The sequence below is a fragment of the Lissotriton helveticus genome, chromosome 4_1 (assembly GCF_964261635.1).
Source record: "Lissotriton helveticus chromosome 4_1, aLisHel1.1, whole genome shotgun sequence".
Lineage (NCBI taxonomy): Eukaryota > Metazoa > Chordata > Amphibia > Caudata > Salamandridae > Lissotriton > Lissotriton helveticus.
In genome coordinates this window covers 876544179-876688357 of record NC_136063.1, presented here as the reverse complement: position 1 = coordinate 876688357, position 144179 = coordinate 876544179, and the positions used below count along the sequence as shown (strand labels likewise).

The 144179-nt window shown below is 45.5% G+C and overlaps 2 protein-coding genes across 3 annotated transcripts; one reads left to right on the top strand and one right to left on the bottom strand.

Moving 5' to 3' along the window:
• Window positions 1–34763: 34763 nt before the first annotated feature.
• On the top strand, window positions 34764–126498 carry DSEL (dermatan sulfate epimerase like). Of its 2 annotated transcripts, none has more exons than XM_078687510.1 (2): window positions 34764–35402; window positions 119126–126498. In XM_078687510.1, exon 2 carries the CDS (start codon window positions 119854–119856, stop codon window positions 123502–123504), a length of 3651 nt encoding a protein of 1216 aa, XP_078543636.1. In that variant the 5' UTR covers window positions 34764–35402; window positions 119126–119853; the 3' UTR covers window positions 123505–126498. The 2 variants fall into 2 exon arrangements, with proteins under 2 accessions (XP_078543636.1, XP_078543637.1); XM_078687511.1 differs by lacking the exon at window positions 34764–35402 and adding an exon at window positions 38224–38350.
• LOC144828081 (monocarboxylate transporter 13-like) lies at window positions 104412–113821 on the bottom strand. The gene is made up of 2 exons (XM_078686213.1): window positions 113606–113821; window positions 104412–105155 (listed from the first exon to the last, which is right to left on the bottom strand). Exons 1-2 carry the CDS (start codon window positions 113819–113821, stop codon window positions 104412–104414), a joined length of 960 nt encoding a protein of 319 aa, XP_078542339.1.
• Window positions 126499–144179: the final 17681 nt, after the last annotated feature.

Here is a 144179-nt window from a genome sequence, read left to right as displayed (position 1 = left end):
ACTTTTAGCTAAATTTGAGATTTGCAGGGGATATTTGGTAGGAAAATGTAGGGAGATCCACAGAAGCCACACCTCCCTAAACTCCTTTAGGTGTCTAGTTTTCAGAAATGTTGTGGTTTGGTAGGTTTCCCTAGATTCCTGCTGAGCCCACGACCAAAAATGTAGGTGACATCCATCGCGAAACCAGGTATTTTTGTGATAATTTTGAAGTTTCCAAAGTACTTTTTGGGCCATTTCCTGTTACGGGAACTAGGCCTACCTACACAAAAAAGGTACCATTTTTATTGGGAGACCTGGGAGAACCCTGGGTGGTAGGAAATTTGTGGCGGGCCAGTGATCCCACAACTCTCTCACACCGAAAAGTGAGGAAAATGTGATTTTAATAACTAAATTTGAAGTTTGCAGGGGATTCTGGGAAGGGAAATGTTAGGAGATCCATGCAAGCCGCACCGCCCTGGACTCCCCTAGGTGTCTAGTTTACAGAAATGTCTGGGTTTGGTAGGTTTCTCTAGATGGCCGCTGAGTCTGGGACTAAAAACACAGGTGATTTCTTCGCAAAACCAGGTAGCTTTGCGATCGATAATTTTGAAGTCTCTACAGTACGTTTTGGGCAATTTCCTGTCGCCGGCACCAAGTATAACCACACAAGTGAGGAACACCTTTTATTGAGAGATCTGGGGGAACGCTGGATGGTAGGAAATTTGTGCCGGCCAGTGATCCCACAACTTTCCAACACAGAAAAGTGAGGAAAATATGATTTTATTAGCTAGATTTGAAGTTTGCAGGGGATTCTGGTTAGGAAAATGATGGGAGAGCCGTGCAAGCCATACCTCCCTCGACTCCAGTAGCTGTCTAGTTTTCAGAAATGTCTGAGTTTGGTAGGTGTCCCTAGATGGCTGCTTAGCTGAACACAGGGATGTGTGGATTGGGTTGATCTGCCAATGTTTTCCTTCCAAAAATCCGCTGCAAACCTCATATTTAGCTAAAAAGTCAAATATTGTGTAGGAAAGTTGTGGGATCACTGCAAGGCACAAATGTCCTACCTCCCATGGTTTTCCTCAGTCTCCTTACAAAAATTATCCCTTACTTGTGTGGATGGACCAAGTGCCTATGACATGGAAGGGGCAAGAATACGTTGGAGATTGAGGGGAGCCCAAGGCAGGTCTAAAAGGGCAGTTTGTTTACACGTTTTAGGCTGTCGCTCCTTTGGGCACCCACAGAAGTGAGGTATAATTTTCCTCTGGAAACTAAGGGGAACCCTGGGTGGTATGAAATTTGTGACTGAGCGGTGATCCTTCAACTTACCCACCTTATTTTTTATTTTTTTATTTAAGGAGTTTCATATAGCACTAGCCAGACCTGAGGGTATTGGAGCGCTTTACAACAGTTACAGTACAGGAATCCCAGATAGTCATAGGTATATCAATTGGTTCAAAAGTCCTGGCATGTAGTGCACCATTGAGGCAGAGCAGTCCTGAGAGCCTCGCAGAGTGAACGATTGTCTTGTGCAGAATCATATTCATGGTGGGGGAGCTTGGAGGGGCGAGAGGGTGCTAGGAGGAGGTAGATTCTGGTGACAAAGTGTCAAGGTGCTGAGAAATGCAAGTGTGTGCCCTTCAGCGCTGGTTACCTGTTCAGGAAGGCACGGTTGAGGTAGAAGTCTTTTAGGAGTGTTTTTTAATTTTACAAAGGACGGGATAGTCCTAATGTCTGTTGGGATGGAGTTCCAGATTCTGGGAGCGTTTCCAGTGAAGGATCGTGCAGCGGTTTTCTGTTTGCGTGTTTTCATAGGAATGAACAGAAGGGAGTTGGAACTCCTGAGGTTCCTTGTCTAGCCGAATTTTTTGAGTTTGGAGGCCAAGTATTCGGGTTTCCCTGTATGGAGGGCTTTGTGCGAGAGGCAGGCAGTTCTGAAGCTGGCACGCATCTCTATTGGGAGCCATTTTAGACCTTTGAGTGCAGGTGTGATGTGCTCAAAGTCTTTACTCCGCTGACCATTCTGGCTGCTGCGTTTAGAGATGTTTTGAGGGGGGCTAGGTGGGATTTTGCTGTACCAGTGAGGATGGCATTTCCGTAGTAGAGTCTAGATAACACCAGGGATTGGGTCGCTTGTTTGAGGTCGTTGGGCGGGATGAAGGGTTTTATTTTGTTAAGAAGCTTCAGATTAAGGAAGGCACTCTTCGCAGACTTCTTGATGTGCCTGAACATGTCCAGTTTGGGGTCTAGGGTGATTCATAATGATTTAGTGGAGTTAGCCGGAGTGAGGGATTCTGGGTGAAAAAATGGTGGGGGATTCATGCAAGCCATCTGCCAGCCAAGAGTCAGTACAAGCACACCACCATCCATGAAAACCATCAGCCAAGTGCCATCCGTGCACACCGCAAGCCAAGCGCAATCCATGCACACCGCAAGCCAAGCGCCATTCATGAACACCGCCAGCCAAGTGCCATCCATGCTCAATGCCAGCCAAGCCTCATCCCCATACAGCGCCAGCCAAGCACCATCCACCCACACAATCAGCCAAGCACTATCCACTCACCCTACCAACCAAGCATCACCGGTGCACTCTGCCAGTCAAGGCCTATACCCGCACACCAACAGCCAACCACCATCCATGCGCACTGCAAGTAAAGCACCACTACACGTGCACCACCAGGCAAGAGCTAATCTACGCACACCGTCATCAAGCGTATGTCCACACACACCATTAGGCAAGTGCTAGTCTACACACTCACCACCATCAAAAGGGCAGCCATAGATCAGTAGATGCAGTCTGTCAGCCAAGCTCCTGTTCACACACACAAATTCTCCCTGATTTCGATTGGTTTTGGGCCAGATGAGACTAAAAATTTCACAGAAACTGCCAAAATGTGTCCCTAAAAAAAAGGAGCATCCACTGCCTATGTGGCTTCTACCTGACATGCCCATAAAGAAATCCCTGGTGCCTTGTCGGCTTTCTGCCCGAGGGGGGTCCGATAAGAGGCTATTGCCCTGACTGCCTTCCGGGGGCATGAATACTTTTTTGTGGGTGGGGTCATTAGCATGCACATTTTGGGCAGCCCACACACTTAAGTATAAAAAAATATATAATCCCTGGTGCCTAGTGGGCTTTCTGCCCCGGGGCAGATCAAAGGCTATTGCCCCATCCTCCTCTGGGGGGGGCAGAAAAGACTGAGATTTTTTGGGTCTGTGGGAGATTTTTTGGGGCGGTGGGTACATGGGCATGCCCATTTTGGGCATCCTCCACCCCTACATACATTTAAAAAAAATCCTAGTGCCTAGTGTGCTTTCGACCCTCTGGAGGGGCAGATTGGGGGCTATTGCTCCATTTGCCTCCCAGAGGGGACAGAAAGACTGTGGAATTTTTTCAGGGTAGGTGCATTGGCATGTCCATTTTGAGTAGGCTCCACGCCTATAGGTATACAAATAAATCCTTGATGTATTGTGCACTTTCTGCCCCCCCCGGGGGTCAGATTGGAGGCTATTGCCCCCATCTGCACCCGGGGGCAGAAAGACAGTGGAATTTATGGGGGGTAGGGGCATTGGCATGCTGATTTTGGGCAGCCCCCACCCCTTTAGACATACAAAAAAATCCCTGGTGCCTAGTTTGCTTTCTGTCACCCGGGGGAGCAGAAAGACTATGGAATTTTTTGGGGGGTTATTGGCATGCCTATTTTGGGCAGCCCCCACCCCTATATACATAAAAACAATCCCTGTTGCCTAGGGTGCTTTCTGCCACCCAGGTGTGCCAGATCGGGGATATTGCCCCATCTGCCTCCTGGGACTGCAGAAAGACGGTAGATTTTGAGGGGAGTAGGGGCATTGGCATGCCTATTTAGGGCAGCTCCCACCCCTCTGGACATAACAAAGAAATCTCTGGTGCCTAGCGTGCTAATTGCCCCTGGGGAACAACTTGGGGGCTATTGCCCCATGTTCTTCTGGAGGGCAGAAAGACTGAATTTTGAGCAAACATTGGGGTGAGCAAAAGCCCTTGCCCAAAGGGCTGCACCTCCCTCCCTGGTGCCTTGTGGGCAGATCCATGCTTGGAGATTGCCCTCTTGATGTGCTCCCCAAGCAGGGATCTACTAGGGAGGTGAGATTCTCCCCTTTCTAATGATACTGCTCCCATTTACCTTGGTACTCAGGGAGCTGAGATAGCCCCCTGAGCACTGAGACACTGAAACGGGTCGATCAGCTTTCAGTTTAGGTTTCTCTGAAATTACGTCAGTGCGACGTGAGCGCTGATTGTTATTTCATAGAAACAATGAGACCAGCCTCAGGAGCTGGGGAAGCTCTTCCCCAGCTCCAGAATCTATATTATTGAAAGGAATGTTCCTGGAACAGAGGGATCTCATGTGCCATGTGGAGGACGCCAAGCGCCTTGCTTCGCACAAGAGCACTGTGGCCGTAAAGGGTTAATTGAGCCGTTAAATTAAGTGCTACTAGTGGACCTGTAGCACTGATTGTGCCACCACTTAAGTAGCTTTATTTAACATGTCTCAGGAATGCCATTAAAGCCGTTTTAAACTGCCATGTCAACCTAGCAAAATAAAACTTTTGCCAGGACGAAACCTTACTTTTTAATACATAGAAGTCCCCCTAGGTTCAGGACCAGATGTAAGGGTTTGGTTGAAGCAAGCGCCTTGGGCCTACTTCCAAGAGTCCAGGACTGGGATGGAACTAGCTGGTAGGGCAGACTCACAGATGACAGGGTCCAGGTGAAAAAGCAGGATAACTGGAAGCCTTTTATGTCCCTGAGACTTGAGATCAAGAGGTCAGCCAATCAATCAATCAATCAATCATAGCATTTGTTAAGTGCGCTACATACCCGTGAGGGTCTCAAGGCGCTAGGGGGGGGGACGCTGCTACTGTTCGAAGAGCCAGGTCTTGAGGAGTCTCCTGAAGGTTAGGAGGTCTTCGGTCTGTCAAAGGCTGATGGGTAGGATGTTCCACGTCTTAGCGGTGAGGTGCGAGAATGATCTGCCGCTGGTGGTAACTCTTCGGATGCGGGGGACAGTGGCGAGGGTGGGGTCTGTGGAGCGGAGCTGGCTGGTGGGGGTGTAGAGGCTGAGTCGGATGTTGAGGTACGCAGGTCCGGTGTTGTGGAGTGCCTTGTGTGCGTGGGTGAGGAGCTTGAAGGTTATCCTCTTGTCGATGGAGAGCCAGTGCAGGTCTCTCAGGTGGAGTGTGATGTGGCTGCGGCGGGGGATGTCGAGGATCAGGCATGCAGAGGCGTTCTGGATGCGTTGGAGTCATTTCAGGAGTTTGGCCGGGGCTCTTGCTTAGAGTGCGTTGCCGTAGTCCAGTCTACTGCTGATGAGGGTCTGGGTGACCGTCCTTCTAGTTTCGGTGGGGATCCACTTGAAGATCCTGTGAAGCATACGGAGGGTGTTGAAGCAGGAGGAGACTGCGTTGACCTGCTTCGTCATGCAGAGTGTGGAGTCGAGGATGACCCCTAGGTTTCATGCCTGATCGGTGGGTGTAGGGGGTGCTCCTAGTGCCGTCAGCCACCAGGAGTTGTCCCAGGCTGAGGAGGTGGAACCGAAGATGAGGACCTCTGTCTTGTCCAAGTTCAGCTTCAGTCGGCTGTTCCTCATCCAGTCGGCGACGGCCTTCATTCCTTTGTGGAAGTTGGTTTTGGCGGTGTGGGGGGTCCTTCGTGAGCGAGAGGATCAGCTGGGTGTTGTCGGTGTAGGAGATGATGTTTAGGTCGTGCCGTTGGGTGACGTGGGCGAGTGCCATGTAGACGTTGAACAGCGTTGGGCTGAGGGATGAGCCTTGGGGTACGCCGCAGATGATCTTGGTGGCCTCGGAGCGGAAGGGGGGAGGCGGACACTCTGGGTTCTCCTGGAGAGGAAGGAGGTGGTCCAGTCCAGGGCCTTCTCTTGGATTCCGGCGTCGTGGAGGCGTGCTCTTAGTGTGCGGTGGCAGACCGTGTCAAAGGCAGCTGACAGGTCCAGGAGGACGAGGGCGCAGTTTCTCCGTTGTCAAGCAGGAACCTGATGTCGTCGGTGTCGGCGATTGGGGCAGTTTCCGTGCTGTGGTTGCTGCGGAACCCTGACTGGGATCGGTTCAGGGTGTTGTTCTCTACGAGGAATCTGGTCAGTTGTTTGTTGATGGCCTTATCGATGACCTTTGCCAGGAACGGGAGCAGGGAGATGGGTCGGAAGTTCTTGACGTCCTTCGGGTCTGCCTTGGGGTTCTTTAGTAAGGCGTTGATCTCTGCATGCTTCCAGCTCTCCGGGAAGGTCGCTGTCTCAAAGGAGATGTTGATGGTTTTCCAGAGGTGGGGTGCAATGGTGCTGCTGGCTTTGTTGAAGAGTGGATGGTGTTCATGATCTTGATGGTGTTGTTGTCGTTGATGTTGGTCCAGACGCGCAGGCGGTTGGTGAGGATGGTGGTCGTGGGAGTGGGGGTGTCAACGGTTGCCAGGGTGGTGACAGCGTCAAAGCTGTCGTGGATGTCTGCGATCTTGTGATGGAAGAAGGTGGCCAGCGAGTCGCACAGTTCTTGTGACGGTGGGATGTCGTTGCTGTTGGAGCTGGGGTTGGAGAGTTCCTTCACGATGCTGAAGAGCTCTTTGCAGTTGTGTGAGTTGTTGTCTATGCGGTCTCTGAAGGCGGTCCTTTTGGCGGATCTGATTCGTTGGTGGTGTCGGCGGGTGGCATTCCTGTGGGCTGTGTGGCTTTCTGCTGTTCTTTTGTGTGTCCAGTTTTTTTCTAGTTTTCGGCATGTTCGCTTGGAGGCCTGGAGGCCTTCGGTGAACCAGCTGACTCTCTTGCTGGTGTGAGTGTTGGGGGGCTTCTTAAGCGGGGCGAGGGTGTTGGCGCAGTCTTTGATCCATTGTCTGAGGTTGCGAGCTGCGGCGTCAGTGTCGGTCGGGTCTGCGGGTGGGCTCTGGGAGAGGGTGGTGGTTAGCTGGTCCTCGGTGATCTTGCCCCAGCTGTGGCGATGCGTCTGCTGGGTGCGGTGGTATGTGGTGGGTTTCCAGAAGGTGAAGTGGATGCAGCGGTGGTTGGTCCAGTGGAGTTTGGTAGGGTGGTCGAATATGATGTGGGTGCTTGCTGAGAAGATGGGGTCAAGCATGTGGCCGGCGGAGTGCGTGGGTGTTGTGATGAGTTTTCTGAGTCCGACATTGCCAAGGTTGTCAATCAGGGTGGAGGAGTTGGCGTTGTTCTCGAGGTGGAAGTTCAGGTCCCCGAGGAGGATGTAGTCTGTGGAGGCGAGGGCGTGTGTGCTGATGAAGTCGGCGATGGAGTCACTGAACTGCGGTCGGGGCATGAGGGGTCTGTAGATGAGGGTGCCTCTGAGGGTAGTGTTGTGGTCGGTTTGGATCTGGAAGTTCAGGTGTTCAGCGGTGCTGAGGGTGTGGTCAGCATCTGTCGATATTTTGAGAGTGTTTCTGTGGATGATGGCAATTTCTCCTCCTATTCCGTTGGTGTGGTCCTTGCGGGTGATCTTGTAGACTTCCGGGATGGCTACGGCGATGTCAGGTGCCGAGGACGGGGTCAGCCAGGTCTCCGTCAGGAAGGCGATGTCTGGGGCGTTGGTGTCGAATAGGTCCCAGAGTTCGACGGCGTGTTTGCGAGCGGAGCGGGTGTTGAACAGGATGCATTTGAGGAAGTTGGGTTCCTTGTTGGGCCGGTTGGTGGGCTGGATGCTGGTGAAGCTGCAGTTACGGCAGGCGAAGGGTCCTTGGGTGCACTTCGAGGCGGCCAGGCAGCAGGTGTGTGATCGTCTGCCATTGAGTGTGTGGAGGGTGCTGGAGTTGTAGCAGAGGCGGGCATCGTGGTGTGTGCGGGGGCCAGGGTTCCTGGCGCTGGGCCCAGTCCAGGCGCGGAGAGGCACAGACAGGCTTGCCTTAGGCGCGCCAGCGGCGCGTCCGCTGGGCGGCCTTGATATGAGGGGATGTGGGAGGGAGGAGCAGCTGGGAGGAGGGAGCGGGGTGTCGAATAGGAATACAGGGGGTGGGGCCACAGGGGACGCAGAGGCGGGAAACATGGAGGGGTGAGCGGGCGGGGGTCAGAGAGGGCACATGGGGACACAGTAAAAATGGGGGTACAAGGGAGACACAGGCAAAGTGGGGGCAATACAGCAAAACAGCAGAAATTACACAGGACTAGCAGTGGAGGAAAAGCAGGCACAAACCAATTACGAGGCACACACCAATTACGAGCGGCAGAGGGGCACAGGGCACACTGTGGGGCTGTGTGGCGGTGAAGGGAGCGACCTGCCTGGTGACAGGGTCAAGGGTCAATACAATACAAAGCAAAAGGCAGGGCAGAAAAACAAGATCACAGAAGTGGCAGAGAGCAGTGTCGAACCCTACCAGAGTGGGGTACGTGGCGCAGCAGTGTACAGCGGAGCTGTGGGGGAGAGAGCAGGCCTCAGACCGAGGGTCTGGGGTCTAGCTCGCACTCCCCACAGCAGTCACCATAAGTAGGGGAGGGGGAGGATACGAGCAGCTGGGAACAGGGGCAGAAAACAGCGGTAAAACAGAGACAAGGGCACAGTGAGGGGGGATGAGAGGGGAGATGAACGCGGGCAGCGAGGAAAGGAAACTACAGTAAGGTACAAAAATTAACAAAAAGCACAATAAAACCACCTGGGGCAAGGTTACAATACAATACAAAGCAAAAAGGCAGGTCAGAGAAACAAGATCACAGAAGTGGAAGAGAGCAGTATCGGACCCTACCTGAGTGGGGCTCCTGGCGCAGCAGTGTACAGGGGAGCTGTGGAGGAGAGAGCAGGCCTCGGACCGACGGTCTGGGGTCTAGCTTTGCTCTACACTCTAGCCAACTAACCTTAGAATCAATACTGGTTCTGGGGGTCAAGTAACACAGGCCCAGTGCTTCTCACCCAGACCAGAAGGGCAGCAGGTCTGTACAGCAGAAAGAAGTTCCACAGCCCCAGTCAAGCAGATTTGTAGTCCTTCAGTAGCAAAGCAGTCCTTCTTCCTGGCAGAGGATCCACAGGTCTAGAAGTGCTTTGATGTGGTAGGGTGTGAGTTACAGTTCTTATATCCAGTGGTGCTTGTGAAGTGAGGGAAACCTCAAAGTAGGGTCTTTGAAGTGCACAGAGGGCGTCCCTTCCTGCCCTGGGTCCAGATTTACAACAGGGTCTATGCCACCCTTTGTAAGTGGACAGCATACAGCCTATTCAGGTGTGAGTTTGAGGCTGACTTAGAGCCCATCTCCTCCCTTCCATCTTCCCGGGATGGCCCATCAAGTCACACCTAAACTCCCAATGTGTTTGGCTGCTAGAGGGAATATACAAAGTCCAGCTGTCACTCACCTCAGATATGCAACCAGAGATAGGCCACAGGCAAACAGAAATCCGAGCAGCAAAATGCCAACTACAATATATCCGACTCTTTAAAGACAAAGTCCTGTGCACACGTTAAGTTAATTAATTCCAAAACACCACATGTATTAACAGTTATTTTGTTCTGGAAGCAGAAATTAGAAGACAGGGTCGACAAACATGGTTGTTTATCTCTGTAATATGTAATTTTTGGTCCTTCTTCAAGAGGAGACACCAACAAGAAACCAGCCGACACGTGTTTCATCAAGCGGGTAGTAACCCGTGACTCTTCAGGGCTGAAAAAATTCCAAATTAAACGGAATCAGGGAACCGGTGATAATTCCAACCCGGTTCTATAATAGGTAATGTGTTCAGGGAAACGGCCAGTGGTGGCGATAAAGATATGTCGACCACATGTCGTCATCTATTTCCGTAGACAGATCAAGCTGCCAGGCTAAGCGAGCTTCAGTGTAGTGGTTCGCTTTCTATGATATAGCTTGCAGGTAATTCTTAGAGACTATTCCTGTCGTGGTGTGCGTCTTTATGATCAGGGAGAGAGTTGATACTTCAGGCGGCTCAGCCAGGTCGGTGCCTAGGAGTTGCAACAATGCGTGTCTAATCCTATGGTATTGGAATTTAGTGAGGGGGAGGGCACCTCAACCCCTTCAACAACAGAGTACCAATCGTTCATAATAGCGTCTGCAAATAGGTTGCCTAAAGTATGCACCCCAATGGAGTTTTGCGCACTAACGACACAAGCGTCTCGACATGGTATCAGCCTATGGCACTAATCAAGTGGCGCCAGAGGGAAATACAACAGAGCCCCAGCCTGCAATTTCAAAACATGGTGCCAAGCGTGATTGGTCGCACTGACAGAGTCCAGAAGTTCAGTCCTATGGTCTGTAGGCATAAAAAGTAACATGAGGAGAGGTTTCAGAGCAGCTACCTCCCACTCAATTCACAGATGGGGGATATCAGGTGAGCCGTGTATCCAGAGCTGAGCATGGCACACTGTGCAGCCCTGTAATAAAGATCCAAGTCTGGCGCCCCCAACCCACCCATGTGCTAAGGTAGGGTAAGAATTTGCCATTGAACTCTGCTGTTTGCCCGTCCAAGCTAACTTGACCATCAGCGTAGTAAGTGTTTTGAAGAACGTGCCAGGGAGGACCATCGGTATGTTCGTGAAAAGAAACAGGAATCGAGGAAGGATTACCGTTTTCATTAGTGAAATCCTACCTAAAAGCGACAGCGGCAGCCGAATCCAGCGATCTATGTCGTCTTCCAGCTTGCTCACCCTCACTCCATAGTCATCTCTAAAGTCAGAGTCGGAGTGTACTTGTATGCCAAGCTACCTCAGTGATATCCATGGATAGTCCAGGTCAAATTGCGATGTGGATGGCATGAGTGGACATACAAGTGACTTAGACAGGAGACAGCCCAAAAATGCACCACCTCGCGCAATATAGAGGAGAGATTACTTTCAGGTTCGCACACATAGAGAAGTGTGTCGTCGGCATAGGCCGAAACAATGAGATTAAAATCCCGGAATGCAAACACACTTATGTCCATGGTATTCCCGCAATGCGCAGGCTAAGGGTTCCGCAACTAGTGCATAGAGAAACTGCGGAAGCGGACAGCCCTGCCTTGAGCCCCGCGAGATAGAAATTTGATGCGTCACCAAGTCGCCAATTTTGACTCGCGCCAAAGGTGAGCTATAGAGAACGCCTAGCAACTGCAGAAAGACCGGACCTCAACCCATACGTGTCAGCACCTGCCACATGAAGGGCCATTCGAGTGAGTCAAATGCCTTTTCCATGTCAAGAATTACGGCAACTGCGCGCAACCTCGGTATAGTATGTTGCAATACCCCAAGTACTGTACGTAAATTGTAGGTGAGATTGTGACCCGGGACAAACTCTGTTTGCTCCGGCGCAACTAGGATTGGGACCAAGGGTACCAGCCGGTTATCTAGGATCTTTGCAAAGATTTTGATGTCAACGTTGAGGAGGGAAAGGGGGCGATATGACAAACATTCCTATGGGGGAAGCCAGGTCTTTTACCCTCCCTGTAGACACGTGCAGTAGCATATTTGCCAAGATGCTTTATTTCAGCATCAGCTGTTTCCTGTAACTCCTCCAACTGAGTCTTAAATTCTGCCAACACTTCATCAGTCGCACCTTGCCGCAGCCATACCTCTAGTGCAGACAACATGGCCTCCAAGTCCATTAAACTTTTACGTAGTGCTTTGAGAACTCCTGAGTGATTAGATATTGTGACCCCCTCTAACATAAACTTTAAACGCCTCTAAACTATTTGAAAACTCTCTACTGAACAAACTTTGTTATGAAAGTAAGTCTCAATGGCATCAACTAGCTCTGCCCTGAATACCTCGTCTAAAAGGGAGTATGGAGGAAACCGCCATGTGTAACATGGAATTCTCCTAGAGGGGGTGTCTAAAACAACCAGAATCGGGGAGTGGTCCGAAAGCGTGCTCACAAGCACCTCGCAGGTTTGCACCTGACTGCACAGCTGTCTAGAGGCTAACCAGTAGTCAATGCGTGTGTGTAAGTCATGAAATGATGAATAATGGGTAAATCCCCCCTTGTCAGGAAACCTCTGTCTCCAAATATCACACAAGTCTGCACGCACCATGGCTGCAGCGAGAGTACGAGCCGAGGCAGAGACTCATCTAGGCGGACCCCCTGAGCGGTCCCTCTCCGAATCCAGAACCAAATTAAAATCTCCACCCCATAGTTGCTGTCTATCCCCGAGATCCTGCACTCGACTGAACAAAGCTGTATAAAAGCTTGGGTTATCATAGTTAGGTCTGTATACATTAATAATTACTAGGTCCAGCCCCCTGCCCTTACAGCTAGATATAGCAAATCTGTTGTCTACTTCCATATATAGGGGTTGCAGTGTGAGGGATGACTTAGGGTGGACCCACGTAATTACTCCCCTGGAGTGTGTGGTGAAGCCTGCAGTGTGTGTATTCCCCTGGAGATTCCTGCCATGTAGCAGTGAGCTGGAAAGAGGTAGATGAGTTTCCTGCAGTAGGGCATGGTCAATCTTATGTCTGTGCAAGTATGCCAAGACTTTCCGTAGTTTCCTGTGGTCATTTAGACTGTGAACATTCCATGTGAGTGCACTCAAAGTGCCCTGTGTGTCAACCCTATGCGGAGCAAGATCAGCTGCTCCATGTCCCTCTTCATCGATACCACCAATGTCAGCCATAATTTACCAGCATGAGCATCATTCTTGTGTAATATGTATAGTGTCTACTAGCGTGTTGCGCATCTTCAGGCATCCTTCAATCTGACCCCCGACCTATGCCAGGCCAACCCCAACCCAGCCCAGACGGTTAACTAACCAATATGCCTCCTGTGTAACTGCAAATGACAACAACCAATATAGCAGTATCAATGGAACACAAGAGGGACCCAATGCACCCACCCTCCCAGAACAATACTCTCAGTGTATACCGCACGTGGGCAGAGGTAGCTCGCTCCCCAAACATAAACTGAAAGAAAGAAACCACAAATGGTTTCCGCACAACTCACCGCCATAAGATTGTAAACTCCCGTGGTTAAAGTATACAGTAAACCCCTCCCCCCAACTTACTAAATAACAATGTAGAAGTCTCATCATGGCCCACTAGCAGCGCGCTACGATAGACATACATTCCTGCTTCATATCAAAACACCCAACACAATGATCAGTTACAGCAACATATATATAGAACATGCACAGTCAATACTGCAAAAGGACAATCCCAAATTCCTTATACTCCCCCGCCCTCAACCCCAACAACAACCATCTTATCTGTCCGAATCAGAGGCATCCATCAGTCCTGCTCTTCCAGACCTCTACCTGCTGCCTCGTCCAACAGAGACCTGGGCGAGTTGCGGCGACTGTCCTTTGCCCAGTCTTTCGTGGTGTTCTGGAGGGCTTTCGGGTTAGTAAAAATGTGTGACTGCCCCTGTCGATTAATCCGAAGTCGGGCAGGGTAGAGCATAACGTAGTCGATGTTCTGTTCTTTAACTGCTTCTTCAAAGGGGGTGAATAGTCGGCGTGCTTTTTGCACCCTAAAAGTGAAGTCTGGGAACAGCGATATAGTGGAGCCCTCATATTGTAGTGGCAGCTTGTCCCTTGCCATACGAAGATCAGAGTCTCTGTCGCGATAGTGGAGGAGCTTTGCCATGATGGGTCTCGGTGGCGCTCCAGGTTTCGGGCGCGGGCCCAACAAACGGTGCACAAGCTCAACAATGAACTTGGGTGAAAATGTCTCCGGCCCAAGAAGGGAGACTAATAGCTTTTCTATGAACTATTCCATGTTTCCAGTTGGGGTGGACTCTGGAAGGCACATCATTCGAAGGTTGCTCTGCCTTGAGCGTGCCTACAAGTCCTCCGTCTTGTCCTGGAAGACCTGGAGAACTTTCCCCAACTGCTTATGTCCAACATCAAGAGTGACTTGCGCTTCTTCAACTTCCGTGGTGCGGCGTTCTACCATGTCCAGTCGATAAGCATGTTTGTCCAGCCGTTTAGACATCCTGTCCATGCGGTATGAGAGGGAGTGAATTTTAGAGCCCAACACCAAAAGACTGCCCTGCAGGCCCTTCTCCATCGCCGCCAGCCTAGTGCGAATGTCTCCTATTGGTTCCTCTTGGGGTAAATCCTGCACAGCATCGTCTTCCTCTGCTGCTGATTCGCGAGTCTTGCTTCTCTTCTGGTCGAAGGTTAGCTTCGGCTGCGTTCTGTCTTCCTTACCCATTTTTTATGTCCTTCTCCAATTCTGCGCAAGGCTAGGTCACCTCCACGCAATCCGGGGTATCTTCAGCAGAGTCGCACGTCGCAAGCTTTGCCAATCTAGGGGAGGAGGGGACACCCATCCAAGTGACAAATCGCGTGCCAGGTAAGGCAAGAGGCCAGCAGCACAGCAGCAGTAACTCTCCACTCAACGGGACAGTTGCTGCCCAAACACCACACCAGCACGTCCCAGGAGAGAGATAAACAAACAAACCACCAATCTTGGCAGCCAGGGTAGTCACAGATACCACCCTGTTCCACTGCCAGGCCCAGTCAACCACGCTATATGGTGTTAGTTTGTCCGCTCTTTCGCAGGCCGCAGTAAGGGCAATGCATGGGGCTCATAGACAAAATGGCAGGCACGCGTTGTCCTCAGGCTGAGCCTAAAGCAGGACCCAATTATCTGTCCGGCCTCGAGAGCTTCACGATGCAGTGGAGCGATTGTGGGTACAATTCCCAGGAGCTTACAGGAATCCAAGGCTCAAGCGAGGCTCAGAGGTCGGCCCCCTCATCAGCTCAGCTGAACAGCAGCAGGAAGCATGGCGTGGGCCAGCTGACTCCACAACAGCAGCGCACTCGGGATGACTCACCGGCTATCTGCCAAGGTATGCTGCCAATATAGGATTGCGTGGGCGACGGTGCTCTCTTCGTCAGGCAGGGAGAGGGCTGTAACAACACAGCCGTCATCGAGTGCAGCAAGATGTCACAGCAACGTGGGCAGCAAAGCCGCTTCAGCGTTTACCACAGCATGGGGATTCAGGCCCAGGCTACTGCCCAGTAGGAGGCCGGATCTTGCTCCTCCGTCTGGTGTCCCCTAAAAACGGGAGCAATAGCAATCGAATCCCCACCGTTTCTGGTGTGCAAATCTAGCCCAGCTAAGTGTGTGTGACTCCGTGGGAAGCAGATAAATGCAGGATAGTGTGGCGGTGTGTGGTAGCTACTCGCGCAAGTGGCTATCTTGGTCGTGAGGAAGCTCCGCCCCCTCACATATACAGTTTTCACCAACATACGTAGAATATATGAGCTGGGCAGACTGAATTATTACTCTCCCATCAATATGAACACCAACTTGCCAGCTATTTTTGGGAGATCTTGTCTTCATTATGGTATAAAGCAGGTATCCTAAAACTGGGAGATTGAATTACTATTGAAGGAATTAAGCCATTTTTAGACCTTAAAACCTAATATAATTTGAGTGAACTAGAGGCTTTCAAGTACATTGCCATAAGGGATTTCCTGACCCGAAAGGGTGGTGGGTTCGCTGGGTTCACAAAGATTGATCTTATCGACAAACTAAAAGCCCCACTCTACCTCGCATTGGATACATTTACTCTGCACTGAACAATCAAATGACCAATGACATGTCCAAGACAGCAAGCAAATGGCAGTTGAAGCTAGGGATCTCTAACACCTTTTATCGTGCCTTAAGATCTGCCCAGAAGGTCCTGCTTTCGGCTAAACTGCAGGCCAATTTTTTAAGACCGCTTTTTTCTGTATATTACACCTAGCAGAATTGCTAAATGGGGAACAGGCAAAGGGACGTTTTGTCGTTGGTGCTCGGAGTTTAGTGCAGACTCGGTACATATGTTCGCAACATTTCCGAAACTTACACCACTTCTTGTTAAAATAAAAGAATTTTTAAGGCATGTCCTTTCTCAGGATATTCAGTTAACCCCCATGACTATTTTGTTGGGGAAACAAGATAAGGTTAACAAAAGAGCGGTGGTGCATTCATCTTTGTAGTCATTTACAATACTGCAAATCTGTATAGCCTCTTAATGGATAGATCGAAATCCTCCATTGTTCTCCCAATGGTTAGCCCGACTAGTCACAGCATGTCAACTCAAGAAGGCTATCTTTGCTAAAAAAGGCATCCGGGGAAAAAGGAAGGGCTTAATTATATGGGAACCCTTTACTGTACAGCTCAATCAGGTACACTACTAAGGCCCCCGAAAGTGAAGCTTCCTCCTTTTTTGTCTTCCCTGGCCGCATGCGTTGGTTGATTATTAAAAATAATGCCCTTAATAATTCTCTTAAAGATTTATGGCAGGGACATCGTTATGTTTTTGGTGACTACACATTGTATTGCTCACAGTTCATTATGGTTGTAAAAAAAAAATTTACTTTATGTAATTATGCTTTACTCTATACATTTTATAGATTAAGAAAGACAACAAGAGAACAGATGTAACAAGCTCTTTCTACCTCAAACTAAAAAATGTTGTTTTGTGTATGGGGTGGGAGGGTGGGGGGCGATTGGCACAGGCCGACATTGTTTCATCTCTGTATTTATCTTTGTACTTTATATTTTTATAAAAAACCAAAAAAGGAAAAAAGAGTTTTGCAAGACCAAACAGACGCAGAGAGGGGAATATTTTAAAAACACTGTGATGCATCAGTTCCTGAGGTCTATGGGGAAGAGATTCGATAGTTCTGCTGCACTCAGGAGAAGTGACGCGTCGAATCCAGACTGAAGGGGGAAGTGATGTGTTGGTTCCAAGATGTCTCTGGTCTAGAGGTCAATGTGGCAGCCAACAGGTGCTGCGTCACTGTCTTCAACTATACTCCTACTATGCGTTCATTCTTTCTGCCGCACTACAGGGCCTGTGTGGGAGTTGGTGCAGTGATCTCGTACTTCGGAGGTCAGTGCACTGGACTCGGTATGAGGTGGATTTTTCAGTGACTGGCAGTGGCAGCATCAATTCTTTAGTCACATGGCTGCAATACATATTCTTCCCCCACTTCAGCGCTGTGTTGGAAAAACAGGCGTAGGAAGGGCGCTGGAAGGCCCAGTACAGAAACAGGCCCCTCCTGGCAGGTCAGAACTCACAGCAGTGGAGATCCTTCACAAGCAGGTTCACAGCAAAGTTCCAGTCTAGGTACTCTTCTTGATAGAAGCAGCAACTGCTGAGCAACCCAGCAAAGCAGCACACAGCAAAGGGGCAGTCACCTCCTCACAGCTCTTCATCTCTTTTCCTAGGCAAAGTTACCTCTTGATTCCAGAAGTAATCTAAAGTTCTGGGATTTTGGGTTTAATATTTATACCCATTTTTTATAGTATTTGTTGCAAGAGCCTTGGAGCTCAGTACAACCAATTCTGTCCTCTCTGGCCCAGCTTCACTATAGGAGGTGGAGACAGCATTGTGCATAGCAGACACAGCCTATTAAGGTGTTAGTGAAAACTCCTCCCAGCACTCTGAATGCAGAAAGGTCTATTCAGCCTGGCTATGAGTCACCCAGGAAAGGAAGGACATACCTCAACCTCTCTTGTGACTGTCCAGAGTGAATGCACATCCCAGCTCCTGTCACTCCAAAACCAAACAGTGAATACACAAACAGGCATCGGCACACAGGATGGTTAAACAAGAAAATGCCCACTTTAAAAAGTGGCAATTTCAAGCAAACAATTTAAAAAACACCATTTCTAAAAGATGTATTATGAAATACTGAGTTCAGAGAACCTAAACTCCATTTCTATACCTTGTCCCAATGGAAAGTTACACTTGCGAGATATTACAAGCCAGCTCCCATAATAACCTATATGACAGACAGCCTTTCAACAGTTAACAAGAAAATTGGCAGTATTTCACTATTAGGATATGTAAAATACATCAGCACATCTCCTACCTTTCACATACACTGCACCTTGCCAATGGGGGTGCCTTGGGCCTACTTGAGGGGTGCCTTACATGTAAGAAAAGGGTAGGTTAGGGCCTGCAAATGGGTGCACTTGCCAGGTCAACATGGCAGTTTAAAACTGCATATGGAGACACTACAGTGGCAGACCAGTGACACATTTACAGGGCTACTCAGGTGGATGGCACAACCAGAGTTGTAAGCCCACTAGTAGCTTTTGATTTTACAAGCCCTGCCACACTCAGTGCACTTTCACAGCGGCATATTAGTAGGTAAAATATGCCAATCATGGATAACCAATCATAGTCACAATTTACACAGGGAGCCCTTGCACTTTGGGGCTGATCAACAGTGGCAATGTGCCCAGAGCACCCAAACAAGCAAAAACAAAGTCCAGCAAACAGTCCAAAAATACAGGAGGTAGAAGCAAAAAGAGAGATGAATCACGCAAAGGATGCCAGGACTAACACCAACCATTCCTAAGAACATCCTCACCACTTTCTGGGGGGTTGGTTGTTTCATTTGCAAAATCGCCAAGATTCTCTCCTGCAACACCTTTCTGACTCCTTTCTCAATATAATGACTGAGATACAAGATGTCTTTGAAACAGTACTGCATCTTGCTGGGGAACAGCGCTCATGTCCATTATCAGCCAAGTGGTTCAACAATGCAGTACTGTGAATTTTGCAAATTTCCTGAGTATTTGATGTGACCAGCAAGTCGTCAATATACTGAACAAGGACAGAGTTACAGGGCATAACCGAAGACTCCAAATTATTTTTAAGGATCTGGTTTAAAATTGAGGGGCTCTCCCTATACCCTTGTGGGATTCAGTACCATGTCAAAACACATTTGCCAAAACTAAACACAAAGAGAAACTGAGTGTCCTCATGCAAGGTTATGGAGAGGAAACCCTGACACAAATCGATGACAGAGAACCGCTCAGCCTCACAACGAATCTGAAACAAGATCACAGCAGGATTCAGTACCACGGGACAACAAGGAATCACAATATAGTTTATTTAGCGGAGGTCCTGCACTATGCTGTACCTACCGCTAGGCTTCTGCAGGCCTATAATGGGTGAGTTACTATGACTCTCCATAATCTCTTTCAAAATGCCTTGCTGAATCATGGTCTCAATCACTGGAGTTATTCTGACAATCATTTTAGGGGTCAGATTATACTGTGGGGTTCTGGGATGTTCTGCATTTGGCTTTATCGGTATATTGCACAGCTTAACACCTTTAATGAGACCAATGTCCTTTTCTGAACAAATTCCAAACCTCAGACCTCTTTGAGATCCAAGAGTTATTCTTCACACGCCATCATAGGGTACAGTGTAACATCTGGATTTTGATTAATCATTTTAAAGACCACATCATTGTCATGGGTCTGAAACTCCACACCTATCGGTGTACAGTAAGTGGTGCAATTCAGCTTGTAAATTAAGTCACATCCTAACAAACTCACATGGCTTGAATCACACACCACAAATTGGTCATTTTCTTAAAAATATCCTATTTCTACAGTGACATCTTCAGTAATGGGATTCCTCATTTGTTAATTAGCAACTCCAACACCATGGATACTTCTTCCCAAGAGGGGTAGGTCTGGAACTTCCTCTATTTGCACAGTAGAACGGGTAGCATCAGTAACAAACAAAAATGATAGGGTGTGGCCATTTACCTCACCATCTACATTTGGACCACTCTGGTCTACCTCCAAGACTGTGCCAATCACGCAATCTTCCTCCCCATTCAGGCACTGTCAGGCTGACTGATCGGAACCAACATTTTCAATGGTCTACAACATTGGATATTGCTAATAAAGAATGTTACCTTGGAAAGAGTCTGATTCAAAACAAATTCTGGACGATTCACAGCATGTTACAGCATTGGAGGTTGTGGAACATGCATCACTGGAACTCAGGGGCATTACAATTTTGAGATCCTGGTCTGGGGACATTCTGTGGCTGTATTGGATTATTGTTCTGTCACTGTGTAAACCCTGGATTCTGTCCTTGATTTTCAGGATTAAGATGACCTTCCAGCTTCCAATGCTCAAACCAATTACAGTAGTGGCATGAGTTAGACTTTTTCTATGTGGCAACATCAATTCCAGTATTTGGATCAATAGGGATTCCCCTAACGCTACCTTTGGACTGAAATTCACCTCGATCTTGCATGGTAGGAGCTCTCGGCGGCTACACTCCCTCTTTAGTGGGTATACTCCTAACAAATGGAGGACCTTGACTTCCCCTCTAAGCAGCTTCATCGTGCTACCAAGAGCTTCTCCTTCATTTTCTCCTGTCTCATGTCAGTCTCATCATTGCAATACTTAGCGTATTGCAAAATTTCATCAACCATCTAATTCTGCCATAAAATCAAATACTGCTGAATCATCGTTCAAATATCAGGTCTCAATCCTGTCACAAACCTAGACACAAAATGTCCATGTCCTTAGGCTCCAGCATTTCCATGCCAGTATACTATTTGAACGCCTGCAAAAGTCTCTCATAGTATGCATGAATCGTCCCATTAGGTTACTGGGTCATATGATCAATTTTGACGAAGTCAATATCTTGGGGTGATACTGGTTGTACTTTTTGATTACTGAGGGTAACGGACCATTAGTTAAACGATCCCTCACTGGTCCTCTCTCTGGCCATTTTGTTACTGTCTTACAGGCTGTCCATAATCACTTGGATCCACAATATCAAATAGAGTGTTTCTTTGATATGAATTTACCTTAAATAAATTGAAAGACAAGAGGCATTTAGCAAACAGGAACTAGTTGGTTTATTTAAAGGCTGCAACCAGGAGAGCCTGGATAGAATGTGTCTGCTCAAAATCTCTCAATATACAAAGTTTTGGCTGTCCATTTATAGAGTTCATGTGGTACAATAAAATACTTTACTGCATCCCAAAAAAGCCTCTCAGTTGTAAATCAACAAACGCAGTCATCTGATATGGACATAATGGCTCTCGATCTCGGGGAGAGCTAACATGGGCCAATGTGTATGTATCTAGATGTCCGGCATTAGGAGCGCATGATCACTACCTGTGGTGTGCATGTTTTGTCCTGATTCGTTGAATGTGCCTATTTATATATAATATCGGGCTTTGTGGTATTTCCATGGAAAACGAGCCTTTGGCCAAATGGGTTTTATTGGGGTCATTTATCTTGGACTTGTTTGTGGTGCAACTATCTATCTGTGAAATTGATCAGGGTTTTTCCTGGTTGTTTGTCTTTGGTTTATGGGGGACCCCACGTGTGACCTGTTACTACATAGGCATGGGTCGCAGGATCTGTCTGACCACGTATCTCTGACTTGTAACTGATGGAGAGGTCACCTTGGGTGAATTTAACAGTATTGTGGAACTCCTAAAAATAATATGGCAGTCACTGGTATTGTTTTTATCGACATTAGCATCATCACACACACAGTTGTCATTTTGTACATTGATATAGTTTGTACTGTATTATGCTTGCACTTGTCTGAACTAAGCATGGGCTAAATCTGAGAAATCGCGGTCCGTGAAATCGTGTGAAAGCGAATTCGCGATCCGCATAATTCGCGAATTCGTGCGAAATTGCGAATTTCGGGTTTTTTGCGTTTTCGCTGGATTTTTTGTGTGTTCGCGGGGCTTTGTGCATGTTCGTGAGCCGCTAGCACGGCAAAGTTACCCATGCTGTCGTGTATGGGCACAGCACCCTCTGGTTCACCACTGCCAACCTCTGGTTCACCACTGCCACTCTCTGGTTCACCACTGTCACCCTCTGGTTTACTCCTGTAACCCTCTGGTTCACCAATGCCACCCTCTGGTTCATCACTGCCACCCTATGGTTCATCACAGCACCCTCTGGTTCACCACTGACACCCTCTGGTTCACTCCTGCCACCCTCAGGTTCAGCACTCACCAGTGCCACCCTCTAGTTCATCACTGCCACCCTCTGGTTTGCCACTGCAACCCTCTGGATCATCACTGTCCCCCTCTGGTTCATCACTGCCACCCTCTGGTTCATCACAGCACCCTCTGGTTCACCAGTGCCACCCTCTGGTTCATCACTGCCACCCTCTGGTTCACCACTGCCACCCTCTGGTTCATCACTGCCACCCTCTGGTTCATCACAGCACCCTCTGGTTCACCACTGTCACCCTCTGGTACATCACTGTCCCCCTCTGGTTCATCACTGCTACCCTCTGGTTCATCACAGCACCCACTGGTTCACCAGTGCCACCCTCTGGATCATCACTGCCCCCCTCTGGTTCATCACTGCTACCCTCTGGTTCAACACAGCACCCTCTGGTTCACCAGTGCCACCCTCTGGTTCATCATTGCCACCCTCTCGTTCACCACTGTCACCCTCTGGTTCATCACTGCAACAATCTGGTTCATCACAGCACCCTCTGGTTCACCCCTGCCACCCTCAGGTTCAGCACTCACCACTGCCACCCTCTGGTTCATCACAGCACCCTCTGGTTCACCCCTGCTGCCACCCTCTGGTGCAGCACTCACCACTGCCACCCTCTGGTTCATCACTGCCACCCTCTGGTTCATTACTGCCACCCTCTGGTTCGCCACTGCCACCCTCACGATCATCACTGCGACCCTCTGGTTCATCACTGCCACCCTCTGGTTTGCCACTGCCACCCTCTGGATCATCACTGCCCCCCTCTGGTTCATCACTGCCACCCTCTGGTTCATCACAGCACCCTCTGGTTCACCAGTGCCACCCTCTGGTTCATTACTGCCACCCTCTGCTTCATCACAGCACCCTCTGGTTCACCACTGACACCCTCTGGTTCACCACTGACACCCTCTGGTTCACCCCTGCCACCCTCAGGTTCATCACTGCTACCCTCTGGTTCATCACAGCACGGGAGCAGTTGCGCTTAAGACACAGCAACTCCCCGTAGGGAATGCTTAGTTTGAGGTTCGTGGTATGTCCGCTGTCAGCATGTAAAATGCTGTTATCAGCAGTTGGCTTTCGATATAGGGATGTGGTTACCTGGCCCTATATCGAAAGCCAACTGCTGGTAACAGCATTTTACATGCTGACAGCGGACATCCCACGAACCTCAAACTAAGCATTCCCTAGTTCCTCCCGGGAGCAACTGCTCCAGGGAGGAAGACTTTCAAAATGCAGCAAGAGACAGCATTGAAAGGTTCAAAGTGAGGGGCTATAGTCCATCTCACCTGAGTCAGACACTGAAGAAGGTAACCAGGATACCAAGAGACAAGTTGTTGAGGCAGGATAAAGGCAAGAAAAGTGAGGATGGAAAATTCCGTCTAATTACAACTTTCTCTAGTGATGCCAACTTTCTGAAGGCAACTTTACGCAAGAAATGGCATATTTTGAAAACCGACCCAATCATTGGGATGGACATTCCGAGCGGTCCCCTGGTGACTTTCAAGAGAACGAAATCCCTTAAGAATCTCCTAGTACACAGTCATTTAGACACTCCTAAAACCAAAGTCAACACCGTGGCAGAGATGAAAGGCTTTTTCCCATGCGGGAAATGCAAAGCCTGTGCATTCAGCAAGAGGGTTTTAGGCTACGAAGACCAGGCCTTAAAAACCGTAGATCCATCAACACATTCATCACCTGTCAAACATCACATGTGGTATACTGTTTGATGTGCCCCTGTAAGCTGAAATATATAGGGAGCACTATCAAAAGTGTAAAACTAAGAATGCTTGAGCACATGCGTGCTATAGCCAACAAGGACATGACGTCACCAGTAGCAAAGCATTTCGCGATTAAACATCGCTCTGCAATATTTTGGGGTTGACCAGGTGCCAGAACACGAAAGGGGTGGCAACAGACTAACCAAACTCAGACGCCTAGAATCCCGTTACATTATTGACCTACAAACCAAAATTCCCACAGGTCTCAACAGTGGGGAAGAATTGGCCATCCACCTAGGAAAATAAGTTCATATAATATATAACCAGGGCCACCACATCACTCTTAAAGGATAATTGTATTGCCAACCCTGGCAATACTTTGAGGTTTTTTCTGTGGTTTCTAGTTATAGGAACCGCCACAGCCGATCCACGGCAAGATTTATAAATGGAGATGTGTTTGCTATTAGGCCATGCAATTATACACCACCATGAAATGTCAACATCCCGAAGTTACTTATGTGTATCAAATATATATGATGATATTGTCCAAAATCTGATACTAAATTGTTATTGATTAAGATGATCTTTAAGAATGTCACTTGAAGTTTGAATCTCTTTTGAGCACACACAATAAGTAGCGAATAGGCTTTGCCGATTCACGGCATGATTAGAAGATGCACTTTGCCGCTCCAAATATTAGGAACCGGACCGGCCGATCTACGGCTAAATGTATGAATGTTGACATGTTTGATATCATTGTTTGAAACATTTTGATTATCGACTATAAATTGTATGTATACTGTTCTTGCCTAATTTGCACACTCCAAGATGGCGCTCGTACAATTTTGACGAGTAGTCCTACCTCACTTTTCCTTATGAGAATGCATGTTGCACTTTAAAGCTAGCTCCCGTGTAACACTCGTGTTTACACATTGATAAAGGGCTTGACCCAAAACGCGTCTGTGAGGAGCGCTTAAATAAATTTGGAATAAGTTGACAAACACCCCGTGAGTGCTGCTTTTTCTTTCCCGGCTGGGGAGGAGATTTGGAGCGACATTTAATGCACGGCGCACCATCGTGTTAGCGGCACCCATCGTGAGTGCCCTGTCGTCTTTGGTGCAAAATCTGAGCTGGAATATATATATGTATATATATATATATATATATATATATATATATATATATATATATATATATATATATATATATATATATATATATATATATATATATATATATATATATATATATTTATGTATACATTTTAATATATTTCTAACATTTTATAATTAATTGCAATTCTTATTTATTAATTATTTATTTTTAAGAAAAAATATATATATTACATGTTAATTATGTATGTTTTATATATTTTTACATTAAATGTATTACTTTTAATTGTTAAAATGTACAAATAAATCTAAATATTTTTTGTGAGTTAAATGTATATTTACATTATTCTTTACACATATAAAAAAATGATATTTTCTACTTCGATATTTTTAACAACAATATTTTTTTCAGATTTTTTGTACTTACCATTATGAAGATAGGAGGTGGGTATTTTTGACATCGCTATTTTGGTCAAGATATATCTGTAGGTCAATATTTCTGTTGTCGATATTCAGTCAGTGATCCGAGAAAAACACATTAGTTAGTCAATGTTCTGGAACATTACTGTTTCATCTGTAAAATGATTCTTCATATGGTTTCACTGGAGAGCGAATTTTCCTATCAGCCTTGGACGGAGGGGACAGATTTTTTGATGGCATTGGTTAGAGTTTTAAGGTTTTTAACCTAATTATCATTAATGTTAGAATTTTGGGGACGACAAGGTAATTTTCTTTTACTACTTTTAATGTGACCGGGTATTTTTAAACTTGAGTCTTGCACATGTTGTGGAACAAGGTTTTTCTAATTGGGCCGGATTTCTGGGTCCTGCCTTCTTCTGGAAAGGCCATGAACCTTGGGGCTGTATTTTGTGGTTCCCAGTTGGCTGGTTCCCAGATCTTGCCACTTCTAAACAGGATACTGGAGGTGATTGGAAGGTCATGTGTTGACCATTTACTGGGGACCTGAAATGGAAAAAATAGCCTGCTGCAGGTGATGTAAATGAACTTGGTGGGACTTTCCAAAGGACTGGGGATTGCAAACAGGGTTCTTTCTTCTGGGTTTTGAGGGTTCGATGCTGGGACAATTTCTGTGGACCTCATGGCTTGAATGCAGTCATGGCAGGGATTTGGCTGACCACTTCTTTAGATGCTACCTCATGGGGTCCCCTGAATGCAATTTTGATCAGATAGGCATGTCTTGCATGCCCATCACTGTGACCCAGATGTGGGCCAAGAAGGTCAAGTGTGGAACTATAGGCTGGCTTCCATTTGGAGGAGGCTTGAAAGACCTTAGCGAGTGGTGCCCTTTAGAACTGCGGCGTGCCCAGGTGGCATGGGCACGAGGTTCTGGGTTCCCCAATTTTATGCACCGGTGGGGGCCATTCTGCTCCCTCGTCAGACTGTCTTAACCCAGGGGTCGCAGTCAGGTAACCCATCTCGGGGAATCAACATTCAAAGAGTGCCCGGGCCTCCCGTGGGCACCCGGATGGAGAACTTTAGTGTGGATTCCTGGTCGATATAGTCCTGAGGATTTTTTCCTGTGTGCGCATAAAGGTTTTACATTATCCCTGCTGTTTGCTTTTGAGTTATTGTTACAGTTGTGGTTAATTTTTTTTTTTTTTTCCTGGTAATCCTCATATATTACCGATGGAACTCTTGATGGAAAGCTGGCACCTCCATGCACCATTGGTTGCTCTGTACTGGCCCTCGTTGTTTAGGGCCAAAAGAGCGAAGTGGTACACCTGCATCCTCAAGTAGCCACTGCCTTCCCCTCCATACTCCTTTTTTTTTCCGCCGATCTTTGGGCGCCCATGCTACTTAGGAGTCCAGGGAAACAGCAGGGCTCCAGACAAATCATTGGAAAACCAATCACCGAAGTTGCCATGCCACCAAGGCCTCCCAGACATTAGTCTCACTCACGGGATCACATGCCATATCTGATTTACTTATTATCATGATCTGCCGTAGACAATTAGCAAAGGTAGGGGGAGTTGGATCCTTCCACGCCCTACAGATCTCTCGCCTCGCCAACAAAATGATGTAAAAAACAAATTTCGTGGGGAGATCGTCCACCTGATAAGTCGTGATAAGCCCTGAGATGATAGTGAGCGTTGAAACTAATATGGGCATTGAGAGGACATCCTCCAAGAATTCCCTTATCTTATTCCAATATTCCTCCAATTCGGGACAATCTGCGAACATATGTACATCATCTGCCTTCAGATGACCGCACCTCGGGTAGTCATAATCTATGTTAGAGTATTTAGCTAGTTTCTTAGGCGTTATATAAACTCTATACATTGTGAACAGATGATTCCTTTTCAGAGCTGCTGGCTTAATTACAGCGTTTAACACTCTGAAAGAGTCATGCCAAAACTCCATAAAGGACCCACTGGCCGGATTTATAGCGTTGCTCCATATTTTGCTAATTTCAGCCTCTGACACCTCCTCACCCTCTAACAGTGCTGAATACCAAAAAGATATTTGACTCTTCCACTTGCCCCCTCTCGTTACTGCATCAAATTTGGGATTGGGGGGATAGTTAACCGCGGATCTTACGGGTCTCCTTGCCCAACACCCTGATAGTTGATAATATTTCAACCTGGTCAAGGTCCCCCTTGTTAAATTGGAGAGCGTGTCCCAGCCTAAGAGCTGTCCATCTTTCTGCAGATCCCCCCAATATTCCAACCCAGCCTGTTTTAATGGTAGCGATAAAAGGTCATTTAGGCATGCAGGAAGTCCAGGAGAATCCCATATCGGGGCCTGTGTCGCATTATAAGGGATGTTCAGTTTATTCTTCACAAATACCCAATTTTTCAAAGCTGTCCCCAAAATCTTCAACCTTACTTTCTTGAAAAATTTTGGGTCCCCGAATTTATAAAGGAAGAAACATGATCCCTGGGGGACATCTTTTAACAAGGCAGAAAATAGCAAACCCATCGATGATTGGTCCAGTTGACCAGCCATGGTTCAAAAATGCTTGAAGTGGAAAGCTTGACAATACATAAGTAAATCTGGAAAAGCAAGCCTCCTGTCTTTAGACCTCTACTTAATTTTTTCCAAGCTATTCGAGGGCCTTTGGCATTCCAAATAAATGATCCTAATTTTCCTTGTAGTTTTTTAATTAAAGCTAACGGAAAAGATAAAGAAATTGCATAAAATAGGAAAGTGATTTTTGGAAGGATTATCATTTTCAAGAGGTTCACTCTTCCATAAATATTTAAGGGGAGCGAGGACCAACGTTGTAGTAAAGCAATTATGTCTTTAGTGACTCTAACTAGATTAATTTTTGGGATTTCTTCTATCTTATTCACTAGATGGACTCCCAGATACCTCATATTATCTTTTGTGGTTAAATTAAATGTTTTTCAGTTTCCATACTATTGTGCTATCGTATTTTTTTTTTCATTTGTGGTGAGTTTCTGGAAGCGAGTGTGTAGTGGGTGCTGGTGCTGAGGATCTGGATTCTCAGCTTGTAAGTGAGGTTCTGGGGTTTGCCCTGTGTGTAGGGATTTTACTGGGGTAACCCTTATGACAGTCTATTTAATTTGTGGTACACCTTTAGGCGACAATGGGCTGCCTTGTGATCTCCTCGGAGGTAGTATTGGCACTCTATGATGGTTTGAGGCCACCCACTTCTAGGTTCTCTGGTGCAAGCATTTAGTTGTATTTCCCTGGGGTCCTGTTGCTAAGTGCTTTCTGTAGGTAAGTGGGTTTCTGTTGCAGTAACCCCCCTCCACTTTTTGCCAGACTACTGATGCACTTTTTCTTGGTGTGCCATGGGTCCCTGTCCCTGCCAATCTGGTTCCCAGGGCCTGTGTTCTTTCCCCAAAACTAACCCAATTGGCATCTCTGTCCTAAGGTCAGCCTCTGGTAAATGGTACCACAGGTACCCAGGATACTATGACCAGGGAAGACCTCTAAGGGCTGCAGCACTTATTATGCCACACTTAGAGGCCCTGTACCTTTACACACACACACTGCCTTTGCAGGCTGTGAGTTTTGGTGCAGAACAAAGTGAAGAGTCGACATGGCACACATCCCTGTGTCCCATGCCTACAACCCACTACCCTGGCATAGATCAATCACCCCACTAGCTGGGTGCCCTGTGCCAGTAGTGAGGTTACAGGTACATGAGCCCCGTACCCCTACAGTGTTTTATTCCATTCTTAGACAATGTAAGTACAGTGCTGCCATTAAGAGTATATGGTGCTGGGAGCTTGGCATTACAAACTCCACAGCACCATAATGGCTACCTGAAAACTGAGAAGTTTGGTATCAAACTTCTCAGCACATTAAACCTAGACTGATGCCAGTGTGTAATTTTTTTTTTTAATGCTCACAGAGGGCATCTCATATATGCCCTCTGAAAACAAACCCACCACTAGTGTCCAGGCTGAGTGGCTGCTTTCAACTGCCACCACCAGGCATGTTTCTGGACCCCTGGGTTGAGAACTTGCTGCTCTCTAGGGCCTGAAACAATGCACATCCTGGGACGAGGTGCCAAGCCTCCTCCCCCAGAATGGGCAGGGTTCACAAAGGGGAAGCTTCAAAGGCAGAGCCTCCCCAGAACATTTACTGCTTTCAGCATCTGGTCCCCATTGGTTCTACCTCCCACTTTGGGCAGAAGAACCAGCGGGAAAAACAAGTGAGGGAGAGAGGTGTGCCCACTTCTGCCAACTCCACCCCTTAGGTGGGGCGGCGAGGTGAACCACAACTCCGATTCCCCACCATCTTGAGGATTGGGGACCCAACCAACCAGGGACAGGCTCCTGCCCACCTCCCACAGGACGGTGGCACAATAGTAGTTGTACCCACCCCAGGGAAGGGACCCATTGGTCCCTGCCCTTTACCTACCCCTTACACCCCTAAATCTAGTGTATAAGGACACCCTGAACCTTGCTTCCTCAGATCCAGAAATAACAAGAAGAAATGAAGAAGACGGACTGAACAGCCAGCTAACAAGAGGAAGACGCCCACTGGTTTGGCTCCAGCCCTACTGGCCTGTCTCCCTTCAAACCTGCTGCTGCAAAATCCCAGTGTGTCCTGCCGCCAGCAACCTCAAAAACCCCAGAGGACCTGCCTACCTTCACTTCCAAAGACTGATTCTCCTGAGAATACCGGATTTGTACAACTGCAACCTCTGGCAGCAGCCGGAGACCGCGAATCAACCCACTCTGCACCCCCCGAACCAGGCCCGAGCTCGAGTGGAAAAACACCACAAGGAGGTCACCCCGGCGATCCTGACCCAAAATCTGACAACCCCTGACCTGCCTCCAGCTTACGTCTGCAGCCTAAATCCAGAATGCCAACCTGACCGCGACCCAGAGCTGGTAAGAAGATCCAACCCCAAAAGGTACCCCTGCACCTGACGCCCCACGGCCTTGTGTGCCCAAACCGACGGTGCCTAACCAACCCCTAACTTCTCAACTTACCTCTCGAAGTGGTGATCACACCCAGTAGTCCTAGGTCTCCCTGCCTGCAGTGTTTTTGCCAACCGGAGGTTCTCCATGGAAAACAACAGGGCACCCAACGTCGAAATAACACTCAGCACCCGGCTGCCCCAGTGCCACTGGGGGTTCACCTTTTTGCTATTTTGTTTCCCCATTTGTCGTGACCTAAACCCTAGGAGCTTTGCCCCCACAACCCAGTGGACTGCTTGCCAGCAGCCACCAACCAGAGGCCCCCTATCCCCCATTGGATAACATTGGGCCTCAACACTCTGCACCTGGCTACCCTAGTGCCGCTGAGCGTGCAACAAGAGTGCATCATTGACCCTGGGGGACCCCTGAGTCTAACCTCAGAACCTTAAGTCCCACAGTCGGTACTTACTGGTGAACTGTTAACCTGTTTTTCCTCCTTTGGATAACATTGACAATTTTCTTCCAAAAAGTTTCCAAGTGTAGAGTTTAGAAATCTAAAAATGCTCTTTAAAAATTGCACGAATAACAGAAACGTATTTACGTTTGCAGGAAATGTCCCAGTGCTGAATCTAGGTATCCAGCACTGAGTTAGAAAAGTAACATAAAAAGTAACTTACCCGTAATTTACTGAAAAACCCTATTCATTTAAATGTACTGTATTTGCTAAGTATTGCAGCCTACTGCATCCCCTGTAAATCAAAGAAAGTACAATTCCTATTGCATTTTCGAACTGTTCTACATTCAGCAACGTATTACTGTAAAGTATTTAATGCTTACCTGTGCCAGGCTTGCTTGGTTCTAAAATAAAACAACAGTATACTTTTGTATACAAAAACAATTGGCCTAGAGTTCAGTTCTTGAGTGTGTGAATTCATTTGCTGACTGAGTGTGTACATCAAATGCTTAACCCTGTCCTCTGATACTGCCTTACTGCTCGATCACTCTACCATAAACAGAGAGTAAGGTTCAATCAAACTTTAACCTCTGCCTACCTCTGGGGTCACCTAGACTCTATACACACTATACCTCATTTTCGTGTAGTATATATAGAGCCAGTTTCAAAGACTTTTCTCCATCACGCACCACTGGTACATTTGTGGTTGCCCGACCCCTTTGGGGGTGCTGTTGCCAGTATCTTGGATGCTCCAGCAGAACCATGGGGAGGGGAGTGTAAGAGATAGCCTGTCTACTCCTGGCCCAGGGATTTCTCCCATGCGACCAGCAGGGACAACTCCCTGAGTTGCGGCCTGTTAGTCAGACATCCTTATCATGGGGAATCCATTGCCAGTATCGGGTAACAAGGTAGGGGCTCCTAGTGTGGGAAATGCGCCCCTTGGCAGGGTGCCGCCTCGCCTGGGCGGTTTCCTCTGTTGAGGAGGCACCATGGTGGTTGCGGAGGCTGAATTAGGTAGCCCTGAGCAGCCTCCCTCCTAGCTTCGGGGGATTTAATAGTCCTGTGCGTGTTCTGATCCGGGATCCCTGATTCCCCATGTTCCCTATATACTACTGCTTTGGCTGGTTCTGTGAAGCGATGGTATGCCTGGTCGCTCTAGTGTCGTGCTAGGCCGTACAACTTTAATTGATTTTCCATATAACTCTAACTGCTCCTTGAGGAGCGCTCAGTGGTCCAGGACTGCTCTGGCCAGTATCCCCAAGGAGTGGGTGGATGTTGTTGGTCGGCACTCTGGGGCGGGGTAGGAGAGTCCAGAGGAGGAGCAGGCTATAATTTCATTCTCAGTGAACTGGATAGAAATTCTCAATATGGACAATAGGTCCAATCCTAATATATTGATCTGGGAGGCGGGATAATACATCAATTGTTCCCTAATCTAACTTCCTCCTATTTCCAGCTTGAGGGTTCAGTGAGAGGAACTTTGTCCATGGAACCAGAAATCACCTGTATTGTGTCAGTGGCTTTTGATAGAGGGGGTGCTCCTTTCCGTAGGCAAGACTTAGCCACCCCAATGTCCACCAGAAAGTGGTACGGTGTCTTGCTTATGAGCATTGTGACCACTGGGCTCTTCTCAAGACTGTACAGGGCTGCCAGGGGTTAAGCATGTTCCTATGTGCCTGGGTGGTTTTTGTTGAGAGCTTCCAGTTTACCCCCATGCTGGGCCGGCCCCATTCTAGGCATTCACCCTCGCTGTCGGACTCAGATGAGCTGGATCCTTCCCCTTTGTTGCTGCTAAATTTGTGGTTGTGTATTGTGAATGTTGGGGCCATTACTTTGTTGGCCCACATCCTTAACAGTGTAATTTTTTGTTCTGTCTCTTGACCCTTGACCCTTGTGTCTGGTCTGAATTAAAGTGTTGGTACATTCTATGTGAACGTGCCCCCCTTAGGCCTGGGAAATGACTGTGTCTTGGTGTGGGCTTACCACTTGCGGCAATGTCTTTCTAACCTCAAAGCCTGGCTGGGGAACTTCATTCGTCGGTGGGCAAACAGAGTATCCAAGAAGGATTCAATAAATTTGTCTATTTTAAACGTTTGCTAACTTTTGGTTATCTCGAGATGTGCTTTAAAATTAATTAGCAGTTCTACTCTTGTTCGGGGGAACTGTTTACACGGGTGATACCAAAAAACTTGAACTACTGGGTATGAGCTTGAAAAACAACCTGATGCATTAACAAAAATGTGGTTAACATAGAAACAATGACAATAATGCAATGAATCAATAACAACCGCTAACAAAAGTGCAATCATTAGTTCAGGCCAATGTGGATTTTGCAGCAAAAAATAGCAATCATGAACATCTGAGTTGAAAAAACTGTTATTATCACTTAAAAGCTTAGACTTATTAACAAGACATACATAACATTCAAACATGCAGCATGATTTGCAAAATTCTAACCGCACAAAAAAAATCACTAAATATATAAAAAATTGAAAATAATCTAATAGAAACTATAAATGTTGACAGAAAATGTTTTATTTTGCACAAAAAAACAAAGCCCTCTCCTAGTGCTTATAGCCCACGGAGATGGTCTTCTCTGCACAGTACTTTGAGATGGGTGAGCCTGATAGTCTGTCTTTACCTGCTCGGTGGACAAAACTTGGTAACAATTTAAACTGTGAAACAGGAATAACATGATAACTTCTGTCCCTCCAGGGCCAGACACAAGCTATAACAGAGTCACCCAGGTCCAAAATGTTTGCTTAATTACAACCCATATTACATGCAGGTGTTGTGCGCATCATTGCCTAACTCCCAGTGATCCAAGCTGAGAGAAAAAAGGAATACCTTTCATTTCTTTCAGGTGCTATCAGGATTGGAATAAAAACCCTAAGTGATTTAAAACTTAAAAATCAAGTTTGAGATGTTGGCTCTATGTCACACCCAGTGCCTATGCGAACTGACTTGCCACCATGCCCAACAGTCAAAAATATCCCTTACTGATACTCTGGGACTAAGCATATCCTCTGAAGCACACCCAGAGGTACAAACAATCACTTACCGACACCCAGCCGCGGTCGGTAGGATCAGATGCAGCCCTCTTACCCACTGACGGCTGCCTCTGGACAGAACTCCACCCGATAATTCAGCAGAACTTCTAATCAATGATGGCGTTATCGTGAGACTATCGCATGGTGCCGCCGGGTTGAGAATACAATGTTAACACAGTGTTATTTTACCGCGATAGACTGCGATATGCAAAGTTGCGTTAAGCTAATTTTGCGATAATTCTCACACGTTCTTGAGAATATCCCCCTAAAGCGCTCAAATGTACTTATGATAGACCTGTTAAAAATATATGTGAGGGCTTAAGATCTGATATCAATTCTTGTGATGCCACTTCCTGTGGAGTCAATTCCTGTGATGTCAAGTGATGTGATGTCACATGCCGTGATGTCACTTGCATACTGCCTAACAAGGTTAGTCTACCCAGTTCTGTTTTTATTACTTGTGCCCTGCATGCAGCTGGAACTTCCTCATCTCCACTAGCTGGTCCACAGAACTGGTTAGCAACTTGCTCATGCCCAGCTCTCCCCACTTGGTTTACAACTGCCTCTCACTGTATCAAGCTGGCATGCGATTCGCTCAATGCCTTTACCACGGTTCTGCTTTGCAACTGACTCTGCCCAGCCCTACTCTATGGATATATGGCTGGCTGTGTCCCAGCACCCCCACCCTCTCCCCAGACCTGGAACGAGGCAGTCTCAGCACAGTCCCATATACCTATTAATACATTTGTTCGGCATCTACCTTGGTGGGCTGGCATGTTGCTACCTCGAGGGAGCATCATCGACCCACTCATTGACGCTCCTTACTGGTCTGGCCTGTTATTTAATTGACTCTTCCCTAGCCCTGACGAACAATGCCCCTGTCTATGTTTACCCCAGATCTACTGACCTGTCATGTTTACAAAGTAAAAAAAATAATCACTAAAGTTGAACTTCTTGTTTTGTTGAGGATGTGTGTATAACTCACTGCTCCACAAACCTGCCACTGACTCCACTCACACCTCTTGCACTCATCCCCCACATCAAATGGTCAATCTCCAAAGAATGCTGTGCATTTCCAGCACTATACATGAGAATGCAATCAGTCGGTTTTTTTTTCTTCATTTCTCCAGTGCTGCGTTTTATTTTTGGCCAGCGCGAAATCACTGGACAACAATTCTCCTGTAAAAACAGACTTTCGTGCGCACTAAATCACTGCCCGCAATGTGACATGTCTCAAAGAAGCTCGCAGCAAAGGTGAGCCGTTGCTTTCCCGGCGCAGTGACCGCGCGCGAGGCGAGCCCCTGCCGCGCAGCCCCCCGCGGGCTGCCTGCCCCGGCCGTTGCTAACAGCGCCGGAGCCCGCGAGCCCGGAGGCAGCACGCGCAGGCAGAGCGCTCCTCGCGCTCCACCCCTCCCATTGCCGCCGCACTCCAGCCGCCTCGCGCTGCTTTCCTCCCTCCTCATCCTCTGGCTGGGCTCTGATCGGCTGGACTGCGAGCTGAGAGGAGGAGCTGCCTGACAGCATGCAGGAGCAGTTGTGAAAGCAGCCACTGGCACCTCAGGACTGCAGCAGGGGCAGCCGAAGCAGCCTCCCGAGGCTGGAGGATAACAGACGAGCCTGCCTGCGGCTTTCCGAGGGACATTCCTTTCTGCCACAGTTCTTTCAGAGTGCTGCCTGCTACCTCTGGAGTGTACGGATCCCTGCGAGGTCCCCTCCTAATTAACAACGGCCCCTGCAGTTCTCTACTATATGGCGCGGCTGTGAGCAAGGCGTGATGGCTTGAGGGAAGGGAACCGTGATCCAGGGACCCAGCCGAGCCTTCGGACAAAAAAGTCGAATATTTAGTTGCTGCTCTGCCTGTCACTCACTGCATGTTCTCTTAAAGATGACCGCAGCATGACACCGGGAGTGCGAACTTGGAGAGGGGACAACGCTGCCTCCAAGATGTGGAAATGTGGACTCCGCTCACTGGTTCTTATACTAGCGCCAAGAAGCACACACTGCTTGGGTTGACCGGCGTCACACCAAAGTGCGCTCTAATGAGGTAAGGAACATCTTTAGCTGTCATTTCCCGTATGTGATGATCTAAAGTTGCATAAAGTAACAAGTATAAATAGTTATTAAACCATGTGGAGGATTGGAGCAATGACGAGTTGATTGATTCCACATGTGTATATTCAACAGAGAACTTGTCTGCATTAAGCATTTATAATTCTAGTTTTTAAGGCAATGGACACGGTTCTTGCTTCAGGGCGCCCTCTAGCGGCTGCAGCCTAGATCTTTTACTATATGCCGCTACCTTCGCACGTAATATGACCAGCGGCTATAAACAAGAACGTGGAAATGATGACAGCATATTTCTAATACGCAGAGAGCTGGGGGTGATCAAGGGCACATTATATGCCTGTATGTTGTATGTATGTTGTTTGTACGTGTTTCCAATAGGACTGCTCTGTTAATAATATATCTGTTATATCCCTGTATTGTGTTTGTATCTGTTGTTTCCAATAGGATTATAAAGGCAGCGTGCAAACAGACTCCATTGTCTTGTAGGGGTCGACGTGATTAGAAGAAAAGTCACCCAACGTCTCTCTAATCTGCATAGAATAGGACAATCAGTCCGTATGCTTGTTCTAAAACTGATTGAGCGAAGAAAGTGCAACTCTCAGCCATAGTGACGCCTATTAAAGTAATCTTTCTCTGTACAAATACCAACTGCGCTAGGGCTTTTTTAGCACAACTCAAGAAAGAAAAGTTGAACATTTGGCCTCCTAGCCGCACCCCTAGCCTCTGAGAAATGTTCGGACATTTCTGCAATTCTTAAAGAATTGCCGGATCTACTTCAGAAGCTGTGAGACTGCCACAGATTCCAAAGATTAATCAAAACCACACATGCGAATGTACAGGCGCCAAATAATACAGTTTTGTGAGTTGTGCAGATGAACCCTCACTGGATTTTTCACAATTCCACTGTTTGGAACAAACCTACTGTCACACAAATTCAGTCACAATTGGGACATTTCCAGGTGGGCAGAATAATTTACTAGGACAAAATTCCACCAGTCTTGATTCCGTGAACAAGGCGCACGATTTTGCTCTCGAGAATAATATTTTTCGCTCAACTAAAGCCTTAGTGAGTTGTTCCTGTAGGGAATGCTCGAAAAGGGGTTTGCTGGCGCTTTCACCTCAGTAATTCCAAAACCGTAAAAGTAAAACACACCTGTTGAGAACATATGTTGATTAAAACATGAAAGCTTGCGCACGCTTCTGTGGAGATAGGCTGCAGGGGAGAGTGTGTCATTCTCACTGCACATTTTAAAGACAAGTTAACTTGTGTGTCATGAATGAATGGGTAAAAAGAGGTATATTTCCTCACTCTTCTGGAGGGCAGTTCTTACCCAAACACCTTTATCAAGTCATAGTGGAAGATGTGAAGTCTTTCAAAGCAGAACGTCATATGACACCATCAGAAGCACATATCTGTTATCAATAGCCCTTGCCTGCTTACGCCAGAAATAAAACGTTAGCATGGCATGAAGCTGATGAGTCGTGTCTTCAGGAGGAAAATCCCATACTTATAACAGTGTTAGAATTTCTGCCTGCCCAATCTTGAGGATGACAACTTAGTCTGTCTCCATATGCACCTTTTGATGATCGCCATCATGAATAAATGTTCAACCCCCTTCCGCGCCTCATCACCAGTGCATGCAGCTTGTCCACCTCATTATACCAGGAAAAAGTTACTTTGCCACATTTGGCTGTGTCCACCAGCGGGACAGCACACTCCTGCTTTGTGCGGGCCAGGTCCATCCTGATTTTACTGATGTCCCGCTTGGTTCAAAATCAAGCTATTGTGAATCCATGAGGGACTGACCGAAGGAAATGTGTGCGGTGGTTTCAGCACCATCACTTAATCACAAGCCACCCTTACTTCCTTGGTCTGTGTACCATCATGGCGGGAAGTGAGGTCGGAATATGTGGGCCATGGATTCTGGGTGGACCTCACTGTGGCTGCAGGTGATTCTCGTCATGATTTTACTTTATTCTCATCCTCCCATTACCTAACAGCCCTTGAATTGGGTACGCTGTACCCCTAGAGACAGACACACTTAATTCCTTATCTCCCACCTCCCTTTTCCAACCTACAGTTATTAGGACCACCTTCACATCAAAACTCTCCTATATTGTTTCTCCTAATGGAGACAGCCTTCCTGGATTCCTTTCAACTGATTCACAAAGATTTTGCTGTGAGTAGATTTGACTTATTGTAGTTTACTTAACTCACTCCTCAAATCCAGGAGTATGCCAGGAGCACTGTGTGCGTAAGCCAAAGTAACTTCTTTGTAACTCAAACCCTCTTTCTCTCTTCAGGTCTTTCTTCCTTATACTTTTTAAAGTCTTACTCCAATGACTTGTTGTGGTGCTCCAGCCACAGAGTTTGGTGACCCAGAAAGTCACTCTCTAGCCGCAAGGCTACTTTCACAGGTAACATCTCGGGGACACTTTCCTTCCTAACCTTATACGCTGAACCAGACTGATGGAGTTAATATAACTGAATGTCTCTGAGTTCAACCCTTATCAACTCCGAGGAAGAAAGGCTAGTTGAAACCATGGGGATTGCAATCTTTAAGCTGCAGGTTACACCCAGATTTCTGCAACAGATGCATACGCCAACTGAGCTATATTTCTGGTTTAGCCTTGTATCTTATCTAGATTTATGTTCGGTATCTGGATTGGGTTAGGACCCCTTATGTCCCGCCCTCTCCGCTTCATTGGGTAGCAGGACCTTGAGCTCTGATTGGATCTACTCTTTTCATAGAAATATGGCAGTTCCGGGTGTGACATGACACAGTAAGATTCTGTGGTTGGAAGAGAGTTGGTTAACAAAAGAGGCTGGTTAGGAGTAGCACACTGTCCCTGACTCCTGAGTGTGGGTGAAGCTCATTGCGTAGGCACTGCACAGCAGAAAAAGTTGGACGTGGGAGTATTGGGGTACGTAACTGCGTCATTTATAAACGTGTTCACCAATGAGAAGTCATGGAAGGAGAGGGGCCTAGCCGTTTATATATCGGAGTTCTGTCGTGTGGTCTCTGCCTCACCTTTCATGGAATATCCAATTGAAATATGAAGTGTAATTGTGTGAGTTTTGGGGAAAGGGGGGGGGGGGGTGGGGGTGGTGCTAGAAGAATTTAGGAGGCCTGAACGCGAAGTTTCACAGGCTTGAGGACTGGGATGAATTGAGCGGCAACTGCCACACTGCCACTGAAGAAAACATGCCCCTATTTCTCTCAGCCTTTAGAGCATGACAGTGCGCTGACACCTACCCTTTCCTAATGCAAGTTTGTATTGAACTCTGTTGTAGCATTAGTACAGCGCTTACTACCTCGATGTGAGCTACTGACACTCGTTGACACGCTGCCTGGTCTTGTATTACATTTTAAAACAGAATTAGTGTCAGAATAATTCATGTATTGCATCTAGTTTCCCTAGGCACTGTGAATAAGATTCGTTGCTGTTACCCAACATAGTGGTTCTTAGTTTACCGATCTCAGAAGGATGGGAGTCTGAGGCAGCCTTTTTGGGAATCGATCTTGTGAAGTGCGTATCGCATCCGATGTCAACGACGAGCGTTTAGCTCAATGAGCTTTTATGTTACCGAACCATTTTCCGGCATCAAATGTTAATAGATTTTGTATCTAGGGTAGTTTTACCCAATTCGTATAAATACATCAAGGACGTATGCTAAAAACGCGAACTTTTTGGCTTTTTTTACTTGCTTAAAGTAAAGTACAATAACGTGCCATTTCATAATAGAGTTGGCAAGTGTTCATCCTTACTGGCCTATTGCAATGAAGTCTTCAAAAATATCACGACAGTGGACTTTAAACGGCACGACAGTTTTTCTGTGTGACTATTATGTATGTTGTGTTTAAATCAAACAGCAACTAAAGGAATCAGAGATAGTTCATTGCAAGACTGACACGGGCCCCACATGGAGCAAAGAGAATGCCCATCCTCTCCACCTTCTGCTTTGTTTGGGTAGTAAAAGACAGACTGTCGGGGCGCAGTGTACTCTTGGCAGTCCTAGGACACCGGTGCCACTACACCTGCTGCACTAATGATCGTTCCGCTCCTCTGGTGAGCTAAGCTCATGTCGAATGTGCACTCTAACATTACCTTCCACACTGCAGGTGACAGTGTGAAAGTTGTGTAGACGTCTATATGCTTGGGTTGAATTCTGAGTAGCAGCCCCTGATCTCCAATAACTTTAACGAGTTGGAACGCGGCAGGAATGCAAGAAAGGCTCAGAGATGCCTCACAAGAAATGAAGCCATTTCATGAGCTCTCAAAGTTTTCGCGATTCGAGTGCTGGCTCTCAATCTCTCGATCTTTTTACTACTTTTGCAGGCATTGAAATAACTCAAACTACCTCAAATTGTGTTAACTTAAAGATGAATCATTAAAAACAGTTGCCAATTTACTAATCTTGGTTTACAGCTCCATTTTGAGTACATTTCCTACTTATTTGGAGTACAGGCTTCTCTGTCCTTTACAGCCAGGGCTACAGGAATTATGTGATTCTGTGGTTGTGGCAATTTCAGCGAAATTAGCGATTTGCCACATTTGGCAGCTAATCTACCACGTGCTGCATACTCCACCCATTTTAGAAAAAATATGTGTTTCTAGCACAGATGGATCAAAAGTTGCTGAAATTGCATTGATGCATGTGGCAGCACAGTGGAAGGAAGGCCTTATGAAAAGGTTGACTAGGTCTCCTTTGAGTTGCTTATTGCCAAATTTGAGTGTTAAACTGGTACTAATTAGGTGAAACCTTTACCCGGACAGTGTTAACAGGTGTAAAAATGACATCATGACGTATAATAATACAAAACGTGCTGCATTACAATGCATAATTTCCCTTTCCTTGCAGCATAATTCAGTCAACTCTACCATATAGTTTGGCCCTCCCCTGCCTTATAATTTCAGTGGCCCTGTTTATAGGTAAGAGGGCCATATAGTGAATAATGTCCTAATAGGTATCAAACACCACCTAAAAAATCACCTTTTGAATACTCCACTGCTGGTTATTATCGGTGACACAGGGTTCTCAAGGGGAAACTAAATTTCCTCTGTATACTGGATAGACCCTTTAAGGAACAAAATGTGGGGTTTGGAGGACAATGAAAAAGAGAGGGACAAGTGAGACCTAGAGTAGGAGAAGGATATTTTGACAGGCAACTTGTATAAAGTTTTAGAACAGTATCTAAGTCTATATTCACTTTCATTTTATTGATGGTGTAATAAAATGTTAGAGTGCCGATTAACTGCACACTTGGCATCTATATAAAGGGAAACGGCAAATACAATGACCGCTGAAAGAAATGTTGCCTTTGCAACATGGGCAGAATAACAAATGCGTCTGAACCACGCATTGCATTTACAGCGCACGTCGTTTCAAGGATATGCGTTAGGTCAAAGGCATTGGACTTTAAAGTCCAACGCTTTCCCTACTGTTATAGTGATTGGAGTTGGAATAGTAATATACACTATTCCAAAGTCCAGCACCCCCCTAAGGCAAGTCGTTATAACCACTTGCGGTGTAAACAGAATGCATTCATTGTTCCTTAACAACGCGGGCCGAACGTGAGGAAGAAGAATGCTTGGTTGTGTCATACAACCCTATATGAATATGTGCAAAAAAGTCTATGTTCAAACACTTACTTCAACAAACTTGTTTTACTTCTTTACAGAATGATTTTCCCCCTTTCAGACCTAACGAGACTGTGATGTTTGCTCATGGAACTTTAGGGTTGCCGTGACAAGCTCTCTGAAGTAAAAACAAAGATTCACATCAAATGTATATTAGTGGGACGCATAGGGACCTGTGATGTAGCCTTAAATAATCCATTCTCTACACTCCTGAATGTACAGAGAGAAACATCCACAGTTTTCTAAGACTGATGGCTCTATTCTCGTTTTTATAACTTATATTTGTGTAGTACTTTTCACATACTCCTGAATTCCATACATAGATTAAGTTGTGAGTACACCTGGTTTACTTCTGACCAGGCAGAATTCGTGGAATAAGCCAGAAGTAGCACAATATTAAGCCACACTCACTAACCTAAACATTGTAACATCGTGTGAATTGGATGCCACTGTGAGCGTGTATATGTTCCGTCCTAGTTTAAACTGTATGCGGGTAGATCAGAGCATTGAACATTTATTGTTCAATGCTTCAATCTATCTGAAGTCTGTTTACTGTTGTTTTTATATCGATTACAAACACACGCATTCAAAAACTGTTTGGTAAACAAGACCTGTTCCTCTGTAACCTACAACAATGTTTTGGTATTTAGTTTCTAACTTTGTGTCAAAATAAATTAGTACGACGTGAGTCAGAGTGAGCGAGCTGGATGCTAAATCATTGACATAGCATTGCAATGGAGGGTCTGAGCACGCATGTGAATGAAACTGTCCTTTTTTTCTAGTGAGTTCTTAATAAAGGCAACGGCATTTGAAAAAGTGCCCTGACAAGCTTTAGAGTGACCCACAAATGGAAAATTGTCCACCGAGCGTGCCTGCTATCATTTTGAACCAATGGGTGACGCAAGCAGCGTGTATGTGCCAAAATTAGTAATGTGTTCACATTTTCCTATGCACACAGATAGGAAATATGGTTTAAAAACTAAGCTATAGACTCCAAATCGAGGGAATTAGGTTCTGATCGCGATTCTGGCACCTTTCTAAAAATCTTGTGATTCTGGGGAAATGTCTTAATCTCCGTGTGCCAAATTGTAGAAACATAATGCAATTGCACATAAGTGAAACCCAAATATATAGATACCCAAATGCTATACAATGATCTGTTGCTCTCCAGCTAGTGTCCGTCTACTTAAATAGCAATACACAAATACACCTGATTCTAGGCCTCCATTGGTCTTGGTGAACAATTGCACTCTGGAATAGCGAGGCAAGGAATATTGAGCCACAGGTATAACCATTTCCTTGTGAACTTGCAATTTGCAAACTTTTGCGACTTGCAATTTGCGAGTCGCAAAAGAAAATGTACTAATGTGTCTCAGACACATTTTGCGATTCCCATGGGGTTTGCAAGTGACTTGCTTCATCAATATTCATGAGGCAGGTTGCAGTTTGAGACCCATTGGGATTGGGCAATAACAGGGATGGTGGCCTGCTCGGACAACTGACCCCTGTGTCTGTTTCTTAAAAAATGTATATATATATATATATATATATATATATATCCAAAACCAAGGTTGCCCCATTTGGAAGGTCACACACGAGGAGGTTGTACACACAAATGCCGCTGGTAGTGGTACAGCAGCCCGCCTTGCTTCATTCCATATTACCAAACGCGTTTCGGGCGTGCCTTCCGCGACGCCCACATGGGCGGGACTTTATTTTGAATAAATCACTGTGCAATCAAACTGCCTGTACTGTTTGTTGTTTCCAGCCAGTGATCAAGGGCGGAAGGCACACCCGAAACGCGTTTGGTAATATGGAATGAAGCAAGGCGGGCTGCTGTACCACTACCAGCGGCATTTGTGTGTACAACCTCCTCGTGTGTGACCTTCCAAATGGGGCAACCTTGGTTTTGGATATATATATATATATATATGATTACCCCCGCGAAGTATTGAACTTGAACACTGGGGTTGAAGCGGTTCTGGGGCACAAGGAGACATTTACTTACCACTACAAGGCAGATTGGACCCCATCTGCGCAATCCTGCTTCGCCATCCGACCACTGTGTCGAAATTCCGCTCCACCGATTCCTGCATGCAAGGCTTTGCATGCTGGTACTTGCAGTTCTGGACTACTCCCGGACTGTGTTACAGGTGGGGAGAATTACATCTTGGGCGGAGCCTGAGCCACTGGGCTACAGAAAGCAGCAGCACAACTTTGCAGCGCAAGATGGAGGGTTCCCAATCGCTTGTGGCGCTGAGGAAGGCAAAAGAAGTGCCGAAATGCATTCGCCTGTGATCTGTGGAAAATAAATGCCTCCAACAATGTCCCCAGGTGTGGTCTTCGCTCTTTCTTCAGGAGGAGTTGGCAGTGATATTTTATGCGCGTGTCAGAGGCGCATTACGAAGACCCCCGCTTCACCAAAGTGGCCCGGACATTCTGTGACAACGCTTCGGCAAAGTAACCTCCAAGGTATTGGATCTGCCTGGGCCCGCCTCGGTGCACAATGAGAGAAAGAGCGGTTGTGAGGACATTGTCCTGGCAGTGGGTGACATACACGGTGATGATTACCCCCGCGAAGTATTGAACTTGAACACTGGGGTTGAAGCGGTTCTGGGGCACAAGGAGACATTTACTTACCACTACAAGGCAGATTGGACCCCATCTGCGCAATCCTGCTTCGCCATCCGACCACTGTGTCGAAATTCCGCTCCACCGATTCCTGCATGCAAGGCTTTGCATGCTGGTACTTGCAGTTCTGGACTACTCCCGGACTGTGTTACAGGTGGGGAGAATTACATCTTGGGCGGAGCCTGAGCCACTGGGCTACAGAAAGCAGCAGCACAACTTTGCAGCGCAAGATGGAGGGTTCCCAATCGCTTGTGGCGCTGAGGAAGGCAAAAGAAGTGCCGAAATGCATTCGCCTGTGATCTGTGGAAAATAAATGCCTCCAACAATGTCCCCAGGTGTGGTCTTCGCTCTTTCTTCAGGAGGAGTTGGCAGTGATATTTTATGCGCGTGTCAGAGGCGCATTACGAAGACCCCCGCTTCACCAAAGTGGCCCGGACATTCTGTGACAACGCTTCGGCAAAGTAACCTCCAAGGTATTGGATCTGCCTGGGCCCGCCTCGGTGCACAATGAGAGAAAGAGCGGTTGTGAGGACATTGTCCTGGCAGTGGGTGACATACACGGTGATGATTACCCCCGCGAAGTATTGAACTTGAACACTGGGGTTGAAGCGGTTCTGGGGCACAAGGAGACATTTACTTACCACTACAAGGCAGATTGGACCCCATCTGCGCAATCCTGCTTCGCCATCCGACCACTGTGTCGAAATTCCGCTCCACCGATTCCTGCATGCAAGGCTTTGCATGCTGGTACTTGCAGTTCTGGACTACTCCCGGACTGTGTTACAGGTGGGGAGAATTACATCTTGGGCGGAGCCTGAGCCACTGGGCTACAGAAAGCAGCAGCACAACTTTGCAGCGCAAGATGGAGGGTTCCCAATCGCTTGTGGCGCTGAGGAAGGCAAAAGAAGTGCCGAAATGCATTCGCCTGTGATCTGTGGAAAATAAATGCCTCCAACAATGTCCCCAGGTGTGGTCTTCGCTCTTTCTTCAGGAGGAGTTGGCAGTGATATTTTATGCGCGTGTCAGAGGCGCATTACGAAGACCCCCGCTTCACCAAAGTGGCCCGGACATTCTGTGACAACGCTTCGGCAAAGTAACCTCCAAGGTATTGGATCTGCCTGGGCCCGCCTCGGTGCACAATGAGAGAAAGAGCGGTTGTGAGGACATTGTCCTGGCAGTGGGTGACATACACGGTGATGATTACCCCCGCGAAGTATTGAACTTGAACACTGGGGTTGAAGCGGTTCTGGGGCACAAGGAGACATTTACTTACCACTACAAGGCAGATTGGACCCCATCTGCGCAATCCTGCTTCGCCATCCGACCACTGTGTCGAAATTCCGCTCCACCGATTCCTGCATGCAAGGCTTTGCATGCTGGTACTTGCAGTTCTGGACTACTCCCGGACTGTGTTACAGGTGGGGAGAATTACATCTTGGGCGGAGCCTGAGCCACTGGGCTACAGAAAGCAGCAGCACAACTTTGCAGCGCAAGATGGAGGGTTCCCAATCGCTTGTGGCGCTGAGGAAGGCAAAAGAAGTGCCGAAATGCATTCGCCTGTGATCTGTGGAAAATAAATGCCTCCAACAATGTCCCCAGGTGTGGTCTTCGCTCTTTCTTCAGGAGGAGTTGGCAGTGATATATATATATATATATATATATATATATATATATATATATATTTTTTTTTAAATGTAGCCTGTTTTCCTAAAGGGCCCTTGTGACTTGCTATTAGGAAGGGATGCCCTTCGCAACCCCCTTCATAATAGCGACTCGTAAACACTATTTTGCAAGTCGGTAATAGGTTACCGACTCGCAAATCAGGTTTGATACACCCTACAACCCTTTTTAGGAGTCTCAAACGGCCTGAATCTCCATTTGCGACTGCTAAAAATAGTAGTACATGTGGCTTTGCATGATGCACTAATATCATGAACAGACTATGAGGGGACAACATTTTGAATAGTAAATGTATATAGAGGAAGCCCTCAAGGTTCATATATGTGGAGTTAGGTATAGAAAATGTATGCTTATTTGACATGACTAGTCTACCTAACCTCATGCTACCAGAGAGCTACCTAATGAAGACTCTGAATAGAGACGCTAGAGGTGGCGGTATCGCAGTCATCTTTAAAAAGCAATTTATCTGCTCCTTTACCAAGGAAGATATCTCAGGCTGTGAAAGTGCTCGATTCAAGATCACGACGGGCCTTCACTTTGCCCTATCTGAGCTCTAAATATATCGACCCCCTGGACCTGCTGCTAAATTCATCGAGCTCTCCTTGAGACGGCAAACTCCTTAGTGGTGGGTTCGGTCAATTTCACTATATTAGGAGATCTTAATCTTCATTTCGACCTGACTCAAGACTCCACCATCAAAAACCTCTTGGCCGACTTTGCAGCCCTACAACTTAACTCTCTAATCCAGGCCGCCACACACTCGGCCGGGCATACACTAGACCCTGTCTTCACTAACATCCCGGAGGTTAGGACAGAAGTGCCCAAACCTATGGGATGGACAGACCACTATCTAATTAAAATTACTATGTTGGTTAGAGAGATGTTTAACAGAGCTGAGCCAACCCGACGCCTAAAGAGACCTTGGCATAAACTTCTTACCAGCGATCTGCACTCCACTCTAGGTGAATTCCACCATGATGTAAATATGGATATCAATATGACATACAATGCCTTCCATGATTGGATTACTAGAGGACTAGATGCCCTTATCCCAGTCAAATGGACCAAGGGGCGCAGCTCTCCCTCCAACCCATGGTATAACAACACCTTGAAATCCATGCGGAAAGATTGTAAAAAAGCCAAGCGTGTCTGGAGAAGGAATATAATGATAGGGATAAAGTTTTTTATCTAGCCAAACAAAAACTCTACCATAAAGCTATTTGTTCCGCGCGTGCCTCCTTCTATGCAGAAAAAATTAACTCTAGCCCTAATCCCGCTAAAGTTGTTTTTAAACTGGTACAAGAACTACAGAGTAGCGCTTCTCCCTCCTCCAGTATTACCTCCGCGCAGCATTGTGAGAACCTGGCCACATTCTTCTTAGAAAAAGTGCAAACAATCTATAGATCATTTCCACAGCACTCTTCTAATCCGCCCAGCCCCACTAACTCCATTTTTAATGGTACCACCACAATGCTTATACCAGAAATCTCGTATGAGGACCTAACTAAAGTCTGCAGGAAAATCAAGTCTGGCTCTCCAGCAGACCCGATGAGGCCGGCCCAATTCATTGAATCTTTAGAATTCTTTCTGCCTTCCCTGGCCTCCATACTGAATCTCTCCTTCTCTTCGGCTAGCGTCCCGACTGTTTGGAAACAAGCTTGGGTCTCCCCCATTATCAAAAAGCCTACTCTAGACCCTTCCAAACTGGAAAACTTTAGACCTATCTCGCTGCTCCCATGGCTATCTAAACTTGCTGAGGCTCATGTAAACAACGTCCTGTCCCAACATCTGGATCTAAACAACATCCTAGACCCATCTCAAAACGGGTTCAGGCCGGGCCACAGCACTGAGTCTGCCCTCCTGGCCATGACGGAACATCTCTGGACGATCCTCGACGCCGGTAAGAGTGCTGCGCTGATTCTGTTAGACCTCAGCGTAGCCTTTGACACGGTCTCTCATAACATTCTGCTAAATCGTCTGGAGACAGTTGGGATTTCCGGTCTTACCCTGGAATGGTTCCGTTCCTTCCTGAAGGACAGATCCTTCCGGGTGTCAGCTCCCCCGTTTCTTTCCCTGTCCCATCCCATCAGACAGGGAGTCCCTCAGGGCTCTGCACTTAGCCCATCCCTTTTCAATCTATAGGTGCAGCCACTCGCGGCAGTGGCTAAGGAGTGGGACCTTATGCTGGTGTCATACGCAGATTACACGCAGCTGGTCATCACGCTCACTGAAGGACCTTCTACTCCGGCCTCAAGATTTAGGGATGGCCTGGCTGCAGTAGCCCAGTGGATGACGGACAACTGCCTGCAGCTTAATGCAGGCAAGACGGAGGTGCTGCTCCTCAGAAAGAACACCAGCTACTGGAATGAGCACTGGTGGCCCTCGTCTTTGGGCGCCATTCCACCACCTAAATTCTTGGTCAAAAACCTAGGTGTCTGGATGGACTCCTCGCTCAGCTTCCAGGCCCACACAAAAAAAGTGGCAGCTACTTGTGTGGGCCTGCTGAGGAGCCTCAATCCCATACTCATTTTTTTTTACTCCAAGGTTCGCCAACTCATCGTCCAAGCCATAATTCTCTCCCGCTTGGACTATGCCAATATCTTACTTCTGGGCACCAACAAAGCGGAGATAGCGTGACTGCAACGCGTGCAGAACTCTGCGGCAAGAGCCTTGATTGGTCTTCCCCGCAGATGTTCGGTCAGAGCTACTATCCGAAAATTGCACTGGCTACCCATCGAATCCCGGATCCAGTTCAAAACCCTCATCATGACACATAAAATCCTCAAATCCGGACTCCCAGAACTGTTGCGCCCACTCCTAACACCGTATGTGCCACAGCGCAACCTACGCTCATTAGGTCAACACCTATTGAATGTACCCCGTACAAAGCTTTGCCGTACAGGCGGTCGATCCTTTAGGGTTCTGGGAGCCAAGCTCTGGAACGCCTTACCACTGAACATTCACTCTTTGGAAAACCTGGCCGCCTTCCGGAAAGCCATTAAGACCCATCTGTTCCCCCTCCCTTAGGATTCCTGTCTATCCTCCTCCTCCTTCCTCAGTACAGCTTCTGTGGTTCCTTAGCGCCGGGACGCCTCTTTGCTGGGGCAGCTGTTGCGCTTTATCAAAATGTTAACATAACATAACATTTACCTTTCGATATTCTGTCCTTTCATTATTGTGTCCATGATATTTGGTGCTATCAAGATTCCTACTTCAGGGTCCGAGGGGGGCACACCTCCGTGAACAATCAGCAATAACGGATTGGTACCGTTCTGTTGTCAATCATGTTTTAAGACCATGGGAATGCCAGTCTAATGGTGCTGTAGGCTTACTGACCAACGAAACAAGCATTGCCATAGCCAATAGGTCTCGCATTTGGGCCCTTATAAGTGTTTAGCCATGCAACAGTTGGTGTTGTTGCACCAAGGATATTCTGCTGCATAACTAAATACTTATAGGGTCCAAAAAGCGAGACCTATTGGCTATGCCAATTCTTGTTTGTTTTTTGTTGCTGTTTTGTTTAGGTCGCCAGATCTGCAATAGCTGGACATGGTTTTTGTTAACAGTTCTTTACATCAAATGAACTTGTTTTCATTGCTCTGAATGTTGTTCCCATTCTGGTTGTAGGAAGCAGTCATTCCCGGGGGTGTGGGTGCTGCCTAGCTGTGCGCATGCGCTGAACTTTGCAAATGAGAAAAAGCCTGGTACAGGCGCAATTTACAAGTGTGGAGTGAGTGAGCCCCAGGCAGCATGACTCACTCACACATGAGTTCATGCACTGTACCTGCATACTCAGCATGGTTTAAGGAAACTCAACCCACTCCCTCCCAGGCATCAAACACATATTTACCAAGAAACTTTGAGAAGAGCCTGTCTGCTGCACTGACGGATGGTGGTGTGTGTGCCTGGTGAAAGCGTGCACTGATGGCTGGTGATGTGTGTGCCTGGTGAAAGTGTGCACTGATGGCTAGTGGTGTGTGTGCCCTGTGAAAGCGTGCACTGACAGCTGGTAGTGTGTGTGCCAGGTGGAAGTATGCACTGATGGCTGGTGGTGTGTGTGCCTGGTGGAAGCATGCACTGACGGCTGGTGGTAAGTGTGTCTGGTGGAAGCATGCACTGAGGATGGTGGTGTGTGTGCCTGGTGGAAGCGTACACTGACGGCTGGTGGTGTGTGTGCCTGGTGGAAGCGTGCACTGATGGCTGGTGGTGTGTGTGCCTGGTGGAAGCATGCACTGATGGCTGGTGGTGGGTGCCTGGTTGAAGCGTGCACTGATGGCTGGTGATGTGTGTGCCTGTTGGAAGCGTGCACTGACGGCTGGTGGTGTGTGTGTCTGGTGGAAGCATGCATTGACAGCTGGTGGTGTGTGTGTCTGGTGGAAGCGTGCATTGACAGCTGGTGGTGTGTGTGCCTGGTGGAAGTGTGCATTGACGGCTGGTGGTGTGCGTGCTTGGTGGAAGTGTACACTGACGGCTGGTGTTGTGCGTGCCGGGGGAAGCGTGCACTGACGGATGGTGGTGTGCGTGCCTGGTGGAAGCGTGCCCTGACAGCTGGTGGTGTGCGTGGCTGGTGGAAGCATGCACTGACGGCTGGTGGTGTCTGTGCGTGGTGGAAGCGTGCACTGATATTCAGTGGTGTGTGTGCCAGGTGAAAGTGTGCACTGATGGCTGGTGGTGTGTGTGCCTGGTGGAAGCATGCACTGACGGCTGGTGGTGTGTGTTCGTGCTGGGTGAAAGCATGCACTGACAGCTGGTGGTGTGTGTGCCCAGGGAAAGCGTGCACGATGGCTGGTGGTGTGTGTGCTTGGTGGAAGCGTGCACTGATGGCTGGTGGTGTGTGTGCCTGGTGGAAGCGTGCATTGACAGCTGGTGGTGTGTGCCTGGTGGAAGCGTGCACTGACGGCTGGTGGTGTGTGTGCCTGGTGGAAGCGTGCACTGACGGCTGGTGTTGTGTGTGCTTGGTGGAAGCGTGCACTGACGGCTGGTGGTGTGTATGCCTGGTGGAAGTGTGCACTGGCGGCTGGTGGTGTGTGTGCCTGGTGGAAGTGTGCACTGATGGCTGGTGGTATGTGTGCCTGGGGAAAGCGAGCACTGACGGCTGGAGTTGTGTGCCCCCGGTGTAAGCGTGCACTGGCGGCTGGTGGTGTGTGTGCCTGATGAAAGCGTGCACTGACGGCTGGTGGTGTGTGCGCCCGGTGAAAGCGTGCACCAACGGCTGGTGGTGTGTGTGTGTGCCTGGTAAAAGCGTGCACTGACAGCTGTTGGTGTGTGCTTGGTGGAAGAATGCACTGATGGCTGGTAGTGTGTGTGCATGGTGAAAGCGTGCACTGATGGCTGGTGGTGTGTGTGACTGGTGGAAGCGTGCACTGATGGCTGGTGGTGTGTGTGCCTGGTGGAAGCATGCACTGAAGGTTGGTTGGTGGTGTGTGTGCCTGGTGAAGGCGTGCACTGATGGCTGGCTATGTGTGAGCCTGGTGAAAGCGTGCCCTGATGGCTGGTGGTGTGTGCGCCCAGTGAAAGTGTGCACTGATGGCTGGTGGTGTGTGTGCCTGGTGGAAGCGTGCACTGATAGCTGGCGGTGTGTGTGCCTGGTGAAAGCGTGCACTGACCGTTGGTGGTGTGTGTGCCCGGTGGAAGCATGCACTGACGGCTGGTGATGTGTGTGCCTGGTGGAAGCGTGCACTGACAGCTGGTGGTGTGCGTGTCTGGTAGAAGCGTGCACTGCTGGCTGGTGGTGTGTGTGCCTTGTGGAAGCGTGCATTGATGGCTGGTGGTGTGTGTCCCCGGTGAAAGCGTGCACTGATGGCTGATGGTGTGTGTGCTCTGTGAAAATGGCCACCGACGGCTGGTGGTGTGTGTGTGCCTGGTGAAAGCGTGCACTGACGGCTGGTGGTGTGTGCCTGGTGGAAGCGTGCACCGACGGCTGGTAGTGTGTGATGTCTGGTAGTGTGTGTGCCTGGTTGAAGCGTGCACTGATGGCTGGTGGTGTGTGTGCCTTGTGGAAGTGTGCACTGACGGCTGGTGGTGTGTGTGCCTGGTGGAAGCGTGCACTGACGGTTGGTCGTGTGTGTGTCTGGTGGAAGTGTGCACTGAGGGCTGGTGGAAGTGTGCACTGACGGCTGGTGGTGTGTGTGCCTGTTGGAAGCATGCACTGACGGCTGGTGGGTTGTGTGCCTGGAGGAAGCGTGCACTGACGGCTGGTGGTGTGTGCCTGGTGGAAGTGTGCACTAACGACTGATGGTGTGTGTGCCTAGTGGAAGCAGGAGCATTGATGGCTGGTGGTGTGTGTGCCTGTTGGAAGCGTGCACTGATGGCTGGTGGTGTGTGTGCCTGTTGGAAGCGTGCACTGATGGCTGGTGGTGTGTGTGTCTGGTGGAAGCGTGCACTGACAGCTGGTGGTGTGTGTTCCTGGTAGAAGCGTGCACTGGTGGTGTGTGTGCCTGGTAGAAGCATGCACTGACTGCTGGTGGTGTGCATGCCTGGTGGAAGCGTGCACTGACAGCTGGTGGTGTGCGTGTCTGGTGGAAGCGTGCACTGACGTCTGGTGGTGTCCATGCCTGGTAGAAGCATGCATGATGGTCGGTGGTGTGTGTGCCTGGTGGAAGCGTGCACTGACGGTCAGTGGTGTGTGTGCCTGGTGGAAGCATGCACTGATGGATGGTGGTGTGTGCCTGGTGAAAGCGTGCACTGACGACTGGTGGTGTGTGTGGCTGGTGAAAAGTTCAGCACTTGGAAGGTACATATAGAATGGTAAGAAAAACAAAGTCATCCACCAGAAAGCCAAGAAATGCATCGAAGGTCACATATCCAAGGTTCTTCTAAAAGATTCATGAGAGTTGACCTGAAGTGAAGTATGCAAGGAGTTTCAAATATGAAATAGGACTATTCAGAATGATACTTCTTCACTCTCATTAAGCAAGCCCGTGGCTAATGTTGGAAGAATGTATGGTAGATGATCATGGATGAATGTTGCATATTCTTACTGACATTAAGATCACAAAGTGAACGTGTCCTAGTATTCAAACATGCCAGTGAATCTTCACTTAAACCAGACACCATTCTAAAGTTATTATCGAGTTCTGAACAAGGGCACCAGTAGCCCTGATTCAGCGGAGTCGAAATAGAATGCTAATGGCAGCTGACAAGTCAGCCTGGTCCTGAAATGGAGATGGTTTTATTGACCTTTTCCATCTCGCTTGCAATTCGAGTCTTTAGAAATATTCCATAGACGAGTTTAGATTTGATAATAAAATGGAATTTCTGGCTAGGGGTTTCAAGCAGGAATTATTGATGGATCGTTGTAAATGATTTAAAACAAATCCATACCAAGCATTCAAGTACAAGAGATGAAAGTGCTCTGGGTTGATTTAGGTGAGGAAATAGCCTGTAAAATAACTGAACAGTCATAAAAGTCTAATAAATACAAAGGTTTAATATTGAGAGCCCAGGGCCTCTTTGAGATATAATGTGAGGCGTTTTTCAGCGCCACATAATAGCATACTGCAAAGTGGCTTGCTGCAGTAGGCATGTTATAACCAATACTTTAAATATACGAAGTGTTGGCTTTGGTCCCTGTAGGATGGCTCCTTACCCTTTCAGTTCTCTGCTCCTGTTTCCGTGGTTGTCCTCACTATTATGGATCTTGTCCTGCCGCTGGACTCTTTTGGTTTCGCCAGGAATTTTGACTGGATGAGTGCATTGTTGCACTGCTGACATCAGAGAAGTATATCACCCTTTTCACGTTTCTCTAGCATTTGCCATTGAGTACTTAATTCAGTTACATACCTCTCCCTTTCCTCTTCCATTTGTGGCTGTGCAGCTCTGCGCTGTACAATACCACTCCTTCCTTCCTGGGTGATAGTTCCTAGTTGCTCCTGCTCCACCCTCCATATTCCTACTTCTCGCACTGCTGCTTTCCAATCTCCCAACTAACTGTTGCAAGCTGACTTCTGTTCAGCTCTACCACACTCTGTGCTGCTCCGCCCCCTCTTTTTGCCCCTTTGCCCTCATTCCTTCTCCTTCTAGTCCAGTGCTTAAACTGAGCCGATGGTTTTTGGTACTCTGCACCAGCACTTAATTATCAACACAAGTACTTTTCATGAGCACTAGTTAAGGACACATTCATTTATGGTAGGCACAGAGAGATGAAGTGATTTTCCCAGAATCACAGGATGTTGAGCCGACGCTGAGATTGGAGCCTGGGTCCCCAGCGCCGATGTCAGCTGCTCTGGCCATTATGCTGCACCCTCTCCCCATTTTCATGGTTACTAGTTGGTTCCGTTTTAAGCAGTGCTAACAGGAGAAATGAGCTGATGAAAGCTGCTGCCTGACAAGAGCACCAGCACATTTTGTTTACAAATTAACCACTCTTCTAGTGCCTCCCCTTTTCTGACTTGAGCACTGCCATGATGTTCTCCTCTGCTCTTTGTTGCTTGCCCCTAGCCTCTCTATTCCCCATATACGCTCCTTCCTTCTGCCTCTGCTCCGTCTCCCCTCTTTCCTATGCTAGCAGGCATCGGCGCTGCTCTCAACAGTCTCTCCTTCCTCTCTTCTTTATGAATAAAGAGGCATGTGTCCACCCCATCATCCTTCGCTCTGCCAGGATTCCCTTCCTCTATGTGCTTTGCACATGTTTCCACTGTAGAGGAGCACAACACCAGCTTGTACATTGCAAAGGAGGAGAGTGTTAGCAAAGACCAGGGCTTTCAGCACTGAGTTATACCAGGACCACTGGCACATTTAAGGAAGCAGGGACAAACTGTTCCTTATAAAATGCACTTAGTCATGGGTTAAACATGCATGTGTGTCGTACTCCTTGCTGATGTTAGTGTAACTTCTTCCAAACGATAGGGGAGCAGCTCTCCAGGGCTTGATAATCACTCTCACCTCCATAACGATAACAGCAATATTCATTTAGGCAATAGAGAAACAAAAATCATCAGACTTGTGAACGAGAATCTGCACATGTGTGTGTTGACTACAGGTCCTCTCTGTGATTAGCCTGCTGAAAAGGTAGGCATAATCTAGATTTTTGCTTTGTTCCTTCCGACTTTCAGCAAAAGGAGACCTTGAAGGGTAGCTGGTCTGTTCATAATTCTTTGGTGTCCGGAGATTGTGGGGCCTGTGATTGAGGCATATGGGACATCTACCAATGGTCTAATGGACTGCAACATGCTACAGAGGACTTCCGGTAGTGGCTTCAGAAACATCAGCCTACTGCAAGTGACCTTTAATTATGGCATATGGTGTTGCAGGCTCATGAGGGCTCTCTAATAATGGCTTTATTTACTGCAGTGTGGCACAGGGACTTCTAGTAATGACTAATTAGTCCTTTGAAGCCTGCTACAAGACCTCTCCAATAATTGCTTAAGGTACTACAACCTGCAGTGTGAAGTGCTAATTTTTTATAAGCCATGTAACTTGCCGTGTAAATTGGATTTGCAATGCTTCAAAGTGTGAATTATTGGTTTTGACAGCACTTGTTTATAATTGGAAGGAAACAACAGGACATTCGATACCAATTGATTTGTGGATTCATGCGTGCTAAGGAAAAGCATGCACACTGCTGTGCTGGAGTGTAAACAGTAGGTGTAGATAGTCTCTGAGTCTGCAGTTGAGCCTCACCCTCCTGGCCTGCTCACTGTCCATCCTCTTGGCAGTGTGAATGTGTGTGTGAAGAAAATCTTTCAATGGACTCTTACCTGAGTTGTGATATTATAATACTAAAGAATCACCATGAAATGGAGAGGGGGGGGGTTAAAAGCCCGTGTGAAGATCACTCTGCTTCCAATGATATAATCTGTCTTAGTAAATCAGGAGTGATCTCTCTGGTTGCGTGGAGTTTATAGGTATCGGTTGTCTACCCAAAACCCTCAACCAATATTTTACCATTGGTGGTGTTAAGTGGTCACAGAAACCCAATGATGACGCCGCCTGATAGTGTACCATAGTGGTGACCACTTAACACCACCAGTCACTTCTTTCAAAATGGTGTATTTATTCACTTCAGCCGGTAACTCTGAATGCGAGTCATAAACCCAATGCAGTACTCTCCAAAAACAGCCTTAGTTGTATCTCGAAAAATAAGGGGTCAATGCACCCACTCAAAGAAAATACAATCTAAGATCTGCTTAAGGACACAATAAACGTAATTATTATCGTCACTGCTCTCATAGCCCCCAACCAGGAACCCTAACACATCCCTGTGCAGTTAAAGGAAAAAGAAAGCCAAGGCTTTACATGGAATGGAGGCTACAAGAGAATAAAAGAGTCATTACGACAGAATGGAGCACTAGCTGTATTTTATGATCATTGGATGATGCAAGATAAACCTGCTGGATACCATGTGGGCCCGTGAATCCTAACACTAAAATATTGTGTTCAGTCATTGACCCATGATGGTGGGTCTAGTCACAAAGATTAAGAGTAGGACCAGACCTACTAAGATCCTGCCATGTTGGCATTCTGTCCCTCTAAAAATTGCCCATGAAACAAAAATACTTTTCGGGATCCACAAAACTGTGTAAACACCCTTTGGACCATTAGACTCAATGGCAGCTGGCATCTACAAAGTGGGGAGACGTGCAAAACTAAATTAAAATTAAAAGACATACCAAACATGAGTCCTTCGCTCTGGAGCTCTTCTTACGCCGACGCCCACAGGAATTGGATGCTGCAACTCTCTTCACCAATCCTAGCGCTGCTCTATCCAGCATGAGAGTGATGCTAGGAATGGTTGGAGAGGCCTCCCTCAGCGATTCACAGTCATAAGTCAGCTGGATTAGAGATGTTTAAAGTGCTCATGTGTGGCTGTCCATCTCAAGACGGCTGGCCAAAAAGAAATGCATTTCTCTTACAAAAGGAGCTAAGAGGGAAACACCGGACCCAGGTACCCTCCACTCAGTGCTTAATTTGTGCCGGTGCTTTCCGGTGCTTAGCACCGGCACTTATTTCTTAGGGCCGGGTCTACATAGATTTCGATTTGCTTGAAAAATATTTAAATTCGGAGCCACGACCGCCTGCCTTTAAATGCCCGGGTGAGGTCCCTGCCTCAAGCCTAACAAACAGCAATATTAGAAGTGTTAGTGCGGTATCAATTACAGGATTAACCCGGCCGCGTCTGTTCCTCCTTGGCGCCGCTGAATCATCAGTTTCCCCTCCAGCCGGACAAATGCAGATTTGAACAGTGTTTCCGATTTTTGCCCGCCATACCGTACTGCGCAGCTGCAGCGGCGCTAGTCAGTAGAATGGGTGGAGTCATTTAAAAAAGCAAGCAGAGTGTGTCCCGATGACTCGAGCAGCAGCAGGCCTCTCAATAAATCCGAAAAGGTAAAGTAAGTCATTATTTCATTTTAGCATGGACTGTAGTGTGAGTGGCTGAGGAAATAAGTGCCCGGAAGAGGGCACCTTATTTACTGTGCGATGTCTTTATGTAATGACCTCTCGATTGCCGTCATAATCTGATTTAAGTGGACAGGGCGGGTGACTGCATCCCAGCGCTATTCTGAAGGGAAAGAAGGCCTGCTCCCAATAGAAGTGTATACTGCACTGCCCAGCACAGCGTCGGAAAACAGCAGGCTGCTGAGGCAGGAGGTGGGTAAGAGCCATGCTTGTCGTCAGTGTTGTGTGTGCGTGTAATCTGGCTGCTGGCCTTGTACGATCTCGAGCCGTACCAAATAATACACCACCCACATTCTTTATTTCCGCTCAATCGGACACACGCCCTCGAGCCGGTTTATTATCTACCCATGTCCCTATATCATGGGTCGTGACTATCGGGACCTTTGGGGGTGGGGGGGCGGGGGGAGGGGTTAACCACAGAAAAGCCCTGCAGGGGAAGGGGACAAGGGATGACCTACTGCCTGAAACACAACAGGTGTGAAGCAAGATCGTTCACGGGGAAGAGCCACAGGGATATGGAAAAAGAGCTGAAGAGAACTAAGTAACACAGTAAAAGCCAGCTTGAACATCTCTGCCAGCCTCGCACTGACTGAACATGAAAAGTGCCACCCCGTCACAGAGGCAGTGACCTAGTTGTGTGAAAGGTTGGAGTACATTCGATGAGCTGGTGCCTCGGCGAGGGTGGAGGACCAAAGAGAAGAGGTACCTTCATCTGGAGAAAACCAGCAGGCCTCGTGGAGCAGCAGAATATCCACGGGCAGGCAGCAGTGATAACCCGGGTGAGTTCAACTGCCCCACCACCTTGCGGCAAACTGTGAATAATGACTGGCAGGAAGTCTGCATGGCATCACCATACTTTTAGTAGTCAGAGGGTGCCTTTGCATACAGTTCACTTCTAAGGTTTCCATCACAGAACATGGTCTGAAATGGCTTGTTAAAGTGGGCTCTAATCAATCAGAAGGAGCACTGTCGACAAACAAAGCCAGGCTCTTTCTGAACAGATTTCAGGAGCCTCCGGTACCAGCATAAAGAGTTTATTCTACAGAGCAAACAGCAGTTGCTTAAGGAGCTCTGCAAGGGGATTCCCAGAAAAAATGTGAGATCCCCCTCTGATGACCAAACACTTGCCTATGTCAGACTCCACGTGACTAATACACAGCCAATAGCGCCAATCCACGGCAACACTTTATTGAAGTCTGCATCCGTGCATCACGAAAGGAGCAGGCATTGATCACACACACCATGGACAGCAATAAGCCAAATGATATGAGGCAATCTTGTTGGTAATATAGCTTACCAAATAAGGCATCAAGTTTATTATCAAATAAAGCACCCCGGATGTGTCACCATCAGAGCTTCAGTAACTCTCTAAGGAATACGTTTCCACCTGACCACCGTTTTCATGGTTTGTTTTGTGAGTACTAACTACTGTCAGGCAACAATTGCATTTGTTTGTTCAGCTTCCTGCAGGTGGCATGAATGCACACGCTGTCCTGTCCTCATCTGGGTTGTCTCTTTTCACTTACCTATTTAATGCACATGGCACCCCCGTCTGACCAGCTCTATCTACCCTTCTGTAACACACTCTGTAATTTTCCATCAACACTCCCTACTTTGATGCCATTGAGGCATTACCTTGCGTACGGATTTTTAGTCATCAAGGACGTTATTTCCGCCTGCGCTTCCCTTTCCTGCTCTCTTAAATCAAGAACCATCTGTCTTACAGGGAGCAATTCAGTTGCCATCACACCTTGGTTTACCCAGTGTGTGCAAAAAATCTCTACAGTTAACAAATCCCTCGCCTGCAGCACCTGCAATTCTCATCCCCAGTGGAGGACATTTTCGAGATTTTATGTTTGATCCTTCCTATTATGTTCTACTCTCTGAGACCTAATACAAAATGTCCCATTTCTTTGCTATTGTTGTAGGAAACAGCTCTCATTCTAGACTAGGCTGCGTCATGCTGGTGTTTGGTGGCCCTCTTGTTTAATTGCTGATTTTTCATCCATGAACCCCAGCCTAAAATTTTGAATAAATACTTCTGAATTTTTAAACATGCCCTCTTAGCCTATCATCCTCACGTCTTACTTTTTTAAGCAGTGTTTACATGCCTCCTTTAGTAATTATAGTTGCATGCGTTCCCTCACACAGGCGCAAAACCACTTTATACTCCTCAAAATAAAACAACACCTCTATACAACAATAGCGAGAGTGGTCAAAGACATAATCAAATCCTGTACATCTCTGTCCTCCTGGTCTCTTTTTGTCACGAGTCATCTCAGCCCAGGTTATATGGCCTGCATGCCTATGTGTGATATTACCACGGTTTATGGCCTGGATGCCTATGTCTGTGTCATTTCCATGGATTATGGCACGGGTGCTTATCTGTGACATTTCCATGCTTTTTGGCCTTAAGCCTTAAGTGTGACATTTCCGAAGCATTTTCCACTGTTTATGGCCTGGATGCCTATATGTGACATTTCCACGGCTTATGGCCTGGATGCCTGTGTGACATTCCATGGTTTGTGGCATGATTGCTTATGTGTGACATTCCCAAGTTTTCTGGCCTAGGTGCTTATGTGCGACATTTCCATGGATTATGGCATGGGTGCTTATATGTGACATTTCCGTGCTTTTTGGCCTGAGGCTTTGTGTGACATTTCCACTGCATTTCCACTGTTTATGGCGTGGATGCCAATAGGTGACATTATCACAGTTTATGGCCTGGGTGCGTATATGTGACATTTCCACAGTTTATGCCCTGGATGCCTGTGTGACATTTCCACGGTTTATGGCCTGGATGCCTATGAGTGACATTTCCACAATTTATGGCCTGGATGCATATGTGGGACATTTCCATGCTTTCTGGCGTAAGTGCTTATGTGTGACATTTCCACAGTTTATGGCATGGGTTATTGATTATGTGTGACATTTCGAAGGTTTATAGCATGGGTGCCTATGTGTGACATATCCATGCTTTCTGGCCTGGGTGCTTATGTCAGGTCATTATTTAAGATTTACTATGCTCTGAAAATTAATACAGTTAAATATGTAATGAAAAATGTGTTGTGCATCATTTTGGTCTTTCTTTTTATAAATTTTTCTTGAGGGGAGAATCCCACCCAAACCCCTCTAGCAGTCGTTAGGCTTGCTGTTCTCGCTACGCACCGTATGGGGGCTGGTGTAACAAAACTTGCCAGGGCTATTATGGGTTCCCAGTCTGGCCCTGTTTGCATGATTTTATTACATTTTTCAGTTTAGAGTGTTTTTTGGAATGTTTTGGTGTATTTTGTCACATAAGATATGTAAAAGTTGTTTCTTTGAACTCATGACACACAATTATACTCGGTTAAAAATGGCATACTCCAGTATTGTCCTTTCCCTCAATCGGCACGGAGCACTAGAATTTTTCTCAGGTCCCTTTTCAATGCATTAGTCATTGTAGCTAATTTATTTCAAAATTGTGCTTTAAATGCACTTTTGATTTATTCTTTTCAAAATTTTCACATGGCAGGGGAACCTCCTATCAAAGCCTTACTTGGAGGAAGGCTCCCTTGCTGAAATTCAGATCGGGTATTACATCTGATTTTCAGCAGTGCCACTTGAGGATGTGGGCGGAGACAATAGTTAGTGGGTGGAGCCAGTGTGTGGAGCCTGGGGTGAGTGGGTGTGGCCTCCGACAAACATTTGAGCACCTGGACTTCATTTTTTACAAATTAAGCACTGCCTCCACTCATCTCATAATATTCACAGAAATGCAACCTTTAACCAATGCATTAGAAAGCCCACCCTTCTCACTGCTGTTGTCACTCAGCAGGGGTCCTGCCCCTGTCCTGATGCTGGGCTCAGGACGGGGGATGAAAAATAAAATGGTAATAAATTATCATTTTATTTTTCATCTCTGGGGCGTTGGGGGAATTTAAGTGGGGTGACACTCCTCCGCTCAAGCAAAGGAGTCCCCCCTTAATAGACTGCACATTTCCTTAAATACTCCTTTGACGCTTGGCTTCACAGTTCGAAATGTTATTTAGAATGTTCCTAACGCATCTTCCAACACTTTGTAAATCGTTTTGACTTACACGCTGCTTGTTGAGATTTTTACAGTTTGTTTTTCAAAAGGAATTCTGATGTGACAGAGGCAGACCCACAGAAGAGGGTTAGTGAACATGATGATGCTGTAAATGAACTGAAGAGGAATTTCTAAGTTTATGTAGATGACAACAAGTCCTGCAAATAGGACGATAACTGAACATACTTGAGGAAGCTTTATTACTTTTCAAAACGATTTTTTGAAATTGTAACTCTGATGAATTCCTGAAAGCATTGGGAACATACTTTAGATTAGAGAGCTACAGTGTGTGCTCAAATGTTTGTAAAGGGAGGCTGACCATAAAAGCCAATAAAGGAAGCAAAATATTTTTTTACCACTTCTCATAACCATGACGGCATCTTTTCTGGTGCATTTGGCCCAGTTGACATAGCCACAACTGTAAAGCAATAGCAAAATAATTGAGTATTTTCTAATAGGAGATGTATGAGTCCCCAATTCTATGAATTGCTCCGGGTGGACCTGCCTGTGGAAAAAACAGATTTTCTTTGGTGTGCGGATGCAATCCTTGTTCGGGTTAATTTTTAGTACAGGTAAAGCGGATTTTAATTTGGTTAAATCAAGTACAATCTGGGTCTAGTCCATGCATCTAAAGTATTTCACTAATGAATTGGGGAACTGGTCTTTCAGCGGGTCACGCACTAGCAATGTGCACAAGCCAGTCAAGGGGGCTGAAGTTAATGACATATCAATTTCTTCATGGTTTTGCACTGGCCACACTACCTAGAGATGACCTTGGTGTAACACTGGGCCAAGTATAGTTTGCATAATATGGGAATGAGACATCAAAATATGGGTAGCATTGTTTGAGGACTACATTACAATTATAGAAACATCTAACTAACCCAAGGTTTAATTTGTATGCAGAAGTAGAGATTTATCAAGAAAGTCAGGCGCTAGACTCATGCGTTTTTGGATGACTGGTGTGAGTGGGTATTTTATACAGCCACTGTGTCACTTTATATTCACTTTCATACTGTTACAACTATCGTTTGGACACCTACACAAATGACAAGGCTGCTGACGTGTTAAAGGAACCAGTATATTTACTTTACTTTAAATAACTTTAGGTCAGGACTAGACACCGTATTTGCAAAAAAGAATACATCACATTAATGGTAATATTAAATTCTGAAAGGGTCTTTGTGTTAGCCTTCTTTGGCTATTGGCTTGTACAATTGTCAATGAATTGTTAAGCCAACTCACAGGAAAACATACATACATTCTGGGAATAGATCAGCCCTCTTTAACTATTGGCTTGGCTGGGAGCGTCCATCTTTTCTGGGATCGGTCAACAGAACTGGCATTTGGTAATCACACTCTCAATTAAGATGAATGACTTCATTTTGTCTGTGCACAGAGGGCAAGAGAATTTGAATGCTTCGGCAGTAGTGGACATGTTTGCAAAGGAAAATATTGTGCAAGCTGCTGTTGTTGGAAGCAGTAATGACCAAATAGTTTAATCTTTTGCTTTTTGTTTTCGGCTTGCAGTTAGTTTTAATGGTTATTTTAAACAACAAAATACATTAATACAGACTTATCTCTTTCCTCAAAAATGTGATGATGAAAACGCATTTTTCATGGATCAATGCATTAAGTCTGAATGCTGTTGTAAAATAACTATGCCTACACACAGCGTAATAATAATATAATTTATTGTTTGCTGCACTGCTACATACTATACTGTTTATCAACACAGTCGGCAAAAGATGTATTACATAGATGGAGCATGTTTTCTCTTTTTGCTCCATATGATTTTAATTGTTCACTGTTTACTTTAATAAAGGCACATTGTTGCATCTCTTATAAGGTGAATGATTTTGGAATTCACATATTGCACCAGAAATTTTCTAAGCATTCATGCCCAAACCAGCTTACTTGGCCAGTGTTTGTTACTGTTGTAAAAACATTTTCTACAATAATAATCCTGACACGGAAATAATCTTATTGGATCCATATTTGCTGCAGTGTAATCGCCTCAAATCCAGTCAGAACTGTTTGGATAACTTTATCTTTTAATTTGATTGCATACATTAAAGAACCGTATAGAGAACATAAGCATGTTAAGCTGGAGTGATTGACACTTGCAATTTAATGATATATGATAAGACAAGGTAGAAAAAGTTCCTTCAGACTTCGAAGTTAAGAAAGATCAGTGCTGCCCAGGAAAAAGCATCCGCACCAAAGAAATTCCGTTCTCTTGCGAGAGAGGGATAAAAAGAATCCGGGCCTACCAGCACGATTGTACTAAGAACTTTTAATCAGGCTGTAGCAATGACAGGGCAGCACATTGCTTCAATATCTGAGCTAAGACCATTAGTTCCTTTTTGTAAAACTTTGGTCGCGTAATCAGCTGCCAGTGAACTCTTGACCTATGCAATGAATATGTAGTCGAAGAAGGCCCTGTTTTCCTGCCTACAACCATTCTACTTACTTTCCAGCCCCACTCACTCCTCTCAATGGGCAGCAAATGCATTTATAATGTGTGCATTAAAAGCTACCAACAAAGGTAATTAGCTGTATCTTTATGGTATGATATATATATATATATATATATATATATATATATATATATATATATACATATATATATTTTAACTGGAAAAAAACAAATGTTAAAGTAACGTTATAATTCGGTGTGATAAGAAGATCTGTTTTAATTAAAAAACAAAAATAGAAATTCACTGAAAAACCTGAAGGTTAAAGTAACATTATAGTTAGATGAATATGTCAGTGACAACATTAATATTTTGAAGTAAAAAAACTCAGAAATTCACCACTTTAGTTAGCAGAGCTAACTATAACTTCCACCCCGCCATGCACTGCTTGTGGCCACACATATTCCATCACTCATGAAATGTTGTATGATATCATTTATGAGATCATTGGTTACATCACTCATGACTTGCCACACTACATTAACTATAAACTGCCCCTTTTCCATGCACTATTTATACCCTTGAATATTACCCAAGTTATAGCGTGTGAAATCATTGCAGTAAATAAAACACTTATGACATCAATAATTATATTATTTGCCAGAACACAGTGCATGGTACAGAAATCATAAAAGCAAGAGATAAATATATTTTTACAATTTCTAATGTTTGTGGTGTTTAACCCCTTCCGTGTGGGGCATGTTCAGCGGACGTCGCGTGCTGCGCACGTCCGCTGAACGTTCTGGCCCCGCCCGCGCAATCGAACGTTCCGCACCAGCGCGGAACGTTCGGTGCAGCGGAGGGGTTAATTTGGGTATGTATACCAAACATAAATAAGGATTTCCTAACTGTAACTTATGTTTATCCTTTTTTGTTTGTAAATTTCAAATATTTTTATAATGTTAGTAACAATTTTGTAATATTCATCCAGTTTAGTTTAGTGGTATTAAGTGGAGTGTGCCACAATAGAGGGGTGGATACTGTTGTAAAGTGTACTCTGGTACATTATATTGTGGTATAGTGGAGTGGAGTAAGGTGAAATGACATATGGTGGAGTAATGTATAGTGGATTGGCGAAGAGTGGAGACGCATACAGTGGAGTCATGTACACTGAACTCGGATACAATAAAGTGGCGTATATTGAAGTGACATAGAGTGTCGTGTTCTACAGTTCTATGGTATACAGTGGGATAGCATTCAGTGGAGCATGGTAAAGTGGATTTATGTCCTGTAAATATTGTGGAGTTTATTGTTGTACACTGTAGTGGCGTACAGTGAAGTCCTATACAGGCCGCAAAACATCCCAACACTAAAGTTGAGCCCTCTGTGGGAAAAAGCAACAAGGTCAGCCCACAGGGGTTTTATAAACTTTTATAATTAATTTTGCTGCCACGCAGAACCTACTCACTTGAGGCATATCGCAAGCACTACAAGAACCACAATTCCGTTTGGACACGCCCACATGGGCGGGCTCTTGAGTATGAAAGTGCACGCTAGGCTCTCTGAGTGAACAGCTGCCATTGACAAAGGGAGGACGATCCCGAAACCGGTTTGGCAAGGAACAAGAGAGATGCCTGTGCCGGAGTGCGTCTCATGCTGCATCTGATCCTGAATGAAATGGATCCAAATTTCCGACCTTGTTGCTTTTTCCCACAGAGGGCTCAACTTTAGTGTTGGGATGTTTTGCGGCCTGAGTCCAGCCGCGGGAATGAAGTATGCCGCTCGAGGGCGGACCCGTGATGGCGCCAAGCGGTGTCATCTCTGCGGGAGGTCGGAGTCCTGTGACCAGATGATAAAACACAGCAGGATGCCCAACGCCACAAAGCATCAGCCCACAGGGGTTTTATAACTTTTATTCGACTTTGCTGCCACGCAGAACCTACTCACTTGAGGCATATCGCAAGCACTACAAGAACCACAATTCCGTTTGGACACGCCCACATGGGCGGGCTCTTGAGTATGAAAGTGCACGCTAGGCTCTCTGAGTGAACAGCTGCCATTGACAAAGGGAGGACGATCCCGAAACCGGTTTGGCAAGGAACAAGAGAGATGCCTGTGCCGGAGTGCGTCTCATGCTGCATCTGATCCTGAATGAAATGGATCCAAATTTCCGACCTTGTTGCTTTTTCCCACACAGGGCTCAACTTTAGTGTTGGGATGTTTTGCGGCCTGAGTCCAGCCGCGGGAATGAAGTATGCCGCTCGAGGGCGGACCCGTGATGGCGCCAAGCGGTGTCATCTCTGCGGGAGGTCGGAGTCCTGTGACCAGATGATAAAACACAGCAGGATGTCCAACGCCACAAAGCATCAGCCCACAGGGGTTTTATAACTTTTATTCGACTTTGCTGCCATGCAGAACCTACTCACTTGAGGCATATCGCAAGCACTACAAGAACCACAATTCCATTTGGACACGCCCACATGGGCGGGCTCTTGAGTATGAAAGTGCACGCTAGGCTCTCTGAGTGAACAGCTGCCATTGACAAAGGGAGGACGATCCCGAAACCGGTTTGGCAAGGAACAAGAGAGATGCCTGTGCCGGAGTGCGTCTCATGCTGCATCTGATCCTGAATGAAATGGATCCAAATTTCCGACCTTGTTGCTTTTTCCCACAGAGGGGTCAACTTTAGTGTTGGGATGTTTTGCGGCCTGAGTCCAGCCGCGGGAATGAAGTATGCCGCTCGAGGGCGGACACGTGATGGCGCCAAGCGGTGTCATCTTTGCGGGAGGTCGGAGTCCTGTGACCAGATGATAAAACACAGCAGGATGCCCAACGCCACAAAGCATCAGCCCACAGGGGTTTTATAACTTTTATTCGACTTTGCTGCCACGCAGAACCTACTCACTTGAGGCATATCGCAAGCACTACAAGAACCACAATTCCGTTTGGACACGCCCACATGGGCGGGCTCTTGAGTATGAAAGTGCACGCTAGGCTCTCTGAGTGAACAGCTGCCATTGACAAAGGGAGGACGATCCCGAAACCGGTTTGGCAAGGAGCAAGAGAGATGCCTGTGCCGGAGTGCGTCTCATGCTGCATCTGATCCTGAATGAAATGGATCCAAATTTCCGACCTTGTTGCTTTTTCCCACAGAGGGCTCAACTTTAGTGTTGGGATGTTTTGCAGCCTGAGTCCAGCCGCGGGAATGAAGTATGCCGCTCGAGGGCGGACCCGTGATGGCGCCAAGCGGTGTCATCTCTGCGGGAGGTCGGAGTCCTGTGACCAGATGATAAAACACAGCAGGATGCCCAACGCCACAAAGCATCAGCCCACAGGGGTTTTATAACTTTTATTCGACTTTGCTGCCACGCAGAACCTACTCACTTGAGGCATATCACAAGCACTACAAGAACCACAATTCCGTTTGGACACGCCCACATGGGCGGGCTCTTGAGTATGAAAGTGCACGCTAGGCTCTCTGAGTGAACAGCTGCCATTGACAAAGGGAGGACGATCCCGAAACTGGTTTGGCAAGGAACAAGAGAGATGCCTGTGCCGGAGTGCGTCTCATGCTGCATCTGATCCTGAATGAAATGGATCCAAATTTCCGACCTTGTTGCTTTTTCCCACAGAGGGCTCAACTTTAGTGTTGGGATGTTTTGCGGCCTGAGTCCAGCCGCGGGAATGAAGTATGCCGCTCGAGGGCGGACCCGTGATGGCGCCAAGCGGTGTCATCTCTGCGGGAGGTCGGAGTCCTGTGACCAGATGATAAAACACAGCAGGATGCCCAACGCCACAAAGCATCAGCCCACAGGGGTTTTATAACTTTTATTCGACTTTGCTGCCACGCAGAACCTACTCACTTGAGGCATATCGCAAGCACTACAAGAACCACAATTCCGTTTGGACACGCCCACATGGGCGGGCTCTTGAGTATGAAAGTGCACGCTAGGCTCTCTGAGTGAACAGCTGCCATTGACAAAGGGAGGACGATCCCGAAACCGGTTTGGCAAGGAACAAGAGAGATGCCTGTGCCGGAGTGCGTCTCATGCTGCATCTGATCCTGAATTAAATGGATCCAAATTTTCGACCTTGTTGCTTTTTCCCACAGAGGGCTCAACTTTAGTGTTGGGATATATATATATATATATATATATATATATATATATATATATATATATATATATATATATATATATATATATATATATTACCTACTGGCGGTCGCCAGTAGGTATATATAGTTAGGATTTTTTCTCTATGGGTTTTTTGAAAATTCTATGTCTAATAACTTTGGCGTTTGTGGACGGAATTGGCTGAAATTTTCAGGAAAATGGCACATTTTGTTTCTGAGCAGCCCTTGAAAATTTGGGGGGGGTTCGTCCAGTGGGGGCCGAGAAAAAAGGGGGGTCCCAAAACGTGTTTTTAACATTGAGTTTTCCATAGGGCGGTTGGCCTCACTTTTAGCCCGAACGGCTGAATGGATTTGCACGAAACTTGGCAAAATTGTAGGGACTGGTAGCCCGATGTGCCTTTTGTAGGTCTCAATATATGTGCTCCAGTGGATTTTGAGAAATTAACGTTTAAAAAAAGATATATATCTGTAACAGCGGACCGGTTAGCGCTCTGGTTCGCGGACTTTTCGCGCAACGGAGCTTTGTGAAGCGAAGCTGATTGGTTCTCCGGCGTCTGTCAACATTCCAAACAGTCCGTAGCGGCGGCCATCTTGTCTCTCGGTAGGATCGAGAGACAAGAGGAGGTCAAAACAAAGGGGGAAATAACTATAAGGGGGCATAGTAGATCCTCGCTGACCCCCTAGGTTTGATGTGGAGGTTTTAAAAGGGCCCCGCGGGGCAAAAAAAAAAAATAATAATAATAATCGAACGGCTGAATGGATTTGCACGAAACTTGGCAAAATTGTAGGGACTGGTAGCCCGATGTGCCTTTGCTAGGTCTCAATATATGTGCTTCAGTGGATTTTGAGAAATTAACGTTCAAAAAAAGATATATATCTGTAACAGCGCACCGCTTCGCGTACTTTTCGCGTTACGGAGCTTTGCGAAGCGAAGCTGATTGGCTCTCCGGTGTCTGTAAACATTCCAAACAGTACGTAGCGGCCGCCATCTTGTCTCTCGGTAGGATCGAGAGACAAGAGGAGGCCAAAGCGAAGGGGCAAATGACCATAAGGGGGCATAGTAGATCCTCGCTGACCCCCTAGGTTTGATGTGGAGGTTTTAAAAGGGCCCCGCGGGGCAAAAAAAAAAAATAATAATAATAATCGAACGGCTGATGACCATAAGGGGGCATAGTAGATCCTCGCTGACCCCCTAGGTTTGATGTGGAGGTTTTAAAAGGGCCCCGCGGGGCAAAAAAAAAAAATAATAATAATAATCGAACGGCTGAATGGATTTGCACGAAACTTGGTAAAATATTAGGGACTGGTAGCCCGATGTGCCTTTGCTATGTCTCAATATATGTGCTTCAGTGCATTTTGAGAAATTAACGTTCAAAAACAAGATATATATCTGTAACAGCGCTCCGCTTCGCGGAGATAAAATTATATCTGTATTACCTAGCTGTTGCTAACACCAGTTAGCGACGGCTAGTAGGAGATAGCGACCATCTTGGGTCCCACTTTGCATGTGAGTGATATTTATCACTAATGACATGCAAAGTGGGCATGCCAAGATGTTAGCGACTGGAAACAGTCGCTAACATCGCTATCTCCTATTATCAACTTTTGGAAATATTCGAGATAAGCGCGAATATCTCCAAAAAGTAACAGCTGCCCTGAGCAGTTCTTAGCCATGTTATCCAATGGGAGGTGGATAACATGGCTAAGAGCATTAGCTCGGTAATGCATGAATATCGCGGAGTTTTCAGCGATATTAATGCATTGCGCTCGTTTTTTTATCGTATTTGCGATAAACCTTGATAATAGCAAGGTTTATCTGCGATAATTTCTGACGGTAAAAAAATCTTTGCAATGTATCGTTAGGGATAAATATCGCTTAACTTTGGTAATATGCCCCAACGTCTGTTAACGTTCGATTCGAAGGAAATCAGGAATTGTTGAAAAACATTGTGTGCGCCATCTTGTCTTTTTTCAAATGCCACACTTTTGTCGTGCACGGCAGCCATTTTAGATGCCTTGACCAGATCCACTCTGTGCACGCTGTCGATCCTTAGCATGGCTCCCCACCCTCGCAAGCATCTCCCCCAGGCAGTGGTCACCCCCGCTCTCTGTTTTATGCATGGGTAATAAACCTCCCCCCATCTGCGCTGTTCTTCCCTGAGAATCACACCCTGTGCCCGCCCGACACCTCCCTTTCGCCCTATTCACTACCGCACCCTCTGACACTCCTTTTCCTCTGTGTCCGATTGTCCAGGCCGGTCCTAGGCTATCAGCTAGCCCTGCAGATGTAGTTTATGGCCACAGCTGTAAAGAATCACCCGTCTTCAAAGGAGTTATAGTAGATCAAGGCCCACACTCGATGAGATCCGTCACAGCAGAAGCGTTGCTATTATCTGAAAACCATCCTGTATTGTGATTGGGGAGGGGACCGAGCGTGAAGCGGAAGATTCCAGGGATGACTCTTTGTACATCAAAGTTTTTACAATTATGTGTCACATTAAAAATATATAGCACTCCGACAAAGTAGTAAGATTATAAAACTTTAATAATTTATAAATATATACAAGAAAACAAAAATAGTAATAACATATAAACATTTTTAGAGAAAAACAACGAAGTAGCGGTCGGCTGTGCGAATAGTCCCAACGCAGCACAACGTCCAGATTTCCGGCGTGGGGCGTCGCGGGGGGTGGGTCATCAGTAGCAAACTGTTGTGCGAATAGTTCCAAGGCAGCAGAACGCGCCGAAATCTAGATGCCACGAAAGTGATGTCTAGTAAGTTGCCACCCAGCAAATAACGGCGTGGGGCGTCGCGGGGGGTGGGTCATCAGTAGCAAACTGTTGTGCGAATAGTTCCAAGGCAGCAGAACGATGGCACCAAGGTGATGTCCAGTAAGTTGCCGCACTGGTTTTGGTATCCTACAATGCTGCTCCGAATAACGGCGTGGAGCGCCCCGGGGGAGGCGGCGTGAACGGGCCTCTCCAGGTGGAGTCTCATCTGTTTTAGTGGGGCGCCCCTTTACCGTTTCAGTTGCCATTCCGTCCGCTTTTGGTCCACTGTGTCAAAATCCGCCATTCAGCTGAGTTGCGCCCACTCTTGCGGTGCAGCGATAGGCGGCTGTCACAGGACTCTCAAAATGGCGGCAGGCTGTTTCCTTTTTGGGCCTGGTCCACTGAAATGGCCCTGGGACACCTTGGAAATCGGACGCTTGTCTGCTAGGTCTTGGACCCCATTCTCGAAAGCGTCCCCTCCGCCTTGAGAATTCATCAAAAGTTTTGGGGGCCCCGAGTCCTGCAGGCTTCTGGTGGGGAGCGGCTGCCATGATTGCTCGCGGAATGACCACGACGGAGCTACGAGATGGTGGTGCTCTCATGGTGACGCCAGTTTAGTCTGAAACATCCAGAAACAAGGTGGGGCTTTCATCGTTTGGGGGAAAAAAAAGTTTTCATCCAATGAAAAGTGTTGTTTTTAGGTCATATGATCAAGCCTTCCATCATTAGGAAACCAAAAGTAAAATGAACCAATGAAAAGTTTTATAAACAAGTCACATGACCTGTTATGCGGCATAGGGTATAAAATGCGGAGAAAATACGTTGGCACGTGAGGCGGCGTCAGTAGCGGACCGATGTGCGAATAGGCCGAAGGCAATACAACGCGCCAAGATCCGGATGGCACCGAGGTGGTGTCATAGTTGAGAGTTCTGAGCAGCGGTTGTAACACTGTCTGAAGCTTATTTGCAGCTGCTGCAGCTTCACTACGCGCCAAGATCCGGATGGCACCGAGGTGGTGTGTAGGAAGTTGCCGCACTGGTGTGGCCATCCTACAATGCTGAAAGTCGGCGTGGGGCGCCCCGTTGGCCTGTGAGTTTGCGTCAGTAGCGGACCGATGTGCGAATAGGCCGAAGGCAGCACAACGCGCCAAGATCCGGATGGCACCGAGGTGGTGTCTAGTAAGTTGTCGCACTTCTGTGGCCATCCTACAATGTTGAAAGTCGGCGTGGGGCGCCCCGTTGGCCTGTGAGATGGTGTCAGTAGCGGACTGATGTGTGAATGGGGCCAAAGGCAGCGCAACAATATTTTCTACTATATTTCCGGAGTAGAAGACACCACAAGGCGCTGAGATGCCAAGATCCGGATGGCACCGAGGTGGTGTGTAGCAAGTTGCCGCACTGGTGTGGCCATCCTACAATGCTGAAAGTCGGCGTGGGGCGCCCCGTTGGCCTGTGAGATGGCGTCAGTAGCGGACCGATGTGCGAATAGGCCGAAAGCAGCACAACAATATTTTCTGACTGACACCACAAGGCGCTGAGATGCCAAGATCCGGATGGCACCGAGGTGATGTCTAAGTTGCGGACTGATGTGCGAATGGGGCCAAAGGCAGCGTAACAATATTTTTTGTATGGAAGATACCACTAGGCGTTGAGATGCCAAGATTCGGATGGCACTGAGGTGATGTCTAGCAAGTTGGTGTGGTCATCCTACAATGCTGAAACTCGGCGTGGGTCGCCCCATTAGCCTGTGAGATGGCGTCAGTAGCGGACCGATGTGCGAATAGGCCGAAGGCAGCACAACGCGCCAAGATCCGGATGTCACCGTGGTGGTTTCATAGTTGAGAGGCACTTCATCTGCAGTGGGGCGCCGAGATCCGGATGGCACCGAGGTGATGTCTAGCAAGTTGCTGTACTGGTGTGGTCATCCTACAATGCTGAAACTCGGCGTGGGTCGCCCCATTAGCCTGTGAGATGGCGTCAGTAGCGGACCGATGTGCGAATAGGCCGAAGGCAGCACAACGCGCCAAGATCCGGATGTCACCGTGGTGGTTTCATAGTTGAGAGGCACTTCATCTGCAGTGGGGCGCCGAGATCCGGATGGCACCGAGGTGATGTCTAGCAAGTTGCTGTACTTGTGTGGTCATCCTACAATGCTGAAACTCGGCGTGAGTCGCCCCATTAGCCTGTGAGATAGCTGTTCTTTGGATTTGGGCCTGGTCCACCAAAATGGCCCTGGGACACCTTAGAACTCGGACGCTCGATTTTTTTTTCCTTTCCTGTACATGCAAAAAAAGGTAAATGCCCGGTACGTTACACGCTTCATCTGCCACGATGAACTCTCCAGAGGAACCGAAAAAAAATATAGTTGTGGTAACTATACCATGCATCGTCATATGGAGAGGTGGCACCAATTAATTATAGTGCTGCATAAAAGAGAGATTTGGAGGAGAACCCCTGACCTGCTAGTACATTCATCAAAGAAGTGGCACTGAGAGCTTCAGAGGCAAGGGAAACGGTCCCAAATATTTAGAAGAACTTTGGAAAGATTAAAATGACATGATTAGATTGTGGCAAATTAATTTCATGTGGACAGATGAGTGTTACTCTAATAAATACAGCATATGAACATCATCATAGTCGATGGTTGGTAGAGACATTTTGACTATATCCTGGACCTGCCCGTCCTCGCCCAAAATGGCGCCAGAATAAATGGGACTCGTAACTCCTTGTTGTGTACTGGTTGCAGAACCTTGAAATCACGAGATACGTATGCAGTTTTGAAGCACATGGCGGGCGGGGACGAAAATTGATTGAATATTTCGACATCCCTATTGATATTAAGTTCTGATGTGTTATTGATTACTGTACTGTTGAAAGTTCGAATTAACGTCACCCATGGTACTTGCCCGCAAATGTATATCTAGATAATTTTATTGTAACTGGCCCTGTCGTATTTTAATTATAAAATGTACGTCCACCGATTCCGTAACTGTTAGACACCTTAGTTCTTGCAACCTAATGGCCCGCCCGTTACGTTCCTCTACAGTGTAAATGTCTATTCATCATATACGATTACAGTTTGCTCCGTGGCCGGCCCACGTGGTTATAGGCTCGTATTTGTATAATGAAATTTTCACAATAAAGGTTTTTAAAAGAAAACATGGTAGTAGTATATACATTGGTAAAGTTTTTAATAATAGTCACTGTTTTAGAATCATTAAAAGGCAAGTGAAATAAAGCAGACCAATTACATGAAGGGTAAAAGGTATAATACGAAGGAACGCAGTAAAGATAAATGGTCAAGGGCTGTTGTGTTTTCTATTCCTGCAACATAAAGTGATCGATAAGAATCTCATATTCAGGCGTATCGGCGACTAAGACAGCAGGTCGACCCTCTTTTGCTCAACGGCTCCGTCATGGGACGAAGAAACGCTCTTTTTCTCGAAAAAAGAATATATTTTACTTGCAGGACAGTTGTAAAATTTCCGGGAAAGTACATTAGCCTGGAACATTATAACATATATTTAAGAAAAAATAATGTTCGGAAGTAATGAAAAGCGTAATTTTTAGGTCATATGACCAAGCCTTTCATCATTACAATAAGAAAAGTAAAATGAACCAATGAAAAGTTTTATTAACAAGTCACATGACTTGTTATGCTTACGTTACGCGCTGCGCGCCCCGGATGACTTCCGGATGCGCTAACGCGGCGCGTCATATGACGCATTACGCGACAACGCAGGTACAGAATATAGTCAAAATGTCTCCACCAACCAGCGGTCGGAACACAACCCCTTTCAGCAGGCTAAATAGTTCTGTTAAATGACAACAGAAGGGACAGGCAACAAGAACCATCAGTCAAAGAGGGGAGGGCTAGTTCTTCTCTACCGGGTTACATTGGGGCGCTACCGGAACTGATCGAATTGGTAGTCTACAGTGTTTCTGGATGTTTCAGACTGAAGCTGGGGTTAGCATGAGAGCAGCACCATTTCGTAGCTCCGTCGTGGTCATTCCGCAACCAATCATGGCAGCCGTTCTTTATCGTTATTTTGGGCGGGGTGGGTGGCGGAGCCGAGCTGTTTTGCAGCCATCATTGTGTGGAGTTCAGTTCATCTCACTAGTTTTGTATTTGTCATGAGGGGTTGTTCCTAATGTTTCTATTTTAGCGAGGTCAAAAAGAGATCCCATTAGTGGCCTACTGATTTTGCTCGATTCCTTTTCTTTTTTTTTACACGATTTTTCGTTATCTGCAAAGACTAAACAGAGTATTGCGACTCTGTGTTTGTTTGTAAATAGAGAATGAACCAAAGAGAACTAATTCTAAAACAGTAAATACTTGGATAACAATGAATCAAATGGAGAGAGAAGCAGGCACGACGGATTACAATGGGGGCAAAGACCTGCGTTAACTACCTTTCACTATCTGCAAAGAGAGAGTACTCCTAATAGAAATGAGGGGGGGGGGCACCATTCAAAGCAGATCAGTGTGCATAAACACGAAAATGTTTTCACTTACCACGTACTTGACATTCGACAGCTTATGATATTTGCTATTAAAAAACCATTGAAATTCACTGAAAAAACCATAGGTTATAGACCATATATAGTTAGGAATTAGCATTTACAAAACCTTGAAAATTCACTGAAAAAACCATAGGTTATAGACCATATATAGTTAGGAATTAGCATTTAAAAAACCTTATTTTACTCACACAAAACCATTGAAATTCCATATATAGTTAGTTGCACTAACTATATATCGCGCACCTGCAATCCACTGCTGATGATGTCACATATTACATCATTCATGACATGGTCAGTGACATCACTGATGACATCACTGATGACATCTCAAATGACATCACTGATGACATCACTAATGACATCTCATTTGACATCATTCTTGTGCTAATACGATAAACCTCTTCAGACTCTAATATAATCTTAGATACACTCAGTGTATACAGACACTCACACACTTCCACTCATCCATGGAGTTACTCACACACCCAGTCAGTCATGCAAAGAAACAATCTCATCTCCATTTCTTCAACTATACAGTTAAACACACCTTACTTATTGAAACATATACTAACACATATTTACTCTCTTATACAATCCCTGATACAAGTTCACAATGATCGATACAACCACTCACTCATTCGGTGGCTCTCATGCACAGTTATTTATATATGCCAACTCTCACATGTACTGTGTTTTACATATGTACTTACTATGACATGTAGCATTGAGATATCCATTTACTCATCAATACACTCATGCACACAGTCAACTGCCCATGTAGCTGTTTCCACATGCACTCTTGAACTCATACACCTAGTGAATAAACTGTTCACACATCTATGCATAGAGTCACACACCTTTCAGCCACCCCCACACAAACTCAATCTCCCATAGAAATACTTGGGCAAGCAATTAATAACACATATAGCCTCTCGTATAGCTAATGATCAACACATGCAGCAGTTTACAGAACAACAGACATAATGATGCACAAATTAAGACAGTTTAGTCACTAACCCATGCATTCAGTGAGACACATTTAATCACTCACTCATACAGTCAGTCACGCACCTACTAAATCCTTCATCCAGACACTTATACATCCACTCATTCTTCAATATGTAAGATATATTTTAACTTTACAGAAACATACAGTCACTGGATGTTGTCATCAGTGATGTCATCAGTGATGTCATTTGAGATGTCATCAGTGATGTCATCAGTGATGTCACTGACCATGTCATGAATGATGTAATATGTGACATCATCAGCAGTGGATTGCAGGTGCGCGATATATAGTTAGTGCAACTAACTATATATGGAATTTCAATGGTTTTGTGTGAGTAAAATAAGGTTTTTTAAATGCTAATTCCTAACTATATATGGTCTATAACCTATGGTTTTTTCAGTGAATATATATATATATATATATATATACATATATATATTACCTACTGGCGGTCGCCAGTAGGTATATATAGTTAGGATTTTTTCTCTATGGGATTTTTGAAAATTCTATGTCTAATAACTTTGGCGTTTGTGGACGGAATTGGCTGAAATTATCAGGAAAATGGCACATTTTGTTTCTGAGCAGCCCTTGAAAATTTGGGGGGGGTTCGTCAAGGGGGGGCCGAGAAAAAAGGGGGGTCCCAAAACGTGTTTTTAACATTGAGTTTTCCATAGGGCGGTTGGCCTCACTTTTAGCCCGAACGGCTGAATGGATTTGCACGAAACTTGGCAAAATTGTAGGGACTGGTAGCCCGATGTGCCTTTGCTAGGTCTCAATATATGTGCTCCAGTGGATTTTGAGAAATTAACGTTCAAAAAAAGATATATATCTGTAACAGCGGACCGGGCAGCGCTCCGGTTCGCGGACTTTACGCGTAACGGAACTTCGCGTAGCGAAGCTGATTGGCTCTCCGGCGTCTGTGAACATTCCAAACAGTCCGTAGCGGCCGCCATCTTGTCTCTTGGTAGGATCGAGAGACAAGAGGAGGCCAAAGCGAAGGGGCAAATGACCATAAGGGGGCATAGTAGATCTTCGCTGACCCCCTAGGTTTGATGTGGAGGTTTTAAAAGGGTCCCGCGGGGCAAAAAAAAAAAATAATAATAATAATCGAACGGCTGAATGGATTTGCACGAAACTTGGTAAAATATTAGGGACTGGTAGCCCGATGTGCCTTTGCTAGGTCTCAATATATGTGCTCCAGTGGATTTTGAGAAATTAACGTTCAAAAAAAGATATATATCTGTAACAGCGCTCCGCTTCGCGTAACGGAGGTTTGCAAAGCTGATTGGTTCTCCGGCGTCTGTAAACATTGCAAACAGTCCGTAGCGGCCGCCATCTTGTCTCTCGGTAGGATCGAGAGACAAGAGGAGGCCAAAGCGAAGGGGCAAATGACCATAAGGGGGCATAGTAGATCCTCCTTGACCTCTTAGGTTTGATGTGGAGGTTTTAAAAGGGCCCGCGGGGCAAAAAAAAAAATAATAATAATAATCGAACGGCTGAATGGATTTGCACGAAACTTGGCAAAATTGTAGGGACTGGTAGCTCGATGTGCCTTTGCTAGGTCTCAATATATGTGCTTCAGTGGATTTTGAGAAATTAACGTTCAAAAACAAGATATATATCTGTAACAGCGCTCCGCTTCGCGGAGATAAAATTATATCTGCATTACCTAGCTGTTGCTAACACCAGTTAGCGACGGCTAGTAGGAGATAGCGACCATCTTGGGCCCCACTTTGCATGTGAGTGATATTTATCACTAATGACATGCAAAGTGGGCATGCCAAGATGTTAGCGACTGGAAACAGTCGCTAACATCGCTATCTCCTATTATCAACTTTTGGAAATATTCGAGATAAGCGCGAATATCTCCAAAAGCTAGCACCTGCCCTGAGCAGTTCTTAGCCATGTTATCCAATGGGAGGTGGATAACATGGCTAAGAGCATTAGCTCGGTAATGCATGAATATCGCTGAGTTTTCAGCGATATTAATGCATTGCGGTCGTTTATTATCGTATTTGCGATAAACCTTGATAATAGCAAGGTTTATCTGCGATAATTTCTGACGATGCTTAGCGGTAAAAAAATCGTTGCTAAGCATCGTTAGGGATAAATATCGCTTAACTTTGGTAATATACCCCAACGTCTGTTAACGTTCGATTCGAAGGAAATCAGGAAGTGTTGAAAAACATTGTCTGCGCCATCTTGTCTTTTTTCAAATGCCACACTTTTGTCGTGCACGGCAGCCATTTTAGATGCCTTGACCAGACCCACTCTGTGCACGCTGTCGATCCTTAGCATGGCTCCCCACCCTCGCAAGCATCTCCCCCAGGCAGTGGTCACCCCCGCTCTCTGTCTTATGCATGGGTAATAAACCTCCCCCCATCTGCGCTGCTCTTCCCTGAGAATCACACCCTGTGCCCGCCCGACACCTCCCTTTCGCCCTATTCACTACCGCACCCTCTTACACTCCTTTTCCTCTGTGTCCGATTGTCCAGGCTGGTCCTAGGGTATCAGCTAGCCCTGCAGATGTAGTTTATGGCCCCAGCTGTAAAGAATCACCCCTCTTCAAAGGAGTTATAGTAGATCAAGGCCCACACTCGATGAGATCCGTCACAGCAGACGCGTTCCTATTATCTGAAAACCATCCTGTATTGTGATTGGGGAGGGGACCGAGCCTGAAGCGGAAGATTCCAGGGATGACTCTTTGTACATCAAAGTTTTTACAATTATGTGTCACATTAAAAATATATAGCACTCCGACAAAGTAGTAAGATTATAAAACTTTAATAACTTATAAATATATACAAGAAAACAAAAATAGTAATAACATATAAAAAATTTTAGGGAAAAACAACGAAGTAGCGGTCGGCTGTGCGAATAGTCCCAACGCAGCACAACGTCCAGATTTCCGGCGTGGGGCGTCGCGGGGGGTGGGTCATCAGTAGCAAACTGTTGTGCGAATAGTTCCAAGGCAGCAGAACGATGGCACCAAGGTGATGTCCAGTAAGTTGCCGCACTGGTTTTGGTATCCTACAATGCTGCTCCGAATAACGGCGTGGGGCGCCCCGGGGGAGGCGGCGTGAACGGGCCTCTCCAGGTGGAGTGTCATCTGTTGTAGTGGGGCGCCCCTTTACCGTTTCAGTTGCCATTCCGTCCGTTTTTGGTCCACTGTGTCAAAATCCGCCATTCAGCTGAGTTGCGCCCACTCTTGCGGTGCAGCGATAGGCGGCTGTCACAGGACTCTCAAAATGGCGGCAGTCTCTTTCCTTTTTGGGCCTGGTCCACTGAAATGGCCCTGGGACACCTTGGAAATCGGACGCTTGTCTGCTAGGTCTTGGACCCCATTCTCGAAAGCGTCCCCTCCGCCTTGAGGATTCATCAAAAGTTTTGGGGGCCCCCGACTCCTGTAGGCTTCTGGTGGGGAGCGGTTGCCATGATTGCTCGCGGAATGACCACGACGGAGCTACGAGATGGTGGTGCTCTCATGCTGACGCCAGCTTCAGTCTGAAACATCCAGAAACAAGGTGGGGCTTTCATCGTTTGGGAAAAAAAAAAGTTTTCATCCAATGAAAAGTGTTGTTTTTAGGTCATATGATCAAGCCTTCCATCATTAGGAAACCAAAAGTAAAATGAACCAATGAAAAGTTTTATAAACAAGTCACATGACCTGTTATGCGGCATAGGGTATAAAATGCGGAGAAAATACGTTGGCACGTGAGGCGGCGTCAGTAGCGGACCGATGTGCGAATAGGCCGAAGGCAACACAACGCGCCAAGATCCGGATGGCACCGAGGTGGTGTCCAGCAAGTTGCAGCACTGGTGTGGCCATCCTACAATGCTGAAAGTCGGCGTGGGGCGCCCCGTTGGCCTGTGAGTTTGCGTCAGTAGCGGACCGATGTGCGAATAGGCCGAAGGCAGCACAACGCGCCAAGATCCGGATGGTACCGAGGTGGTGTCTAGTAAGTTGCCGCACTGGTGTGGCCATCCTACAATGTTGAAAGTCGGCGTGGGGCGCCCCGTTGGCCTGTGAGATGGCGGCAGTAGCGGACCGATGTGCGAATGGGGCCAAAGGCAGCGCAACAATATTTTCTGACTGACACCACAAGGCGCTGAGATGCCAAGATCCGGATGGCCCCGAGGTGATGTCTAAGTTGCGGACCGATGTGCGAATGGGGCCAAAGGCAGCGCAACAATATTTTCTGTATGGAAGATACCACTAGGCGTTGAGATGCCAAGATCCGGATGGCACCAAGGTGATGTCTAGCAAGTTGCTGTACTGGTGTGGTCATCCTACAATGTTGAAACTCAGCGTGGGGCGCCCCATTAGCCTGTGAGATGGCGTCAGTAGCGGACCGATGTGCGAATAGGCCGAAGGCAGCACAACGCGCCAAGATCCGGATGTCACCGTGGTGGTTTCATAGTTGAGAGGCACTTCATCTGCAGTGGGGCGCCGAGATCCGGATGGCACCGAGGTGATGTCTAGCAAGTTGCTGTACTGGTGTGGTCATCCTACAATGCTGAAACTCGGCGTGGGGCGCACCATTAGCCTGTGAGATGGCGTCAGTAGCGGACCGATGTGCGAATAGGCCGAAGGCAGCACAACGCGCCAAGATCCGGATGTCACCGTGGTGGTTTCATAGTTGAGAGGCACTTCATCTGCAGTGGGGCGCCGAGATCCGGATGGCACCGAGGTGATGTCTAGCAAGTTGCTGTACTGGTGTGGTCATCCTACAATGCTGAAAGTCGGCGTGGGGCGCCCCATTAGCCTGTGAGATGGCGTCAGTAGCGGACCGATGTGCGAATGGGGCCAAAGGCAGCGCAACAATATTTTCTGAAGAGAAGACACCAAAAGGCGCTGAGATTCCAAGATCCGGATGGCATCGAGGTGGTGTCTAGCAAGCTATGCAGTTGAGTTGTGTGCGCACTTGCGGCGAATAGGTCGAAGGCAGCATAACAATGTTTTCTGAATAGAAGACACCACAAGGCGTTGAGATTCGGTTACCACCGAGGTGATGTCTAGCAAGTTGCCGCACTGGTGTGGCCATCCTACAATACTGCTCCGAATAACGGCGTGGGGTGCCCGAAGGGGGGGGGGAGGCGGCGTGAACGGGCCTTCCTAGGTAGAGGCTCGTCTGCTGTAGTGGGGCGCCCCTTTACCGTTTCAGTTGCCATTCAGCTGAGTTTCGGCTGCTCTTGATGCTACAGCGACAGGCGGCTGCAACAGGACTCTCAAAATGGCGGCCTGTTCTTTGGATTTGGGCCTGGTCCACTAAAATGGCCCTGGGACACCTTAGAACTTGGACGCTCGATTTTTTTTTCCTTTCCTGTACATGCAAAAAAAGGTAAATGCCCGGTACGTTACACGCTTCATCTGCCACGATGAACTCTCCAGAGGAACCGAAAAAAAATATAGTTATGGTAACTATACCATGCATCGTCATATGGAGAGGTGGCACCAATTAATTATAGTGCTGCATAAAAGAGAGATTTGGAGGAGAACCCCTGACCTGCTAGTACATTCATCAAAGAAGTGGCACTGACAGCATCAGAGGCAAGGGAAACGGTCCCAAATATTTAGAAGAACTTTGGAAAGATTAAAATGACATGTTTAGATTGTGGCAAATTAATTTCATGTGGACAGATGAGTGTTACTCTAATAAATACAGCATATGAACATCATCATAGTCGATGGTTGGTAGAGACATTTTGACTATATCCTGGACCTGCCCGTCCTCGCCCAAAATGGCGCCGGAATAAATGGGACTCGTAACTCCTTGTTGTGTACTGGTTGCAGAACCTTGAAATCACGAGATACGTATGCAGTTTTGAAGCACATGGCGGGCGGGGACGAGAATTGATTGAATATTTCGACATCCCTATTGATATTAAGTTCTGATGTGTTATTGATTACTGTACTATTGAAAGTTCGAATTAACGTCACCCATGGTACTTGCCCGCAAATGTATATCTAGATAATTTTATTGTAACTGGCCCTGTCGTATTTTAATTATAAAATGTACGTCCACCGATTCCGTAACTGTTAGACACCTTAGTTCTTGCAACCTAATGGCCCGCCCGTTACGTTCCTCTACAGTGTAAATGTCTACTCATCATATACGATTACAGTTTGCTCCGTGGCCGGCCCACGTGGTTATAGGCTCGTATTTGTATAATGAAATTTTCACAATAAAGGTTTTTAAAAGAAAACATGGTAGTAGTATATACATTGGTAAAGTTTTTAATAATAGTCACTGTTTTAGAATCATTAAAAGGCAAGTGAAATAAAGCAGACCAATTACATGAAGGGTAAAAGGTATAATACGAAGGAACGCAGTAAAGATAAATGGTCAAGGGCTGTTGTGTTTTCTATTCCTGCAACATAAAGTGATCGATAAGAATCTCATATTCAGGCGTATCGGCGACTAAGACAGCAGGTCGACCCTCTTTTGCTCAACGGCTCCGTCATGGGACGAAGAAACGCTCTTTTTTTCGAAAAAAGAATATATTTTACTTGCAGGACAGTTGTAAATTTTCCGGGAAAGTACATTAGCCTGGAACATTATAACATATATTTAAGAAAAAATAATGTTCGGAAGTAATAAAAAGCGTAATTTTTAGGTCATATGACCAAGCCTTTCATCATTAGAATAAGAAAAGTAAAATGAACCAATGAAAAGTTTTATTAACAAGTCACATGACTTGTTATGCTTACGTTACGCGCTGCGCGCCCCGGATGACTTCCGGATGCGCTAACGCGGCGCGTCATATGACGCATTACGCGACAACGCAGGTCCAGAATATAGTCAAAATGTCTCCACCAACCAGCGGTCGGAACACAACCCCTTTCAGCAGGCTAAATAGTTCTGTTAAATGACAACAGAAGGGACAGGCAACAAGAACCATCAGTCAAAGAGGGGAGGGCTAGTTCTTCTCTACCGGGTTACATTGGGGCGCTACCGGAACTGATCGAATTGGTAGTCTACAGTGTTTCTGGATGTTTCAGACTGAAGCTGGGGTTAGCATGAGAGCAGTACCATTTCGTAGCTCCGTCGTGGCCATTCCGCAACCAATCATGGCAGCCGCTCTTTATCGTTATTTTGGGCGGGGTGGGTGGCGGAGCCGAGCTGTTTTGCAGCCATCATTGTGTGGAGTTCAGTTCATCTCACTAGTTTTGTATTTGTCATGAGGGGTTGTTCCTAATGTTTCTATTTTAGCGAGGTCAAAAAGAGATCCCGTTAGTGGCCTACTGATTTTGCTCGATTCCTTATCTTTTTTTTTTACACGATTTTTCGTTATCTGCAAAGACTAAACAGAGTATTGCGACTCTGTGTTTGTTTGTAAATAGAGAATGAACCAAAGACAACCAATTCTAAAACAGTAAATACTTGGATAACAATCAATCAAATGGAGAGAGAAGCAGGCACGACATATTACAACGGGGGTAAAGGCCTGCGTTAACTACCTTTCACTATCTGCAAAGAGAGAGTACTCCTAATAGAAATGAGGGGGGGGGGCACCATTCAAAGCAGATCAGTGTGCATAAACACGAAAATGTTTTCACTTACCACGTACTTGACATTCGACAGCTTATGATATTTGCTATTAAAAAACCATTGAAATTCACTGAAAAAACCATAGGTTATAGACCATATATAGTTAGGAATTAGCATTTACAAAACCTTGAAAATTCACTGAAAAAACCATAGGTTATAGACCATATATAGTTAGGAATTAGCATTTAAAAAACCTTATTTTACTCACACAAAACCATTGAAATTCTATATATAGTTAGTTGCACTAACTATATATCGCGCACCCGCAATCCACTGCTGATGATGTCACATATTACATCATTCATGACATGGTCAGTGACATCACTGATGACATCACTGATGACATCTCAAATGACATCACTGATGACATCACTGATGACATCTCATTTGACATCAATGACCACATCACTGATGATATCATTCATGTGACAATACAATGCATCTCCTCACATTTTAATATAACCTCTGTTTCACCCAGTGTTAAATACAGAGTATAATTTTTGAAACCATTGACACACCAATACTAGTTACTACATACGCACTCACTGATTCCTACGTCTACACACACATTCACTCATTCACCCATACAATCATTCATACATACAATCACTCATGTTTACAACACTATCATATGCACTCCTACACCTATACAGACACTCACACTCTGCCACTCATCCATGGAGTTACTCACACACCTAGTCAGTCCTGTAAAGAATCAATCACACTTCCATTTTCTTGTCTATACAGTTAAACATAGAGCACCTTACATTTTCAAACATATACTAACACATACTTACTTTCTTATACAATCATTGATACAAGTACACATTGATCTGCACAGAGTCACACACCTCCCAGCCAGCCACACACACACTCAGTCTCCCATACAAATACTTGGACAATCAATCAATAACCCATATAGTTAATCATATAGCTACTGATCAACACATGCAGCAGTTTACAGAACAACAGACATAATGATGCACAAATTAAGACAGTTTAGTCACTAACCCATGCACTCAGTGAGACACATTTAATCACTCACTCATACATTCAGTCATGCACCTACTAAATCTTTCGTCCAGACACTTATACATCTACTCATTCTTCAATATGTAAAACATATTTAAACTTTACAGAAACACACAGTCACTGGATGATGTCATCAGTGATGTCATTTGAGATGTCATCAGTGATGTCATCAGTGATGTCACTGACCATGTCATGAATGATGTAATATGTGACATCATCAGCAGTGGATTGCGGGTGCGCGATATATAGTTAGTGCAACTAACTATATATGGAATTTCAATGGTTTTGTGTGAGTAAAATAAGGTTTTTTAAATGCTAATTCCTAACTATATATGGTCTATAACCTATGGTTTTTTCAGTGAATTTTCAAGGTTTTGTAAATGCTAATTCCTAACTATATATGGTCTATAACCTATGGTTTTTTCAGTGAATATATATATATATATATATGCTAACCCAGGAGGGGTTTCCTGAGAGTAGTTATGGTTAGGACCACGTTTCCATAGGCTCACCGACAAACTTTTTTTTAATGTTTGGGGGGGCTGCAGGCAGTGCAGCAGCCATCTAACAACATTAATAAAACAGATTAAGTATCCTGGGTCATTGAACCCACGACCCTAGGACCGTTTACCTTATGTTTTTAAAGCACGCTGAGCTTGAGGTGTATGGAGGGATCACTAGTGGTTGGTTCTACGGCTTCACTTTGTGGCCTGAAAAATGTTTTAAAACTGAAAGACATCTCAAATTCAATTTTTTCAATTATTTTGGTAGTCTGTCTTTTTGTCATGTCCAGTTTTTCTGTGCGCATCACATTCTGGTATTGTGCAGATACACAGTGTTGTCCAGTGGTGACTTTCCTTCTTCCTCTCATTATAGACACTTACACAAAGATCTGCAGGAAGCAGATATACATTGTTCATAAAGGATTAGGTTACTTTGCTAAAATCTCCAAAATTATGTTCTGTTGTTACAGTTAAACAGTGACAAACTTATTCCAAAATTATTTTTAAAAGGCTTTATTAAAAATATTTGATCACAATCACTGTTAATACATATTGACTTTTGTGAATTTGTCAAATATACATTTGATTTTTATGACTGGTGACTGTTTTCCAAAGCCAACAGGTCAGCTTCATATGTGTTGATGTGCTAACCCTTGATAAATCCAATAGGCCCGCCACTATTACTTTGATACTTTAAGTATGTGACAAAGCCAGTAGGTTTGCCTTACTTGAAACAACATATGTAATTATGTTAGATGACATAGGCCTCCATATGCAGCAGTGGAGGGGTTGTAGCCAGGCCCTGTGACCAATCATACACCACGCACGGATGAAGGCCATACATGGTGTGGGGTTGGGTGCTCACACAGGGCTGGGCGCAGAGTCTGGCCACAGGCCATACTCTGTGCCCAACCACCTCACTCCTTAATTGGTGATGAACATCTTACTTTACATAAAAAAACAGAGCAATTCACTGAAAATAACAAAGGTGAAAGTGACTTAATTGTTAAGAATGTAACTAATATGTTACTTTACATTAAAAAAATCTTACAAATCCGATGGAAAAAACAAAGGCTAATGGAGTGTTATAGGTGAAATTGTGAGTGAAAACATCCTATTTTAAAGGAACACAACCTTTGAAATCCACCAGGTATAGTTATCTCTAGTAAGTATAACTTGTGCCCTAAAGTATCTATAACTCATGCCCTCACTGTGCATTGCTAAATATCTCACATATTACATCACTCATGACATGTACAATGACATTATTGATAACATCACTGCAACATCTGAAGTAACATAATTGGTGACAACACTTTGCAAGGTGGTGGTGTGGCAGGGGTGTGGAATTTAATAAAATCTACTTGTCCATGGGACAGGTTGCTTCATAAATCTACTTGTCCTGTAACAAAATCCCTTTTGGTGTCATGTACTGCAGCGACAAATTATGGCAGCTATCCCATTATATAGGATTCTCTGATATAGCCTATTTGATCATACCAGAGCCCATACCATAGTAGTGTTTGAATACATATGTTGCCACGTTTCCGCACACCTACATACTGGGGCTGAATGTAGTGCAAGCAATAATTCCAGGGTTAGAATGCCTTTTTGAGTCTGTGCAAACCTACTAACTTCCTTGTTTTAAGGTTTTCAACAACTCTTCTCAAATCTTTTCCCATACTGAGAAATTTTGGAAATTTACTCCTGACAATGGCATACGTAAACCTTCTTCCAGAGTTGGGAAAAAAAGCGGTTGGAGGGAAAGTGAATTTGCAAACACTCAGAATTTTGCATGAGCAAATCTACACATGCATATTTGCTCATGCTATAATGCAGCTCACAAACATTTTCTAGGAGTACTATTTCTTGTCCTACTTCTGTAAGTTCTTGGGAGTTCTCGAAAGCCGTATACCTGCACTCAATGCAAGGACACATAACATGGGTGCCCTTTTGAGACTTTCTTTAATAATTGGGCCCCTAATTTGATCTGGTGTCGACCGTGACCTTTTGTGTTTATTAAAATTTTGTCTCTCTCACTGTATCGGCTGGCCTCACTGTGAGTGACAGCATTCTGCTCTTTAACAAGGAGTATATCGGCACACAAAGTCGTTTTGTTCAGTGCCAGTAACCACTGTGGCAAGGTTTGCTTTTTGAGACCAAAACCAATGTTTGCTTTTGCCACTGTTTGTTATAATGGTGAGGGCTCGGCAGCTTCGACACCAACAAGGTTTTACAAAAACCATGCCAAAATAAGTCATACATAGACAAAACTAAAAAGTTGACCACCAATTTCGGACCTACTAACTTTTCCAATGCTTGTTTATTTTAGTTTCCCATAATCGTATTGCAACTGGTTACACTGATATTCCATTATGAATATTTTTGGGAAATATTAGCATGCATCATCACATGTTACCAAATGATGCTGCAAAGAAATGATACCTAAAATGTTACAGTAGTTTAGCAAAATGTTTTTTTCCTGCTTTCTTTTTTTTATGAACATTTTATTTCGAAAACAAATAATCATCAATCTTGCTTTCAAGCTTCTGCAAATATTTGCATCAGATCAGAGAGCATTCTGGGAGCATTAAACATAGCCTCATATTGCTAAACTTTGAAAACGTGTATACACATTTTTTTACTGGAACCACTGTCAGTAGTGCAGTCAGAGCTTACAACTTTTACTTAGACCACTCACTTTAATAATAAAGGCTTTTAATTAATGAACCATTCAACAGCATTAAGATATGGAAAAAAATACTACCTTAACTGCAGACAGTGCCCTTCCCTGATCCATAATGTGGTAAAACAAACTGGCAGCTAACAAGTTTGTGCTGCAGGGCCTTGGGCCTACTTGTCTTAAGGACAAAATACACATGAAAACGTGTTGCCCTTGACCGCAAACAATATGTCCAGGGTGTCGGGCTATAGGAATTCCACATACCTGTGTGAGTTACAAAGACAATTCAAGTGACATCATTGATGACATCACTGATGAAATTTTTAGGGACATCATCCAATGAGTGTGTTAGTGTGTTTTATAGTTTACATAATAGTGTGTTACTACCATAGTACTTCCCTGCCTAATTTAGTACAGCCGGTGTCCATCTGATGGGCGTAAGTGTTTACAAAATGCATGTGCTCCCAATTCATCACAGCTGTGTAGAGGTATTGAACACGTTATATATCTTTAGTTGACAACTTGTTTTCACTATATTCCACACAAGTCTTTTGACTCTGCAGAAAAAGTTAGCAACAGGGCAAAGATTCTATTTACTGCATATTAAGTATTGTAAGCAGCCCTGAGTTATTTGACAGAATCGTCTCAGCATGGCAATTTCTACATAACATAGAAGACTATGTGCACAAGGTATTAACCTAAGCACATGAGCTTATTTTGCTTCATAAGATGGGCTATCTGTAAAGTTTTCACCATAGTGTTAAGGCTGCAGGTAGTATGCTCATTAGCACATTGAGTGAATAGTGTATTTTTGCAAAGTGTTGCATAGATAAGTGTACACTTTTCTTAGTAGATACTTTTTAATACTCTATAGTGTGTTCCTCGTGAGACTTTCACTGTCTACAAACAATTTTGCAAAGAGCAAACTCTCTCCATAGAGAGAACACTGTTTACAGAACTCACTTTTGTACTCATATCAACTTCATTTCTCAATGTGACTGTCAGGGGTTTGATACAGATAAAAGCAGTTTGTAGTAGGGCATTAATTCAGGAACAGACTGAGTATTTTAAGGACCATGGCTTCCTCAGGACAATTGTATACATACTGAACACACATGTGAGGGTTTCCCATATCTCTGTGATTGGTTGTTAATGTGAACTAGTATACCCATGAAGTGTATGCTATAGGGTCAATGTTGCACATAACACATGCTTGCTACACCTAATGGGGTTGTATCTGTAGCACCTCATTAGGCCCCGGGGACCCCATACCCCTTGGCCACAATTTTTTAAAAGGGGATATGTAAATGTAAAATGATACTTGTATAGCGCACTACTCACCTGCAAGGGTCTCAAGGCTCTTGTACGAATACCGCTGTGGAACCCATCCTGGCTTTTCCTGTGAGGTGTCCACTCCTGGGCACCCCCAAGGAGGAGGCCAGGCATCCTTAGCGTTGTGGGGCCGTTGTGGAGATTAAGCAAGCTATTGCCCAGAGTTGCAGAGTGGGACTCCATGATTGGAATAGGCACCGAGGCGAGAATTATCATGTCTGTGGAATTTTGAGCCCAAGTCCCGCTGAGGCGGGGAATTGAACCCTGGTCCCGGGCTAGACCTCTGCATCAGGGTCTGCCGCTCTAACCATTGAGCCACACTTCTCCACTGTGTGTGTCCCCCTCACTGAGCCTCATCACATTCCTGGGGTCATTAAGTGATCAGGAAGAGGGACCATGCTGCCCCTTCCCTTTTTAAAAAATAGTTAGTGGCCCTGGGGGATGGGATCCTCAGGGCCTCTTCAGAGCTCAGGGAGGGGTAGCACTTGCTCCTCTTCCCTTTTAAGCATATTTTGGCTCCCCGGGCTGGGCTCTCTAGGGCCTATCAGAACTAGGGGAGGGGGGATGCATGCCCCGGTCCCACTATATAAACAATGTGGCTCCTGGGGTGAAATACCATTGATTAAAATTTATGGCCCTGGCCGCCATTTGGGGCTCTTTTTGTTCCCATGCCTCTGCCCTAATTTAGTTAAGCCTGGCCTGAGCGGTTGGGGCCTTCTGGGGTCTCTGGTGAGTATGAGGCTATGCATGGCTTTAAAGAATGCCTGGGGAAGTGGTGGGTCCCAAGGCCTAGGGAGTCCACGTGGCCCTGTATAATTTTTAGCTTAGCCGGGGGAGGTGGTGGTCCCAGGGGCATATGAAAGCCCCATGAAGGGGGGGGTCTGTGTTGACCCCCTAATATCAGTAAAGCCCTGAGACAGAAAATGGGCAGAAAAGGCAAAACACAGGGTAGAAAATTAGCAGGAAAGGCAAAACAGAGCAGAAGAAAGCAAAACAGAGGAGAGAAAAACGACCAGGAAAAACAAAACTGAGGGCAGAAAAAAAAGCAGAAAAGGCAAAAAAAGAGAGCACTCAGACACCCATGCACCCACTCACAGACCCTATGCGACACTCATACACCCACTCAAAAACCCACTCAGAGGCTCCTGCACCTACTCACAGACCAACTTATACACTCATGCACCCCCTCACAGACCCACTCAGAGACTCATGCACTCACAGACCCACTGAGAAACTCATGCACCCACTCACAGACCCAGTCATTGACTCACGCACCTACTCAAAGACTCACTGAGACCCTCACGCACCCACTCACAGACCCACTCAGAGAATCATTTACCCGCCCACTGAGAGAGTCATGCACTCACTCATACACTCACTCTCAAAAGTTACAGTTTGGAAATAAAATTAAAAAACCTTAAACATTCACTTAAAAACCAAAGGTTACAGGGAAAATATAGTTAGGAATAGAATTTAAAAAAACATAGAAATTCACTGAGCTGGGACTTGGCGCGGGAGCCAATGGCATTTTAACCCAAGTCTTGGAGCCAAGTTACTTTAAAAAGACCAGGTTTAAGGTAGTTATCTCTATGTTTTCAATTTGGCAAAAGATTAGGCAGAAACTATCTATTCCTAATGTAAATATCTACACGCCGTTCAAATCTGCTAGACTCCTACCTGGTATTTTTCAAGACCAAACCATTTTTAGATGGCAGGCACTTGGCATCCAAATCATAGGGTACTTAGTCGGGGCTGGACAAGTATTTTCCTATTCATCTCTTAGGGACAAATTTCAGCTAAAAATCCATGATTTTTTTAAAATACTTACAGCTCAGAATATATATATGTAAACGTCTTAGGGTATCCCCCTCCATGTAAGATAACTATCCGGTTTTCTAGTTGATTCAGAAAAAGGCCAGAATCGGGAACATTTATCAATACTTGTTATTTAGCTTCCTGGACAATCTTGAGAGGTTAAATCTTAAATGGGAAGGTAAACTTGGTAAGACCGGGGTCGACGTGAGACCTGCATTGGAACTAGCTAGCAAGGTCTTCTTCTCTGGAAGCCTCTGACTCAAAGTTACATGGCGGTATTTGATTTATACTACAAACCTGCAAAAATAGCGAAATGGGGCCGTAGAAAGGGTGATCACTGTGCAAGGTGTGGTATGCATGCAGCAGACGCAATACACATGTTTTATTCCTGTCCGAGTCTTCACAATTTTTTGTCCGAGGTCGAGCGAAATTTTTAACTCCACGCTTCATGTTCCGTGTACACTGTCCCCAGAGTTGGTGGTAATGGGGGTTGAAGACTCGACGGTTTCTAGAAACTCGTGGTTTGCATCTGCATTTCTGTTCATAGCCATGTCCATGATTCGTCTTTGCATCACGTCGCAATGGCTTAGTCCAGAAGCTCCTACATTCATTAACTGGAGAGCAAGGCTGTTGGCTATCTATAAACCGGAGTCTTCAGTATTTACTTTAAAGGGTAGGCGAAGGCGGAAGCTAGCCTGTAAGATATGGGCTCCGGTGGAGGCATGGTTACATTTTTACCCCGGATTTTTATGTACAATGGGATAACCTCCTATTATGTTGTTGCTCCTTGAACTATTTGTTATTTTCTTTGTCCTTTTCTCTTTATGTTGCTGTTCATTGTTTAAGTAATTGGTAGTTTGTATTTGTATTGACTGCCACGACCATACGGTCTGATTTCTTTTTTCTTTCTTTCAATAAAAAAAAACAAAGAAGTTCACTGACCAAAACAAAGGTTACAGGGAAAATATAGTTAGGAATAGAATTTAAAAAAACATAGAAATTCACTGCGCTGGGACTTGGCGCGGGAGCCAATGGCATTTTAACCCAAGTCTTGGAGCCAAGTTACTTTAAAAAGACCAGGTTTAAGGTAGTTATCTCTATGTTTTCAATTTGGCAAAAGATTAGGCAGAAACTATCTATTCCTAATGTAAATATCTACACACCGTTCAAATCTGCTAGACTCCTACCTGGTATTTTTCAAGACCAAACCATTTTTAGATGGCAGGCACTTGGCATCCAAATCATAGGGTACTTAGTCGGGGCTGGACAAGTATTTTCCTATTCATCTCTTAGGGACAAATTTCAGCTAAACATCCATGATTTTTTAAAAATACTTACAGCTCAGAATATATATATGTAAACGTCTTAGGGTATCCCCCTCCATGTAAGATAACTATCCGGTTTTCTAGTTGATTCAGAAAAAGGCCAGAATCGGGAACATTTATCAATACTTGTTATTTAGCTTCCTGGACAATCTTGAGAGGTTAAATCTTAAATGGGAAGGTAAACTTGGTAAGACAGGGGTCGACGTGAGACCTGCATTGGAACTAGCTAGCAAGGTCTTCTTCTCTGGAAGCCTCTGACTCAAAGTTACATGGCGGTATTTGATTTATACTACAAACCTGCAAAAATAGCGAAATGGGGCCGTAGAAAGGGTGATCACTGTGCAAGGTGTGGTATGCATGCAGCAGACGCAATACACATGTTTTATTCCTGTCCGAGTCTTCACAATTTTTTGTCCGAGGTCGAGCGAAATTTTTAACTCCACGCTTCATGTTCCGTGTACACTGTCCCCAGAGTTGGTGGTAATGGGGGTTGAAGACTCGACGGTTTCTAGAAACTCGTGGTTTGCATCTGCATTTCTGTTCATAGCCATGTCCATGATTCGTCTTTGCATCACGTCGCAATGGCTTAGTCCAGAAGCTCCTACATTCATTAACTGGAGAGCAAGGCTGTTGGCTATCTATAAACCGGAGTCTTCAGTATTTACTTTAAAGGGTAGGCGAAGGCGGAAGCTAGCCTGTAAGATATGGGCTCCGGTGGAGGCATGGTTACATTTTTACCCCGGATTTTTATGTACAATGGGATAACCTCGTATTATGTTGTTGCTCCATGAACTATTTGTTATTTTCTTTGTCCTTTTCTCTTTATGTTGCTGTTCATTGTTTAAGTAATTGGTAGTTTGTATTTGTATTGACTGCCACGACCATACGGTCTGATTTCTTTTTTCTTTCTTTCAATAAAAAAAAACAAAGAAGTTCACTGACCAAAACAAAGGTTACAGGGACATTATAGCTAGGAAGTAGAATTTAAAAAAAACTTAGAAATTCACTGAAAAAAACAAAGTTTACAAGGACGTTTTAGTTAGGCTCAAATTTCACTTGTGCAAAACATAGAAGTTCAGCAGTTATAGTTACCTGAGCTAACTATAACTTACACCCCTGCAGTGCACTGCTTATGACCTCACATATTACATCATTCATGACATGGTCAGTGACATCACTCATGATATATATATATATATATATATATATATATATATATATATATATATATATATATATATATATATATATATATATATATATATATATATCCAAACAAATATTCCATTCAGTAGGCTCTCTGTAACAAAGGATCGACCAGGTTTGAATAGTCCAAGGGTGTTTATTCACTTACAACATGTTTCGGCTTGCTCAGAAGCCTTGTTCAAGTAAATGAATGTGCTCGAAAACATAACTGATAAAGCATTGAGCAAGTAATGGACATAGACAAGGACTGAATGTCAAAAATGTGTTGCGGACATTTTGTAGTGTGCAATAAAGAGGTGCTATTGGAGCAGAGCTCATGCATGCTCTAAAATCACAATTTGGGCACAATGAAGCCACGGGAGAAAAGTATAAGAAGTTAAATCATGCAAACATTGCAGTCTTCAAATGACCTCAAATGAAAATAAGCCTTCGTGGGACCTTGGGATTAGTCGGTGTGGTCCCACCGGTGATAAGGCAAAAAATGATTGATCTGTTTCTTGATACCGTTATACGTGTCCCTGTTGGTGAAAATGCTATTTTTGCACTCCTTGCAATGGCCGCAAGGAAAGAATCCCTTAAGGCCATTCTCGTGCCCCGTGGAATAAATGGTTACATCGCTTCGTACCAGCATGTCCCTGATGTTTTTACCTTTCCTGTATATCACGCCAGGTCTGTTCGAAATAGACTCCCCAATGATGTTGTCACACTTGAGGATGTCCCAATTTTTGGACATTATCCTATAGATGTTTTTGGATTCTGCGTTATAGGTCATGATCAGACGGGTCTTGCAATCAGCGTCGCCTTCTGGAGTCTTGTCAGTCAGAGTTAAAGATCTGGTAACATCATTAGCTCTGTCTTTTGACCCAATTGGGGTAACCCCTGATCCTAAAGCGTGCTAGCATTTCGCTACACACTTGTTCGTATGCCAATTCAGTGTTGCAGTTTCTCTTGGCCCTCAGCAGTACCCCGTAGGGAATGCTCCATTTAAGGGTCTCCGATTGACTTCTGAGGGCATGGAGGATGCTGTTGCCTGCAGTATTCTTCCTGAACAAAGTGGTGTGCAATCGATTGTCCTTGATGTCAAGCCTGACATCTAAGTATTCTGCCAATGTTTTTCTAATGTGGCTGGTCAGCAAGATGTTGTTTGTGTTGGTATTCAGTTCAGCAATGCACTGAATCGCTTCCATTCCAAATGACGAGCAAGTCGTCGATGTACCGCCACCTTGTGGTGACGTGTTTGAGGTTCCCTGCATAGGCAGGCTGGTAAAGATCTCCTGCTCCCACCGTCCCATAAAGAGGTTCGCAAAGCTGGGAGCAAAACACAAACTCATCGTGGTACCAACCAACTGTCTATACAGGACACCGTCAAACAAAAAAATATTGTTGGCAAGACAATATTCCATCATGCTCAACGGCATCCTACTGTGTTCCCTGAAACGTAAGGGCCGGATTTAAGAAAATGGTGGCAAGCTTCTAAACCCTGGTGATGGTCAATGATGGTGTACAATGACTGGACATCCAGTGTGATGAGGAGACAATCCTCATCCCACTGTACTTCCTGGATTTTGGTCAGAAAATCCTTGGTGTCCTTGATGTAGCTGGGCAGACTACTGACCCATTCACGGAGGTAGTGGTCCACATATTTGGAGATATGTTCGGACACACTATCCCTGGAGGACACAATAGGTCGTTCTGGTGGATTGACCTGATCTTTGTGGAGTTTGGGCAACAGGTAGAGGACTGGGAGGACGGGATGGTCATTTTTTAAATACCTGAATTCCCCCCACTCTAGGATCTCCTTGTCCTTCCATTTGGTTAATTTCTCCCAGATATCAGTTATTACTGTTGTTGTAAATGTCTGTAGTTATGGGCATGTAAAACCTATGGTCATTCAGCTGTCTGTGTGCTTCAGCAACATACTTGTCCCTGTTCATGACAACAACATTGCCACCCTTGTCCATTATTTATATATATATATAGATATATATATATACCCTACTGGCGGTCGCCAGTAGGTAGTTATAGTTAGGACCTAGTTTCCGTAGGAAAAGTGTTTTTTGTTTTTCCAATAACTTTAGCTCTGGTTGACAAATCTTGGTGAAATTGTCAACACTTGTGATCAGCTCAAGTCAGCTCCTGTCTTAAAAGTTTCAGGATGATTCACTAATCGGGGGCCGAGAAAAAAGGGAGGTCCCAAAACATGTTTTCCCATGTTATTTTCCATAGTATACTTTAGACACGGCTACAGCCCGAACTGCTGAACAGCATTACACAAAATTTCGAAAAAAGGTAGTGCTTGGTTCAGAAAGCAACCTTTTTTTAAATGGTGTAAATCTGTTCAGTAGTTGCTGAGAAATTAAAAAAATAAAAGTTTTGATATCTAGGGACGCAGTGGGTTCGCGAACCCTCCCGACCATGAGCTTAACTAATGATAAGCTGCCAACAATCCAAACCTGGAAGTGTTGGCAGCCATCTTGTGACTCAGTAGAACTGAGTCACAGGAAAATAGTAAAACAAAGTTAAAAGTGAAGAAAAGGGTGCAGAGTAGAAACACCCTGAGCCCCTAGGCCTGCTCAGGGAGTCCCGCAAAGACCCCCAAATTATTATTATTATTTTTTAACATTTGAATGCACACTGAATGCGCGAATCTGGATGAAAAAATTTATAAAAAAATTAAGCAGGGGCTCCTCCACTTCATTTAAATGAGCCAACAGGTGGGCCAGGTCCTGGGGGCAATCGTATAATTATACCGCCACCTCCTCAGGGCTATGTAAATTAGGTGCGGGAGGGCACACTGCCTTCCCGCAGCCCCGGGGACCACCTCGGGGCTTTGAAAATAGAGGGAGGGGGCAGCGCGGCCCCCCTCCTGGAGCGCTTGATGGCCTGGGGACCGCTACCCCCCAGGGCCGGCTTCTGCAATGTCCCAAGGTGTCCACCCCTGGGACATTGCTTGCTGTTTGCTATGACAAGATGGGAGCAGGGCTTCCACCATGTGATAGCAAACCCTGGTTTGCTTTGTTGAAGAGAGAGGAGAAAAACCTCCTTTCGCTTTTGATAAAGGAAAGGAGAATTGCTTTTGGGCAAGGGAAGCTGCATGTTAGCAGCTCCCGTTGCCCAAAAGCAATGCCGTCTCCCGAAGGAAGCGGGGGAGCTGGTGGGAGTGTGGGGGCATTGGGCTCCCCCCACAGTCCCCAACAGAGAGGCCATGGCCCGGGGATGGGGTCCCCGGGGCCAGAAGTGGTCTGGGAGGGGGCCCACGTGGTCCTCCTCCCCTTTAAAAAAAACATGTAGATGTGGGCATGCTTTGGGGGATGTCGTCCCAGAGACGTATGTAAATTAATGAAAGTGAACTTTTTCAAAAAAGTTTGGAGTCGCGACCCTAGTGCCGCTTTCAGCGCGGTGCCCTAGTGTGAATACGAAGTGTGCGCTGCTCTCAGCGCAGCACACGAGTACTTCTCAAGTGTTCAAATCACCGAGGGGGATATTCTCGAGGACACATCGCCAAATTAACGGCACTTTATTGCAGCCAAAATGGTGATAAATTTAACACACCATTCACAAGCTGGTGTAAACAGCCCATATTACCAATTTACCAGCGATAGCAGCCTTAAAATACATTGTCACAGATTACCCCAGCAAATATCGCTAATCAGATGCAGAGTAGGTGTTCCCATGCAAAAAGTAGCAAAAACACCACTTCGCAACATTCTCAATGACCAGCAAGATCGGCGAAAAGAACACTAAACAGGCGATAAGGTGCATTAGCACCAGGAGAAGTTTACACCTGCTCTGACCTGGTGTAAAGTCGGACTGCAACCTGCAACATGAAAGGGAGCCCAGCCCACAGCCACACCTGAACGACAACAGATGCCATGGAGTCAATGATCATGCAACTCGGACACTCAAGAGTGCCCCGACACCCCCTGCCACCACCCCCTTGTCCGCCATCCCCCCCTGACCCCTGCTCGACAAACAAATGTGACAGCAGCCTTCCGAAATCTGGAACGTAACAAATCGGCTGATGTTGCACAATTATAACAATGAAGATGCATGTGAGGTTGGACAAATGAGAATCTCGTAAATATAATCATTGTACCTTTTTTGTATCCTGATTTGTGTTAGCTGCTGTTGGAATTGTGGCATAATGGCTCATCGTCCTAGGAAGGGCCGTCATGTCGCCATATCTACAACGGGGGGGGTGGTTACAGGTACTATTGACCAATTCATTACACGGGCTACAGTGGTTTTAGAAAAAGAGATAGCCCTTGCTGAGAAACGTTTGTCAATAGACCTCCTAACGGGGAAACGCTCCTCACTGGGTAAAATTGGGTCAGCTGTTACCCCGGAACGTCCGAAATGAAAAGATTCATCAGTCACCTTGAGCCCTAAACCTAGTCTTATGCAGGGGGAGGCAGATAATATTGTGGCTTGTTCCTTTTTAAGTTCAACACCAATCAGCTTGGTTTCTAGTACCTCGCGGGGTAGTGTTTCACCACCCCTCTCGCCACGTACATGGCCACCGCCACCGAAACCTGCTAACCCTGTGCCACAAGCAAGTACAAATACTAAAATCACTGGCTTACCAGGCAAAAGAAAAAGAGGGGGTAGTTCACGAAAGGGTGCCGCAGCTAAAATGTCGAAAAAACCTAAGTTACATCAGGCACCCCAGCAATCTGTGCAGTCCCCCTGTCCACCTATGGCCATTACAGACAAATTTCAACCAGTCGCCCAATGTAGCATCAATGAGGGGTTCCTAGAGAGAATGGAAACGTTAGTTAAATCATTAATGCTGCCGTTAATCGAAAGAACGAAAATGATTAATTCTAAATTGGACCATTTAGAAAAAATAGTTATTGAAAATACGAGCTCATTGGATAGTATAACAAAAATTTTGAAGAATCCAAAGGCTTTACCCCCTGCCCCTGTTCCGCAAGTCACTGGCTCCAGTAGTAGTAGCGGGGTGACGCAAATAAATACCACTGCAAATCCAGTCGTCCAGCCTGCCCAAATCGGTGCAGAAAAATGCCCAGTAGAGAGCAATATATCAGGGTCTGCTGGGGACAAGGCTTTGGGGACAGGCGCGACGGCTAGAAAGCAACCCGCTCTGCGTGCACAAACAGTAGAAAGTCAGTCTAATGGGCGTGTTCCCACGGGTAATAAGTGTACTCCCCAACGACTTCCTTGTGTAAATCTTCCCCCTGAAGCAGTACCCTATACGATCATCTTGGTGGGAGTCTGAAGGATTGGGACTGAGAAAGTTGAAACACACAGCGAATTGAAAAATAAAGTCACCTTCTGGCTTAACAATAATAGAACGCTCCCCCCTTCTCTAACACAGAGATATTAAATGTTAGGAGGGTGAGCTGGGTGGGGAGCAGTGTCAAGGACCTAGAAGGTGACTGCGTTATCGTGAATTTCAAAGATCCTTGGGTAGTTGACTTTATTCGCAGGGAACCAAGGTTTGGGAGAGAGGGAGATATACAAACACTAGATTTAAACTACTTTTACCCTGGTGGAAAATGTGGTCCATCATTCCCCCCGCACTATGCATACAGAAGGAGACCATGTGGTGTAAGTCCTTTTGACAGGGTGGTGTACCATCTTCCCCTGTCAAATCGATTTGAGCCTTTTACAGATTTAGAGGGGGTAGACTGACTTCTACATCCTATGGCGATACTATCGAGCCTCAGGTGATAGGCAGTGATGAAAATGGAAACATATTTGATGGGAAACTGGACTTTTTTGCGGCTGGTATACCGGTAGGTGACAAAATTGCTGGAAAGGGTATGATGCTCGGTGTCCCTTTAGAGGTGGACACAGTAGATCATGTTCTGAAGGCTTTGGATAGAGCCAGGGATGGTCAGGAGGACAGTCAGGAGGATGGGCAGGATGTGGACACACCACACTTGGGCGCCTTGGTTGAAATAATAAAAAAAGGGAAGGAATATTACAAAAGACACAGTTTGGAATGCAGACCCCTCTAATAAACTGGGCAGTAAACAATGTGGGACGGCCACAGATAATGATACTTTGGAGGCTGAAACTTTGATACAATATAATAATATGCCAGTAACTGATATTATTCAACCCATTAATCTAATACCATCACCCTCACACCAAACAATGCATGGTATGGGAGATGGATTGAATTTCACTACCTGGAATATAGCGGGCATAAATGGTAAACTTAATACCCCTTTTTGGAATGATTTTATTACACAAGGGCACAATATAATATGTCTTCAAGAGACATGGTATAGAGATCAAATAAATGTTGATGGTTATACGTCCTTTTGTGTAGATGCTGTAAATTCTGTTGCAGGTAGGGCTAAGGGTGGTCTGTTGACCCTGATATCCACTGGGCTAACAGAATTTAAATTAGGAAAATGTCTTGAGGTTGGGCCTTATGCACAAATAATATGTCTGGAGCATCATAAAGCCAATGATTTAGTCATTGTCAACTTTTATAATAACATCTTTGATGCTAGCAGAGGATCTGTGGTACAAGATATAGGAAGAGCAATAGATGAAATTCTTGTAGAACATAAAGATTCCCCGGTCATCCTCTGGGCAGGAGACTTTAACTTACAAGTTTGTAAAGATGCCCAGAAGGGGATCTGCGGCACTACATATGATCATGATGATAGAGGTAATATTATATATAACCACTTCCCCCACAATACATATGGACTGGCGTTGAACAGCTTAGCCGCTATATTAGATCTAGAATTATTGGATTGCTAAAAAAAGGGGCAATATTAGGTGCCCAACCTTTAAAGGCAGGGACTTTAATTCCAATATTGATCACATATTAGTTTCCTGTGGTACGGCCTATTGTGATTTATGGATAGTTGAGCAAGCAGTGAGTGATCATTATAGTATTATTTTGACATTATTAGGCTGGGGCTGTAAAACTCAAGTTTATAGTAAACCAACCCAGGATATCACGGCTGTAAGACCGAATGGACCAAGAATTAAGTGGGCCAAAATGAATCCCAATAAGCTCCTAGCGGACATTAATGCTAAATGTGGAGTAGAAATAAGTTATTTTTTAAGAGATGAAATTAGCCCGGAAACTGTGCTATCTATGATTAGCAAGATAAATATAACAATAGAGGGATTATTGACTGGTAAGAGTCGTAAACATAGGGCTAAACAAATTGGTTGGTTCAACAAAGATTGTATACAAGCTTTGTCCTCATTAAAACTTGCTCTGGCAATAAAACCAAGAGATGTGGAACATATCAGGGAAAAGCGCCATATATATAAAGTTACCTTAGAGGTGCGGAAAAAACAGCTACAAGATGAGGCATGGTATAATCTAGACATGGCTGTAATTACAAAAAATAGTAAACTTCTGTGGGAGACCATTAACTGCCCTTTTTTAAAGAATGACAACACACCCGTAATATCTTCCAACGTTAACTGCAATGCATGGATAGAGCATTTTTCCAAGGTTTTTAACTCAGATGGGCTTTTAGACTTTGAAATAGATACTCATGGTAAATGGCCGACTATCCCATTATCTATTAGTTTGGATGAGGTCCAGGCAGGACTTGAGAAGAGTAATGGTGGCAAGGCCCCGGGGCCGGATGTTGTGCCGGTGGATCTATATAAACATGAGATGGACTTATGGGCACCCATCCTAACATGTTTTTTTAATGCTGCAATTGAATTTGAACTTCCACAGACTTGGGGCCAATCAATTATCGTACCCCTTTTTAAAAAGGGTTCATGGTCAGAGGCATGCAACTACCGTCCCATCTCCCTTCTGGACTCATCGATTAAAGTACTAAGTAGAGTCCTCCTAGATAGATTAGAAACATGGGCGGAGGAGGAATCTATTTTATCACCAGTACAGTACGGATTCAGGAGGGGGATTGGTACGATGGAGCAATGCATAAACCTTGACCTTATTATTAACAAATATGCAACATTTAAGGAAGGAAATCTCTTTTTATGTTTTGCCGATTTAAGTTCTGCTTTTGATTTGGTTGAACACTCACTTTTATGCCCTGTCTTATTAGAAATGGGTGCACCAAAAGAGGTCATATATTTCCTGGCCAGACTGTATGAAAGATTGACATGTAAAGTGCCCTTCGGCATTGCCGGCGCGTGCATGCCGTATTTTAAAGTCAATAGAGGCATAAGGCAAGGCTGCGTTTTAGCACCACTTTTGTTTTCTTTATTTATTAATCAGATAGATTCAATACTTAGAACGACCGCTGTGGATGCACCTCTAATCGATGGTAAGCCTATCCCAATTCTGCTATACGCAGATGATGCGGTTCTTTTATCACGCACCCAAAATGGCCTTCAATGCCTCATTGACAAATTTCAGACATTCATAGCCAAACGGAAATTGTTAATCAACAAAGATAAAACTTTTATAATGACATGCGGGAAGAAGACTAAACAAAACAGGACTTTCTTTTTATAAAGTGTAAGGTTAGAATCCGTTAAGAAATTTTGTTACCTTGGTATTACATTTTCTGGTGACGGGGGATGGACCAGTGAACAGGAGTGTGTCCAGTTAAAAATGGTCAGGAACACCAATAGTGTTTTTAGATTTGCCGCCAAACTGGGGAACAGTAGAATAAAAGAGATGATCCATATTTATAACATGAGATGCTTGTCATCTGCACTATATGTGGCAGGTGTGTGGGGATATCATACTCATAGCTGTAAGTTGATTCAACAACAGGAAAATCTTTTTCTAAACCGCTTGCTGTGTACCCCTGCATCTGCTTCTATTGAGCTCATTCACAGGGAAGTAGGCTTACACTATATCAGGGATCTTGCTGCCCTGCGCCCACTGACCTTATGGCGGTCTATATGGTCCAAACCCGAAACTAAATTCACTCAAGGTGTAATTAAGGATTGTCTAAAACTGGAACATTGTATGCGTATACCTTGGCTCAGACACATCCGGTTCTGGTACAAGTCAGTCTATGATTTGGACCCTTTTCTTGATATGGAACAGGGTGTTCCCATTTCAAAAAAAGAGTTGAAGGAATCCTTTTTAGAACATGTAGGGAAGTTCACGGTTGTCGAATATGCAAATCAACGCACCTTCGCTTTTTATCAGGAACATAATGTTAAAGAAGGCTTTCAGCAAAATTTGACAGCCGTTACAAGAAGCTCCCACCGTTTTGTATTGACACGGTTAAGATTAGGCACTGTGCACCACCTTGTGTCCTTCCCTTATACCGGACGGAATAGTGTTTTACCCTGCCCATGTGATGGGATATCCAAACAGAGGTGTTGCCATTTTATGCTTTTTTGCAATTTTTATATTTTTTTAAGGAAACTGTATTTAAAGCCCATCTTTTTAAAATATAATAAAAGAACAACTATAGATGCACTGCGGATAATGTTTGAACTGAATAGTACGGATATATGTTTTTATGAAGCTACATATATTTTAAAATGTGTATCGAAAAGGAAATCAATCATTATATGATTATGAGTTATCTGACCCCATCGTAATACTTTTAGTAAGAGAAATTAGCCTATATACTGTTGTTAGCACAGGTCACTTTAATATTGCACTTTCTGTACTGGGACTATTGCAGAAACTATATTCCATGCTTATGAGTTTTACATTTGTGTCTTTAGGAATTAATATAAATAATTATTCCTAGGTTGGCATGAATTACTATATTGCGAATTTTGCACACTTGTTTTAAATGTTTTTAAATTTACTCTGTGGAAAATAATCTCACGCCCCCGTACAGAATTTGAAAGGCTAAAATCATTATAGTAAACTGTACTTCCTTTATATGTACTACAATGTATAATTTTATTTTGTCTGCTATATGGTTATATTTGTATATACCGAATAAAGCATTTTGAATTTGAATTTGAGAATCTCAGTCATTTATGGATTTACATATAAAACATTTTATTTACACAAAACAACAAAATAAAAGTAGGTACAGCCTTGCTAACATATTTCAACAATCTATTAATCGCAGCCTGCATAATAAAGAGCAAGATAAGATTGTGCGTCATGAGCCCATCAAAGGAGAGAGAGAGAAAGAGAAGAAGAGTGGGAGAGAGAGAGGAAGAGAGAGAGAGAAAGAGTGTGAGCGAGAGAGGAAGAGAGAAAGAGTGTGAGAGAGAGGAAAAGAGACAGAAAGAGAGAAAGAGAGAGGAAGAAAAAAAGAAAGATTATGAGACAGAGAAAGGAGGAGATGGAGAGGTAGAGTGAGTTCCGACACTGCGGACAAAACCCTGACAGCTCACCTTTCCGACACCGGTGTGTCTCCAATCACGTGCTGGGACATACTGCAGCCCTCAAACTCACTCATCTGAAATATTGTATAGAATCAGTAATGGTAGAGTACATACAACTGCACATGCCTTCATCGCTGTGCCGCCCCTGTGCACCCATGCTGCTGCACCCCATCCACTCCTGCCGCCAAGAGGTGTCTGCCCACCCCTGCACACCCTGGCTGCAGCACCACATCCAATCCCGCAGCCCGGAGGTTTCTGCCCACCCCTGCGCACCCAGGCTGCTGCACACCATCCACTCTTACCGCCCAGAGGTGACTGTCCGCCCCTGTGCACAGAGGCTGCGGCACACCATCCACTCCCACCGTCAAGAGGTGTCGCCAAGAGGTGTCTGCCTGCCCCATCGCACCCAGGCTGCTGCACACCATCCACTCCCACCGCCCAGAGATTTATTTATTTATTTATTTATTTGTTAAGCTTATAAGGCGCACAGCTACCCAAAAAGGGTTTCCCGGCGCCAAGTTATGTGCACTCAAGTGCAAAATTGTGGCTATGAAGATACAAATTATGTGGCAGCTCCTAGCATTCTATGGTTGCTCAGTGGTTTTGTTTTGTTGAAGATGCACTCTTCCACAGTGATCATGATACACCATGGCAGTAAGGCGATGGCCACCGAGGCTCATGTACCCTGTTAACCAGTCTCCCTTAGAAGGGGATGGAAATCTTGTCTGGTGCTGCTCCCTTCTCATAACCAGTACAAGGCTCTGGCTGAAGATGACTGTCATGATCATATTTTGCATGACTAAAGGGGTCTTGAGCTCTATATGTTAGTCATCATGCATTTTATATTAGTAGCAAGTGTGGATGCTTCTTACATTTTAGCACACCTGAAAATAGAAAAGATGGATAAACAATCCCTGGTACTCTCACCCCCTCTAAACCACTCTTGTCCAAAGTGGAAAAGAGAGACAATTTCCTAATATTGCACACAGAGGCCATTTTGTGGTTTTCAAAGATGACGGTCACTAACTGGACACAGTATACAGTCCGTTGTTCTTTGAGCTGTCCAGGGATTCGTCCATGGATGAAAGTCTCATCATAGTGCTGGGCGCCGGAGGCTCCTCTTCAGTATGTGGCAACTCACTGTTCTTCTTCATTTGGCAAGGCAATGGGGTTCCAGTGAAGAACGAGGGGCTGCACATCATAATGCCACTCCCAGCTAGCGTGAATGCCGCAAAGACAATGAATGAGACCATGAAGCCCCCGGTGAGGTCCCTGAGGAATCCTGAAAATGGGGGACCCAGTAGTGCAGCAAACCCAGTGACCATCAAGGAGAGCTCTACAGCACTGGTCGTCCTCTCAGTGGTCACTAGATCGGGCAGCGTAGTATAAAACATTGGTGCAAAGGCACCAGTGTTAAGGCCGTAGAAGAGCCCAAGGGCCATGATGCCCTGGAAGGTGCTGTCAAGGGGCAAGAGGAGCATACTGAGACCAGTTATTGAGGCCCACAAAGCCGAAAGCTGCAGCGATGAAAGTAGCTTGAGGTCAGCAAACCAGCCTGATAGGGGGCGAGAGCACATGTCTGCTAGACTTGTTACCGACATGAGAAAGGCTGCCTCGTAGCTGCTGAGGCCCAGGTCTTTCCCGTGTGACACCAGGTGGACGTAAACCATGAAGGTACCAGTAGAGAAGAGAAACGTGCCCAATTGAAACATCACAAAGCCACGGTTCGGGTACAGGCTGAAGTTCAGGTCAGAAGAATGATTGTTCTTGGAGAGGGATGGAATACCCCATATCACATATATATATATAATAAGTCAGATTAAGGGTTGGCGATTTTACTGTCAATTCTGTATTGGCAAATGTTGCGACATCGACGTTTCGACCCCTATGTCTGTAGGTGTCTTGAACCTTACTGCTGGGGTCTTCTTCAGGGCAAGTGGTGGGGGTGGGGGGGGGCATGACACCAGGATTGAAACAGCGGGGGAAAGGGGTAACTCTCACAGATCATTTGTCGAGAGAAAGGGCTCTGTGGCTTTCCGAAGTCATCAAAAGTTGGCAGGAGTGAGGCGTCACTACATAAGAATGCGTTGTGCGCACGGATCCTATTTTTCATTCAGCCTTTTCAATGGGACTTATCACACGAAGTCAAAAGCGTGTCCGCCCGAATCAATCAAGGGCATGAACAGAGATTAAATCGGGAATGTCTCCAGGTCGTGTCTGGCAGAAAACGCCCGCACTCAGTGCGCTGTGTGTTAGATGACTGTCCGCCCCTGCGCAACCAGGCCTCAATGCTCACCTTTCTGCCACCAGTGTGTCTCCAACCACGTGCCAGGACATACTGCAGCCCTCAAGGTCACTCTTCTGAAACATAGTATAGAAGCAGTAATGACAGAGTACATTTAACTAACTCGCCTTCATCGATGTCCCGCCCCCGCACACCCAGGCTGCTGCACCCCATCTACTCACACCGCCCAGAGGTGTCTGCCCGCCACTGCGCACCTAGGCTGCTGCACCCCATCCACTCCCACTGCCTAGAGGTATCTGCCCACCCCTGCACACCCAGTCTGCTGCACACTATCCACTCCCACACCCCAGAGGTGACGGCCCGCCCCTGCACACCCAGGTCTCACTGCTCACCTTCCGCCACCTGCGTGAAAAAAAGAGGGCCCACCTTGTGCCGTTGCAAGCCCCAAGCCTGGGACTCACGAACAGGGCAATCTCCACATCATGCAGCCCTGCTCCGCAGGCCACCAGGTCTCACATTTGGTGCTGGATCTTGATTTCGCCATGGCAGAGGACATACCAGTGCACTCGGCATCATTGCAGGCTGCACACCCGCTCAGCCCTTGCGGTGCCACTAACTTTGTGACCAGCAAAGCCATGCCATGTGTCGATAGGCCACCCCTATCCAATGGCTCAGGCCTACACTGCGGTCCAGTAGGGCACACAAAATCTGAGCTGTCCGGACCACCGGGACGGGGCATCATCGCAAGCGGCACACCCGCTCAGCACTTACAGTGTCCCTACCTCAGTGCACCGAAAGTCACGGCACCGTGGAGGTGTGCCTGTGCCGGCCGCAGTGCATTCGGTGCAATCAAGTCTGTGCCCCAAAAGTCATTGACCTTCTATGATTGGGCAATGTGGTGCAGACACCATTGTGTCACCTCTGGGCCAGCGGAATGTGATGTCGCAGGCCCCTGGGCCCCCATGCCCACATTCACACCACACGGATACACCCCAAGAGAGGTCGGAAATGGCATCGAGCACGTGCGTTTGGCCCTTTTTATTGGTAGAGTCACGTATCCTGTGACGTCTGTGCTTGATGGGTGGGGTGTGGGTGTAAACCAGCCGTGAGTAAGTGGCTGTGGCATACTGAAAACTAGACCTGTGACCAGCAGATCACTACAATGAAAAGCTGGGCCATGTAGCGTTGTTGTCCCTATCTGTAAGCGTAAGCGGAGTGGGCTGGCCTGGCGTATGCCAGTCCTGCGTGAGGCTGTGAACAATGACTCCGGAGCTCTGGGCATGGATCCGTCCTGGGCTGTTTGAGGAAGCAACTGATGCAGGTGTCCCTGTTGTAGTGCTGACACCACCCGGGCGCAAGTGCCAATGTGTCACCCTGTGACCCAAGTCCCGCAACATGGCCAACATGGAAGGTAGGGGGAATCACTGACCATACATTCATCCATACTTCCACACATGAAAGATCGTGGACATGACACATCTGTGTGGATATGAATATTTAGCGCACATTCAGTGGAGTGTGGCAGCTGTAGCAATAAAGGACCATGCAAGTAAGTTTTTGGCACATGGAGGGCAGCCAATTAGAGCCAAGCTCGTGCTCAGGGGTTAGGCTCCGCCAACATATATACTTAGCCAATCACTCCGCCAATCCCCATGCACTTATGAACTCACTGTACACTCTCCTTGCAGTACTGTAATGATCCAGTCTCTACCCATGTACTTATATAATGACCCAGAAAAAGTTACATAACCAAAGTCTTCCTACTACCAGAGGTAACATGGTTTTGTGCGCTGTCCACAGCACAATGTAATGTGGTAGGGCCCAGGGGCACCATCATGCATACAAAGTGAACACACAGACACAGTTAGATAGATAGAGGAACTGGGTACTGGGTATGGGCACGTGCACTCGGCCCCTTTTTATTGCTAGGGTCACATGTCCAGTGACATCTGTGCTGGATGCGTGTGAGGTGAGTGTAAGCCAGCCCTCAGGGAATGGTTGGTGCTGGCAACAAGTACAACAGTAATCATCGAATCACACTCAGAGATTCAATCATAAAGGGTCCATGACTTGAGCTGCACTAAGGTTGGGGCACCAGATGTGAACTAACACACAAAAGATTCAATCATAAAGGGTCCATGACTTGTGGTGCACTGAGGTTGGGGCAGCAGATCTGAAATCATACACAAAAGATTCTATCATAAAGGGTCCGTGAGTTTTGATGCACTGAGGTTGGGGCATCAGAAGCATTCAGCGTGTGCGCAGCCAGCGATGATGCCTGATGCGGGTGGGCGGGCCGCACTGGGAGCAATATGTCTTGCCTACCGGACTGCGTAATTTGCAATCGTGACTCGATCTGAATTGTGAGCCCTGCTGCCCACAGTGGATATCGAAAGCAGTAGTCAGCACAAACATCGAGGAATGCTTTTTGTCACTTCCTTTTGACAAAATCCGAGGACATAGAGTACAGTTCACGCGTTAATTAATAAATTAAAACTGAATTTGAACTGTGAGCTCTGCTGTCCGCAGTGTAGACTGCCATTCAGTGTTCCTTTGGACTTGCAAGATTAATTTGGTCATTGTACTAAAGCTATAACTGATATAAAACCAGTTCTTGAAGCAAGGATACTAAAATAATATTGTTTGGATACACTTGGACGACATTGACTTTGATTTTGGTACACCTTCCCTTTTGTACATGGATTATGTTATAGTTAGTTGCCTACTGGACTGTGAAATTAATGAATCAAGATTGAATTTGAATTGTGAGCCCTGCTAACCCGCAGTGTAAGCCAGAGGCAGCAGTCAGGAAGGGCTCACAGCCATGTGGCATTGACTTGAACTGCACAGTTAGTCGTACCTAAAGCACTCAGCATGTGCACAGCTAGCGATTATGCGTGGTACGGGAGGGCCGCACTGGTAGCGATGTATGTTGCCTACTGGACTGCGTCATCTGCAATCGGGACTCGATCTGATTGGTGAGTCCTGCTGTTTGCAGTGTAGGCCTGAGGCAGCAGTCAAATTGGGCCCATAGCCGCGTGGCGTTGAGTTGCGCTGCACAGTTAGTGGCAATTCAGCTTTTGCGCAACCAGTGATGATAAGTGGTGCACTGAGTTATTGGCACCTGAAGCACTCCGCGTGTGCACAGCCAGCGATGATGCCTGGTCCGGGCAGGTTGCACTGGTAGCAATGTCGCTTGCATACTGGACTGCGTCATCTGCAATCACGACTCAATCTGAACTGTGAGCCCTGCTGTCCGCAGTGTAGATCGAAGGCAGTAGTCAGCACAGATATCGAGGAATGCTTTTTGTCACTTCTTTTTGATAAAATCTGAGGACATAGAGTACAGTTCACTCTGCAATTATTAAAGCAAGACTGAATTTGAATTGTGAGCCCTGCTGAACAAAGTGTGGGCGTATAGAACAAAAGATGAAATATCTATGGAATACATTGTCGAAATATGTATGTTCCAGGGACATTATAGTTAGTTGCCTACTGGACTCTGAAATTAAAGAATCAAGACTGAATTTGAATTGTGAGCCCTGATGACTGCAGTGTAAGCCAGAGGCAGCTGTCAGCAAAGGCCCACAGCCCCGTGGCGTTGACTTGAGCTGCACAGATTGGGAGCATTTGGTCTTCTTAACCGATTATAGTCTCTTACCCAATTTGTATCAGTACTAATCTTGAATTGTGTGCCCTGCTGACCGCAGTGTAGGCCGGAGGCTGCGGTCAGCAAGGGTCCACAGCCATGTGGCGTTGACTTGAGCTACACAGAGTTAGTGGCACCTGAAGCACTCAGCATGTGTACAGCCAGCAATGACGCGTGGTCCAGGTGGGCCTCACTGGTAGCACTGTCGTTTGTCTAATTAATTCTGCCTTAATAAGGGTACGTGGTGCACTGAGTGCACTAAGTTAGTGCCACCTGAAGCATTGCGCGTGTGCGCAGCCTGCGATGATGCGTGTTCTGGGTGGGCCACACTGAGAGCAATGTCTGTTGTCTACTGGACTGCGTCATCGGCAATTGCGACTCGATCTGAATTGTGAGCCCTGCTGTCCGCAGTGTAGGCCAAAGGCAGCGATCAGCAAGGGCCCAGAGCCACGTGGCGTTGAGTTGAGCTGTACAGTTAGTGGCCCCTGAAGCATTCAGCGTGTGCACAGCCTGCGAGGATGTGTAGTCCGGGCGAGCCACACTGGTAGCAATGTTTTTTACCTAATGAATTCTGCCTTAATAAGGCTATGTGGCGATGACTTGTGGACCACTGAGTTAGTGGCACCCATACCACTCAGTGTGTGTGCAGCCTGCGATGATGTGTGGTCCTGGCGGGCTGCACTGGGAGCAATGTCTGTTGCCTACTGGACTGCGTCATCTGCAATCATGACTCGATCTGAATTGTGAGTCCTGCTGTCTGTAGTATAGGCCGGAGGCAGTGATAAGCAAGGGCCCACAGCCACGTTGCGCCGAGTTGAGCTGCACAGTTAGTGGCACCAGAAGCATTCAGCGCGTGGTCATCCTGCGATGATGCGTGCTCCGGGAGGGCTGCACTGGTAGCAATGTCTGTTGCCTACTCGACTGCGTCATCTGCAATCACGACTCGATCTGAATTGTGAGCCCTGGTGTCCGCAGTGTACATCAAAGCCAGTAGTCTGTACAGACATAACTCTGCGGTGCTGTGCCGCTCTGTTCGCAGGGGGCCTGTGTTGAGGAGACCGGTGGTCACGGCGGCAGCCTCATACCAGGGTGAGGGCCGCCGCTCTGGCAGACGCGTTGGTCTTCCCAGAAGTGAACCACACCCAGAGCCCCGGGCTATTTGCACTCCTACGCTGGAGTGGTGTACATTGGACCAGCCCACTCCGCTTTCGGTTCCGCTTAAAGGGGGGGAATGACACAGCTACATGATTGATATCTTCGCCACTGCCTGAGGTAACATGGTTGCGTCCACTGTCCACAACAGTACAAGCACCAGCAGTATATGTACACATGGAGAGGTCTGTGCTCTGCATAGTGAGGTCTGTCCAGCACATCACCGCTGCACTTGGTATTGTGTGCATTGTTATTGATGGGTGACATGCCTCCTTCACACTTACTTGGTTCCCACCTCTCCCAACATTCAGCTATTGTGTGGCTGAGGGGCCACGCCATTTTGGGAAGGTCCGCTGTCCTGTTCTGTGCTGCCTCGGTGATAGTAGGGGGGTGGTCATGCCCCCAGCGCATTCTGCTGCACCGTGCCCAGGAGTCATCTCTGAGTGGCGTAAACGCGGTCAAGCCAAGCTCACAATTCAAATCTGGTCTTGATTGCCAATATGGTGTATTGAGGCCTACGCATCATCGCAGGCTGCACACCCACTCGGCTCTGGTGGCTCTAACTCAGTGGACTCAAGTCATTGCCATGTGGCAGGAGGCCAGTTTCGGGCAAAGTGCCCCGGCTGCCACCAACTCTGTGTACTTCAAGTCATGGGAGAGAATGGAAATGGTGTCGAGCACGTGCGCCTGGCACTTTTTATTGGCAGGGTGACATGTCCTGTGATGCCTGTGCTGCATGGGTGTGGTGTGGGTGTAAACTAGAACTACACAACAAAATATCAGAGGGTCTAAAAAGGAAAAAGCTGGTGTGTACGCATCGTGTAAACTAACAGGAAAACCTAAACATGCCTACCATGTGTGTATCTATCTAGGATCATCCCTTCGACAGACCCACGTAGTGGTCAGGCAAGGATGCCCATCAGTCACCACACGGAACCGCCCTTCATCATTTGGGATTCCTTCAAGACCACCAGCAGCCTTTGAGAAAGAAAGACTTCGAAACGAGTCAGGCGTAACTGGTGTTTGCCTGTCAACGAAAATCAGCGAGAGCCTCCGTACCTAATAAAGAGCTTTTGGCTTGGAAGCTCGTGATGGTGTTCGAGTGATTCCTACTAGGAGGGTGCAAGCCTGAGCATATATATATATATATATATATATATATATATATATACACATCCAAAATACAGCAGAACCACCAATGCCCCTCGTCCTGGCGGGCCGCAGCGGGATCGCCAGCCTCAATTAATTCCACATTACCGTTGTCTTCAATATCAAAAAGACAAAACGCCTTGGCCCATCTTTGGTTCAGAAGTGAGGTTTATTACTTGGAATATCCCCCAACGCGTTTCGAAGCTAACAGCTTCTTGATCACGAGTAACAGTGTTGGTGAAAACAATAAAGTTTTATACTAATCAAGTGGCACTACCCTTGGGAAAAAGTAAAAAGACAGACTGCCATCAAACATCGTCTCACTCAAATGTTACAAAATCACTATATGTACAATTTTGTTTGCGCCTCGCAGTTTGTGTTAGCATAAGCAATAATAATAGTTCGATCAATTTACAATCATTATCATACAACAAAAACTCGCAGTGCATACTAGATCAGAGATAGCATTGCGATGGTAAAGACTACGTTACCCACAATGCCCGAGCAAGGTTTGTCCGAACCTCATACAACCTGGAATTTGCCATTACAACCGCCTCCAGATATAATCACAGTGATTCCAGCTGTTTTACTATATACATATTCACATCATGCACAAGTGCGCACCACTTTTGCAGCAGCAAAAGAAAACAGTTATTTCTGAGTAAAACAGTCCTCAGTGGGTAATCATTAATGCGGCGGAATTCTGCTATAAATGATTCACATTTTTAAGGTCCATAAAACCCAAGTGGGCAATTGCTCATATACTCAATCCATTTCAATGATGTGGGGGACACCACACAAGACATAGAGCCCAAGTAGGCAAAAAATCTACAACATAACATTGCGAGTTAAGGATAAAACAGTATTAAACGTCATACTGATGATACTTTTGCTTTTTATCACCTCCAAAGAAGGTCAGACAATTGACAATCTGTAAAATTAAAGGAAAATGCACAAATTAGAATTAAATGTAAATACATTTACAACATACACAAACAATACAGCTAAGAGAAGGAAGATTTCAGATAAAAAAGTTAAAATCCAGCAGTTATTTCACAAGAAAAACACGCAATTGCTCAACCCAAATGAACTGCAAATGCTTTGTCACCATTATGGCCAGAAGGTTGCAATGTATGAGATCTTATTATCATCCGAGACTCAAGTCGCCTTAACTCTTTCCATCTGTCCCCTCCTCTTTCCCTACGCTGGACACAGTCAAGAACGACAAAGGACAATAAACTAGTATTCTGTTGGTGGTCAGTAAAGAAATGGCGTGCAATAGGATATTGTTCAGGGCCGGACTGGCTACCGGGCAGTTGTGTGTGCTGCCGAGCAGGGGGAGGATTTCTCCGTGGTGTGAGCTAATTTTGTTGATGGGTACCTGCGTGCGCTTTGAAATAAAAAAAGCAAAACGAATTTAGTTTTGCACACACAGGTCCCCATCAACGAAATGACCCCCCTGCTCGGCAGCACACACAACTGCCCGGTAGCCAGTCCGGCCCTGATATTGTTTATCATGGTGCGTGATCGCTCTCAGATGCTCCAATACCCGCTTTTTAGCCCTATGTATAGTGCTGCCGATGTAATATTTGTCGCAGGGACATCTGAGGGCATACACAGCATATTAGGTTTCACACGTTAAGTGTTTTGAAATTTTGAATGTGCTGCAACTGGCTGATAGTTTGACCTGTTTGTAGTTCGTACTGTGCCGGCATGCCTTGCATCTGCCACATACAAAGAACCCCTGCACAGTACTTTTCTGCAATCTTTTTACTTTGGGTAACACCACTGGACACATCATATCTTTCAACGATTGGGCCTTCCTATTAGTAACTAAGGGAAAGTCACCAGCATATTTCTGGAAGTCTTGGTCAGTTTGAAGGACATTCCAAAATGTGCCCAAACACCTGCGGACTTCACCTGATTTATTATTGTATGTGGTGTTGAATCTTATTTTTTTCCACCTCTTCGCCTTGTATGTCATCAGTCTTAATCATTAGCAATTCCTCCCTGTTTCTTACCTCAGCCTTCTTACATGCAGTTGTGATGCATTCCTGATTGTATCCCCTTGACTTGAAACGAGTAATCATAACATCTTTCTCGTCATTGTAAGACTCGTTGGTACTACAATTTCTTTTTGCCCTTAACAGTTCACCCAGAGGGATACTCTGGATGAGTTTGTTGGGATGACAACTGAAAGCAAAACTATTGCCTGCTGTACTCTTCTGATACTGCATAGTTTCAAGATTTTCATTTTTAGCTTCCAGTATCACATCAAGGTACTCAATCGTTATATATATATATATATTAGATAGGTTATTGTTGTCAGAACTTTAAAAGCATTTTAGGTTAACATCATTAATTCCCTGACATACTCATAAAGTTCAGTAATTGTTTCAAAACAAAATTGAAAAACCACTGGATTATGCCAGGTATGGTTATACAAAGTAACGTAACCCACAACCCTTTTTATGCACTGCTTATGAATTTATATATGGCATCACTCATGACACATTAAATGACATCATTTATGGACTTGCTGAGGACATCTTAGGTAACATAACTGTACTTTGTGTTTTCAGTGAATTTCTGATTTTTTTTATACGTGACTGAACCTTTTTTTGACTGTTTAGTGCAGGTTTGTGGACAGATACGAAGTATTGAGTAGGGTAGTGAATCAATACTTACCTATACATGCTTACGTTCATGATATAGCATATACTAAAGTTGAAATTGATGCAGCTCCATGCCTTTTACCTTGATATTCTGACATAAAGCCCTTCACTAAGATGAGCAGTCTCTATGTCGTAATGCAGTAGAAGGATAGCAATAGGCCTTGCGGCGTGCAAGAGCCAGATAGTGTGCTTACAGCTGATGCATTAGTAATGGGCGTAGCATGTGTTTAGAGACGTTGGTGTATTGAAAGAAGTAGAGGGAAGTTATCAAGTGGTTAGAGAACCACTTTTATAACCCATAACCTTTAGAAAAAGATCAAAGTGAAAGGTGTTAAATAGTTTAAAATAATAGTTAATGTGCAAAGTTTGATGTCAGCCTTTATGAGAACAGTGATAATGTCAATATTTTCAGCCAGCAATCCAAATTATTTATGTATATCTTAAATATATCTTGGGCCGTAGGATTCATAAAAGAGAAAGCCCACTCAAGTAGTACAACCTAATAGCATTACACTGGCCCACGCACAGAAAGGATGATCTTGCCTCATTCACCTCCAAATTTGGAAAATCATTCTTGCAAGTGATGAACGATGTGTCACTATAAGAGGTAATCAGATCCAGTCACACTCCTTTGTGGCCATCTCCCGATGTGTCAAATTCCATTCCTCCAATTACTTTGATAGTCTGTCTTTGTGCCATATCCAATTTTCACATGTGCATCACCTTTTGTCAGTGTGCAGATTCACACTATTGTCCAGTGGTGGCTCTCTTTCTCCCTCTTATTAGATACAACTACACAAAGGCTTGCAAGAAGCAGATTTACATTGTTTGTTGATGCTTAGGCCAATGTGCTAAAATCTGTACAATTAAGTTCCAATGTTTTATATTAAAAAATGAACAGACCTATTCCAAATTTATGCTGTAATTGTGGCATGTTTTCATTAAGTATATGTAGCCACAGGAGGTCTTATTCATCATTGATGTAAACTAGAATGGCAAATATACAGACACAGCATTATTTTAAAATGGCGGCATCCTACTACTTCTTGAACTATGCATCACCTCCCATGAGGAAAGAAAAATAATGAATCAGTGGCTGTGTCTAATGTCTTACATGTACAATAAGGCATCTGTACACTCGTAAACGCTACCGACTAAGGTAGTAAGCTACCGCTTTTAGGCCCCGCTACTGCCTTATGATTTTTCTCTCTTTACATTGATTTTCCCTGTGCTGGGAAAGGATCCCATCTGATTAGTGTAGGAGGGACGCCTGGGTGTCCAGAAAGTACATTTGTTTGTGTAGAGCAGGTCGTGGATCACTGTAAAGGATGTTTTCTAAAGGGGATAGTGGTAATGCAAGGCTTAAATGAGCACTCATTCAAGCAAGCAAATAGACCTACGACCTATATTTTAGCCGTTAAAGACACCCATAATTTAGTTCCATGGGGCCCCTCCGATCCCCTGGCCATTGTGCCACAGCATCCTCTGCATTACTAAGAAGTAGACTCCTGCAGGGGTGTGTGGTTTTAGCTATGCAGGAGACTTCTATACAATTTGGCATTATTCAGTAGTTTATTTATCAATAGGGCCAAGTATGTGCGTATATGAAATGAGCCTATGCTTTGAATTGTGTACCCAAGGAGAGCAGAGTTGTTGGTGGAGATGTGTCTTATGCTGACACTGTGCATGTGAATCCTTGTTCCAGTTCTCAATTGTTCCTTTCCTTATATGTGTTTATGAATCCCTTCCTTCGCTCTACAATTGGTCTTTATTTCTTTGATCTATAGCTAAAGCTCCCACCATCTAACCTCTTCTTTCTTTTGAACCATCCACAATTCTCCCACTCTGTTTTTGCCTATTTCCTGAACTTTTCTTTTCTCAGTCTCACACTCTTTTTTATTTCCTTTCTCTTGCCCTTCTCTCTCCCTCACTCTTTCTTCCCATCTGTTAGACCTGGCATCTTTTGGTGTAGCTTCCCCTGTCTCTTTGCTTCTGGCCTCTTGTTTTTGTTTGTGTGCTACACTTAGTTTTTGCTGGTGTTTGAACTCTGGGCACATTCCCATTGCTGACCAGTGCTAAACTGCATGTGCTCTGTGCCTAAAATGTAATGGCATTTGTTTTCTTCATTATTGACATATTTGATTTACTAGAAAGGTGCTCGTACAGTGCACTACATGTGCCCAGGGCACGTAAATCAAATGCTACTGATTCTCCCTCCCACATGAGTAGCCATCCAAACGTGTCCCTTGGAGGTGATTCTGGTGCTGCAATCAAGAAATCGAGATATCGACTCCAAGCATCAGTTCTGAACCGGCTCACCCCTGCAAAATCGATACATCGCCACTGCCTGCACTGAAGTCGTGTTCCCCACTTGCTGAGTGCACAGTGCAATGACTGCGACTTACAATGCAAGCCCCAATGGTGCCGTAGCACCTCTAAAGTACCGCCGCTGCATGAGTTTCGAGCACTGCTTCACTGAAATCCGTGACACACCGCTCTGACTCTGACGCTGCATCTGTGGCCTGGTGGTTTGATATTGATGCACTGCGCTGTGACTTTGATGCATCATGAACACCGCATTGCCTTCAGGACCCACGGTCTTGCACCTGCAACCTATGCATCACCTCCCCTGCGCCCTGCATCATTTAAGGGCTTTATCAGATCAATGACCCTGCACCACCTCAAGAAACCGATGCATTACCTTGTGACATTGACACCTCGCCTACTTTGCGCGACGCTTTGTCCTCGAGCTCCAACGTGCCAATGGCCTGCATAGCAGTTCGGAACTGATGCAACTCCTGCCTTTGCGTTGCCTCACCTCTGCTTATCACACCATCTTTGACTTTGTGACACATTCATGATCCTGTACAGGGGGCCTTGCTACTCTTGTAGCCAGCTTGCACTCCATATCGGATTGAATTTATAGATTTGTCTCAGTCAAGAGTGACCAAATAGCCCCAGTTGGAGCAATTGTTTTCTAAATGCTATAAATGCATTTAATATTGAATGATTCATATCTTGATTTGTGTGTGTTGGATTTTTTTCAACCTTGTCTTGTTTTACTCGGACAAATATTGGCTTTTTGTCTAAACTGGTGTGAAGTACTTTTGTCGTGTTTTCACTGTATTACTGTGCATGTGTGTGTGTGTGTGTGTGTGTGTGTGCGCACAAATACTTTGGACATTGCCTTTTTAGTTTGGCCTGATTGCTCAGAGCCAAGTTACCAGAGGGTGAGCAAAGGTAAAATTAGTGTGTACTACACTTACGCTGACTAGAAAATGGGTTCCGACTTGGACAGGGGGCAAATCACTGCCAACTAGAGACCCCATTTCGAACACCCTGTCTTCAGTTTCTCTCTGAAAATCATTGATTCCTCCCTCTCTCTTTTCTTTGCATCCATGTGTCTTGGTTTATCTCTTCTTTCTTCCCATGTCCTTTACCTTAGTGGTACAGTTAAAGAATGATAGTGGCACACCTGTGAGAGCTGTACTTGAATAAAGAGGGGTGAAGCTGACAGCCATGTAGGGTCTGAGAGTAATGAGAAGATCAAATATTAACATAGTGGATGTTAAGCTAGTAGCCGCGTATGATATTTGAGTAAAGAATAGGTGGAACATGGCATGGCTGAATATGTCCAACAGTCCTCATCTGATGCCATGTTTCTGTGCAGTTCACTAAGGCATCTCAATTGGTTGAGCCTAGAACTCCGATGGTGATGTCCTCTACATCAAAGGCAATACTGATTATCTCCAATCTGATCTAAGGTACATCATATGATGCCATCTCTTGGAATGAAATTGTCAGGACTAAAGTCATGTGATGCCATTTCTGAAACCTGAAAAATCATACCAGTATTTTGCCATGGAATAATGGCAAATATACTTCTGCCTTCTGTTTGAACGTCTGAAACATTTTTTGTCTGATGAAAATCTGTACCATGATAAACATAAAAGAAAACCTAAATGTGTATGTTCTTCCATAATTCAACCCCTTACCTTTACATTCTAATTAAAAACACCAAACTGGTTTTTCATGTGCACTTGTAAAAGCAACTGTTTGTAAGTATTGTTTTAAATGTTTTCGGAGGTATGTTTTTAACACTGTGCAACCAATCACAGACTAGCCTGTTGGGGAAACATGCAGGGAAACCTTTTTACAGATCTTGTTTCCTTCAAGTACCGCAACTTGGATGGAGGATTGATAGTTGCTAGTACAAGGCTAAAGGTCTTTTTTTAGCCGAGAGTCTAGCATTGTACATGCAGAGCGGAAAGGGGAGATATATTAATATTTTATAATGAGATAGCTGAAGGGCACCTCACGTGGCTCAAAAAAGTTAAATAAGTTATACAGTAGCTCAAAGAGGCAATAGGGGGAAATACTATAGGGAAGGAAATAACTAAAGTATTGGTGTGGAAGTACTCTTTGCTGTTTATCGTTCTATTTTTTGCACAGCTTGGGGCAGAAAATGCAGTTGTGTGGGGAATTGTTGTGTTACTTTAAGTAATCTTAATTTCCCTAATATTGAATTGTCCGCAGCAAGCTCAAATCCATGCCTTGCAGAACACATATACACGCTCAGCGTGTCTGTATAAGCTCAAAACTGCCTCATTTTGCTAATATGGGCAATTTTTTGGGGGCTTTCTACTTCACTAATGGAGGGGTGGGCGGGGGGGGGGGGGGGGTAGAGTGTCACTTATATTTTGGTGTACCTGCCTATTTTCTGTCGCCCTCCAACCCTATAGACATGTAGCTGCATTGATTTTGCCTGTTTTCAATACTGTTGCTTTATCCATTCTGAATACGCCATTGTTGGACTGTGCGGTTTCAAATTACTTGTTTCTCAGATTTATTTCTTGTCTTTTTCAGTTGATGAATCCAACCGCTGTGCAGCTGGAAAGAATGTACGACTTCCGGAGTCGGTAGACACTGAGCTGCTTCGCCTGCTTAAAAGGCTATGAAACCGGGACAAGAACTGAAAATAACAGATTGTTACCACGTTACAATGTTTCAAGAGCAAACCAGCGGAGCATTGAAGAGTTTTCACAAGCTTGTGACGGAGCAGACGGCAGAGAAGGGGTCTGAACGTGTCTGCGACTCAGGAAACGAATAAACCATCACTCATACATTCCACGTCTGGCTATACTTTTGGAAATGCAACGCATGACGTAATACAGGAGGGATTCCATTTTGAATCAACTAAATTAATTCATCGTGACCCTAACATCTGCGAAAATTATTTTTTTAGCTGCATACAGAGTTCCTTCACCGTTAACTGTGAAATACGATTTCCTGGCATTGCGCTCTGAAAAAGGCAACGCAAATGGATATTTCATTTAGAAGGCTTCCCTACGGAGTACCCAATGTCTAAAATAAATATGTGCTTTCTGAAATATGTGAATAAACACATTTTCACTCTTTTTTTTGTTTATTTCCGTTTTAGCGTCTTTACAGATGAATGCAAACTACCTCTGACACTGATATTCGGAAGATCCCTGTAAACACAATTTTTCTCAGAATGTGCATACTCTGAAAATAGGAGCACTTTGTTTGGAAAAGCAATGTTTGCCTGAAGGGAAGCATTCCCCTAATGGATCATGGCTCTGATGTTTGCAGGACATTACTTCTTCATGGTATTTTTCACCCTAGTTCTCTCCCACTTTGAAGGATCTGTAAGCAATTATTCTGACTGGCGGACTTTCACAGACGACTCGAATCAATACCAAACGCAGAGACTGGAAGATGTTGTTGCCAGAGTTCAGCAGCAGGAGTTCAGTCTTCATCCAAGCTTGTATTTCGATGTGGAGGACGTTCGCATAATGAAGCAACAGTCCCGCGGCAGCCATTTGCATTTATTTAGGGCAATCAGGAATGCAGTATCAACAATGCTGTCCAACCCAACCTACTTCCTGCCTCCAACCAAGCATGCTGATTTTGCTTCAAAGTGGAATGAGATTTATGGCAACAACCTACCACCCCTGGCATTATATTGCCTCCTTTGCCCAGAGGATCAAGCCGCCTTTGCCTTTGCACTGGAGTACATGGACAGGATGGCTGGCTACAAGGACTGGCTGGTCACAAACGCACCCGGAGACGAGGTGCCCCTTGGCCACTCCCTCACTGGTTTCGCCACAGCATTTGATTTCCTGTATGGCTTACTAGATGATAGCAGAAGACGTAGCTACTTGGTGAAGATACAGAGTGTGAGTGAAGAAATGTATGAATATTCGAAAGTGCGCTCTTGGGGCAAGCAGCTGCTTCATAACCACCAACCCACTAACATGATAGCGCTGCTCACGGGAGCTCTCGTCACTGGCCTTTATCAGGAGTCCCGAGCTCACATTTGGAAGCAAGTCGTTGTTGACGTAATGGAAAAGACCATGTTTTTGCTCAATCATGTGGTTGATGGCTCTTTAGATGAAGGAGTTGCATATGGCAGCTATACATCAAAATCGATCACTCAGTACGTTTTCTTGGCACAGCGTCATTTTGGTATTAATAACATGGACAATTACTGGCTGAAAATGCACTTTTGGTTTTATTATGCAACCCTCTTGCCAGGCTTTCAGAGAACGGTAGGCATTGCAGACTCAAATTATAATTGGTTCTATGGTCCAGAAAGCCAGTTAGTATTTTTGGACAAATTTGTGCTAAAAAATGGAGCAGGCAACTGGCTAGCACAGCAAATCAGAAAGCATAGGCCAAAAGATGGGCCTATGGTACAGTCTAGTTCACAGAGGTGGAGCACTCTTCACACAGAATTCATATGGTACGATCCAAGCTTAACACCTCAACCTCCTTCGGACCATGGAACTTCTAAGTTGCATATATTTCCCAACTGGGGAGTCATTACATATGGAGCTGGGTTGCCAAATACTCAGACTAACACATTTCTTTCATTTAAATCAGGAAAGCTTGGTGGCCGAGCTGTCTATGATATAGTGCATTTTCAACCGTACTCCTGGATTGATGGATGGAGAAGCTTCAATCCTGGTCATGAGCACCCAGACCAGAACTCATTTACGTTTGCCCCAAATGGTCAAGTTTTTGTTTCAGAAGCTCTCTATGGACCAAAACATAGTCACTTAAATAATGTACTAGTATTTGCCCCATCACCTACTAGTCAGTGCAACAATCCTTGGGAGGGGCAACTTGGTGAATGTGCGCATTGGCTGAAATGGACAGCTGATGAGGCTGGAGACACAGCTGGAGATATCATAACTGCTAGCCAACATGGAGAAATGATGTTTGCAAGTGGTGAGGCAGTCTCTGCCTACTCATCCACCATGAGACTGAAGAGCGTTTACCGTGCTTTGGTACTTTTAAATCCCCAGACCCTACTAGTAGTGGACCATATTGAGAAACATAAAGACTCTCCCCTTAGTTTGGTTAGTGCCTTCTTTCACAATCTGGATATTGATTTTAAGTACATACCTTATAAGTTTTTAAATCGATTCAATGGGGCCATGATGGATGTGTGGGATGCCCATTACAAGATGTTATGGTTGGATCACCATGGAAATAGCCCTGTTGCAAGGATACAAGAGGAGGAACAGGCTGCTGAATTCAAAAAGCGCTGGACCCAATTTGTCAATGTGACCTTTCCCATGGGAAGCTATGTAACTAGGATTGCGTACCTATTCTATGGGCCATATGTCAATGTTTCCAATCTCAAGTTTATGGATGATAGCAAACATGGACTACGGGTTAGCTTAAATGTCAATAATACAGAGAAAATAATATCACTGGTAACTGAGTACAATGACTTGAGTGCACGATATAATTATCTGGGTTTTGGTGGCTACGCCACAGTGGAAGACCAGGAAACAATTACTAGATTTGGTGTGGGCACAGGAGTTGTAGGCAAAATCCCCTCAAATAATAGGTACTTGTTTCAGTTTGGATTTAAAGTGAATGCATTGACAGGACTCCTCATGTGTGTGAGTTTGGCTGTGTTGTTTTTTCATTGGAGGTTTTACAATTCTTTCAGGAAACTGATGCGCTTGGGCCTAATCATTGTTATTACGCTGTGGTTCATTGAATTGATGGATGTATGGAGCTCCTGCAGTCAGCCCACCTGTTTAAAAGAAAGTAGTGATTCAGTGGAGAAGGAAACAGACACACTGAAACGAGCACAACCAACTGGCAGCCTCTCTCTTGACTTGCCAGATGTTGTGATTACTTCATTACCTGGTTCGGGAGCAGATATTTTAAAGCAGCTCTTTTTCAACAGCACTGATTTCCTCTACATCAGAATTCCTACAGCCTATTTACCTATCCCAGAAAGTGAATTCAAAATCGACCCCTTTATTGATGGTTGTGAATGGAGCAACTCTGATGTTCAAGATGGTCACTTCCTTGTGATGCGAGGCTGGCTCCAGTCTCTTGTCCAAAACACCAAGCTCCATTTACAAAACATTCACCTGCATGAGCCAAACAAGAGTGTGCTTGCCCAGCATTCTGTGGTGACTAAAGAGAAGAAAAAGAGATATCAAAGGAAAGATATTGTTGCCGACAAGAGGAGTAGATTTAGAAGTAGTTCTGACAAGGATGCAGAATATATAAGACAGCTAAGGAGACATCTTGTGTATTATCCTCATTCACGACCTGTGCTCAGCTTAAGCAGTGGGAGCTGGACTTTAAAACTGCCTTTTTTCCAAGAGGTTGTTGGTTCATCTTTAAGAGCCTTGTTTGTTGTAAGAGACCCTCGAGCATGGATCTTCTCCATGACCCACAATAGCAGGTCTAACTTTTATAGTGTGAATAAACTTGCACATCATCTGGATCTGATGTTCAAAGCTCAGGATAGCAGAGAGAAATGCAGTTCTAACTCAGGTCTTGCCTATGAGTACGAGTCACTGAGAGAGGAGATATCCAATTCTAAATCAAATGCAGTCTCCATGCTGGCATATTTGTGGTTTGCAAACACTGCAGCTGCCATGAGAATAAACAGACAGTTGCCAAAAATAAACTATCAACTGGTTAAATTTGAAGACATTGTACATTTTCCACAAAAAACAACCGAAAGTATTTATGCCTTTCTTGGCATTCCTGTGTCTCCAGCCACTTTAAACCAAATATTGTTTGCAAGCTCCACAAACTTATTTTACCTCCCCTATGAAGGGGAGATTTCACCCACGCATATTGACAGCTGGAAAAGGAGCATGCCAGAGGAGGAAATTAGGCTGATAGAGAATATCTGCTGGACACTAATGGATCGCTTAGGATATCCAAAGTTCACCAATTAAGTGCTGCAGGTCAGCATTCATTTGCACTAATGATCTTCATATAATTTTCTAAAAAAAACAAAAAAGAATCAGAGCTGTATGTTTTATTCTTGTAAATGTGTACATTTGGTTCCTTGCAGAGATACTATTTTGTAAACAGGGAGTTGATATTGCAGATGTGATTTAAATATATATATATGTATTACTTTTTAAATACTTACACCATTCCACTAGTAAAGTCAAATTACATTTTAATTAAGGTTACCAGATTCTTCTTATCATTTGTTTAACTTATTCTAGTCCACCTTTTCATTTAAAAGCTGCTGTAGCGTAAAACCTTAACCTAATTCGTCAAATCGGAGTGCAACTTCCAGAATCCATTGGGTTGTTGGACAAAAGTGGTGGACAAGAACATAGTGTCCTTTATGAGATACAAACATCTGGTAACCCTACGTTTTCTAGAAGATAATGATTGCATTGTTTGCACTGCACTGTGGCATTAACAATATATCTCAATCGTTAAATTTCTTGATCCACTCATTAACCTGCTTGGATCTGTCAGCTAATCACTGTGTCTTTCCTCAATCCCTTCATAGTTACTTATAAAAGGATTCGAGCAATGAGATGGACCAGTTACACCTTTTTATGATGTAGAATCCCTTGTTCTTCAAAATATAGTAGCACATATTGTGATTGATTGCAGATTTTCCACAAATATTATGGTGCCCTGATATATAAATGTGGTGATATCATGGTAAAGTCAAAGATAAATATAAAGTATATGTAATTAACAACATTCTATTTATGTACTATTGTGGGGACGTCGTACGTAAATTATAATAAGACACTTTTTTAAAAGTTTCTTGCAGTAAAATATAATTTGATTATTGTTGTGCTTTCAGACCATTAAACTGTGATTAATAAATTGGAGTAAAAGGGGAGTGAGTGAGAGTTGTTATAAAAGGTTTGAAAAGTATCGTTTACTCCCAAAAACATTTAAAACACCAAGAGTAAATGTTAAAAGCTATTACAAGGAGAAGAATGAAATTTAAGTAAGACCATGTATAGAGAACTCTATGAAAGATATTTGAGTACTCAAAAATGTGATTTACTTCCCACTACACATGCACATTTAAATCCATTTATTGCACCGTTTCTGCTATTTGGTTCTCAACGCATCTTGGATGCAAAACTTGATTAGAGTAGAAACTCATGTTCAGTTCCCAATAAGGATTTCAGCTCATGTACAACCATATGACATACTTTCTCAGTAAAAGTGTGCGTTTTTTGGAGAACACAAATGTCAAAACTGTACACGACTAATTCTAACAACACCATCAGAATGTGTTGGCCTTAGTCCTGATAGGTCACAGTGCACCATCTGTACCCCTAACTAGGTAAGGCGATAGGTGAAATGTGCAACCTCAGAAAATGACAACTCTGACTCCCTAAGTAAATCATGGTAACAGATCTAGAACCCCTTTAGATTGTTTACTCATGCATTCCCAAAGAGACACACAAGAAATACACAGCATGACGTTTCAATATTTATTGAAGCATTGTGATTCTTGAGTAAAATACATGCACTGCAATGATTAATGGAAGGAAACAGAGCAACGCGATCAGCATTAGTAGAATGGAGAAGAAGTTAAATAATTCACCCATTGTGTTGTAACAGAGAATATATGATTGCAAACAAGTACTATTACATTTTGTGCTCCTACTTAGCGCTCCCTAACCTAACGCGCCTAGGGTGGGTGAATCTGCCAGAGTCCCTGTAGGATGATCCAATTTCCCCATTTCCTGTGTGTAAGTGTCATCAGAGAGCCCGTCCTAGTGGAGAGCTGGGCTTCATCTGTCACAGGAGGTAAACCGGTATCAGCTGAGCTGGAATACCAGCATAGTGTGACCTCATAGTGCCAGCGAAATGCTCTTCTAACTAAATCAAGGAGTGATGTTGTGTATGTAATAAACATCACTCATGTTGCCATGCTGAAGTCTCAGACAGGCTGCCATTATTGATTCTACCCTGACAATTTTGTCACTGAGCGACTAACAACAAACAACATCATTTTGCACAGTGAACTAGCTTTTGTACAGAATGTTCAAAGTTCTGATAATGTGCCTCTGAAGATGCGTAAATGTAAGCAACATTATTTTGTGGAACATTATCAGTACGCAACCAAAAGCGTTTTTCACCTGTCAACTTTCAAGAAAATATTGCAAGTTTAAACGTGAGCATAGAAAGTGGTGACGTTCCTGCCTGGGCTTAAATATGACCACATTACAGTGTTTCTCTAAAAGATTTCTGAATGGTAAACCTGGCCCAAGTCAGTTAGAGCATTATCCACTATTCCAAGGCCTGATACTCAGATAGAGGCAGCAAAGGTGCCCTGCCAGTTACGCACCCTGTTGCATTACAAATTAATTCACCAAACCAGTGCTTGAGATGGAATGATGGTAAAAATGTCTATGATAAATTACATCTTTTTAGTGGCCTTTATTGTATAGAAAAATTAACCATTCTCTTTAGAACTAATAGATCTTTAACAATCAACAATAGTTTTTCCAGAATTTTTCTTTCTTTTGCTGATGTCTTCTTGGGATTTGAGACCTACTATGAACTCATTTAATGGGCAGTGCCTTCAGGTTTTCATTGATCCAATACCAAATCGCCACTAATGGTCAAGAATGCATTTTTCGAAAAATGTAAAGAATTGGAAAACGTATTATTTGTTTTCATTCCTTATACAAAAGATCCATGACCCTATCCTGGTATTACTGCTAAGTAAAGCCCTACTCATATTCCTTGTTTACATGGATGATATTCAATGTAGCATTGCATTTTTTAAATCATTTTAATGGAACGTGTTAATTATTACAATGAGAAAATTTGTTGAAAGTGGTTTGTGCATTTCTATATTGGCCTGATTGATAAATGATACCATTCTAGGCCAATTGTCCCCTTTTTTACAATTCAGTGACTTAAATGTTAATAAAGTTGAGAGTCAGAAATTGAAGTCAGGATGTGACGACTTTGGAGTATCTAAGGTACCAACAAAATCAACGCTGTGTTCCATTTTCTGTGTTTCTGCACCACATTGGCACAGGTCCTGAGCTCTTCTTGGTGTTTTTCTAACAATCCAGCTTTCAATAGCAACTAGGTCAAATGTCTCCCTACAAATATTTCAGAGTTCAAACTCTGTCAGAGAAATTGCAAGACTGTCTTTGTCTGTTTTACACAATATCTGCAAAAGAAAGGTAAACAACATTAAAGAGAGAAAACATACTGGCCCCAATAGGAGGTAGGTCGGAGTGCACTAGCAAGTGGAGGGGAAGGGTGGAAGGTCTATAAAAAAGCTGATTGGAGGACAAAGACATATAAAGATGGAAGAAAGACACATTTCTATTCTCTTAGAAAACAACAAAGAGCCAAAAAGTGGAGGCAACAGAGGAATGCACCCCAATCCAGGAAGAGAAGAAGAAAATAGTCTTTTGGAGAACAGCAGAGGGACCAAAGCGCAGAGTCCTCCACATTAAGGAGGCACCTCAAGCATACTACAAATAGGAGTAGGTTTTGTGGAACATGTCAACTAAGCCCTTTGAACCACGGATCCCACCAATTTGAAGGACGAGGAACCAAAGAGCTAGTCAGAAGAGTGGCGGTCCCCAGCCTCTTGGCTGTGAAGCAAACTCTCCTGTCACAGTCCAGGAAAGGACTGCTTCCCACCCGGTGCATAGGATGCTGCAGGGAGCAGGAGGGAAAAATTGGGATATGGAAGGAGGGACCGCTCTCCCATCTAAGAGAGAGAGGAAGCATTTATTTCTTTAACTTTCATTGTTTTTCTTTTGCTCACTTTCCTTCTCGATCTTTTAGTGGATGTGGGTGATTGGGGTTGATGGTGGTACTATTTCTTTAACTCTCTATAGGCTGACAAACATTTACCTACAAATGAAAATCCTCATAAGAAAATAGAGGTGCATGAGGAATGTAAACTCTGGAATGTAAAGAACCTCAACTTCAATTAAGTAAGAGGTGGAGGGATGGAAAAGGGAAAACAGTCATTCACATCCAAAGAACAGAGAAAGAGAGAGAAATCAAGAAGTGCTTAAAAAAAGAGCATTGACATCAAATAATTTATTTTTTAGTTCTTCTTTATTATTTATTTGCCTAGTTTTAATACTTAGCTCATGTTACCCTGTGGTCAGGAGCTGCTTGCAAGACTGCTGGCTGATTGGATGTGAATGGGTAAGAAATTAGGCAACAGGACTAAATCTCTGCCTGGGTCAAGACTGAACAATATATGGTAGACTATGCATTCAAAGTCTTTGAAGATGAAGGTCTAGATGTGACTACCATAGTATTGCAATAAATATTTAACACTTGACTACCTGTCTCTGTTTGCTTTATTGAATCAAACCTTCAGAGGAGAGCTGTTGTTTCACTTCAGTGATGCAAAAAGGTGCAGGAGCTCTACAATTGGCTCTGCCTACATCTGAAGTCAAATGCAACACTTCGGTAGAAATCTGGCAACCTTCTTCTGCAGCCTAAGAGCCCTATTACCTTTCAATGAGGTGATATTTTAATCGGTACTGGATGCCTATGAGAAACCCTTCTCGGGTTAGATAATGTGTTAGTAACACAGGCCTACATCTTGGGACCCAAAAGTCTTAGCATTTCATGATTCTTTAGAAATCTGTATCTGAATGTTTTTTCTACAGTTCCTCCAGACTGAGAATCTAAGTGATTTAACACTATGGGGTGACAATTCTTTGCATCTAGCAGTCTTTCCCTTTGGACTTCAAATGCTGCATGCCCATTAGCACTTCATGTGGCCACATCAAGAAGCTCTTTTCTGATATGGTTATTGAAAGTTTCAAAGAGATCTTGGAGCCTGGCCTGAATTCAGCAGATTACGTGGCTCAGTCTATGGACACAGCCATTGTGATTTGTCCTCATGCTTGGATGGATTTCACTGGCTTCTCATGAACAACCCTTGTGGACATGAAGACCTTCAAAAAGTGGAGAACTGCAGTGTGCTTGCTGTGCCTACACCCCCTGGTGTAGTAGTTTCACGAGCAGTGCAAGACGTTTAAAAGTTACTGCAAAGCCTAGCAGTTCCAGCTGATCCTAATGCCCCAATAAGGTACCGTTTGGAGCAGGAGAGGATCTTAGGGATTTCATCACCACTAGCAACAGTATCTTCAGTCATAGCATCCTCCACTGGCACTTCTGCCTCAAAACCTCCTTGACTTGCCTCCATGCCCTACTACTTTCTTCATCAATTGAGACATGTTCATGACGAACTGCTGGGTCATTTAGCTAATCCACAAGAGTTAGACCCTACCTTTCCTGTCTTCCATCTGGGCTACCATTCTTTTCCAAGGTCTCTGACACATACTTTAATTTGGGAGGCAGAAGTTGTTGCAATGCTGAACAAAGGAGCCATGTGAATATTGCCAAGAGAGAAAACCTGCAAAGGATTTAACTCTCTATATTTTTTTGTCCTAAAGGAGGACGGAAACTGAGACTTACTCTGATCATTGCCTCTTGAGCTATTTAAATTTCATAGGTCAGCTTTTTTTGTCAAATTATTTTTTATTAGTAAATTTTGCAGAGAGTATTACACAGCATACATTAGGCAATCATTATACATTGAATAAACTCGGTGGGTAGAGATAATCTCATTAGTTAGCTAAAGCAGATGAACACAGTTTCAAACAATCTCTGTATCCCCCCGCCCTTCTATCGGTACTCGAAATATATGCATTAACATAACACTTAGGTTCAAAGCGAACTCTTGTGTGGACCCTTTGTATATACCCCATTAACAGACATAGGAGACATTGTGTGACACAGGCACCTTAGCAGCCCCACTGCTTCCAGGGAGTGGCTGCTTTGACTGCTGCTGTAAAGTAACCAAGAATTGGAAGAAACAACAAGAATAAGAAAACAAAGCGTACCAAAAAGAAAACTCAACAACAGTGTCATCCAGGGAGTTTGGAGATTCTTAAGTATTGATGTAGGAGGGGCTGACGGTCTGTGCTTGGCAAGAGGGCCCCACGACCAGCGTGGTACGTCCTCTCAAATCGGGGATTAAGGGGAGGAGGGTTGGTTCGTTCTGTCTTGTCTAGATCAGAAAAAGGTGTAAGGCTCTGAGTCGTGGGCTACAGGCCAAGAGAAGTAGTACCTCCGATAGGTAGCTAACCAAGGGTCCCCATATATAGTCAAAGGCCTTCCGTGTGTCATCAGCTATATCTGTTAGGAGCTCCATCGCCAAGGCTCTTCGGAGACACGCGTGCCTTTGGGTGAGTGAAGGAGCCTCGGGTCTCTTCCAAGCTGCTGCTATTGCCATTTCGGCGGAACCCAAGCACACCCAGAGAACCGATCGATCAGAATGCGTCTGGTATTTGAGTAGCGGGTCACGGAGGCCCAGGAGCACATGTTCAATAGACTCCCCTAAAAGGTATCCCAAAATGAGTTTTATTTGGGCCAAGATTCCCTTCCAAAATATTTGTATAATTGGACAATCCCACCAGATATTTGTAAAATCCCTGAGGAGGCCACAACCCCGCCAGCAGCAGTCTGAAGTGTTCGGGAAAATAGAGTGTAATTTATGCGGGTGAAGATACCAGTCATAAAACGTCTTGGAATGGGCTTCTCGGAGGTGCATTGATCTATTGAATTTCCCTATGTCCCTATAGAGGGATTCCCATTGCTTCTCCAATGGGGTGTTCCCAGCATGTCACCCCAAAATGTTCTGTGTCGCTGTGTGCGCTGTGGGGATAGAGTGAGCAGGAGCTTGTATAAGAAGGAAATACAACCTTTGCCCGTCAAGCCGGATTGGACACATTTTTCTATCAGGAGGAGTTCCCTAGTGGCCGCTTGCCGTATCTGAGGTTGTTGGACCCAGTGAATTAGTTGTGTGTAGTGACATCTGTCGGAGAGGGGGAGATGAAATCGGTTCATGCAATCGTGAAAGGAGCGTAGGTTGCCCCCTTGAAACAAGTCAGAAATCGTAAGGCAGTCTCCTTCTTTCCATAGGTCAAAGGGCCCTTCCTGAAGAGCTGGGGGAAACTCCTTACTGTGGTGTATAGCGGTGTAGGGGGAGCGAAATGAAGTCAGAGGGAGAGATTTGGTGATTGCGTCCCACACGTGTAGAGTAGTGAAGGGCGGGACACTTAAGTATGCATTTAGTAGCCTGTCTGACCTGTGTCTCCCGGGAAGGTGCCAAATAGTTCTGCACGTCTCCTTCTATCAATATGTAGGCAAAGTGTTTCTGACTCTCGCATTGACCATTCGCCCAGAACTCGCAGCTGCTCTATAATATCTTAGAAAGTCCGGGAGGGCTAAGCCCTCCTTGTCGCGGGCTCTCGTCAGTAAATGATAGGACAATTGCGCCCTCTGACCTTGCCAAATGAATTTAAGGAGCAATGATTTCAAGTCAGGGAATAACATTTTGTCTGGGACAATGGGAAGTCCTTGAAAGAGGTAAAGAAGTCGAGGCAGGACATTCATTTTAATCGTGTTGATCCTGCCTATCCAAGACAGATACGCAGCATCACATCTTTTAAAATAGTTTTTTAGCAGGCGGAGAAGGGGGGAAAGTTAGCCTTGGATAAATCCTGGAGCTTGGGAGTGAATTGGACCCCCAGGTACGTGATAGACTTCTTGGCCCCGTGGAAGGGAGAAGCCTCCTCGAGGACAGTTTGAGTCTCCTGTGGGAGGGTCAGCTTTAAGAGCGAGGAATTAGAGGAGTTAATTTTAAAGCCCGAGACCTTCTCAAAGTGTAGAATTCCTGGCTGATTGCGGGGAGGGAGATTCCAGTCTTGGTGACCGGGAGAAGAATGTCACGTGCAAACAAGGAGATTTTGTGATCGTTCGTCTTAAAGGAGATTCCGGTGATTGCCTGATTAGCGCGGATTTGGGTCGCCAGAGGTTCTATACTAAGAGCAAAGAGTTGTGGGGATAGGGAGCAGCCCTGTCTTGTCCCCCTGGTCACCTGGAAAAAGTCAAGCCACCCCATTCACCACCACCCCAGATCGACGTGCATTAAAATTGGCCCAAACCATATTGATAAAGGTCTCACAAAAGCCAAATCGGTGCAGAGAGAGCATCAAAAAGGTCCAATCAACATGATCAAAGGCCTTCTCTGTGTCGGGCGACAGTAAGGCTGCTTCGATTTGTTTGTTTTGTGCCTTATCAATGAGATGGAGAATTCTTCGAAGGTTATCATGTGTCTGTCAGCCCTTGATAAACCCCGATTGGTCGGGATGAATAAGGTCAGGGAGTATGTTCTCGAGGCAAGTAATTTAGAGTATAGTTTAGCATCAAGGTGGTAGAGGGCAATGGTCCTGTAAGAGGAGCATCTCTGGGGTTCTTTCCCCAGCTTGGGAATTAGAGAGATCAGGGCCTCTCCCATGGTTGGTGAGAGAGCTTGATGGGAGGCAATGAGGCAATAGCATTAAACAGGAGAGTTAAGTGGAGCTCAGGTCTGCCGCAAATGTGCAGTAGAACTGGGCTGTGAACCCGTCAGGTCCTAGTGCTTTGCACAATTTTAGGGAGTTGATCGGTGCCTGGACCTCTTCTATCTTGATTGGTGCCTCTAAGCTGTCATTGATTGTGGCAAGGACTTGGGGGAGAACCAAGTCAATAAGATGATGCTGTTGGGAAGACTCATTTAGGGCGTCAGCCTGATAGAGAGTGTGATAGAATGTTTGGAATGCTTGTGTCTTCCCTTCCTGGCTTGTGTGGGCCACACCCTGGTCGTCCCTGATGTTTTTAATAAAAGCTTTCTCTTGTTGAACTCGCAGCTGTTTAGCCAGCAAAGTCCCCACTTTCTCCTTCCCCACGTAGCTCCGGTCCTGGAGTTTGAGGAGTGCTTTCCCAGCTCTGTTAGTGTATATATCTCTGAGCTTCCCTCTAATGGCCGTGAGTTTCCGCAAGGTCAGAGCTGAGGGAGTGACTTGATATGTTTTCTCAGCCTCAGAGAGCTCTCGTTACAATTCTAGTCGTTCCTTAGTCTGGAGCCTTCGAAGTGAAGTGGCTAGAGAGATGCAGTGGCCCCTGATGTGTGACTTAAAAGCATCCCAATGTGTGGTCAGGGAGGTATCTGCAGGATCGTTAAGTGCGAAAAAGTATTTAATTGCCTTTCGGATATCGTCTCGGTGCAGGCGGTCTCTGCTTAGAAATTCAGGGTAGTACCATCTAAACAAATTAGGGCGTGGGTTCGGCCAGTCCAAACAACAAGTCAAAGGGGCATGGTCAGAGAGGGCTATAGGTAATAGCAGGGAAGTCTTGGCTGTGTGAATGAGAAATTGGCTGAAGAAAACATGGTCGATCCACGAGTATGATCTATGCACATGTGAGAAGAACGAGAAGTCCTTCACTGTTGGATTCAAGTGACGCCAAGCGTCTATGAGTTCCAACTGCTGTATAGTTATTTTAAGTGTAGCAGGAAAGTCCCCTCCCCTTGTTCTATGGCCTTGTGAATAGTCTATTTCGGGATCCCACACGAGGTTGAAATCCCCCAATATGATTAGGTACCCCACCGGCTAGCTCAGCAAAGTATCTAGAAAGGCCAAGAGAAAATCTGCTTGGCCAGTATTTGGAGTGTAGACAGAGGCTAAGGTGCAGAGCCTGCCCATCAGTGTGCCTTTGACCATAATAAATATGCCCTCCCTGTCCTTTTGTGTGGCCTCTTTTATAAAATGGGCTGAGGTATGGAAGATCAGCTCAACCCCATTGTGTGTCTTGCGATTCGTAGCCTGATATATGAGGGGAAATCGGCGATGTCTGAGTCTGCCCTCCTCCTCCCGCTTGATGTGGGTTTCTTGGACCGCTATTACCTGTGGGTATTGATCCCCCAAAAACTTTTAAAAGCTTTGGGCCCGATTTACAGAAGTAACTTAAGACAAAATTCTAAACTTACTACTTTTGGTATTCACAGAAGGCATTTAGTAGTAGTAAAGTTAGGATTTTGTCTTAAATCTTTCTTAAGTCTGTCTTACGTCTGTATTAAGTCTGTACTAAGCTTGCCTTAAGTCTGCCTTAAGTCTGTCTTAAGTCTGTCCTAAGTTTGTCTTAAGTCTGTCTTAAGTCAACTTAAGACAAGATCCTAACTTTACTACTACTAAATGCCTTCCGTGAACCAAAAGTAGTAGAACAGACTTAAGACAGTCTTAAGACAGACTTAAGACAGACTTAAGACAAAAGCCTAACTTTACTGCTAATAAATGCCTTCAGTGAATATCAAAAGTAGTAAGTTTAGGATTTTGTCTTAAGTTAGTTCTGTGAATCGTGCCCTATGTCTCTTGTTAGGGGAGTTGAGACCCCTAACGTTCCAAGTAAGGAGCTTAACTCCCATGGGCCTCCCCACGGATAAATACACTTAGCTGGACCTCTCTCCCCCATCCCCCGTCCCCCTTCCCAGCCTTGGTGCATTCTCCCTGAAAAAACGGAAAAAAAACAGGAAAAGATCAAACTTTTAGAATAGCGTAGTTAACGAAACCTGTAAACAGTTCTGTTAGAAGCGACGGTCTCTAGTTGGCAGAGGTATACACTTCTGACAAATAGGGACACACCTTTTCTAGTCAGGGCAAGGGGATCACACACTTAGATAACCCCTGCTCACCCCCTTGGTAGCTTGGCAAAGCGGACAGGCTTATCTCAGAGGCAGTGCGTTAAGCATTTATGACCACATACAGTAATAAAGTGAATAAACTACAAATGGACACGACACAGTAGTATTATAAAAATAAGGATGTTTATATAAGGCTTAGCACAAGACCAAATAACGACAAAATATACCACAATCTTAATAAATACTCTTGGAAGGAAAAATAATAGTTCAAGTGCAGTTTCTTCTTAGCACAAAGTCTTTAGTAACAAACGCAACTCTTCTTCTTTAAATCAAAGTTCTTGGCAACAATGTAACCCCCACAGGAGTCACATGACGTCGAGGCAAAGTTAATCCAAAGGTTCGGCGTCGACCGCGAGGAGCGCTACGTCGAGCCCGGAGTCGCAACAGACCCCCACAACACAGTACCTTGGAAAAGTGAAGCACACGATGATCAGCGGCGTCGAGATGTCCGGCGTCGCGTCTCCGGCGTCGATCGGGCTTCCGAGTCGGGGCGATCTGCTGCGGCGTCGACAGATGTCAGGCAGGAGCAGCGCTCACGAGGCGAAGCAGGATACGGCGTCGTCGTCGATGTCGATGGTGATGTTGCAAGAGTGAGCAGCGCTCACGGCGTCGAGAGGGCTCGGTGTTGAGGCGTCGGTAGCGGCTTCGCTACTAGCGTCGATCGGGCCCGGCGGCCGGCGTCGAAGGTGCGGGACACGGGAGCTGCACTCACGATGTCGAGCTGGATTCGGCGGCGTCCGTCGGCGTCGAGATTGCAGGATTCTTCAGAGGTGCTGGATTTTCAGGTTCCAGCATTAGCACTTTCAGCAAATGATGAAGTCCTTTAACCCTGTGACTTCAACAGGAGGCTGGCACTCTTCCAGCCCTTGGAGATTTCCTTGGCAAAGCTTGAGAGTACACACTCAGTTCCTCTCTCCTGGTTCCTTGGCAAAAATAAAGAAGCAACTGCAGGAGTCCCCCAACAAACAGCACACTGGCAGAAGGGGTAGGCAAGTCCTTGGATCAGCAGGCTTCTTGTCCTTGGTTCAGGTTTCCTTGTCAGAAGTGATCTAAATTCTTAGTTCAGGGGTCCTTCTCTTATACCCCTTTTCTGCTTTGATCCCTTTGTCCATGCAGGGGAATTTCCCCCCATCCTGGGTTTGTTGTGGGTGTTGCCAGGCCGAGGCACCTGGCCTATTCACTGTGCAGGGCAGAGTCTTCAGCCGCCCAGCAGGAAGTGGAGCCAGCATTGTCACTGGCAGGGGCAGGGCCATCAGTCGCCCGGTAGGAGGTGGGGCCAGGATCATCCCTGGCAGGCACAGAGCCATCAGTCGCCTGGCAGGAGGTGGAGCCAGCATTGTGTCAGGCAGGGTAGGCTATCAGGAGCTACTCTTCCCCTACTCTCAATGCAAATGCCTCACTCACCCCACACTGACTCATTCAGACCTCTGGAGCCACCCAGCTCCTGTCACACGCACACCAAACCAGCAGAGACCAGTAGACAGTCAGACAAGAAAATAGCCACTTTCTAAAAGTGCTATTTTCAAACACAGAGTCCAAAAACCATCAACCCAAACGGATGCGTTATTAAACTCTGAGTTCAGGGATACCAAACTCGACATTGCACCATGCTCCCCGAGCCCGCTAGGATTATACCGTTTAATAATCCTGGCAGCCCATTCTAACTTATGGAGAGCAGGTAACCTTACAATAGTGAAAAACGAATATGGCTGTAATTCACTATTAGGACATGCCAACCTCATCAGGCTTGTCCTACCTTATGCTTACAATGCACCCTGCCCTTGGGCCTACCATAGGGGTGACTAACATGAAGTTAAGGGAAGGTTTAGGGACTGGCAAGTAGGTGTACTTGCGCAGCCTGCGTGACAGTACCAGAATGCATGTAGGTCTAGCAATGGCAGACCTTTAGACACATTTTACTAGGCTGCTTTTATGGGTGGTACAACACGTGCTGCAAGCTCACTAGCAGCATTTGTATTTACAAGCCCTGGCACTCCTGGTGCACTCTACTAGGGACTGACAGTAAACCAAATAAGCCAAACATGGAATCCAATCAATATCAATTTCACATAGGGAGCACTTGCACTGTGGCACTGATCAGCAGTGGCACAGTGCACAAAGCAATATTCCAGCAAAAACATCGTAAACAGAGGAGGCAAACAGAAACAATGGAGGAGAGACTCATGCCAATGATGCCAGGTCTAACAAGTTCACTACAGGATAGAACTCCTGCATCTGCAGGCAATTGGCGCGGTAAGACTAAGCCCGCAATGAAGATCCGCTGTGTGCAATATATGATCAGCGTCTTGTATATCGTAGGCAACTGGTATCATTAGAGGCGATCTCAAGCCAGTTAGCTGTACCGGGCCGATCTGCCAGCCCATGCCAAGAAGTGGACCTCACTACTAGTCGCTGGAATTCCCCCTAGATGCACTCTGTTTTGTTCAAGTAGCCCCCCTATGGATACGGGTGTGATGGGGCGAGCAATATGTCCCTCTCAAGGCGTATTCTTGCCCGAGGTCGAAGTCATCTGCCAGGCTCCAGGTGCTTCTTGCATCTTTCTCTGTCATCTGATGTCGTCTGCGGATGCCGGGCCTGACCGCGGTGGAGAGTAGGCAACCTCCAGTGTGCGCGCCGCCTCCTCTACCACGGTGAAGTAGTACTGTTTGTTATTGTGGGAGTAGGCGAAGCCAAAGGGGTATGTCCATCTATATTTGATCTCTTTCTCTCAAAGTGCAGTGGTGACTAGGGGAAATTGCTGACGCCTCATCAGTGTGGCCTGAGCGACATCCTGGAACAGGGTGCAGGAGCTTCCCTGAAATTCGATTGTATCTTGTCCCCTGGCTTTGCGAAGCACTAGCTCTTTGGTTTTGAAAGAGGCAAATTTGGCCAAGATGTCTTGCGGCTGCTGTGTCTTGCCTTGCTGCATTGGCCCATCTCTATGAACTCGCTCCAAAAAGATCGGTGGCCCGTCAGCCCCTATAATGCTAGTAAATAGGGCAGTCACAAATTGCTCCAAGTTGGCCCCCTCACGTCCCTCCTCCAGGCCTCGGACCCGGATATTTTCCCGTCTAGAGCGATTCTCCAGGTCCTCGCATTTCAGAAGGGCTGCGTTTATTTAGGCGGTGATGGCGTCGGAGCTTTCTTCAAGTGGCTGTAATCGGTCCTCCAGATTTTGGCATTTTGTTTCAAGGTTGAGGGTGCAGGTCCCCACTGAGTCCACATCAGCCCTTAGGTCTCTGAGTGTAAGGCTCATTTCTGATTGGAAGGCCTCAAGAGAGACGGTAATGTCCGCTTTAATATCTGCTCGCGATTCATTCTTGAAGTCGAGCATTGTGGCTAGCAGGTCCTCCCTAGTGAGCGCCATTCCTCCCGCCTCTTGATTGCACCTCTGACCGTCTTCGTCTGAAGCACTCGGAGCTCCAAAGTAGCCGGAGACTTTGTTAATTTGGGTTTTCTTTGGAGGCATAAGGACAGCCACTAGCCTGCGCAGGTGCCTCAGGCCGTTCGGACACCCGGAAAGATGCTAGTAGATGCGTCACTGTGCACTGCAGGCTCGTGGTGTGTGAGGCTCCCTTCGTGTCTTTCAGTGCCTCCGTGCCCTCTACAAGAAGCTTGCATTCAGGAGGCTGCACGCTGCTCCGGGGTCCTCACAGACCCCCTTGCCGGGCTGGACTCGCTGCAGGCGCCGAAGCCGCCATCTTAGGGTCAGGCACAATGGGTCCAGCAGAGCTGGCGCCAGCCACTCTAGAGCTCATATGGGCCCCCACACCATCCAGCAGGCACCGCCAGGTCTCCACTCACCATCGCAGATCTTTGGGGTTCTGACGCTTCTCCTACTGGTCGCCGGGGCCACACCGCACATTCAGGGTTAGGAGCGCTCACCGTGGATTGACGGCGTCCGGATCCTCTCCACACCACAGCAACAAGGGTGCTTCAAGGTCCTGCTGTCACTCGCCCCCGCGTGCGCTCATAGAGGAGATCAGTGCACCCTAGGTGGTCGCGCTCCCAGCCATTCTGTCACTGCAGCCACCATTTTGTCAGGAATAGCCGCTTGCTGGAGGTACTAGATCGCCACTCGTGCCCCGGCACAGAAGGCCATCAGTGACATTGCTGGGAAAGGGGCCCGCTCTAATGATGGTTGGGGTTGATGGTCCTGTGTCGCTGCTCCAATCGAGGTTCTGGCAGCATCATCACCAGGTCGCCATCTTGATGTCGCCTCCGCCCCTGGGCCCCGGTCTCATCAGGACGTTTCGAGCCCTCTTCTGGATGCCCCAAGGCGTCCCGAGCAGGCGCTAACGATAAGGGGTCCTGGAGCGCCACATCGAAAACCACAGCAACTCCAAGGGCCACCTAAATCTCCTTGGAAGCGGATCTCAGTGCGAGAGCCGAGCCGACTCACGTCTGCGCCACCATGATAGTTGGCCACGCCCCCGTAGATCAGCTTTAAAGAAACTTTCACTAACACAGGTGTTACAGGCCCCAAATGATGGGAATTGGCTGGTGTCCATGGACCTTCAGGATTCCTACTTTTATCTAACAATCCTATTCACTCACAGGGGTACCCGAGGTTCACTTTGAAGTATTAACACTACCAGTTCATGGTTCTTCCATTTGGACTGATAACCGCTCCATGAGTATTCATCAAGTTGTTGGCCATGGGGGCCGCTTCACTCTGGAGATCAGGAAATGATTCATTTCCGTATTTGGAGACTGACTAGTTAAGACAGGGTGTACTGCATTGGTCAGAGAACATTTCTAGTGCACTGCTTCTTTTCTCCACAGCCTGAGCTTCATTATCAATACCCTGATGCTCCATCTTGCACCCACAAAGAGGCTTATGTTTATAAGAAACATAGGGTTATGATTCTAATATTTCTGTCTTAGACTGTGATCTCAGTTTTACAAGTTTTATGCTTGTTGAGCCTGATGGCTTCGGGCATTTTCTTGGTCCTACATGCTGGCTGGCGAATGAGAGCCCTTCAATGGCTTCAAGGAAACAATGTCTTCAACATCAATGGAGCCTCTCTTCTCAACTGTAGAATTTTGACTCTGCCATCACAGATCTTCGTATGTCAGTGAATTCTATCAATCTCTCAGTGGTGATCCCTTCAACCCTGCGGAAGCTTCAATAGAGACATGCGCCTTATTGTTGAACTGTGTGTTCAAGTTCACAAACAGTTCAATGCGGCATCATGGACCCTGTGCTGGAAAGTGACATGATTGTGGAAATTAGCTAGTCAACTGATCATTTACTGGTCCTGACTTCTTAGTCATCCTCAAGATGAAAGCAAATGCTCAGTGTTGCCTTTCCATGGAGGACCACGAGTGGGAACTACATTTTTTATTGAAGGAAATTATCTTTTCAAAATTCGGTGTCAATGCAAGGATCTCTTTGCTGCAGCCCAGAAAAGAAAGTATGTTTGATTTTTCTGCCCTACATTTTCCTGTGAATGTTTACCTCGTGGGCTCTTTCTGTTTCGATTTGTCACTAGCCCTGCTTTATGCAATCTCACCAATCCCACCTCTGCCCAGAATCCTGCAGAAGGTGCAGGAAGATTGATTAAAAGCTGATTCTGATTGCCTTATTGTACCAGTAAGCTTGTGTATGCCAAACTCTTGGATGTTAGCACTCAGCCCCCTCTTCCTTTTCTGCACTTAGACCTGCTTTCTCAGCAGAGTGTGAAGTCCTTATTCCTAATCTGCAAATGCTAAGGCAGCACATTTGGATATTAAAGGTGTTAGCTACAGTCATTTTGCATACCATCTGAGGTTGCACACATCCTGTTGGTTGTCATGAAACTTACCACACAATTAATTTTGGCAGGTGGCTGGAACTTGAATTTGCAATGGTGCAACATAGAGGGCCTTCACTCTTTCTAGTCATTCCTTTCCAATGTGTATTCATCCTTCATTCTCTTGTTGAAGAAGACCTAGCAGCGACATCAATAAGATATGATTTCGCTGCCCTATTCTCCTATATCTGTGATCCTGAACAGCGTTCTTTGTTGAAGTCACTACTGGTGGTGCATTTTTGGAACATCAAACTCTTCTTCTTTCTCTTCACTGTGTGTATTATTCCTCAGTGGGAATTCAATCTTATGTTAGGTTTTCATATGGCAACCCAATTCAAGCTAATTCACAGTTAATTGGTTCGATTTCTGATTCTGAAAACTGTCTTCTTAATGGCAATTACTTTGTCCTATAGGGTTGGTGAAATCAAGGCCCTCCTAATACTGTCGTCAGTCCCAGTTTTCCATAGGTAAAACTGCCTTTCATAGTTGGCGGTCTTCCTGGCTTTCATATGGGGCTGGTCCATCACGTTTTAACTTTTATTCCTTCCTTTTCATCCCAACAGGAAGAAGCAGCAATCACATAGTTTGGATCACAGGCATATAGTGTCATAATATAATAACTGCACACAAAAGGAAACAGAAGATGATGCTCTATTTGTAGCCTTTACCAGTGCCAAGAAGGGCAAAGCAGGGACCAAGTACACATTTTCTCTACTTCCAGCTGACATACATGCCTACTCCACCAGAACCATGGCTTTTTCAAATGCTCTCGCCAGAAGGGTTTCAGTGGTTGACTGAAATCTGTCAGGGGGCCATGTGGTCATCCATATATGTACATTTGCTAAACATTACTGCCACACAGCACACTCATCATCAATAAATACTTTGCCAGGGCTCATTTGCATGACTTTCATGATTAATCTCCCCCCATGGAAAGTATGTCTTTGGGACCCATTTGTAAGGTGAGGAGTCGGTGGTCAGAAGTATCCATTAAAGGAAAAACAAACTTACCTTTGGTAACGATATTTCTGGTAGGTACAATACTTTCCAACAGATTCCTCACCACCCTCCCTGGCTCCCTAAGAGTTAATGCTGTGATTAATGATTAAAAAAAATCCCAAAGCGTGTAAACCTAGTATATACTAGATTGATGCTGTTGATGCTACCTCAGTTGCACTTGTCATGCCTGTATGGGGCACAGAAACAGCACCAGCAACTGACACCATCACGTTGGTTGACACCTTATATACTTTGCACACATCACATCCTGGATGGATGGGGTCACTGCTTTTTCCACACAACTAGTAGTGCTGGAAAACTATTGTTGGAGAAAGGTTTCCAGTCTAGCTCCGGGAAAATATTAATAAGGTTAGGAATTTTGGAAAGATATAGGCAAGGAGTTATTGACCTTTCATGCACTGCAGCAAGACAACTTGCTGCGCTGCATTAATGGGAAAGAGTATACATCTGCCATATCTGCTAAGATATGGTGCACTGCTGTTCTTATTGTGCTGGTGCACTCCAAGCATCCTAGCACCAACCCAACACAGGCACCCTTGTGTCATAGATAGTACAAAAGTGCCTGCATTATAGGCAGGGTTGTTTTTGTACAAGAAGGGATAGCTTCTGGCTCAAAAGTAATCCTTGGCAGCATATTCCTTTTTCTACGTATGCTGCAGGGTGCTGCACCCATTCAAAGAGGAAGTAATGAGGAGAAATAAAAAATGTTCTCCTTGTAACGTGCCTCTCGAATAGGCACACAATTTGGCTCAAACCCAGGTTTATCTTCTTTGGTAAATCTTTGTTTGCGTCAAAAGAAATTGGTGGCTGCATGGGAACACCTACCAGCTGAGTGTATCGTAACGCCTCATTTTGTAGAAAGCCTTACTTGACAACACAAATTGTTCTTTGCGTGACTTTGTAAATCTCAAATAGCATTTTATGACTTGGTTATTCTAAAAATGTCACATAACCACAACACAACATGTTAGTAAATCTGGGTCATAGTATTCACCAAATCTACCAGAAGGTGGGTATATTATTCATTTTGCCAAACGTTGCTGAAGTGTCTTACTTAAGTCCTTAAATGAACTTGTTAATACTGCCGAATTCAGCTCAATAATATCTAATCTATCTGTCTTTGTGAACAACTGAATACTTGTAAATGTGAAGATTTTACTGTGTGACCAGTACTTTTCAGAATATTAGACATGATCATTCACTCAGTTTTCATGTCCAGCGAATAAGAATAATGTAGAACCTTTAGCACTATTTTCAGATTTTTTATTTTAAAATGTTTACGAAATATATTCAACATAGATGAATAATGTATAAATAGAAGTAAAATGAATATCAACATTCCTAAATGTGTTTGCTTTCTATCTGCTACACTATCTTACTCTAAGCAATACATGTATTAAATATCCATAAAGAAAAGCACAGCAACAATTTTATAACTCTTAAATCCCTCTATCTTCTGTTAATTGTATTTAAATATATAGCACAATTTCCATAGACCTTACAGTGAATATTATCAGATTCTAGAATAAAAAGAGTCCGGAGTAGCCAAAGTCGTTTCAGCATTATGGGCTGTTGTCCTACACAGTGCTTAATTTGTGCCGGTCCTTTCCGGTGCTAAGCACTGGCACTTAATTCTTAGGGCCGGGTCTACACTCCATATTGACTTCTTTAAGTTCACCCATGTTTCCCAGTGAACGCCGTAAAATATTTAAAGTTGTATGAAGCTTAGGCGCATGCCTTATTCTGAGGCACATTCTGCCACTCAGCTGAGCAGTGCATGTCAATGCTCCTCCCGAAGGTTAATGGAATATACATAGTTCTCCCCGGCTGTAATCACGTCCCTGGCCCCTCCTGCTTGAGAAGCTGCGCAGCCCCCGGAGCAGGTCAGCCCTCTCGAAAAGGCACCTCCCCCCACTCTCTAACTTCCGCCCGCCTCTCCGCTTCTGCTTCCTGCCCTTACAGTGATCCTGACTTCACTCTGATAGTGGAAATAGGCGGGCATTTTCATTTCGAGAGGGAACATTTCAAAATAAATGATACAGTGGCTCCCTGCCTGCTAATTAATTCTTGACCCCTGTCTGCCATGGTGCCACCGGACTGCCCTTACAAGCCCGGGAGCTGGAGCAACCACTGCAAGAAGAGGTGCAAGTGCGAGGTGCAGCACCTTCTATATCACGTTTCCTGGCTGTCAGGGCACGAGTCGGGTTACCACGAGGGTGGAAGGCATCCCACCACTTATTTTCCAGGGTGGACACCGTCCACCCTGCTTTTCAAATCGCCGTCCACCCTGCCCTGCTCATCAAAAGCGTGATAAGAGCGCGCACCAAACCACGCATTTCCGGAGTAAATTAAAAGGCTTGGCGGCAGGAGAGAGATTTAAAAATCCCGAGGGGGCCGCAGGAATGCTCTTGCCGATGAAGGAGTAAGATAAGGGTGTTTAACAGTCTAGACAGAAGTGGTGTTTGCTTAAAAAAAGACAATTTTCCAGGAGCAAAAGAACTTGTAGCTTTCGACAGGAGAAGAGATCAGAGTAGAAAGTTATATGTTCTTCATGCACTTTTTTTGCTTCAAAGAAGTGGACTTAGATGCAGATGAGCTCTGGAAACGCTCACATTCTCGAAGCTGGAATGGTGCAAACGTTGAGCATTTAAAAGTTCATACCTATGCAGTGACCATTGGATTTGAATCATTGCTGTCTTCGCTGGCCCAGCAAGCCTCCGCTTGGGAGTTTGCTCTTCGTTTTTTTTTTTTTTACAGTTTGTGGCCAGTTGAAAGTGCAAGAGAATCACCTTAGAAAGGTAGGTCCCGACTGTTCATGTGTTCACCTGTGTTATGCTGTTGCAATTTCTCTAACGTCTCTGAACAATGCTGCCCGTTTGGGAAGTTTATGTTTTGTACAAAAAACCCAGCTAAAGGGGTATCTTTGAAACATGATATTAATTTGCATTTCACGCACTGGTCTGTTTATGCGGTTGACTTGTGTTAAACCATTAGCGCTGTCATGGACGGGTGCAGGACAGCAAAATATACTGTAGGGCTTTGCACCCCCCCCCCACTCTTTTCACAGGGTGGATGCCGTCCCCCCTGGCAAGAAGTTGGGCCCCACAGAAATATGCTTTTATAGCGCTATGTCATGACGTCATGAGGTCAGTTGCATATTGTCCTACTTGGTCAGTCCGCCCACTTCTTTTTATAGGACTTGTCCCCTGATTGTGCCCCATGCAAAACCATACAACTA

What these genes read in the sequence shown, in the direction of transcription:
- LOC144828081 (XM_078686213.1), bottom strand. Translation starts at nt 113,821, where the DNA reads ATGCAGTATCAGAAGAGTACAGCAGGCAATAGTTTTGCTTTCAGTTGT. An exon ending in CTGCATGTAAGAAGGCTGAG is followed by an intron (nt 105,156 to 113,605) that starts GTAAGAAACAGG and finishes TCCCTCTCCAAG; the next exon opens with AACAATCATTCTTCTGACCT.
- DSEL (XM_078687510.1), top strand. Translation starts at nt 119,854, where the DNA reads ATGGCTCTGATGTTTGCAGGACATTACTTCTTCATGGTATTTTTCACC.